The sequence below is a fragment of the Convolutriloba macropyga genome, chromosome 9 (assembly GCF_964194025.1).
Source record: "Convolutriloba macropyga chromosome 9, txConMacr16.3, whole genome shotgun sequence".
In the NCBI taxonomy this organism is placed as follows: Eukaryota; Metazoa; Xenacoelomorpha; order Acoela; family Convolutidae; genus Convolutriloba; species Convolutriloba macropyga.
Genome location: NC_134476.1, coordinates 19,221,928 through 19,358,053, shown reverse-complemented (window position 1 = coordinate 19,358,053; position 136,126 = coordinate 19,221,928). Strand labels below are relative to the sequence as shown.

The following is a 136,126-nucleotide window of genomic DNA, read 5'->3' as shown; positions in this document are numbered from 1 at the left end:
ATCGGATTTTTTTCTAAATGGTTTTCCCAATCCATTCACAGCTCATTGTAGGCCTAGTTTTTTGTTTGAATTAAATTTTCATTTATCGCTAGTGGTTTTTTTTGTTCTCATGTGGCATTTTGACACTGATTTTCTGTTTATTTATTTTTTGTTCTGATTTTTTTAAAAATGGTTTTCTCAATTCACTCATAGTCCATTCTAGGTCTAGTTTCTCTGTTTAGTCAATGAAAATTCTTTGAATTGTACGTCAGGACTTGTCCTGCTAAGTTTTTTTACTTCGTCAAATAAAAAAATGTTTCGCTTTACCTCATTTTGCCGCCTTTTCAACATTATGCGTGAAATCTTTTGGACTTCTCTAGGCTAGTTTCTCTCTTCTCTCATTCTGCTAAAAGTGAATTTGAACATCAGCTGCTCAGCAAAGCAATTCAAAATGAACAGACTCAGTATAAAAATTGAAGTCAGAGTTAGAAACGGGATAAACCCATAAAGCCCAATTTTAGATGCCCGCTATTTGAACGTCGTTCCTATAAGTCTTATTTACCATCTCTAATGCTTATTGTTATTGATAGTAGCCCCTGTAGCCTCTCTCTAAGAAACAGAAGTATGTTCAACTACGAAATGCCATCAAAACAAATCGGACTTAAAAAAATGTGTTTGTACAAAAATCTTTTTTTTTCAATATCTTCTGTTATTTCAATCCCAATCAAGCTTATTGGAATCAACGGCGGCTATTTTCCGGCAGTCTGCCGGGTATGTTTATATTTTCAGAAAAAAATGGGCAATTATACATACGAGGATGTCTCTTTCTTTTGTGATGTTGAGAACATGTTTTTATCTTTTTCATTCGTCATCAAAGATGTACCAATTAAAAGCTATTGCTACGTAGATTTCCTTTCCAAAAGAAAGTTGATGGGGATTTTATTTAAAACAGGTTATTAGTCTGTGTTCGATTAATTGAAAATGTTTCGATAACTAATTAATTGCTCTTGAACGAAGTTCAGCAATTATTGTAAACGTGTGTCTTTTTTTATGCAAAATTTTCGCTTGACAATTTTGACTTTTCGAGTGACTTTTACGCCCTTGACTTTTTGCGTTTCGCGTGATCTAAAATTTTCTCTCAATCACAATTTCAAGCAGCTGAACTCAATTGGCGGCAATTTAATACTAAACGTCAAATGAAAAGTGCGCCGAAACTGGTGCCATTTTTTACTTTAAATCTTAATAGTGGTATATGTTAACCTTAAATGTGGTTATTTGAAGCCCACTATTGAGCTTCTTAGTCCCATTTAAGCTCCCCTCCCCCGATTGAAGCAGGCTGCTATTGATTAGAGCTCCCTCTAGTCGTTCGAGAGCAATTCTTCCGGCGTTTTGGCGGTTATGTTTAATAGACGCCCTAATCTTAGATGGATATTATTGCGGCGCTAATTTTTTTACAACTTGAAGAGGGGTACTGTTGAAGCGCGAGTACTGGTGAAGCGCCTTTTTGATCGGTAATTATGTTGGCGTATATTTGAAATGGGAAGAGAGTGAAAACAGTGTTTTGGTCAAATTGCTGAAGACAATCGAACAGAAGAATGATGCGAATGGTTTTCTGTTCATGTCGCCTATTCGAGAGTGAGAGAGAGAGAGAAAGAGATAAAGATAGAGAACAATAGAAAACACGTGCGCAAAATTTTGCTCAGTGAGCAAAGTTTGTTTGATTGTGTGGGGGGCTTTTTCAAAATATTCAAGTGAGCTTAATTGCTCTCAAACGAAGTTTGTAGCAGTTATATTAGTCCTGTCGGTCTTTTTGTATGCGATTTTTCGCTTGACCAATTTTTCGTCTGACCCATTTGAGTTTTCGTCCTCAAAAACGGGATAAACAGGTGGCGGCCAGCGGGCATTAAGTGCTCTTAGAGCCTTTCAGCTCTGTTTCAGCTCAAACTGCTTTGAAGACTTATACTTATGGTGTGAAGGGCGTTTCTTTGTGGTTGGCACCCTTCCCACATCAGCCCCCCTCACTCCCCCCAATTAATTCCTACCCCTGCACATCTTTGTCGTTCAGGCTGTAAGGGCCCCGTGCAGCTAACGACCGGCCTCCCGCCGTTCCCCCCCCCCCCGCTCCTCACTGTTACCCTCACCCCTCAACAGCTCCCCACTGTATATTCCCGCTGTGCTCACTTCACGCCCCCGCAATGAAAATAAAGCTAGCCTCACTGAACCGTGGCTAGATACTGACGAAGCCAACCGGTGTTTGAGAGCATTTTGCCCGTTGTTAGTCGGTTATGTTTTCAAGTCATCCGTGAGTTTTTGTGTAGTCTTCACTGAGTTTTTTTTTACTGCAATAAAAATTTTTCTTCCGCCTTATTTCAGTTTTCAAATTCGTCTTAACATACTTTAGTTCCATTTTTTTCTATAACTTTTTTAAATTGGACTCCTATGACTAAAGTGAGCTTGCTGGAGACATCAGCGAAGCGCAAGCCTCTTAATGTTGATCTTGTCAAATCGTTTTTTAAATTATAATGATGATTCTGATATATGACTGCAGATGAACATGCTATGAAAACTAATCGAGACGAATAATTCGATTTTCAGTTTCTCATCAAATTGCATGTATCAAAATTACTGTTTTGGTATTTTTGAAACTGTTTTTCTTGATGCTTGTTGATAAATGATTTTTGTTTTGACTTCATTGATTTTCCGATAATCGTTTCAATAAACTGTGTTAATTGGATCTCAAGACATTTCATGCGAAACGATTTGTCGAAACGATTCTTCAAATTAGATGTTGTAACTGAGTTTACTCACTTCAATATCATGCTCTAATGGAGTTTTCTTGTTCTCGCCTTGCTAAAACGGCCATTTATTTCTATCACAGAGTGGCGTGTTCTTTTAGGAAATGCTCAGGGCTAGAAGTCGGTAAATGAGTTATTCTCTTTTCACTGTTTTTTCATTCTTTTTTAAACAATGTAATCAGTCGATTGTAAACTCTGATGATAATTCTTTAATTTTAAAATTCTTAAAGATTCTCAAATCACGCCATTCATAAAAATGCACAGATTTAACCCATTAGTATTGCTTTTTGATTTCCTGAGGTTTTATTAATTGGTCGCAAAAAGTAATTAACACAAGTGACTGGCGGATGATTGTAGAACAGACTGGAAAACTGTTTGACTTACAAAAAAGAGTTGATAAGGAATTGATAAAACAGAAGGTCTCATGCGAGAATTTATTGAGATGTGGCAAATTCTAGAGAATTCTGTCAAAAAAACTTCGAAAGTTTTTTGTTCCTGTTTTCTGGCCACTCATAAAAATCCATTCATTTAAAGGAATTAAATAGAACTCTCATAGAAGATTACGGAGGAGAAATGAAGACAATGAAACCAAGAACAATTGGAAGCGCTACTCTGACTATACATTTTTCAAAAATCAACACGAGGTTGCAAAACAAATCTCCACAGAGCGACTGATTTTGTCATTGCCGAGTTTAGCAAAATTAATGACTTATCACAGAAGGAATTTTAACTGAAAATGTACATGCTGCGAAAACTGAGGAAGGAGTAAAAGACCATTTTGAAAAATAGAAATTTTTTGAGAGACTTCTCAGGAATATGCTAAATCTCAATAAATTCTCGCTTGAGATCGTTTTTTATCCAAATACCACATTATTGACAAAAGAAAAAGGATATATTTCAAGCAGAACAAAAAAGAAACAATATGCCTAACATTGTCAACAATATGCGACTTGCAGGAAACTAGACCTTATGCAGGAGTTCCTGATCTACCAATGGCTACTGACTAGACGAAAGCACACTGAACAATAAAAAACGAAAGATAAAGGCGAAGACCAAGTTAAAAACAAAAATGTTGCTGAGAATCAAACGGCACAGAAAATTGACTAAAACGTCAAATTGGCCGGATAACTAGAAACTTCATCCTGTAATTTTAATATCGTTCGAATTGTGAAACGAAAAGCATTCAAAGGAGTATTTATTATATCGCATAGCAGAGACAAGCTGCCTTCAGTTAAAATGTTTCTAGTAAAACAAAGAAACTTTAAGATTTTCGTACGTGATGGAAGCTTTTGATTTTACATTTGTGTCTCCCTCTCAGGAAAGTGTTTGAACAAAATCAAACTTATTCTCACTCTTCTCTTTTTTACTGCTGCTCAGTATATTGAGGTAGAATACTATTTTTACGCGCGGAATTTTGTTGATTACTGATATTCGACTGAAAAAAGCTGAATTTTTCAGAACTTTTTCAGCCCTTGAATGAAAACCTGTTATCAAGTTTATCAAGTTTATTTTAAAATATTTTAACTGATTTTCTACTCATGTCAAAAAATTTGCTAGAGGTGGTCAGAAACTCGTGTTTTCGTCGCATCTGTTTTCCCTGCATTTTTTCGGTTGTACAAATACGCTGTATTTGAGATTGCTGTAAATTTATAATCTGAGTGAAGCTATGCGGTGCTTTTGGTTTTTATTGAAACGTTGTCTGGCGCATTTTTAAAACTTTTTCCTCTCTGCTAACTTCAAAAAAGGATCTATTCTGCCCCCCCCCCCCCCCCCCCCCGTGTTTCTGTGACCCCCAGTTACAATTTGTGTTGTTATATAGCACGTTACTCTGTTAAAATATTGAATGTGCGCCTGGGGGTCATAAAACATATATTCCCACTAAGCTGGGAGGGGGGGGGGGGGGGGGGAGGGAATAGATCCAAAAAGTTTTGTTCATGCAGCTCTTTTATCTTTATATATTCTGCGGTACGTGCGTATGTTTCGCAGCGAATCCGACTATTTGCGGGCTATTTTTATCGAGGGATTGCTTGTCTTGGTAAGCAAATTTTGATTACCAAAACGGGATTTAATATGAAAAATTCAAATCCTCCACAAATGGAAGTTGCTGTCTTTTAAATTTTAAATGTAGAGTTTCGATATAATTTCGAGTTAGAGGACATTACAGAGTGCATAATTGTCTAAAGATATGGCATGTGCGCGTCTGGGGGTGCAAATAATATGCACCCAATTAATTTCAGGGCTTAAACGGAAAATATCCTTGCAATTTAATGGCGTATTAGAAAGCTTAATGAACGAAAGCTTCTTCAAAGCTAATCCTTGGTCTGACCTGTGTGGTACGGTAGATTGTTTTCCTTTTGCAGGACTTCAAAAACATTCTCTCTGGTCAGACGAAAGCGCAACAAGAATTAACAGGAAATGCGAAGTTGTTCATTCTTCGGAACTTTCTCAACAAACCACCCCACAACCACATTCAGTCCAAAAAATTCCACAAATAGAATTTCTATGATCACCTTTATTAACACCTTGAGATAATAAATTAATAAGCCTCATTTTGTACAGTTTAAAGTCTTCTTTTATTCTCTCTGATTTTATTAGATGTGATTGTAGATTAATAATTTTCTGTTCTATAGTTCTATTATCTTCTTTTATATTGATATATAGATATGATTTTACTTGTGGAGCTTTAAAATTGGTTAAATGTTAAATATATGTTCGAAGAGATGTTTCTTAATGCTCTTTGACTTGCGACTGTAAAGCGAAAAACTGAGGTCCCACCGAGATTTGAACTCGGATCTTTGGATTCAAAGTCCAAGGTGCTAACCATTACACCATGGGACCGTTGGAAAGCAAGTTAAGTTAACTCTTTATATACTTATTGAGCATTCCTCTGTTAACCATTACTCTCTAAGAGTAATTTGTGTACATTGTATACACACCTAACATACTGTACATTTTTACATGAACAATCTAAGCATTCACCTGGCACGTGCTTTTAAAATCAGCACATTGTGCAGATAATACTGCAATTTAAAACCACTCTTCTGTTATTTGTTAAACTATTCTGCTATAATTATTTGAACGAATCAACTGCCGGAGGACAATATTGCGCCAATACTGGGCCGGACATTTTACTGTATAGAACAGCATAATGACATCTGGAGCAGGAATCAAGAAGCATGTGCTGAGAGTTGTTGGTCTGATAAAGGATGCGTCTTTTCAAATGGGACGAACGATGTTGGAAGAAGTCAAGCAGGCATGAACGAATTGATACCTTTCATCTCTAACCTCGACATTGCTGGAAACTATCAACGTCACATAAACGCTAGCTATATATATTATCGTTATGGCATGGTTTGCCCGAAAGAAAAAAATGATTCGCTGTTAATAAGTAAGCAATTTACTGAGATCTTTTTATCTTTTCCGAACATAACGGAAGGAACATAACGATCAGCAGTTATTTGGGACTGGTTAATAGCCGCCCTCATCTTCTCAGCCGGCTATTGTAGCGCTCCTATTTTTTTACGACTCGTATTGGAGAAGTCTTTTTTTTAATCAATTTTATTGGAGTGATTTCCGAAGCGGGAAATGAAACGCGTGAAAAATTTGGAGTGATTTTGGGGCTGAACAAAAGTTAAGAGCGGAGCGAAAAGAGTGGTTTTTGTTCATACCGCTGTTTTTGAGAGAGCGAGAAAATTGATGTGTGAAAATTGATGTGTGTTTTGCAACTTTTGATGGTTATGAGATTTATGATATTGTATTAGTTTTAGGCTTGTTTTGATAGGAATTGAAGGTATCAAGTATTTAATTCTGAGTTTAATGCTAATTTGGAGGGTTTTGTTCAGTTTTGCTGATTTTTAGACGAAATTTAATGATTTTTTGCCTGTTTTTTTGTATTAATGTTTTAAGTGGGATTTGAATAGAAGCTTGTTGATTAAGGAATATTCAGCTACCAATTGACTAAAGTTTTATTGGTGTAAATCATTCTTTTCTTCGGAAAATTGACAGAAAAATTGAGAAATTTTAAACCATTTTTTTTCATATTTTTTTGCAGTTTTTCTTTTTTCTTAGTCTTAGACATGTTTCTTAGCCTATTATGACTTGCCCATTGTTTTGTGAGGTTTCCATTGCCCTAATTGGAAAGAAATTTTACTCGGATTTATGTTCCTTGTACTATTTTAAAAAAAACTCATTAAGTTTTTCTAGTTTTCAATTTGTTTTTGAATGCGGTTTCTATTCTTCCTTAAATTTTTTATGGCGTTTGTGGAAGTTCAGGGTTCGCAATAGTTGTTCTAGTTGGGTAGTCAAAAGTATGGTCAATTATCTCCTTCGAGTCGTTTCCGGAATTCTTCCGGCTGTTTTTTTTACTTCGTCAAACTTTTTTTCGCTTTACCCATTTTGCCGCTTTTTCGACATTTTGCGTGAAATCTTTTTGACTTCTCAAGGCTAGTTTCACTCTTCTGTCATTCTGCTCAACGTCCTTTTAAACAGCAGCTGCTCAGCAAAGCAATTCAAAATGAAGAGATTCAGTATAAAACAAATCAAAGTCAAAAATAGAAACGGGATAAACCCATAAAGCCCATTTTTAGATGCCCTTTACTTGAACTTAGTAACCAAATTTTATGAGAACAAAGTTCAAGTAAAGGGCATCTAAAAATGGGCTTTATGGGTTTATCCCGTTTCTATTTTCGACTTCGATTTGTTTTATACTGAATCTCTTCATTTTGAATTGCTCTGCTGAGCAGCTGCTGTTTAAAAGGACGTTGAGCAGAATGACAGAAGAGTGAAACTAGCCTCGAGAAGTCAAAAAGATTTCACGCAAAATGTCGAAAAAGCGGCAAAATGGGTAAAGCGAAAAAAAGTTTGACGAAAAAAACATAGCCGGAAGAATTCCGGAAACGACTCGAAGGAGATAATTGCCCATACTTTTGACTACACAACTAGAACAACTATTGCGAACCCTGAACTTCCACAAACGCCATAAAAAATTTAAGGAAGAATAGAAACCGCATTCAAAAACAAATTGAAAGCTAGAAAAACTTAATGAGTTTTTTTGAATAGTACAAGGAAACATAAATCCGAGTTAAATTGTTTTCCAATTAGGGCAATGGAAACCTCACAAAACAATGGGCAAGTCATAACAGGCTAAGAAACATGTCTAAGACTAAGAAAAAAGAAAAACTGCAAAAAAATAAGAAAAAAAGCATTATAGATAGTTAGTAACCAAAATTTTTGAGAACAATCTATAATGCTTATTGGTATTGATACTAGACCCTGTAGCCTCTCTCTGAGAGACAGGAGTATGTTCAATTACGAAATGACATCAAAATAAATCGCACTTAAAAATATTTTTATTCAAAAATCAATTTTTGCTGATATTTTCTTTTCTTTCAATCCCACTAGAGTTATCGGAATCAGCGGCGGCTATTTTCCGGCAATCTGAAGGGTATGTTTATAATAGCCACCTCGTCTTGTCTATTATTGCGCTTTTATACCACGTCAAACAAAATTTGTATCAAACTACGTCAAACAAAATTTACCTTTCTTTACTTTTTTGGCAGCTCGTTCTACAGTTGCTCTTAATCTTTTAATTGCTCTAAACAAAGTTTGTAGCAATTTTTTAGTCCTGCTAGTCTTCTTTGTTGGGATTTTTCGTCGGGACATTTGAATTTTTGTCCTCAAAAACGGGATAAGCAGGTAAAACGCGAAGGGTGTTGAGGTCTGACTAGTCTCTAAGAATTCCCGTCCAAACTCAACCCCCCACACACACACTTCTCTTGTCAACCCCATCCACGTCATTCTAACCGTAGCTCCTCACGTTCGAGCCCACTTGCTTCACCCTCTCGCCAACAGGGCGCTAGTGAAAATGGCAGACGTACCAAAATATAGAAATATTTTTGGTACGTCTGCCATCTTGGCACGGGGAGAGAGAAACTGGTCTGTTGTTTGGTCGTGATAGATTCATATCAAGTCCCATAGGCTTATGGATGTAACCTTATGGTTGAGAATTACCTTAATTTTTGAAAAAATGATAATTTGCGAATTTCTCAAAATACAGTTCATTTAGATTTATTAATTGCTCTCAAACTATGTTCGGATTAATTATTGTTAGTGCGGTTGTCCTTTTATGCAAAGTTCTTGCTTTTCTGTTTTAAATTTTCGAGTGACTTTTGACGTTTGACTTTTTTTTGTTTTGCGTGATCTAAATATATCTTATTCACAAGTCTCAGAAGCTGAACTCAGGTGGCGGCAGTCAAATGAAAAATGCGCTAAAATTGATGTAATTTTTTCAGTTTAGATTTTATTAGTGGTATGTAATCATCTCTAATGACGTTATTTGAAGCCCCTTAGTATTTTAGTCACCCCCCCCCCCCCCCCCCACCACCACCACCACCACCACCACCACCATAGATTCGATTTCACACTAGTCATTCGATTGAGATCCAATTCGTCCGACATTAGTCGGTTTATGCTTAAAATAGCCCTCCCCAAGGGGTGAAAGAGGCTTAGAGTCGAGATCGCGTCTGCCATGTGAAAGCGATTTGCACGGAGTTAGTCGGTTAAGCTTTTTGTATGTTAAGCTTTTTCACTCATTAGCGCTCATGAGTTTATGTTCTGGCGATGCGGCGTTTTGAATTATATATGGGAATGAATGATCTATTTTCGAGATAAATTTTTCGGATTGTGGCTGATTTTCCGAAGGGGGTTCTGAATTATGCAGAGGAGGCGTTTGTTTACCGCATACAAATGAAAGGTATCAACGTGGCTGATTTGGTGACCAGAAATACGTTGATCATTTGGACATCTCCATCCAAGTAGAGGGAATGCTGGAACTGGACTGGAGGCAATTCATCCAGGGAATAGTACTGGACCAGAAGGGAGATATGTGGATGTTCAAGGTGAGACAACATTGTTGTTGAATCATTCAACGCCAGCAATCAAGCAAAGGAGTTCTTTCTCATTGCTGTCAATTTCTTTCATGGCAAAGATGGAGTCTAAGATAGCTCTATTTTATAAAATAGAGCTAAGATAACTAATAAGGAGAGCCGAAATTCCCTCAGAAACTAATCCTGTTCGGGTAAATTGTAAGAATTGAAGTAGTATTGCAGAACTATTGCCCAGAAGTAGCTTGGCCTGTGAGCTCCATTTTGATTATAGTATGATTACACAAGTAGCATGAGTAGCACAAGTGCATAACTGAGTTTGCGATCTAAGCGACAGTTTTGAGTTTTTCCGGATATGTTAACATTCTCGAAGGTATTAGCATTGGAGTTGAGCCGAAAAAATCCCTTTAGACGATTAAATTATCAAGTTTTTCTTTACAGGAGAGTGTAGTCTTTTTCCACAATGGAAAAGTGATCGGAGGAGTGACCGAAGCGGAAAAGTTCCTGCATGAAGAGTTCCAGTGCGCTAACAGCAGACCCATGGAGCTGTTTGAAGCGATGGCAGAAGAAGCCTACAGAATCCACTTTGCATCTGCAGCTGAAAGAGACGTAGTCTATTTTGATGTCACTATAGACAACACAATCACAGGTACAGTCGCTAAATGTAAAGCGTTAATTTGCTGCTTATCGGCCGGCACTGCGATTACCTACATAGCTCTAGTGTTTCCGAGAATTACCCCATATTGTTGAAAGGAACAGGGGCTGTTAAGGCAAGCAAACGACAAGTTACGTAATTTTGGTGAAGATAGGCCGAGTATTAATATGTGCTTTTAAATTAGCTTGAATGTCTGAAGGAAGCATTATCAATGAAATTTTGTTGGCCTGTAATTAACGTGCCAATCTATTCTTGATATTCAGTTAGATCTTATAATTTAATGCACGCAACCAGGTCGCAAATTCGGTTGTTTCTGAAAGACACGTCTACATATTATTCTAACTGTAAATTTTTTAAACTTGAGCAGGTCGTCTGTTGATTGAGTTGTACAGTGACAAGTGTCCCAAGACTTGCTACAACTTCAAGTGTCTATGTACTGGAGAAAAGGGAAGAGACGAAGACAGTGGACTCAAGCTACACTATCAGGTGAAGAGTTCATCATTTACTCAAAAGAAGCTCTGCTCGCATATAAGTCACAATGAGAAATTTGTTATAAATAGCCCATGATTTCCTAAATCTTGACTTAACTGGTTGTTAAATTGATGACATTTGCTTATCCTGAGTTATGCCTTTGTCAGAATTTTATAACGTGAATTCTCGGCAGTTAATTTTATGTCGTCATTTCATTTGTTTGTTACTGAGATTGGGCATCTGGCTTGAAGGATTTACCTATCATATTTAAATTTTATCTTAAGTCGGCGGCTAAAATAAGGGGAATATCAATTGTATTGAAAATCAGTTGAAAAACTTAAAAACAATAGTCACTTAACCGAGAATGGAAGCTTTCGGATATGACATTGGGTCACGATTTTAATACAATGGATACTGGCATTATTTTTGAGCCGTCCGGCAGATATTTTACAAATTTAAACTATGAGAGGTTAATTCTTGCAGCCAGATGTCATATCTGTTTGAAAAAATGAAAAGTACAACGCACACGTCGAAATATTTAACTGAGTAAACTTGTTGAGAGATAGTGTTCAAACACAGATAGATAGATACCAGTAGATTGAAAATTCAAATCGATATGTTACGTCTTTCTAATTTCAGGGTTCACTGCTGCACCGAGTGGTGAAGAACGGATGGGTTCAGGGCGGAGATATTGACGTGGGAAAGGGAAATGGAGGATGTTCTATTTATGGATCGCAATTCGAAGATGAAAGCTTTGCAGTCAAGTTTGATAAGCGAGGCATTCTAGGCACGAACTGTTTCCTTGTGGACATTTTTTTACCAATTGAATTACATAATATTCTGAGCAGCAATGCATGTGAATGTCCAATGCACACATTAGCGTACAAATACATCTTAAGCTACAAAAGGTATAAAATATCATCTTGTGTACAAAAGGTATAAAATATCACCTAATTTAGGCTGATATTTAAAATAATTTTGGCGCTAAGTTTACAGCTTATTTTAGTTAATACTTAAAGAAACAGTTCTTTTGTTTCTTTTGTTCTCTGCGAGTGCAGGTATGGCCAATCATGGAAGACACACGAACAGATCTCAATTTTTCATCACATTTCAATCATGCCCCTGGATGGAGAAGAAATATGTCGCATTCGGAAGAGTGATCGAAGGTCGCTATCAATTTCGCAAACTGTCCATCTTTTTTGGAACGCTCTATATTGTTTTGTGTGAGAACTCGGTGGTTTGATTTGTTAAGCCCTGAGCGTTAATTGTAATGTTTTTTTATCGTAAGGCATGTTCCATTTTGACCTTTGTACATTGTTTCTTTGCATTGCAACAGGGATTGTTAAGTATTTTTGTTTAGCGAAAACCAACGAGAATATCAAAACCTGATGACAGATTATAGTTTGCGGAATTGATGTTTTTCCTGAAGGTTTTGACGTCCTAAATGCACTCGAGACCCAAGGAACATTCAACGAGCGACCCAAGAAAGATTGCGTCATTCAGAGTTGTGGTGTTTTTTACGATGCTGCTGAAGCCTCCAGAATTGCGACTGAGAAAGAGGAGGAGAGGAAACAACTTGCAATTGATTTAGCAGCTGCTAGAGCTAAGATGGTCGAGGAGAGCTACCAGAACAATAATGTGCAAGAGGAGGCTGCACTGCTTGAGATTGTACGTTGCCCGATCGATGTTAATTTCCTGTACAATTTACTCACATTAACTGAAACTGTTTTCGTCGTTTTTATCTCGAAAGTAATACTTAGCTTTCTTTGCTATCAGATCCTCTTTCGTAAAGGTTGAGGATGTAAGTGCTGTTCGATGTATTTCTCTAATTCTTGCTAATTTTTAATTTAAATCGTGTCCCTTGTCATAGTAGAAAATTCTCGATCGGCAACGATCGTTGCAATCTCAGGCTCAGGAACAGCTGAATGGTGCTGTACCACCAGTCATAACCACCGACCAATTTGAACAAAACCAGTCGAATGATGGGGATCAGGGATCAACAACAGCAGCTCCTCCAATCGCCATTACTGAAGAGAACAAGAGTTTGGATGACACTCTGGAACAGGTGGCTGACAATGCTGCCAATTTGATAGTTTAATCATTAGTTGGATTGTGGACCCAGATGATTTCGTACAGGCTACTCAAAATTGCCATTTATGAATTTAAACTATTCTATCCGTAGTTTTCGTGTATTGGAGGTAATCGAATTGTCTTACATCTTATTTGCTGCTCCACAATGTGTTGCATTAGATCAGTTCAGATTTAAAGGAGCCTGAACACTTGCTCCGCGTCCTTTTCGTGCCTTGTGTTCATATCGTATGAAGCAGCTTCTTCCAATCAGATCAGATCAAATACAATGTCTATTCAGAATTAGCAGCAGAGTGCAGGCCTTTAACGTTGTTTTGATCTAATGCATTGCTTCATTTTGATACATGATGAGTCTGTGTACCTGAGCTGTTTTTGAAAATCGCGTCGGAAGTCAGTGTCCTACCAACACGGAAAAAATGTTGATAAATGTTAGACTAAATTAGCTCAAATTTTTTAAAACATGCATGTGCTCTTATACGCAATAATTGATAGTCTCTTTTAATTGAGAACAATTAGCTCATTAAGCTGGAACAGCTTTTTGCTGACTCTGTAGGGTGACGCGAATTTCTGCCTGGGTGTAAATTGACATCATTTTTCAATATCTGAATAATTGTACAAAAATTTTAATGCCTTCTAAAATTTTTTGAGGTTTTTGAAACATATTTTTGCCCTTGGCGTACCGTTTCTTTGGATTATATTATAAGCTCGATATCGCTAGGCAGATCTCGTTACCATAAGGAATACAACTCCTTGATAAAAGCCCGCTATCAATTTCGAGGGAACGTTGCCGATATATTTGAAATCAAAGCGGTATGAGTACCTCTGTCTTTCAAAATCAAAATTTCACATTTTCTACGGTTAATTTCTGGGACGCTGTAGGTTTTGTTTCGGTTCATTGAGGTTCTTTCTTTCAATGCAATTTTTTTTCAAATAACCTCTTGGTTAAAATCTGTACTCTAGCTTAGCTTTTGTACTTTCACAGGTTACATCAAAACTTGTTTCAACTAATGCACGGTTTATTGACAAAAATTGTTTAAAATTTTAATCCTTGGATCATTTATATACCAATTGAAATATTTTTTTTTTTCATTTTTCTGATTCTGTACGTTTATGACCCAGTTATGGTTATCAAATTTGTTTCCTGAGGCTTGACTTCACTATTAATGCCCTCTAACAAAACCAAACAATTTGGAGATTGATTTGCTGCTATTTTTGATTGCATACTTTCAGCTCAATTAGAGTGAACAAATAAGTTGTCCAATATAGTCTTGCGAATAAATTATTTTATTTTTCTCACTTTGCATGCCAAAAGGAACAAACAAATTCATAACTGAAAGCAGTCAGTTCTGTTGATTGTTTTCATTTAGAAGTTCTATTAGTTCTGTAAATTTTTCCATTAAATTTGTTTTATTTAGTTCTGCATGAAATTTTTCTCACCATCATTCCGTCGAACTTGAGGACTGTCAAATTCAACCAACTCGGAGATTGTCATATAGGGTTTTTATGACCTTAAAAACCGAGTTTTCAAATTGAAAAAGTTCGTTTGGGAAATAAATCTGCTTAGAGCAGATGTTAAACAAGATTTAAGTTAAGATCTTTTAAACTGTGTATATAACAGCCAAGGTTGAAAAAATTTCCATGGGAATCAATCATTGTATCAAAAATTTAAAGGATTTTTATGTTTTCTTTATTTTGAGAAGCCAATCTTAGTAAATTTTGTCTAAGATTTGCAGACAACAACTTGAAGACCACAAATTTTCTGGAAGCCCATTGGATTGAAAGTTTTATGCTGTATGGAGAGCTTTTGAAGTTACGTATTTCAAAATTAAGTTTTTCCGAATTGGGATTATCAATATTTAAGAAGTCACAAATCGGAGAGAAGTCGCATTATCAATTCTGAATTTGTTCCAGACTAAAGTTGCTGAATTTGTGTTGATTAATTTATTCTTTTGTGTCAAATGCAGCTTAAATATCGGCAATTTTTCCGAATAATTTGAAGCTTTTGGTGCCAGCTTTTTTTTGCTGACTGCAATAATCAAATCAAATTCACAATTGATTTTCATTAGGCTAAGTGTTAACGTTAACGTGAATTTAAGCGGAAGCCCTCAAAAAATCTTCTCAGTGAGATTACTTTTCAATCAGCAGGTTTTGTTGTAAGTGCGACATCAAATGGTAAATCTTTAACCGTGCAAAAAGTGTGAATATAATATTGGGCTCACTGTGCGATCATTCTGTGCTGCGCACAGAATCATGCGAGCCTTTTTCAATTAACTGAACAAGTATTTCATTTCGTCGCCAATCCTACATTTTGAGCAAGCAAATTTGCTTGCTAATATCAACATTGTCCGCTCCACCATGTTTCAAGATTTGACGTTATGGTCTTTCGCGGACAACAGTGACAGTGAGGTTATACATTGCAAGTTTACTCAACGTTGGCATTATTTCCCATTGATTTCCGCGATTGCGGAAATTGATGACACGCAAAAGGCGGACAGTTTTTTGTCATTTTTGTCCGGAAGTTTGCGTCACTAACATTCGCGCTAAGGTAACTACTTTCCGCGCAAAGCTTATAAACTGATTAAAGGAGACAGGTGGATTTAATTCGTTGTAATTAGTTCCTCTTATCAAAATGCAGTGAGGGGCAATAATAGTTTTAATCCGTCAAAGTTTTGAACATAAATTAAGGGTTCAAAAGTTAATTTAAAGTAGGTTGAACATAAAGTGAGGGCTAACCCCTCTTTTTATGCGTCAAGGCTTCTGAAACTGAATAAAGTTGAAAAGTGGGGTGTAATTATCACTACTATGAAGTGAGGGGTAATTATATTTTTAATCCGTCAAAAGTTTGAATATGAATTAAAGGTTGAAGTGCAGTGGTGACGGTACCCCTGCTCACAAATTGCGGTCATTTATGACAGAAAAACATGATTTTTACGAGATCACTGACGGAATTTTGTAAAAGTTGTCCGCAATTTTCTTGTCACTGTTGTCAACAATTTTACCATTTTTCCGGCACGCAAGAAGGGGTGACAAAATTTTGTCACTCCTGTCCACAAGCGCGGATTCAGCTGAATTTGTAGGATTGGCGACGTAATGTTTAGCGCGGAGACAAAAAGACAGAAATCACCGCTGAATCAAAATATAGAGAAGATATAGCTGTGCATTTATGTATGGCAAGATTTTTGTGTATAGATACATTGATAAATCAATAGTCCTGCTGCCACTTACTAAATTGCAAGATATTCAGAAATCCCCTATGTTGGCTGCGTTGAATACTGTATACCAACTTCATTTTTCGATATTTTGGTTAGCACCTTGTATCGACTATTTGAGTTAAAACAATGAAATTAGTCCTCGCTAAGTAAAGGATCTCGGAGAACAATTACTTTTCAGATAGCGTTTTATGGTTTTTGTATGGTTTGATCCTTCTGCTAAACAAGCAGCCATATTTTGTTTGTCAATTAACTGAGGACTTTCGGCAGAGGAGACGCAATGAACGGCAGCTTTGAGTTGCCGCCTGGCGTCGCCATGACTCCAAACCAGATAAATGCTTCTGGGGCATTCATGGGTGGACACCCTGGACCAATGGGAGGTATGATGGGTCCACCGCGATTTGCACCTGGAATGCCACCGGGTCAGCCAATGGGAATGAGTGGTGTCACTATGCAACACCAACCTGGCATGGTTCCGTCTTTGACTGAGGAGCAACTACAAGAGAAAGCCAAAAAGTGGCAGCAGTTGCAACAGGCAAAATATGCAGAGAAACGAAAATTTGGGTAAGAATAAAATTGAAAAAGCTCTCAATTTAATTTTGCAAGATGTCAGGTCATAGGCTGACCGAATGATGCCCATTTTGTTCCAGAACAAATAAAGCATTTTTGGTATATTAGCCATATTTACTATTATTGTCGAAAATTATTAAACTTACATTTTCAAAAATTATGAAAACCGTGTTCTCGCTGAAACAAAGCTCATGTTAAAAGAATTCGGCAAGTAATTTTAAAGTATGTTCGAGTTCGGTTAGTAAGTAAAAAAGGGCAGGTAAGTTCAGTCAATCGGGTTAGCTTACCGATATCGATTTCGGATTTACTGAGTTGTCATTTTTTATCGTTATTTGAACGCTCTGATGTTTAAGTTTTGTGGACACTCCCAAAGAAGACATGCCTCCTGAGCACGTGAGGAAGATTGTGCGTGACCACGGAGACATGACCAACAGGAAGTTCAGACACGACAAGCGAGTCTACCTGGGTGCACTCAAATGGATGCCACATGCTGTCATTAAACTCTTGGAAAATATGCCAATGCCATGGGAACAGGTTATGTTAATTGCTACTTTAACAAATATTTGGATTAGCTATAAATTTCCGCAGCAAAAAAAATCAGCCTTCATACTGTTTTAAATAATTTAAATCATTGGGACGGGAATGCAGAGGAAGACGTCAAACGAGCGCATTTGCACTCTATGAATCACACCCAGGTAACAATGCATCAATTCAAACAAGTAGGCTCGTTAATGAGCATTCGCACATGATGTTCCGACCCGCGCTCATCTACATTTTGACTTAACTGTCTTTTGACTTGCATTTTTGACAAAGAGATAATCAAAAATAGATGTTTGAGTTTTACAAAATCGTTACACAACCAAGATGAGAATTGAATTAATTAATGCCATGCCTCATTACAACAAGATCTGCCACTATAAAAAACTACGAGAAAAAACAACAAAAACAAAATTTCACGGCAAAAACTCAATATCTTAATTTAAAGGCACCTACTAGCCACGTCAAATTACAATCAGACGAAATCCTCACTACACAAATTTGTTTTTCCTAACTACACATCACATGAGATTAATGAGACTAGGTAACAAATCGACAAGAAGAAGAAATAATGAGGCGAAACTCAAAAATCAATCAACATTTTTTGAAACAAATATTTTCAAAAGTCTTAAAAATAATTAGCATTTAACGAAATAATTTTTGATAAATTTACTATAAAAGTCATAATGAAACCAACAACATCTGTCTCTGGTTAGACTAAGCCTTAGGAACGGACTAAAGATGCAAAAAACTCCAAAAATACGAACAAAAAATTACAAACATTGCGAGAACCCAAATTTGTGAAGCCATTAAAATCATTAGCTATTATCTGAATATTATGTGTTTTTATTTCAATTTCCATCATTTAATTTCAGCAAACACTATAAGCTGAATGAATAAATAAATTTAATTGGACCACATTTGAAAATCATTGGGATCTGTTATTAATCGATTGTGCTAAAGGAAGAGAAAAAGAAACAATAACACCAAAGAACCTTTATAAAAACGTATATTAGCCAACAAACAAAACATCAGTTACGTCATAATATCAGTAAACGTGTTAATTTTTAAAATACAAGGAATTGTATGGGACCTCTCAATGATGAGATTAAGTTACAAGTTGACGAAAAGAACAACAAAACTGAAAAAATAGAAAAATCCTTAAAAATCTGAAAAATATGTAATATCATAAACTTTAAGACTATTCGCAGTGAGCTGACTGCTTCGGGTAACATCATTCATTCAATCCTCATACACAAGCTAGTGGGATCGGTCAGCTTTTTATTGCTACCTAAAATATGAAAAAAAAAGCAAAACAGCAAATTCGAAAAAAATTTAGCGAGAAGAGAAGAGTGTCGAAGCCATTAAAAATGATTTTTCTACTTTCAAAAAGTGTTTTAACAGCAATGGAATTCTTTTTTATAATGATTTGACTCCAAAAGATCAACAAACACGAACAAGTAAGAAATTAAAATCACGAGTTGTTTGAGAAAACCGGTAGTATCAACGCCATTAAATTCAATAGCTTTCAACGGAAGCGAATAAATACGCTAAGTTATGCCTTGATGAGATAACAATAATTTTTGTCATTAATAGGTCATCAATAAGACATTACAATAGGTCATAGATAATGAAAACAGCAAGAAATGCGGGCAAAATCCTAAAATAAAGTAGAAAAGTGCAAGAAGAAAGTGTCGAAGCCATTTAAATCATAAGTTTTTCCCTATAAACTTTATATATAATCCGATGAACTTCATCTCTCAGCCAATGCAACTATCAATTTTAGGATAATGTGTCAAGATTGCAAAAGGGAAAAAAATGAAAAATTATCGAAAAATTAAAAAAAAATATGAAAACTCGTGCATCGAAGTCATAACACCAATAGTTAGAACATAAAACCGTTAAATGGATTGATTTTGGTTGAATCAGAGAAAAAGAGGGTCCAATCATTACTGAGACTGGCTTGCAATTCACGAAAATAAGTTTAATTTTGGTTAATTTTCAAAAAAAATGTCGAATTTTTTTAATTCTTAACAGCCATTGAATCTAATAGCTTTCAACAGAAGTCACTAAATACGCTCAATTGGAGCATGTGCCTCGATTTGAGGACAAGGATACCTGTCATGTATAGTTAATCACTAGGATGTCGAGGCGATTTAAATCTGAAGCTTTTCTCTGAAAACCTTATCCATCATCCAGTTAAAGTCTTCTCTAAGCCAATGGGAGATATCAATATCAGGATAATGTGATAAGATTTCAAGGGGAATCAATAATAGAAAATGTCCAAAAAAATTGGCAAGTTTTTTTAGAACTTGTCGCATTGAAGTCATAAAACAAATAGTTAGAAGATAAAACTGCCAGCCGGATTATTTTTTGTTGCAGTAGAAAGGATGGGGGGCCCTGTCTACTGAAAATGACTTACAATTCACGAAAACAAGTTTATGATCGGTTAGTGTTAAAAAAAATTTCTCGAAAAATACTTTTTAAAGGCTTAGCCATTAGTGTTCCACTGAAAGCTCTAGATGGGTTCACTTAATTCTGATTACGAAACCTATTGCACTTTTAGTCAACGAGACAATGGTAAAGGATTCTAAAAATTTAGTAAAACTTCAAGAAAATCAAAATTTCATTTAAAATTACGAAGACTCAGTCGTAGTAAAAAAAAACGAGCAATTACTTAAAAACGAATTTTTTGTTCATTGGGCTTCATTTGACTGTAAATCAGGCTTGTCATTAACGGAAACTAGATATGAAAAGTGACTAGTCGCTAGGTGACCCAAGAAAACAAAAAACTGAAAAAATTTTTAAAAACGATCTCTGAAATAGAATTCAGTTTTTTTTTGATAGTAAGCTTCCCTATGAGACTAGGACTATTCTTTTTTATCCCGTTTATTCTTTTAGGAACTCAAAATTGTTTCATTTTGTGGTCTGAAGTATAATTTTGAATTAATATTTTAATGAAAAATTATCTAAATTTGAAGAAAAATTACACTAAAAGTGAACAATCATGCCAAATATCCCGTGTTCACACAAAACTTCAATCCTCGATAACTCCTCGAAGAAAACGAAATTCGAAAAAATCTTTTTAGTTTCGAATTCTACGCTGGACTAGCTTTTTAATGATACACTCACATTTCTGTACGATGAATATATCGATCGGCCAAAACTGTCAACAAAAAAAACCATTTGAGTATATAGTCCCTCCCCCCACAAGTGGGGTCGGAACAATTACCGAATTAGACAGGATGTTATCAATAGCTGCGATGGCGAGCCAGTATTGGCCTACCCTTCGCTTTTTACGACGAAAAGAATTTGGAGTGTATTGGGGCGCTGATTTTTCATAGAATTTTTTTATTTCAACTCAAATTTCAGCGGTGATAGGAGCATTAAGTGAAGCAAAATCTTAAAAACTTGAAATTCGACTTCCGTTTTCACATTTTTTCCCCAAATGCTACTAAAGGCGATACACTTGAGCGGCGATAGGAGCAGTAAATGAAGCAAAAGCTTGAAAACTTGAAATTTGACTTCCATTTTCTCATTTTTTTCACAAGTGCAACTAAAGGCGGTAAAGGTTGTTAACATTGTCTGAATCCTTCAATGGGCAGCTAATGGTTTTTTACTTCCGCGTTCTGTTAGTTAAAATATTAGCGCATCTTTTGTGTTTCGGTCATTTTTTGTTGTTTGTTTTCTCACTACTCTAGACGCGTAGTGATTGGGCAGCTTGAGTTTAATATGGCAAAAGTGAAACTATTTCGCTGTTGTTGTATATTGTCTTGTCATTTAGTCTCAATAATAACGCATTTCATCAGCCCTCTTCTGCAACATCAGGAGTTAAGGTCAACGAAGATATCGGAGGGTAGGTAATAGAAACAACGCCCAAGTTAAACAACTTCTAAGGTGCAGGAACTTATGCTTAGATTAAACTCAAGTTATTATAGTCCCAGGTGCTTGTTTACGCCCAATGGTTTAAAAAGTTTTAGTTTCAGGTGCTTGTTTCTATCAAACTTTTAATAACCCGTTTGTCTGTATTTAGGTGCGAGAAGTGCCTGTTATTTACCACTTGACTGGAGCCATCACGTTTGTATGTGACACCCCGAGAGTCATCGAGCCACTCTATTTGGCACAATGGGGGTTAGTGTTTCAAAATTCCGACTATCGTACCAACTGCTTACTTTCACTAATTGAACTGAATTGATCATTTGTTTTGGCTTTCAACGTTCCACGAGGTTTTGACTCAGCTTTATGATCCGTCGAGCTTTATTGGTCTGGATGAAGCCTAAAACGAAACATATCGTCCTAATTTATGCTAAATATAAGGAGTTTGTTTTCGATGGGGTTTGTGCTGTATTTTGTGGAGGGTCGGTCTCATTAAATTCTATAACCTAATTCTTTCAACCTTGTTGCTTACAAGTTCAACAGCTTACAACACTCGTGTATTGTTTATATTTTCAGCACAATGTGGATTATGATGAGACGTGAGAAGCGTGACAGACGTCACTTCAAACGTATGCGATTCCCACCTTTTGATGACGAGGAGCCTCCTCTGGACTATGCCGACAACATTTTAGATGTTGAACCCCTGGAACCAATCAGAATTGAACTAGACCCTGATGAGGATGTAGCTGTAGCTGATTGGTTCTATGACCACAAGGCACTTGTCGGAACGAAGTAAGATTGCATATGTATTTGAAGATAAAGATAATGTATTTGTAATTGGTTTACCCTCTCGAGGTTTAAAGTCCAGTTAATGACTTCGCTCAGTTCTCTATAGAGTTTGATAACAAATAAATCAATAAATAAACAAAATAAAACACAAAATATATTTATGGTTTGAACAAACTAAAACGATGCTTAAAATAAATGGGATATCTGAGTTCATAAGAGCTTCCTATTATGAATTTATCATCTCGTAGTACAAACAACATAAATGTCATGAAGGTTTTGAAATTCCAAGAAATGCGCGTTTGAGTTTGCTGGAATTTGTATTCTAGATTTGTCAACGGGGAAACATACCGAAAGTGGAACTTGTCCTTGCCCATTATGTCTACACTGTACCGTCTGGGCAGTCAACTGCTCACAGATCTGGTGGATGACAACTATTTCTACATATTTGATCTCAAGTCTTTCTTCACCGCCAAGGCTCTCAATCTTGCCATTCCTGGTGGACCCAAATTCGAGCCATTAGTGAAGGACGCTCAACTAAAGTAAGACATTAAGTAGTCTATCCTTTGATATGTGCATTTCACTTTTTGTTTTGATCATGAAAAATGGAAACAAACGTGGAAAGAAGGGGCCTCGAATATTCAGAATAAAGTTCAACTTATGGCACACGGACAAAATCAATTGGTGTCATTAATTGCTCTCAAGTATATTAAGTTTGACAAAATCTGAACGTCAAACTTAAAGTGATGAACACAAGAATTAATAACCTGTCATTTATTACATAAAAAGTAACTCCTTTTTCCATCTGTGATGTTTGACTAATATTTTTAGCGATGAGGACTGGAACGAGTTCAACGACGTGAACAAGATCATAATCAGACATCCCCTCAGAACAGAGTACCAGATTGCTTTTCCCTACCTGTACAACAGCATGCCCTCGTTCGTCCATTTAGCCAAGTATCATACACCATCTGTGGTGTTCATCAAAACTGAGGATCCCGATTTGCCCGCATTCTACTTTGACCCTCTCATTAACCCGATTGCGCACAGACATGGACATAAGGTAACCACAACTTCTCATTGATGGTTGACCAAGGGATCAAATCTTGAAATACCCTTAAAGTGACAGAATATCGAAGTCTCCGATAACATCTGGTAACCTATTCGCTGATGGAAAAGTAACACTAGAAAATCGAGAATTTTGTTATGAAATCGTATTCTTGCTGGACTTTATTTTGAGATACAACTCATTTTTGTTCATCCTATTGATTTAAAAAGACTAATGCTCTGATTGTAATTCAAGAGTCTGTTCTCATTTCAGACAGAAGAACCGTTACCAGTAGAGGACGATGAAAACCCTTTCCAACTTCCTGAGGGTGTGAGACCTTTCTTGGAGGAGACCCCACTCTACACTGACAACACAGCCAATGGAATTGCACTTTTATGGGCCCCAAGGTGTGTACTTCTGTGATAATTAATATACACCAATTGTTTTCAAACCCAAGGACTGGTTGCTATTGCAACTTAAGAACGCGAAGCTGGCGTCTAACTCCCATAAGGCAACGGTTTAGAGAACGATGCTTAGATCTTACCGTTTTTTTTTCAAATTATGGTATATGCTATAAGCTACTTATTAAGTCATGAATAGGTATTGATCAAACAGTGAACGTTTGTGGTGCTCGGTCAAGAAACTTATTACTGTTTGTCCACAAAAAGCCCTTGGCGGGTTTGACATTGGGAATTTTTTTTCAGGCCTTATAATCTTCGATCAGGTCGCACCAGACGCGCTGTTGACGTTCCCCTCGTAAAGTCGTGGTACAGAGAACACTGTCCGAGTGGAATGCCAGTGAAAGTGCGCGTGTCATATCAGAAACTGCTCAAATACTTTGTACTGAATGCTCTTCATCACAGACCACCCAAAGCGCAGAAGAAACGATACTTGTTCAGGTATGATAGTGTTCTTAACAAAAAAAAGATTTCCGATTTTTTGAGATTCAATTGTTAATTGCTCTCAATCAAAATTTGTGGCAATTATATTAGTCCTGGTCTTCGAGTTTTCATACTAACGTGTTTTTTGTCTGATAGTAATTGTCTGGCCAAGAGACTTTGTGACTTTGTCTTGAGAAACGGGGAAAGCCCGATGGCAGGCATTAAGTCAGTGAGCAGTTCTGTTAGAAATATAAGAGCATGGTGTTCCTCGGCAAGAAGGCTGACCTCCGTAATTAGTTTGAGATTAATTTCTTTGACGTTAGTCGGTTATATTTTACTTCCTGATTAGAAGAATGTTGGAAGGTGCAATTTGTTTCGATTGTAGGAATGTTCAGGAAATTACGTGAATCACTTGGGAATCTAATATACGAATTATAAAATCCCACGTGAGATTGGATAATTTTTCTAATTATAGCTGCGAAGCTGTAAGCTGAGCGTAGCTATATTGCGGTGCTCTTGGTTTTTTTTTTTGTTTCGTCGTCTGACGCTTCATTTTCGTTTTACATTTGTTCTAGAACATTCTGTCTCGTCACTGCCTAAATGGCTTTTTCGCGCTTGATTTCACGCTTTCTGCGTGACCTAAATTGCGGTTATTCAGAAACAGAATCTGTTCCTAAAACAAAGTTGATTGTAAGAAAACATTTTGTATGGTCCGACAGCCGAGTGGTTAAGGCGACTGGCTGGTACTCCGGAGATCGCCGGTTCGAGACGCGACAGGGAAAATTTTTTTGCACCCAAAAACAACCTCCTTTGAAATAAACTTGTAAGTTTTATAGGCGGCGGCGATAGCTATTATCAACTCACTTCTGTATCTTTTTCCATCTGTATTTTACGGCACGCAAGTCTATTTCGCAGCTATTCCGGCAATCTGCTGGCTATGTTTTCATTGGTCAGAAATTGCTGTCTAAAACTTTTACAATGGACAGACTAAAATCTTAAGATCAAAAAGTATAATGCTTGTGCAGTTTTTTTAAATAGCCGCACAGCGATAGCTGGGTCTTTTATTGCCTTATCTTGATTTTCTTTACGACTCGAAGAGGAGTATTGGTTTTCTTAAGGTTTTTTTTTTACTAAAAGTTCTATTCGTTCAGACGATGTTTTAACCTAAAAGCGAAAGCGAGTAAAATTGCACGGTGAAATAATTTTTTCTGAGCGAGTGGAGTTTTCTGATCATGCGCTGCGTCTATTGAATGACTTTTTGACATTGAAAAGTAGTTTTTGACTGAATGGCACATATAGATAACCGTTTTTAGCCGTTTTTCCGTCTAAGTGGCCTATATTTTTTTGCTTGTAATTCGGTTTTTCGTAGAAATAATATTTATTTGGTGCTATATTGAAATGTAAACCTCGTAAATTGATACCACAGTGCTTTGAAGAGCCTAAAAATCGTTTGAAGTTCAAAATTGGCACATTTTTCTTGATTTTTTAAAGTTAATTTTGGCTTTTTTTTTATTAATTTCTTCATTTTTGAATCTTTCAACCTTCTTTTTGTCAATAATCAGTTAATATGGCAACTTCCTTTTGATAATTTATGTACTCAACGCCTCTTTCTACCTCGATGTAATTTTGTTTTATAATATGCTAATCGGATTTTGGTAGTTTTTTTCCATTTTTTCTCAGATTTTGTGCGAATTTTGGTTTTAATTACTAGAAAAAGCCTATTTGTCCAACATGAGGGACTTTAATGTCGTTAAATCAACTGCTTTTGGCGTTAAGTTTTTGAAAAACATTTAAAAACTTTTCATAAATGCAGTCTCAAAATTTTTTTGAGCTTTTATATGCAAAATGTTTTGTAGGTTATGAATTCTGCTATTTCTTTTTTTTCTGCTCAGGAGCATGGATCTTTGTCTCAGATTGCTCGTCGTTTTTTCTATTTCTCGAATGGTGAACAATAAAATGTGTTCGTTTTTCTTGATTTTTTAAATTTGATTAACTTTCAAAAATCGAGAATTAGTCTTTTTGTTACGGTGTTCCTTACATTGTGTCCATATTCTCCGCTTTATAGTTTGTATTGTTCTAGCTTTGTTCTGGCCCCTACATTTATATTCGTTATATTGATTTTTCAGTTGTTAAAAATTGAATGATTTCAGCTTTTTCTTAGATTTTCGTTATTTCGAGATTTTGCTAGAAAGTTTTTTCCAAAGTTGCCCCTTATTACTTTTTATTGCAAGTTTTTCCCGGCCTTGGTATTGTTTTGAAACAATTTTTTGCCTTTGAATTTTATTCTCTTAATATGTCTTTTCTGTGAAAAAATTTATTTTTGAATTAGTATGAAATCATGTCTAGAATATATAAAACAAGGAAGAAGTACGGGTTGTTTTTGTCTTAATTGCAGTCATTAGAAATCTAATTGTAGTGGTTTTCTTATTCTTGATTTTCAGCATTCTTCTTTGAAAAATTTAATTTAGTTTCTAATATTATTATCTGCCGTTTGCTTTCGCGATCTTTTTGAGATTAGAATCATGAATTTGTTGAGGGAAATTTAAGAGCCTGTCAGTTTTTCAACCTCTTAGTGTATTGAGCATCCTAATTTTTTGGACTTTTTAACGCTACCAAACGTTTTCAATAGTTTAAATCTTTGCTACATTTTGTTTCTCTTGGTGACAGTGGTTAATTTTCACCAATTTTAGATCAGAGCTGGGTAGGTAATGAGTTAATGGTTGAATACAAAAGTTAACGTCTTCAGCTGCAGTTTTGATTTCTTTGTGAAGTCTTGACGTTTCGAGTCGCTTCCGGATTTCTTCCGGCTGTGTTTTTATTTCGGCGTGGCGATTTTTGTTAAAACCATATGACGTCACAACTACTTCAAATCTGCTTTATGTTCATTCGTTCATGCAATTTCAACTGAAGTGCGTGTGTGACGTCATTTTTTGCTCCTAGTGGAGCAAGTTTTTTTGTTCATTTGCGTGATTAAATTTTGTCACACTTGACTTAACTCACTCACAAAAATGACTTTCTCAATTTGAAATTGACTTTTATTTACTTTTATTCAATGAGATAAGGTCAAATGGGTGTGTGTCACTCTAAATGAAGGTTATTGGAGAGCAGCTAATAGAGGCAGCGAAAACTTAAACAGATTTTTAGTCAAAATCTAACATATCAGCCTTCAATGCAAAGACAAATTTTTTTGGTCTGTCTTTTACTGTTTTTATGAGACTGCAGATCTACGAAGCTATTGCGGCTATTTTCTGGCAATCTGCCAGCTATGTTTCAATTTTTTGATAGTTTCTAAATGGTTTTCCCAATCCAGTCATAGTCCATTCGAGGTCAAGTTTTTTTGTTTTCTTTGAATTGTAGGTCAGGACTTTTCTTGGAAATTGTTGAAAAGGCTTTAAAGAGCATCCAGCGAGTGGGCAACGTATTCAATTTGATTTTTGGTTGGTGCGAATATAAACTATAGTTAATGGAATGTTGAAGTCAAAAACGCTATCCGAGATTTACAAATGTTTTGTTTTGAATCTTATTTTTTAGGTCTTACAAGGCAACAAAATTTTTCCAGTCAACTAAACTGGACTGGGTGGAGGCTGGACTGCAAGTTTGCAGACAAGGCTATAATATGCTCAATCTTTTGATCCACAGAAAGAATCTAAATTATCTTCACTTGGACTACAACTTCAATCTCAAACCTGTGAGTACTATATAAAAGACGACGCTATATATATTGAACTGAAGAGTAAGTGTAATATGAATTCAAAAATTAGAGTAACCTTGCCAAGCCGAAAGCGTATCAACTGGCTTTAGCTGAATTTGTATGTTAGTTCTAAGAACTCAATGGTTCCCATACTTTAAAGTTCCAGTTTTCAAAAGTTGCCAATTGTTTTTGAAGTTGTCAATAGGTCTTCTTGTCCAAAGATATATGTTTTCACCAATATGTTCTTTTGACTGCACATGGTTCAATTAAGAGGAAATCTAAAGGATATACAAACTGATAATACTCTTTGCTTTAACCTGCATAGAGGGGGGAGGGATGACGCACTTTATGCTGGACTTGCTTTTGCCGACCGTTATATTTTGCTGAGAGAAGTAAAATCGCTATTACTGAAATTCTCTTAAACGACTAGTAAGTGTTAAAAGTTTAAACTTTTAATAGCCGACGGCAGCCTCTCAACGGCTATTAATTGGGCGCGCTCCTTTTTACAACACGAAGGTGTATTGGTGGAGTGTATTTAAAACAGGGTGTAAAATTGAATGCTGGACGTGTATGAAAGCGGGTGAAATAATTTGATCACGTGCGGCTTTTTTCGAATCTGTTTTTGCGGGGTTTTTAACGGGCAAAGTAGTTCTGCTCATCAATATCAACAAGTAACTGTGGAATAAGTCAGTGGCTGTTTTTTTTGGGGCTCTCCTTTTTGCAATCCAAACAATTTCGATTGTATTGGTGAGCTGTGTTTTAAGATATTTTCACACATTTTCCAATGATTTTGATCTTTCAAAACGGGATAAACAATTAAAGCCCAACGGGCATTAAGTTTCATTAGGCCATGTTTTAGTCCATGTGGGCTTTAGGCCATGTTTTTTGGGTTTTTTAAATTTTTTAAAATTGCTCTTGAACGAAGTTCATAGCAATTATTGCAAACGTGTTGGTCTTTTTTGCAGTTTTTTTGCTTGATATTTTGCGCTTTTCTTCTGGAACATTCTTTGACATCTCAATTGACTTTTTCACGGTTTCTTTCTTCATTTGTGAGTGATCTCACTCCGAAGTTAAGCCTGTTGCTATAAAATCGGTTGCAGCACAGCCATAAACAGTGTCTGGTAGAAGAGTGGTTATTGCATGTAGTTAAGGATCGGCAAGTCAATGGTTCGAATCCCGTTGGGGTCAATTTTTTTACCCGCCTCGTTCGAGAGCAATTCTTCCGACATTTGTCGATTTGTTTTGTTTAATTGGGTTTAGTTTGAAGCTTTTATAAAATGATAAAAGTATTTTGCGAGACAAAATTACTTATTACAACCATTTTGTGAGCTATATGTTTTGGCGCTACAAAGACGCAAAATTATACTAATTTATGCAATTCTTTTTTCTAGTTTTCCTAAAGTTTTTGTCAATTTTTGGTTTTTGTCCAGCTGCAACGGCCATACCACGTATTCCACTGTCTGATAAAAAAAAGGTACTGCATGGTTGTTGGTGTCAGTGGAAGTGTTTCTAACATTTTAACATTTCGAATTTTAAAATTTTTTTGAAGTTTTTTAACGAGTTTTTTAAAGACATTTGTCTTTTATTCAGTTCTTCTTGTCTCAGCAGCCAGGTAACCTCCAGAATTTGATAATATGTTATTGCATAGGTGATAGGGGTTGAGGAATGGTTTTCAACATTTTAATAGAATCAATTTCGGTTTTTTGAAATTTGAAACTTCTAAAAGTTTTGTCTATCGATCGTTATGAGCCAATGACTTTTTCATGCTTGGAACTGGTTTACTAAATAGCCTCTCGAGACACAGAAATGGTTCTGAAGATATTGATATCGTGATTTTCAGCAGCATTTCTTTAAAATTTGCTATTGATTTTCATTTGTTTGAATTTTTTTTGTCATTTTCTTTTGGTAATCGATCTTCAAGGGCCAATAAATTTCTTTCAGATCTGGCAGATAAAATACTGGATCGATTTTTAGAGACAAAAGTTAGTTATGAACACATTTTGTATTAGGTATATTTAAAGGGATCAAATTTTGACATCGGGGTAAAAGCTTCAAGAGTTTTAGCAATGAGTAGATTTTTGATCAGTTTTGATTGTTTTAGTTTCTTAACTTGATGATTTTGTTTGTGTTTTGTCTTGTATTGTTCGATTGCTCTGCTGATCAGGTAGAGTAATTTATGGTTCATTAATTCTTTGGATTGCATTTCAAGACTTGTCCTGCTGTTTTTTATTTCGCTTTACCTTTTGATCATTTTTTTTTCGCTCTACATAAGTCACGATTTTCACGTTTGACTTCTGACTTACATCACTCGCCGTTTCAACTGAATGTGTTTTTAATTTTTTATGTATCCTTTTACGCACTGTAGCGACTACGGTCAAAGTCAAAAGAGCAAAATCAAAAGAAACAGGATCAGCATTTAAAGCCCGGTCATTAAGTCATAGTGCATTAGGTTATCAAAGTTCATTAAAGCAATTGCTAGCTGGCATTAGTATTATGCTTAATAGCGTTCAGTTTAAAAGTTGAATTAACTGCAATTTTATAATCTAACCAAATATGCAGAATGTGCTCACCAATTATTTTTTTTAAAAATTTGACACTCTGAAAAATTTCTCTTTTTTGTTTTTCTGTTTCAATCCAAATGTGCACCAAGTGGGTCTACGGCGGCTCTTCTACAGCAATTTGCCCCCCCCCCCACTTTTGTCACCCACCAGCCCCCGCTGCGCTGACCTGACATCCTTTCCATTAAGATAAAGATAGCCATTGTGGCTAGCTACTGACGAAGCCAACCGGTCGTTTGAGAGCAATTCGCCCGACGTTAGTCGGTATGTTTGTAATTAAAAGCCGCGAAGTGATAGCTGAGGCTATTATTTGGCCTTCTCATGTTTTTTTTTAATCTTTGCAAGATTTTTGTTACGACCATATGACGTCACAATCACTTCAAACCTGCTTCCTGTTTATTCGGTTATGCAATTTCAACTGAAATGCGTGCGTGACGTTTTTCACTCTTAGTGGAGCGAGTTTTTTGTTCTTTTGCTTGATTAAATTTTTGTTCAAAAACATGACTTAACTCACTCGCAAAAATGACTTCTTCAATCTGAAATTAACTCTTTTGCCTTAATTCAAAGAGAAAAGGTCAAATGAGTGCTTGTCTCTCGAAGGCTATTAAAGAGCAGCTAATAGTTATACAGATTCTTAATCAAAATTTTACATCTCAGCCCTTAATGATAAGAATAAGTTTCCTTTTTACTTTTTTGAGACTACAGATCTTTGTTACTTTCTTTTTGAGACTACAGATCTATGAAGCTATTGTGGCTTTTTTCTTGAAATCTGCCAGCTATGTTATCTTCTGTTTTTTTTATCGTGTGGTAGTTATGCATAACATAAATTAACTTTATCAGCCAATGTGTAATAAGAATGTTTTTGGTAATAATTTGGCAAAATTTTCCTGATGTGAACTTTTAGAGGCAGGTGAAACGTTTCATAGGGCTTGCGGATGTAATGCTGATTTGTTTTAGAAAAAAATGGTTTGGAAGATATTAAAATCGCTTCTTTTGGCGATTTTTCAATTCAATTGACCATTTTCAAGTGTTTGAATATTTTTTGTTGCTCTTGGCGATTGTTGGATCCTGCGAGCCAGTGAAACTCATAAAGGGTTTGATAATAGTTTTTGCATAGTTTCTAGTTGCAAAGTGATGGTTTTCAGGATACTAATATATAGAATTTTTGCGACTTTCCAATAAAAATAGATCCTCTTTTAATCTTTTTTTTTCAGAGGGGACAAATGCAATTTTCAAGGTCCTGGCGAAGGACTGTTGTTAGTTTTTTTTCACTATACCAAAACGTTTACTTACCAAAATCTTATGAAGTTTTTAAGAGCTTTCAAAATAAATCGCAATTTCTTCAATTTCTTCTATTTCCAACTTTTCTGCGGTTCTTGCTTCTTGTGCAGCCTGTTTTCTGCTAGCCTGCAAGCTAGTGTTCTGTAGATTTAATCATGAAAAAAATGTTTTTGAAGGCATGAATGTGGAGAAATAGACCAATTCTCTGATTAATTGCTCTCAAACGAAGTTTGTAGCAATTATATTAGTCCTGTCGGTCTTTTTTATGCGGTTTTTCGCTTGACCGATTTTTCGTCTGACGCTTTTGACTTTTGTCCTCAAAGACGGGATAAACTGGTAGCGCCCAGCGGGCATTAAGTTCTCTTAGAGCCTTTCAGCTGTTTCAGCTCAACCTGTTTTGGAGACTTATACTTATGGTGTGAAGGGTGTTTCTTAGAGGTTGAGACAACCCCCCCCCCGCTCGCTGGTTGTTTGAGAGCAATTCGCCCGACGTTAGTCGGTTATGTTTTCCTTTTTGGGATTTTTTTGTCATTTTCATTTTTTTGATCCTAAATGTTCAATGAATTTTTTGTGCGCGATTGTGCGTAAGTTTGTACTTTATGACTCTGGCTTCAAAGAAACTATCTACAAACTGTGGCAAATCTTAATTTTTATTGCTAATCTCTTGTTTTTTTTTTCATTGCTCAACATGTCTATGTTTGCCTCTTAGATGTCAAGCTAGTTTTTTTTTCCTATGACAGATTTGCTGCTCTTTTTACCGTTTAAAAGAACTGTTGTATTCAACACGCGGATTCTAAAACTATGCATTTTGAGCTCTAGTAATTTTGTCCCTCTGTTGTATTTTTTTCTTTGTAAATTGTGAAACCGTGTTTGGCACGCATTGTTCAATTGGTCTGCTGGTCAGGTATAGCAGGTTTATTTTTACCATTCAATACTTTGGATTTTATTTCAGGATTTGTCTGCTATAATTTTTATTTCGCTTTAGCTTTCGGTCCTTTCAGTCATAATGCATTGGGTTGTCAAAGTTCGTTGAGAGGTTGCTTGCTCGCATTAGTTTTAAGTCTTATAGCCTTCAGTTTAGAAGTTTAATCAGGTATATTTATAGTTTCTGCCACATACTGCACACAGAATTAGTACACTTTTTAACACTAATGAAACAATTTCTGTCAGTTTTTCTTTTCTTTTTTCTGCTTCAATTCCGATGTGCGACAACGGCGACTGTTCTCATATAGTTTGCCGGCTATAGTTTGTTTTCTGGAGGAATAATTTAGGCTATTTTTAGGGATTAAGAGATGGATATGATACATTAGCTTATGGATTAACTCAAATAACGCAGGCAGGCAGTTTTCTATACTTTTACCTACAATAAGGTTATTTTGACTTTTCTATCAATCAACGGTGCATCGCGTTTTAAGATGCATTTTTTAAAACTTATACAGAAAACGTATCAATGATCGCAAATTTAACCAATTTTTAGTCTCATGCTTTTAATTCTTCGTCCTCAAAAACGGGATTGGCCTTTGACGGTAGGCAGAATTTTTCGTTGACGTGATAATGAAAGTTAAGAGATCAAATGTGCAGATAAATTGTACGATACAGCCTTGAAACGAAACCGGGGAGCCATGAGTTTAGCTATGATGACATGTTCTGCGTTGGACGGGTTGGAAGTTTGTGAACGCTCATTACCACCCATCTTGATTGTCTAAATTAAAACAGGTGCTCAACTTAAATTTGCTTCAGGTGAAAACACTGACTACAAAAGAGCGAAAGAAGTCGAGGTTTGGGAATGCATTCCACTTATGCCGTGAGATCCTCAGACTGACCAAGTTGATTGTGGATGCACACGTGCAATACAGGCTGGGAAATATCGACGCTTACCAACTGGCAGATGGTCTCCAGTATATTTTCACTCACGTTGGGCAGCTGACAGGTAAACATTTCTAGGGCCCAAACATCTATAACAGTCATTGTCTGTCCTGAAAAGACCTAGAATGCAATGAATGACGTAGTTTAAGTGTCAGAAGGCGGTTTTGCTAAAAATCGGTTATCAATCTCGTTTGTTGAGCATAAATATTTGTTGAGTTGATCGAGAAATCGGACAGCTTTGTGTTTACTAGATCTCTTATTGCATTTTCTGAAAAGTTGAGGTCAAATGTAAGCCGTTGAAGCGTACGTGCATTTTTATCCAAGCATCGTTTGAATTTCCCCTACTTCTGTTACAGGTATATACCGGTATAAGTACAAGCTGATGAAGCAGATCAGGATGTGTAAGGATCTGAAACACGTGATCTACTACCGGTTTAACACTGGAGCAGTGGGAAAAGGTCCTGGCTGTGGATTCTGGGCACCCACTTGGCGAGTTTGGCTGTTCTTCCTCAGAGGTAAAAAAAATTTCTGCAACCCAAGAATAACTGTCTAAAGCTTTGTTACCACTATATACGAGAATTCTACAAATAAAAAGGGTTTAGATGGGGAACACAAGAGTCGGTAAAAGCTTTATTGATGGTTTTGAGATAAGGCACTCTCTAACCCACTGTAACCCTCTTTAAGAAAATTTGTTGGTCATTTCCAGCGAAATGGAAAATTTTAAATCTTGCTAGAGATATTTCTTTCGAAACTCAGCTGAGATTTAGATGATTTTTTTAGAATGACTATTTTCAGGTGTGGTGCCTCTTCTGGAGCGCTGGTTGGGCAATTTGCTGGCAAGACAGTTTGAGGGGCGTCACTCGAAAGGCGTGGCTAAAACTGTAACGAAGCAAAGGGTGGAGAGCCATTACGATCTGGAGTTGAGGGCCGCTGTTATGCATGATATTTTGGACATGATGCCAGAAGGTAAGCGGGTGACTCTTAGCTGGCAATTTTATTATTCAATTGTCTCGAAAGCGAGGAGATGTCAAATGTCATCTTTGTTAATTTTAAAGTTTTGAATTGAATGAGCTAAAAAAAATGAGATGATTCCTCCATTTTAGGCTTTGCTAGCTTTCGTTTATAGTCGTGTTTTAAGTGGCAATAAATGGCTTGTATTATAGTTGATAAAAGATGATATATACATGACAATTTTTAGGTATCAAACAAAACAAAGCTAGAGTAATCCTACAGCATTTGAGTGAGGCTTGGAGATGCTGGAAAGCAAACATCCCCTGGAAAGTACCTGGTTTACCAACTCCTGTTGAAAACATGATACTTAGATATGTCAAGTCGAAAGCCGATTGGTGGACTAATACAGCACATTATAACAGGTTAGTGAAAGAAAATTGTCCGTAGATTAAGCTACTAATTAGAAAAAAAATTGGAGAGAAAATTTAAGTATTCTCAAAGGAATCATTTGATTAATTTCGACAACTATTAATTGCTCTCAAACGAAGTTTGTAGCAATTATATTAGTCCGGTCGGTCTTTTTTATGCGAGTTTTAGCTTGACCGATTTTTTTTGTCTAACCCATTTGAATTTTTTTCCTCAAAAACGGGATAAACAGGTAGCGCTCGGCGGGCATTAAGGGCTCTTAGAGCCTTTCAGCTCCGTTTCAGCTCAAACTGTTTTGGAGACTTATATTTATGGTGTGAAGGGCAGTTCTTTTAAGGTTGAAGGCACCCCTACTGTTGACCCCCCCCCCCCACTATTGCCCTCCCCGTGGCTAGCTACTGACGAACAACCGCTCGCTAAAAACACAAGTTTATACTTCTTCAAGCTTTTTGAAAATTTTACTGCATAGTTTCTAGTGGTAGTGGAATGGTTTCAACATTTTAACATCACGAATTTTAGCATTTTTTTTTGACAAAACGTGCAATTTTTCAAATTTTTGACTTTTGATTTTTATTATTCACGTCTTTCCAGACGCAGAAGCCAGAAAACCTCCTTAAGGGTTTTAATATAAGATACCGAAAAATTTTTATTTGCCATGCAATAGTTTTCAACTTTTTAATATCAAAATTTTAGCAATTTTTTGATAAAACTTGCTTGTCGTTTTTTTAAATTTCTCCAGCCTCAAGAAATCTCCTCACGGGTGGTTTGACAATAGTTTACTGTATCGTTTCTAGATGTAATGGAATGTTTTTCAAGATTTTAACATAATGAATTTTAGCATTTTTGTTTACAAAACTTGCTATTTCTTTTTTAATTTTTTTTGACCTTTATTGTCGTTATTCACGTATTTTCGGCCTTAGGGTAACAAAACGTCTGTTAGGGTTTGATAATAATTTACTTGAATTTTTTTTGACCATGGAATTGTTTTAAATTTTTTGTTATCACAAATTCTAGCAATTTTTTCTTTAAAAAAACTTGCGATCTTTTCAATGTTTTTTGACATTGTTATTATTCATGTTTTTTCAGCCTTAGGGGTCAGAAAACTTCCGCCACTCTTTGATAGTAAGTTAAGGCAAAATTGTTTTTGGCCATGGATTAGTTCTTTAACTTTTTATTATTACAAATTTTAATAATTTTTTTAAATAAACTTGCGATTTCAAGTTTTTTGAGATTTTTTTGTTCTTTTTAGGTTTTTCCAGCCTCAAGAGCCACACAACCTCCTCTAGTGTTTGAGTTGCGTCATAGTTTCTAGATGTAATGGAATGTTTTTTAATGTTTAAATATCACGAATTTAAGCAATTTTTTGAAAATATTTTCAATTTTAAGTTTTTTGATTTTTTTTTGAATTTTTTAGTATATCTTGAATTTTAGCCAAATTTTGTTAAAATTTGCTATTGTCTTCAAAATTTTTGAATATTTTTTGTCCATTTCTGAGTTCAAAAATTTTCAGAAATTGTTCAAAAGTATACAATCATTGCTGGCCAACGAAGCTTTTCAAGTCTTGCAGGTTACCTGGCATAACTCCAGAGACACTAAGTAATTTTGAACATTTTCACTGCGAAATCTGGAAGCTTTTCTTTTAAATTTTGCAATATTTTGCTAATTTTTAAAATATCAGTTTTTTTTCTATTTGATTTATTTACTAACAAGGCTGGAAAACTAAAAGTTGCGGAGTCGAATCAAGCTAAAGCTAACCTCACTAAACCGCTAGCTACTGATGAAGCAAACCGCTCGCCGGTTGTTTGAGAGCAATTCGCCCGACGTTAGTTGGTTATGTTCATTAAGTTAGTTTTGGAATTCTGAAATTGATTTGATATATTTCACAGCAAGTGCTTAATTAGAGCATTCTGATGTTGACTTATGTTCACCTTGTCGAATGTGAACCTTGTTTCAGAGAGCGTATTCGACGAGGAGCAACAGTCGACAAGACAGTATGCAAGAAGAACCTTGGCAGATTGACTCGACTGTATCTGAAAGCTGAACAAGAGAGGCAACATAACTATTTGAAGGTATTACACCCTTATTAAAATCAGCATGGTATTTGGCATTTGTGTCGGTTGCATTACTATATTTTCATGTATTGGTATCTGGCAGAAAAGTTGTTTTCAGTACGGAGGAGGTCTCTATATGGGCAATAAGTAGGATTAATAATTATTAGCTTTTAAAGAAAAACGCAGGTCATTCTAATGCGAGCTGAGCTGCTGAACGGGGTTGGCACATTCATTGTTGATTTCTGACTCATTATCTGTTGTTGATTTCAGGATGGTCCCTACATCACAGCCGAGGAGTCGGTAGCTATCTACACCACCACAGTACATTGGCTTGAGAGCAGACGCTTCTCTCCCATTCCATTTCCGCCTCTAGCTTACAAACACGACACAAAACTGCTCGTATTGGCATTGGAAAGGCTGAAGGGTAAGTTAATCGTACTGCGAGCTGAACGTCTATGCGTTTGTTTGAACCGTTAAATGTGTGACATAAGACGTGTTTAGGTTTAATGAGTGTTGTAAAAGACTCGAGTAATTATTACAGCCGTAATTTGAAGCATATAGAACTTGATATGAAGATCGCATTTCGGAGCTTCTTGATAGCATTACTTAAGCAAAAATGGGAGTGTTACGTCATGCTCGTTTTTAATTGCTTCATAGTGGTATTTGGTTTTTGCAGAAGCGTACAATGTGAAGAATCGTCTCAACCAGAGCCAGAGAGAGGAGTTGGGATTGATTGAACAGGCATACGACAACCCACACGAAGCACTTTCACGTATCAAACGACATTTGTTAACCCAACGAGCTTTCAAGGTATAAGCTAATCCAAAATAACCTATGCCTTTCCTTGATCGCTAATAAAGGAAAAAGAAGATGATAAGATGTGACAAAGTTTGGTCGTTTATTGGAATTCAGAATTGCTCCTCCTCGTTTCAGTCGTTATGGAAAAGTTAAGTTAATACGCTTCTAGGCAGTTGATATTGCATTTTCAGGTGTAAATGGCCTTTGGCTATTTGTGTTTAGGAAGTTGGCATTGAGTTCATGGATTTGTACAGCCACCTGGTGCCAGTGTATGACATTGAGCCTTTGGAGAAAATTACTGATGCCTATCTGGATCAGTATCTGTGGTACGAAGCCGACAAAAGACGTCTGTTTCCACCATGGATTAAGCCTACAGACTCCGAGCCACCTCCGCTCCTTGTCTACAAATGGTGTCAAGGTAAGTTGTGGAAGATAAACAAAATGTGTTATGCAAACAATCGATTTCATTGCATTATGGCCTCTTTGCATTATCTGTCGTGGCCTTAATACCCTGGAGAAATAGATGACGTAAAATCTGACCTGTTGTCTGCCAGAAAGCTATTAATTGCTCTCGAACAAAGTTTGAAGCAATTACTGGAAACTTGTTGATCCTTCTATGGAAAATTTTATCTTGGCCAAGTTGACTTTTCGAGTGACTTATACGCCCTTGACTTTCTCGTTTTGCGTGATTGGAATTTCTCTTTCATTCACAAGTGTCAGCAGCTGAGCTCAAATAGTGACAGTTCACTGCTAAAAGTCAACTGAAAAGTGCGCCGAAATTGGTGTAATTTTTAACTGTTCTCAAACGAAGTTTGTACCTATTATATTTGCCTGTAGTCTTTTTCATGCAACTTTTATTAGCCGCCGTCAGCCTTTCAACGGCTATTATTTAGGCGGTCTCTTTTTCTTTCGGTTTTGGAAATGGTTTTCCCATTTCACTCATAGTCCGTTCTGGGTCTACTTTTTGTTTAGTCAATAAAAATTCGTTCAATTGTACGTCAGGACTTGTTCTGCTCTATATTTACAATTCAAAGAATTTTAATTGCATTGGGATGCTGTGTTTTTTTTAAGATATGTTCACACATTTTTCAATGACTTTGATCTTTCAAAACGGGATGAACAGGTAAAGCCTAGCGGGCATTAAGTTTCATTAGATGCCCAAAGTCGGCTTTAGTAGTCCTTCAAGTGCTTAGAGTGGTGCAGCTGATGGGATGACCTTAATATAAGGTTAATAGGTCATTTTCAGGAGTTTTTCGGCACAAAATGGTGCAATTTTTCATGTTTTTTTTTGTGATTTTTTTGAGTTTTTAGTTTGATTAGGCTCAGGTTGAAATTTTTAAAAGTTGATGAAGGCCTTTTGCGAGACAAAATTAATTGTTATGACGATTTTTTGAGCATATGCTTTGGTACTACAAACATACACGCAGAATGATATTAAGTTTTGCAATTTTTTTCAAGTTTTTTGATTTTTTTTATGATTTTTCGAGTTTTTCCCAGCATCAGAGGCCAGGGAATCTCCTTCAAGGTTTGATAATACGACACTGCATGGTTTGTAGTAACAATGGATTAGTTTTCAACATTTTAATGTCTCAAGTTTTAGCTTTTTTGGATAAAATCTGCAATTTTTTTCAAGGTTTCCTAAAGTTTTTGTCAATTTTCGATATTTGTCCAAGTGCCAGAAAACCTATTACACGGTGTGATAAAAATTTACTGAATGGTTGTTAGTTTCAATGGATTCATTTTTAACAATTTAACCTTTCGAATTTCAGAAAGTTTTAAATAAAATTTGCACTTCCAAGTTTTTTCAAAACATTTCTTTTATTCAGTTTTCCTAGCCTCAGTAGCCAGGTAGCCTCATCCAGGGTTTGATAGTGTGATATATTTTTAAGTAGTTGCTAGGGGGCAATTGAATGGTTTTCATTCTTTAAATAGAACAAATTTATATTTTTTGGAATTTGAAGTTTTTTCTAAAAATTATTGCCTATCGATCTTTGAGCCAATTAATTTTTTAAGGCTTGGAAATGGGTTACTGGATAGCCTCTAGAGACACAGAAATGATTCTGAAGATATTAATATCACGATGTTCGGCAACATTTCATTAAAATTTGCAATTTATTTCGTTTTTTTTTTAATTTTCCGGTCATTTTCGAGTTAATCGATCTTCAAGGACCAATGAATTTTTTTAGGTCTTGCAGATTTAATACTGGACCGATTTCAGAAACAAAAATTGGTTTTGAACATATATTTGAAATAGGTATTTTTAAAGGAGTCAAATTTCGCCTTAGGAGTGAAAGCTGAAAGATTTTTAGCAATGAGTATTTTTTTTCTGGTGTGATTGATTGTTTGTTTCTCAGTTTTTGAGGTGATTTTGTTTGTGTTTTGCCTGACATTGCTCAATTTATGTGCTGGTCAGTTAGAGTACTTCTAAGTTTTTCATTCATTTCTTTGAATTCTATTTCAGGACTTGTCCTGCTATGTTTTTTAATTCGCTTTACCTTTCGATCACATTTTTCGTTTTACATTCACGCTTGACTTCTGACTTATCTCACTCACTGTTCAACTGAATCGATTTTAAATTCTTTCGCTCATTGATTTTCGTAATGTAATGAATACGTTCAAAATCAAAAGAGCAAAATCAAAAGAGTGATAAACATATAAAGCCCGGTCGTTAATTCATAGTGAATCAAGCTATCAAAGTTCATCAAAGCGATTGCTAGCTGGCATTAGTATTATGCTAATAGACTTCAGTTCAGAAGCCTAATTAAGTGTAATTTTAGAATCTAACCGAATATGCAGAATTTACACACCAAATAAGAAGACTTTGACAAAAATTCTGTCAATTGCTATCTCTTAATTTTTTCTTTGTCAATCCCAGTCTGCGTCAAGCGGTTCAACGGTGGCAGTTTGCCGGCTATGTTGTGCTTGACCAATTTTTTGCCTGAACCTTCTGACTTTTGTCCTCAAAAACGGAATATCAGGTTAAGCTCGAAGAGCGTTAAATTCTCTTAGAGCCTTGTAGCTCACTTTTCTCTAAGTAAGCAAATCACCAAAACAGTCTAAGAGATAATAATTTCATCATGTAAAGAGTGTCTCTTATAGTTTGACTCCCTCCTTCAACTCGCCCCCAACTTAAATTACCACCCACTTCCTCCACTGGTTTACATCATTCCACCCGTAAAACCGCACACGTGCCCAGAACTTCGAGAGCAATTCTTCCGACGTTTGTCGGTTATTTTGTTAAAGGTCAATAAGCCACAAAGGAAATAGATTTGTATGGAAATTGTTTGAAATGGAAATTCTAGTAAGTCAAGAGAAATTCGATATCTCTTCGTTTGTTTGGTCCTTTGTAAATTACGGGAAAGAACGTCTTGTGCTGATCAATTCAGTCATTACTCCACTATTTATTCAGAGTAGAATCTTCGGCTCTGTAGTTTTTAATTGCTCTCGAATGATGTTTGTAACAATTGTGGTAGCTCTTCGGATCTTTTTCTGCATTTTTTTCTGGGTCGTTTTTGTCGGATCGTTTTTAATAGCTGCCCTCATCTTCTCAGCCGGCTATTATAGCGCTCCTAATTTTTTTTACTTCGTCGAACTTTTTTTCGCTTTACCATTTTTGCTGTTTTTTCGACATTTTGCGTGAAATCTTTTGGACTTCTCTAGGCTAGTTTCACTCTTCTGTCATTCTGCTCAAAGTCCTTTTAAACAGCAGCTGCTCAGAAAAGCAATTCAAAATGAAGAGAGTCAGTATAAAAAAATCAAAGTCAAATAAAAACGGGATAAACCCATAAAGCCCATTTTTAGATGCCCGGTACTTGAACTTTGTTCTCATAAGTTTTAGTTACTATCTATAATGCTTATTGGTATTGATACTAGACCCTGTAGCCTCTCACTGAGAGACAGGAGTATGCTCAATTACGAAATGACATCAAAATAAATCGCACTTAAAAATGTTTTTATACAAAAATCGGATCTTTTCCGTTTGTGCCCCCCCCCCCCCAGTACGTTATACTCCCCCCAGTTACAGAGCACGTGTCATTACATAGTAAATCATTATGTAAAAATATTGCATCTGGGGGTTGCAAATAATATGCACCCACTAAGCTGGGGGGGGGGGGGCACAAACGGAAAAGATCCCAAAAATCAATTTTTGTTGATATTTTCTTTTCTTTCAATCCCAATAGAGTTATGGGAATCAACGGCGGCTATTTTCCCACAATCTGCTGGGTATGTTTACAATTAAAATAATTTGAATTGTATTGGGGCGCTGTCTGTTTACGACTCGAAGAGGAGTATTGGAGAAGTCCTTTTTTTAAATCAATTTTATTGGAGTGAAGTGGGAAATGAAACGCGTGAAAGAATTTGGAGGGATTTTGGTGCTGAACAAAAGTGAAGAGTGGAGCGAAGAGAGTGGTTTTTGTTCATGCTGCTGTTTTTGAGAGAGCGAGAAATTGATGTGTGAAAAATTTTTCTCTAAGTGAGCGAAATTTTTTTGTTCACGTGCGGCTTTTAAAAGCAGTTTTTTAATTGCTCTCAAACGAAGTTTGTAGCAATTATATAAGTCCTGTCGGTCTTTCTTTTTATGCGGTTTTTCGCTTGACCGATTTTTCGTCTGACGCTTTTGACTTTTCGTCCTCAAAAACGGGATAAACAGGTAGCGCCCAGCGGGCATTAAGTGCTCTTATAGCCTTTCAGCTCTGTTTCAGCTCAAACTGTTTTTTAGACTCATACTTATACTTATGGTGTGAAGGGCGGTTCTTAGAGGTTGAAGACACCCCCACTGTTGACCCCCCCTATTGCCCCCACCCCCCCACCACGCTGTTGCCCCCCACCCCAGTGTTGCCCCCCAATCAGCCTGGTGTGCACCCCCCCCACCCCCTCCCGTGGCTACCTACTGACAAACAAGAACAACCGCTTGCAAAAAACGCAAATTTATACTGTTTTGCAATTTTTTTCAAGCTTTTTGAAAGTTTTTGACATTTTTTTGATTTTTATCAGCCCTAGGTGTCAAGGAACCTCCTTTAGGTTTTACAAGTAGGTTACTGCGTAGTTTCTAGTGGTAATTTAATGGTTCAACATTTTACCATCACGAATTTTAGCTTTTTTTGAGAAAACGTGCAATATTTTCAAATTTTTTGACATTTTTTTCCTCTTCAGGTCTTTCCTGACCCAGGGGCCAGAAAACATCCTATGGGGTTTGGTAATAAGGTACTGACAAATTTTTAATGGTAATGGAATAGTTTTCCAACTTTTTAATGTCACAAATTTTAGCATTTTTTTGATAAAACTTGCTTTTTTCAAGTTCTTTTTCAAATTTTTTGTCGTTTCTTAATTTTTTCAGTATTAAGAGCAAAGTAACCTCTAGTGATTGCGAATAGGTTTCTGAATAATTTTTAGATTAGATGGAGTGTCTTGCAATATTTTAACATCACGAATTTTAGCATATTTTTGATTTTTTCGACATATTTTCCAATTTTTTAACATTTATAGGCATTATTTAGTTTTTTTGAGCCTCAAGGGTCAAAAAAGCCTCCGTTAGGGTTTGATAATAAGTTATTGGAAAATTTTTGTTGGTCATGGATTAATTTTCAAATTTTTAATTTTGGGTTTTAGCAATTTTGTTTTAAACTTGCAATTTTTTTGAAGTTTTTTGAAATTTTTTGTCATTTTTTAGGTTGCTCTAGCTTCAAGGGCCACGGAACTTCCTCTAGAGTTTTATAACATGTTACTGCATAGTTTATAGATGAAATGGAATGGTCTTGGAGATTTTAATATCACGAATTTAAGCAATTTTTAAAAATATTTTCAGTTTCTTCATTTTTTTGAAATTTTTCCGGCAACAAAGGCCCTAGGACCTCCTCCAAGGTTTGATAATAAGCTGCTGCATAGTTTCTAGAGTTAATGGGATTGTCATCAACAGTTTTTATGACTTCAGTTTTAGTAATATTTAAAAACTTTAAAACTTTTAGTTTTGTTAAACTTTTCAAGTTTTTGGAAAGTTTTTTTGTTTCAAGCGTATGGATCTTTTTGAGCCAGTGAAACTTTTTCAGGCTTGAAACAGGGATACTGGATAGTCTCTTGAGACAAAGAAATGGTTCTTAAGATATTAATGTCTGAAAAAATTTGGAAATTGCAAATTTTAACATAAACTTGCTAAAATTCAAGACATTAATAAAGACGTTAAAATTCAAGACGTTAAAATTTGCAATTTCCAAATTTTTTCAATGTTTTTTGTCCTTTTCTGAGTTTAGTGATCATTACTGGCCAACGAAACTTTTCAAGTCTCGGAGATGGGTTACTTGACACAACTTTCGAGACAAAAAATCGTTTTTGTTTTTTAATTTCCGAGTTCAAATCTTTTTTAATTTTGCCCTTTTCAGTTTTTTCTTTATGATTTATTATTAACAAGGTTAGAAAACTAGAATTTGCAGTGTCGAATCCAACCATAGAAGATATTCCTGTCTCCTTTTCTCTCTTTCGGTTGGGGTTCCTTTCCTTCTTTTCCTCGTTCACGTTTTATCTCTATCTCTCTCTCTCTCTCTCTCTCTCTCTCTCTCTCTCTCTCTCTCTCTTTGTTGATTCCGCACTTCAGCTGCTGTTATGTGGCGTAATGTCACCATCTCTGATCCTCATTATCAATGAGTTATAGTTGAAATGTTTTCTGTCATAAATGATCTAACAGCCACTTTTAAGAAATCATTGTTAATTGCTCTCAAAAGCAATTTGTAGCAAATATATTAATCCTGTTTGTCTTATATGAAATTTTTCGCTTGGCCAATTTTTCGTCTGACTCATTTGACTTTCGTATTCAGAAAGGGGATAAAGAGGTAGCGTCCTGAGGACACTAAACCGTGGCTAGCTGTTGACAACGCCAACCGCTCGCCCGTCGTTTGAGAGCAATTCGCCCGGCGTTAGTCGGTTATGTTTCCAGTTTTTTTTTGTTCAATTTGTTTTTGAATGCCGTTTCTATTCTTCCTTAAATTTTTTATTGCATTTGTGGAGGTTCAGGGTTCACATAATTGTTCTAGTTGTTTAGTCATAATCATGGGCAATTTTCTCCTTAGAGTCGTTTCCGGAATGTTTTTTTTTTAAGATCTGTTCACACATTTTCATGATTTTCGAAGTCAAATTGGAGTAGCGATTTTGATCACGCCGAAACAGGAAGTGGAGCGAAAAGGCGAGTGCTTTTGCGGCGTGAAAGTTTTTCGCTCTAAATTTAAAGCAGAGTGAGAAAACGGTGTTTGAACAAAAATTCGCTTTCTCGCTAGTAGTTTTTTGTTCACATGCGGCAATTTCGCTTTAATTTTTACTGTTTTTTCGATTTTTTGGATCGGATTTTTTTGTAAATGATTTTCCCAATTCATTTATAGTCCGTTCTAGGTCTAGTTTTCTGTTTAGTCAATGAAAATTCTTTGAATTGTACGTCAGGACTTGTCCTGCTATGTTTTTTTCGACTGGCCATTTGACTTTTCGTCCTCAATGACGAGATAACGGAGGGCATTGATTCGCTGAGCAGTTCTCTTAGCCTTACGCCGTACGAGTCTGTAATTATGCGATTCATCGAAAATATTGGGGGGGGGGGGCTTAATTTCACTCTTTATAGTTTGATCAGAGATGTTTGATTTGTAATCCACATGCTGTTTCACTTTCTTATATTTCTTAATCTCTTTGCGCTGTGTTGCTATAGGTATCAACAATCTGCAAGATGTGTGGGATACCTCGGAGGGAGAGTGCAATGTGATGTTGGAGACTACGTTTGAAAAGATGTACGAGAAGATTGATCTCAACTTGCTCAATCGTCTCCTCAGACTAATCATTGACCACAACATTGCTGATTACATCTCAGCCAAAAACAACATTGTTATTAATTACAAGGCAAGACCATAGCGTGTACCCATTTTTAGTTTACATGAGACGACTCATATGCTGCTGTGTATTGTTCTTCCATTGAAGACAAATAAAATGTTATCAAGCACGTGTTACTGTTTGCGACAATTAGGTTTTGGAATTTCTTATGCTATATGGTTGATATAATTGTTGTGCTTTGGACATATAATGGTAACAGAACGTGAACTTATCTTCTGCGATTTTGTTTTTTTTTGCTGAAATGCATTTCATTGGCAGCCTGCAGTAGGAAGTTTTAATATGTATGTGAAGTTTCAATATTTCATGATTAACTACTCTGCTGTTTTAGGACATGAACCACACCAATTCATACGGAATAATTCGTGGCCTGCAGTTTGCCTCTTTTGTGACACAGTACTACGGACTGGTGTTGGACTTGCTAGTACTGGGGTTACAGAGAGCCAGTGAACTTGCGGGACCTCCACAGATGCCAAATGACTTCTTGACTTTTCATGAGGTAAAAAAAAACATAATGCTTGCGTTTTTTATCTGTTGATCTGAAAGGTATTCGAACTTTTAAATCTTCGGATACCTTGAATGATTTTGAATTTGCATTTTATGAGAGAAAAACCGATATGAAGAACCAATGAGATGGGATCAAGTAATATCACAGGTATTCTCAGGTTATGTTCGCAAGTGTGAATCAGATGTGAATTAGCAAAGTAGCATCCTTATAACCGTGCCATGCAGCGGCTCCTTCTTTCGTATTTCCAAAGACATTCAAATATTTCCAAATTAATATTCAAATTAACTGTTGGGGAAAGTGCGTTATTACTCCTCTTACCTCTTACTCCTGCTAAGTAGAAACTCCTTTATTACTCAGATAGAGTCTCAACCAAATTTGTGAAACACGTTTTATGTGGTTGATCAAGCGTAAACATTTCTCTATTTTCTTAAATAGTTAATGAATTCTGCGTGGGACAGAATCTCAAAAGTTTTTGAATTTTGCGTGGGACGTAAGTTATTAATGATTTTCAGGTATCAGTTGAGACTTGCCACCCGATTAGACTGTACTCGCGATACATTGACCGCATCCACATGTTCCTCAGACTGACAGCCGAAGAAGCCAGAGAGCTGATTCAGAGGTACCTCACTGAGCATCCAGACCCTAACAATGAGAATATTGTCGGCTACAATAACAAAAAGTGCTGGCCAAGAGACGCCAGGATGAGGTTGATGAAACACGATGTCAATTTGGTCAGTGTACGCTTAACTGTATGATAAGAGTATAAGAAACAGACACCAGTTTTATTTGGTTCAAAATTTTTGTAATCATTCTTTATCGGAAGATGGTTTTGCGAGTCTTGTCATTAAAGAAAGGGTTATGGAATTTTCATAGACATTCCTGTGATTTTTAAATAGCTTGGAGAATGTTGAGATTGTGAAAAGTGAAGTAAGTTTTCGACTTCAATATTCATCTTTGAAACTGGATGTTACAGAAACTCGATGAATTAGCGAGAATTTTTCGAGTGTTGAGTGGATAAAAAGGCTCCAAGGTGAAATATTGTGAACGTGTTCTTCAGGGTCGCGCAGTGTTCTGGGACATGAAGAACCGCCTACCGAGGAGTGTGACAACTTTCCTGTGGGAATCGAGTCTCGTTTCAGTTTACAGCAAAGACAATCCCAACCTCCTCTTTGACATGAGTGGATTTGAATGCAGGTAAAGGGTCAGCTAGAATTTGACGCCTCATATCCAATTATTACGCTTTCACTAAATCATGATCAAAAGGGAATCGTCAAGTTAAAACCATCATGCTCTGGTCTAATTTCGCAACTAAGTTCTGAGTTCTATCGATGGTAAGACTCAAGATTATTACATGTTGTTTTGGTTATAGGATTCTGCCCAAGTGTCGAACAACGTTTGAAGAGTTCAGTCACAGAGACGGAGTGTGGAATCTGCAGAATGAAGTCACTAAAGAGAGAACTGCTCAGTGCTTCCTCAGAGTGGACGACAACAGCATGCAAAAGTTCCACAACAGAATCAGGTTAGAAAACTCTTCGAAATTCAGCAATCAACAACTATCAGATTTAGCTGAAACGGACTGCGTTGTCGGGATCCGGTCTTCCGCTTTTCAGACATTTTTGTTGGATTTAAATAAATTAAACGTTGAGGAGTTTTGAAACGTCGAGTTTTGAAACTTAATTACCATTAATATATAATATCAAATACACAGCAAATCCGTATCCGTTGGTTAAGCAAAATCTAAAAAGCAACTCATTAATGTTGTGTTGAACAGAATGATTCTGATGGCCTCTGGTTCGACTACTTTCACCAAAATTGTCAACAAATGGAATACAGCGTTGATCGGTCTGATGACTTACTTCCGCGAGGCAGTTGTCAACACACAAGAACTACTGGATCTTCTGGTCAAGTGCGAAAACAAAATCCAGACGAGAATCAAGATCGGATTGAACTCAAAAATGCCAAATAGGTTCCCTCCAGTTGTGTTCTACACGCCTAAGGAGTTGGGAGGTTTGTGACTTTCAAATTGCAGTTGATGTTATTACAGCATATTCTCAGTAGACATGGCCATAAAAAGACTCAAAGATAATTTTAAAAAGTAACGAACCGATTGAACGAGATTTTAGGACAGTTTTAGATAAGAGCTTGATAGCCTTGCTGATGTATTTTCTTTTTCCTGAAAAATTTTTTGAACTTGTTCGAAGAAACCTGAACCTTGAACTGATGATTTATTTTTTCTTGTGTTTGTTCCACATATTCTCTAAATATAGACTTTTAATAGCAACTATCCACGCTGTTCAGAAGGAGCATAGAATGTGAAATGTCTTCTTGAACTTTAAAAAATCGGATTATCAAACCGAGGGAGAAATAGTCCGTCTAGTGAAGGGAGTTTTTGGCCTGCTTAGGGCTTGGCATGTTGAGCATGGGACACGTGCTGATTCCACAGAGTGACTTGAGATGGTCTAAACAGACAGATGTGGGAATTACTCACTTCAGATCAGGAATGAGTCACGATGAAGATCAGTTGATTCCAAATCTCTATAGGTGGGTGAATGAAGTCTTAACAAAAACATTTAAATTCTTGGCAACAATGGCGTTGTTTCTGCTTAATAGAAATACCTACAACTTTGATGATTTGAGTGAATATATTAAAAATAAGAGTTCTGTCTGACAAACCGAAGAAAGGAGCACGTCACCTAACTTAACATTTCGTTTTGCTAAAAATGTTTGATATTTTTTGCAGTTTGAAAAATTTTTTGGCAGCAGTTTTTTAAAATCAAAATTTGGTAATGATGTGTGATGTAGTGTTAGATTTAAACCTCTTAATTATCTGATCAGATACATAAACCCATGGGACAGTGAATTCATTGACTCTCAAAGAGTTTGGGCAGAGTATGCTCTGAAGAGACAAGAGGCCAATACACAGAACAGACGACTGACTCTAGAGGACTTGGAGGATTCATGGGACAGAGGCATTCCGAGGATTAACACTCTCTTTCAGAAGGACAGACATACGCTGGCTTATGACAAGGGTTGGAGGGTCAGGACTGAATTCAAAGCGTACCAGGTAGGTGTATGGACTCAGCACTAAATTGAATTTATTTTCGCTATGATGATAACTATTAATCACATGAATGGTTTTCCAGTGGAAGGTACAGTTTTCATTACTAATACTGCTTTTGCAAAATCTTTTGAAGGTCAAACTCTTAAGACTCTTTGTGTGAATTTTTATCTTTTTGAATTCTGTCCATGCAAAACTTTATTTTGAACGCTGGCATCTCAGACAACTAAATTTTTCCATGCATGGTTTTTGTCCATTTAATTTCTGACATATTTTTGGGTCATTTAGGGTCTCTACCTAATGAGTTTTCAGAAATTTTTAAATTTCTCTCGAAAGAAGTTTGAAGCAATTATTGTAGTCGTGTGTCTTTGTTATGTATTGACATTTTTGTTCTAGAATAGTCTTTACTAGCGTGACATAAATCGTTCTTTCAGAATTTAGGCTGCTAGCTCAAATTACTAAGTTAATAGCCTCAGACCCTCCCCGGTGAATTAAGCTAATATTAGGTGGCCTTACGTTAAAAAATACTTCGTCTGACTGTCATTGTTTAATGTTTGATTAATAGCCTCCGTCACCCTCACAACGGCTATTATTTAGGCGCGCTCCTTTTTACGATTCGAAGAGGAGTATTGGTTTACTATCGGTCGTTTTGTCTTTTAAAGGAAGTAGTTTTGTTCATGCGAGGTTTTCACCTAAAAGCGAAAGTGAGAAAAACTGTCATGTTGAACTGGTTTCTGCTGAGCGAGAGTTCATATTATGCGCTGCGTTTAGTGAATGACTCTCCGACTTCGAAAAATGTTTGTGACAGAATGCGGCATATAGATATTCTTTTTAAGCCGTTTTTAACCAATTGGCCCGTTTTTTGTCTTTAATTTGGTATTTTTATAGCTGCGAAGCTGTAAGCTGAGCGTAGCTGTATTGCGGTGCTCTTGGTTTTTTTTGTTTCGTCGTCTGACGCTCTTTTTTCGTTTTACATTTGTTCACACAGCAAAGCTGAAAAAGTCAAATTTTCTGAATGACTTCTTCCTCTCACTAACGGCATTTGCGCGCGTGACGTCATTTCTCACTCGCTTTAGCAAAAGTTTTTAGGTTATATGCGTGATTAGATTTTGATCATACGTGACTTACCTCACTCAATAAAATGACTTTTGCACTTTAAAACTTAGGTTTAATTTGAATTTGTTTAAGGTCAAAGGAACTCATTTATGTAGTAAAGGTCCCTAATAAGAGGCTTCTGTGGAATGAATTTTAACAACCTTTATTGATTTATCGCTGAATGTTTTTTAGCCTAGTTTTTTGCGTGGCGTCGATTTTTTTTTCAATTTAGATCTGTATCTGTTTCTATCTCTATTATATGGCACGCAAGTCTATTCTTTCGCAGCTATTCCGGCAATCTGCCGGCTATGTTTGTTGAAATAAATCTTAGCCGATGCTGTTTTAATATGAAACCCTCTTGAAATTAATACCAGTTTTTTGAGAGCCGAGCAATGCTTGATTGAGCACATGTCCTGCTATGTTTTTCAATTCGGTTTACCTTTTGATCACGTTTTTCGTTTTTAAGCGTCACGATTTTCACGTTTGTCTCGTGACTTACCTCAATGTTTCAACTGAATGGATTTTAAATTCTTTCACGCATTGAATTAAGCAATATAGTGAATGCGGTCAAAGTCAAAAGAGCCAAATCAAAGAAGCGGGATAAACCGATAAATCCCGGTCATTAAATCTTGTTTTATCTTCAAAATATTTTGTTGTCTTGATTAATTGCTCCCAAAAAGTTGTGCCAACCAATTTGTCCGTTTTGTGCCAAAGCAATGTCTTGGCGGTTTTTCGTCAACCCGACTTGACTTTCTTCAAAAACGAATAGACTGGTAAAGCACGAGTGCATTGAGTCGCCGTTGCGTTCTTTTTGATTATAGCTGCGAAGCTGTAAGCTGGGCGTAGCTATATTGGGGTGCTCTAGTTTTTTTTTGTTTCGTTGTCTGACGCTCTTTTTTCGTTTTACATTTGTTCACACAGCAAAGCTGAAAAAATCAAATTTTCTGAATGACTTCTTCCTCTCACTAACGGCATTTGCGCGCGTGACGTCATTTCTCACTCGCTTTAGCGAAAGTTTTTAGGTTATTTGGGTGATTAGATTTTGATCATACGTGACTTACCTCACTTAATAAAAATGACTTTTGCACTTTAAAACTTAGGTTTATTTTGAATTTGTTTAAGGTCAAAGGAACTCATATGTGCAGTAAAGGTCCCTAACAAGAGGCTTCTGTGGAATGAATTTTAACAAGCTTTATTAATTTATCGCTGAATGTTTATTAGCCTAGTTTTTTGAGCGGCGTCGATTTTTTCCATTTAGATCTGTATCTGTTTCTATCTCTATTATATGGCACGTAGGTCTATTCTTTCGCAGCTATTCCGGCAATCTGCCGGCTTTGTTTGTTGACATAAATCTTAGCCGATGCTGTTTTAATATGAAACCCTCTTGAAATTAATACCACAGTTTTTTGAGAGCCTAGCAATGCTTGATTGAGCACATGTCCTGCTATGTTTTTCAATTCGGTTTACCTTTTGATCACGTTTTTCGTTTTTAAGTGTCACGATTTTCACGTTTGTCTCGTGACTTACCTCAATGTTTCAACTGAATGGATTTTAAATTCTTTCACGCATTGAATTACGCAATATAGTGAATGCGGTCAAAGTCAAAAGAGCAAAATCAAAGAAGCGGGATAAACCAATAAATCCCGGTCATTAAATCTTGTTTTATCTTCAAAATATTTTGTTGTCTTGATTAATTGCTCCCAAAAAGTTGTGCCAACTAATTTGTCCGTTTTGTGCCAAAGCAATGTCTTGGCGGTTTTTCGTCAACCCGACTTGACTTTCTTCAAAAACGAATAGACTGGTAAAGCACGAGTGCATTGAGTCGCCGTTGCGTTCTTTTTGATTATAGCTGCGAAGCTGTAAGCTGGGCGTAGCTATATTGGGGTGCTTTAGTTTTTTTTGTTTCGTCGTCTGACGCTCTTTTTTCGTTTTACATTTGTTCACACAGCAAAGCTGAAAAAATCAAATTTTCTGAATGACTTCTTCCTCTCACTAACGGCATTTGCGCGCGTGACGTCATTTCTCACTCGCTTTAGCGAAAGTTTTCAGGTTATTTGGGTGATTAGATTTTGATCATACGTGACTTACCTCACTCAATAAAATGACTTTTGCACTTTAAAACTTAGGTTTAATTTGAATTTGTTTAAGGTCAAAGGAACTCATTTGTGTAGTAAAGGTCCCTAATAAGAGGCTTCTGTGGAATGAATTTATTGATTTATTGATTTATTGATTTATCGCTGAATGTTTTTTAGCCTAGTTTTTTGCGTGGCGTCGATTTTTTTTTCAATTTAGATCTGTATTTGTTTCTATCTCTATTATATGGCACGCAAGTCTATTCTTTCGCAGCTATTCCGGCAATCTGCCGGCTATGTTCTTTGATAGTCTGCAAATTTACCTCTCACCGGAATGGATTATAATGGAATCACATGGTAAAAGCGACAGTTGTGGTAATTTGACACCCCAAAGCAAACAAACTCTGCTGCCGACTAAGTGAGTATAGCCTCCCTTAGCTCAAGCTAAATGGACCAGAGGCAGTCACCAAGCCACGAATTTCAGGCCGATTTGGGGCCTTTAGAAGGACTCGTCTCTTAGATTTGACTTTTTAGAATAACTATTTAACACCCGATCTCTTGATTTTGCGAGTGTTTTCTTCAAAAAATTATCTGAAAGAGGACTTACTGTAGTTTTGTCACTTACGCGTTTGCGCTATGAATTTTTGCTTTAATTTTTCTGCTTTTTTATTGATATCCATGTACTTTGGCTAAGGAGTCGACTTTTCTTACTAGTTTTCCATTCAAATGTACATTCTATTCTATTCAGAGCTTAAGTTATGTTAAAATTTCATAGACCTGAAGCTGGTCTCTTAATTTCATTAATGAGTGCTTCTTTACCAAATTTCTTTCTTTTTTTCACGTGCTTCAGTTTTCTTTTAAATCCATTCCTATTCTTTTTGAGGTCTAGGTTTTCTGCGAAATGCATATTCCTTATTGTTTGGGAGGTTAATTGTAGATCAATACTTTTTAAATTTGTTAACCTCAACAAAGCTCTATACACTTTTTTGAATTTTTCCTCTCACTGATGGCATATGATTGCATGTCGTTATTTCTTACTCACTTTAGCAGTGGCTTGTAGGTCATTTAAATAATTGGATTTTGATCATACGTGACCTAGCTCTCTCAAATAGTTAATAGCCGCCTCAGCTTCTCAGCTGGCTATTATAGTGCTCCTTTTTTACTTCTTCGTACTTAAAATTTTTGGCTTTACCTTAGTTCACAGCTTGTTCAACATTTAAAATTTTAATCAGCTTAGTCATAAAAACTCATATTTGAAAAACTCATATGAAATTTCCTAATACAAAGGCTGCTGTTCATTGAAAAGGAACAATCCGTATCAGTTTATTGCCGTATTTGTGTTGTTAGTATCCACGAAGCGATAGCTGAGGCTATTACTGGCCTTCTCTTTTTTTGTCAAGATTTTTGTTAAACCATGTGACGTCACAATCACTTCAAATCTGCTTTTCATTAATTTGTTCGGCACTTTTGACTGAATTGCGTGCGTGACGTCATTTTTCACTCTCAGCGGAGCGAATTTTTTGTTCATTTGCGTGATTAACTTTTTCGTCACATGTGACTTACCTCACTCTCAAAAATGACTTCTAGACTCTGAAACTGACTTTTCTTTACTTTAATTCAAAGAGATAAGGTCAAATGGGTGTGTGTCACTCTAAATGAAGGTTATTTGAGTGCAGCTAATAGAGACAGCAATTACTTATACAGATTCTTAATCTAAATGTAGCATCTCAGCTCTTAATAAAAAGAATAAATTTCTCTTTTGGTCTGTCTTTTTTTAAACTTTTTTTTAAGAGTACAGATCTACGAAGCTATTGCGGCTCTTTTCTGGCAATATGTCAGCTAAGTTTAAATTTTTGCTTGTTTTTTTTACTCTTCGATGATATTTTTTGAGTCTTCGATTGACTTGGTTGCTGGTCTCTTAATTTCATTAATGAGTGCTTCTTCACCAAATTTCTTTCTTTTTTTCACGTGCTTCAGTTTTCTTTTAAATCCATTCCTATTCTTTTTGAGGTCTAGGTTTTCTGCGAAATGCATATTCCTTATTGTTTGGGAGGTTAATTGTAGATCAATACTTTTTAAATTTGTTAACCTCAACAAAGCTCTATACACTTTTTTGAATTTTTCCTCTCACTGATGGCATATGATTGCATGTCGTTATTTCTTACTCACTTTAGCAGTTGCTTGTAGGTCATTTAAATAATTGGATTTTGATCATACGTGACCTAGCTCTCTCAAATAGTTAATAGCCGCCTCAGCTTCTCAGCTGGCTATTATAGTGCTCCTTTTTTACTTCTTCGTACTTAAAATTTTTGGCTTTACCTTAGTTCACAGCTTGTTCAACATTTAAAATTTTACTCAGCTTAGTCATAAAAACTCATATTTGAAAAACTCATATGAAATTTCCTAATACAAAGGCTGCTGTTCATTGAAAAGGAACAATCCGTATCAGTTTATTGCCGTATTTGTGTTGTTAGTATCCACGAAGCGATAGCTGAGGCTATTACTGGCCTTCTCTTTTTTTGTCAAGATTTTTGTTAAACCATGTGACGTCACAATCACTTCAAATCTGCTTTTCATTAATTTGTTCGGCAATTTTGACTGAATTGCGTGCGTGACGTCATTTTTCACTCTCAGCGGAGCGAATTTTTTCATTTGCGTGATTAACTTTTTCGTCACATGTGACTTACCTCACTCTCAAAAATGACTTCTAGACTCTGAAACTGACTTTTCTTTACTTTAATTCAAAGAGATAAGGTCAAATGGGTGTGTATCACTCTAAATGAAGGTTATTTGAGTGCAGCTAATAGAGACAGCAATTACTTATACAGATTCTTAATCTAAATGTAGCATCTCAGCTCTTAATAAAAAGAATAAATTTCTCTTTTGGTCTGTCTTTTTTAAACTTTTTTTTAAGAGTACAGATCTACGAAGCTATTGCGGCTCTTTTCTGGCAATATGTCAGCTAAGTTTAAATTTTTGCTTGTTTTTTTTACTCTTCGATGATATTTTTTGAGTCTTCGATTGACTTGGTTGTTGCTGTTGTTAACTTGGGTAAAATCGAACCTATTAATGGAATGAGCATTATAACTGAGCATCAAATCAAATAAAACGGCTGAAAACGCTGTTGTTTTAGAATAAAGACGAAGCAAATAACGTCATAGTAAACAATTTAACATATTCAACAAAATTTGAACTAATATTACGGAACAAGTGAGCAACAATTGGGAAAATCAGCTATGTTCACAAAACGTGAAACTCCTAGGAAAATTCAAAAGATAAGTTAAATTTTTCTCCGCTCGATAGCACTCCTAACTTTCTACGTCAGCTATATCGATCTGATAAAGTGGGTCCGAACAATAAGTGAAAGTGGTTTGATCGAAGTTTAAACTGAATTCTTTTTTCTTATAATCTGCGTAACTACGAAATTAATAGATAAATATAGATATAGAATCGCTGCAACCGTTGTTTTTTGGACAACAGTTTTCAATGCTACTTGTGGCAATATTTTGTGATTTGAATCTTTTGATGGGTTGCATCTGTCATTTTGTCTTCATTCTGCATGAGTTAGAATCGATCGCCGTCCAATCCCACTCCGAAGTTGGGGTAGTCTTGGCTTTTGTGAACTGTGAATGAGTCCACGACTCCTCCCTCGTCTATCGAGTACTGCTCTATCTCTAGAGTTAGTCTGTCCAGTACATTGAGACGAGTGAAGCCATACTGGTTGGTGCGGAACACGGTCCAGTCTGGTTTCTGCAAGAAAGTATCGATGAATAATAAGATTTAAAATGGAAACATTATTTTGCATCCCGTTGATTTAGTTTTTGCCCTTTCAGAAATTGCTGATATCTTGATTCTGGAGTATTATTATGTGCAAGTTGGCTGTATTGGTATATAGTTATGGTAGATACGTTACATATATGCTGGAAGTGTTTTCATCATAGTCCTTGCTCGTATTTTCCAGAATCGAAACTATGGATTTTATCTGATAGGAATACTTAGTAGAGAATTATTCTACCATTGTGAGCCTGGGTTAATTGTCCCAGATTCAATCAGTTCCGTTAAAAATGTATTTTGGCCAATTATGTGTTCTAATGAGCCCACCTCAAACTGAAAGAAGCCTCTGAACTCCCTGCAGCCGGCAGATCCAGTGATAACGTGAACAGGGTACATTGGGTCATCGTACTGGCTGGTGTTGCTCACTTTCTCATATTGGTAGTTGTAGATTGGATATAACCTCTCATAGTTGTGCTCATGAGCGTAGAACTAGAAAGAATAAGAGCAAAAATTTCAGCGAATACGATAAAAGTGGGTGCTTTCACCATGTTTTTGAATTTGACTTGTATCTTCGGAGTAAAACGTGGCCTCAAAAACTTTTATACACCCAAGAGTTTTCGACGCATGAAGTTTTGTCTGTTGTTGTTAATAGCCGCCCTCATTTTCTCAGCCGGCTATTATAGCGCTCCTATTTTTTTTTATAATCCAAGAATTGGATTGTATTGGTGCTATATCTTTTTTTTATTTTTGTAAGATGTTTTCACACTTTTTTCATGACTTTGAGCCTTCAAAACGGGATAAACAGGTGAAGCTCAGCGGGCATCAACATTTCATTAGAGACCCTTAACCGCGTTTAGTTGTCTTTCAAGTACTTGAAGTGGTGAAGCTACTGGGAATGCCGTATTTCAAGGTTAAAAGGTTATTTTTAGGAGTTTTTGAACCCAAAATGTTGCACTTTTTCGCATTTTTTTTCATTTTCCGAATTTTTTGTTGGAGCAGTCTGAAATTGAGGTTTGTAAAAGCTGATAGAGGTCTTTTTCAAGACTTAATCATTTTTTCTGGCCATTTCAAGAGTTATATGTTTTGCTTCTCCAAACAAAAACACCCAAATTTATACTATTTGTCATAATTTGTTTCAAACTTTTTGAAAGAATTTTTGAGTTTGTTAGCCCTACGTGTCAGGAAACCTCATCTAGGGTTTGATAATAGGTTACTGCACAGTTTCTAGTGGTAATGGAATGGTTTTCAACTTTTTAACTTTACGAATTCTACCAATTGTTTTAATAAAAATTGCATTTTTCAAATTTTCTGACCTTTTTTGTCATTATTCGAGTTTTCTAGCCCCAGGGGGCAAGAAACCTCATCTAGGGTTTGATAATAGTTTACCGAAACATTTTTATTGCCCATGAAATGGTTTTCAACATTTTAATATCATAATTTTTTCCAACATTTTTTTTATAAAACTTGCAATTTTTTAAAAATTTTTGTCATTTATTAGGTTTCTCTAAAATGAACGACCAAGGAATCTCCTCTAGTTTTTGATGACAGGCTACTGCATAATTTCTAGTGGCAATGGAGAAAGTGTTTCAAGATTTTATTATTAAAACTTTTAGCAATTTTCAAGTTTCCGAAATTTGTTTTTTTTCGTCAGTAACCGGGGAAACTCCTATAGGGTTTGCTAGTATGTTTTTGCATAGTCTTTATTGGCAAAAAATACTTTTCAGTTTTTTAATATTGCAATTGCAAGCAATTTTTTTAAAGCTTGCAATTTAAAATTTTTTGTCTTCAAACTTTTTGATTTTTTTGTCATTTTCTGAAATTAACGATCTTTACTGATCAACGAAACTTTTAAATGTTATAGACAAGTTACATGACAGAACTCCAGAGACCAAAAATTTCACTTCTCAATTTTTGAAACATGTGTCATATTTCGCGAATTTATCTAACTTTAGTGGCAAATTAATCTCTTTCAAGGCTATTGCCTTCAGGTTAAAAGCTTCAAGTGTTTCAGCAATGAATATCTTATTTTGTTTGTTTGATTCTTTTAGTTTCTCAACATTTCAGATTTTGTCTTTTTGGCTGGGTTTGTTCAATTGATCTGCTGGTCAGGTAAATAAGGTCTGTTTTTCATTCAATTCCTTGGATTGTATTTCAGGACTTGTCCTGCTATGTTTTTTTTACTTCGTCGAATAAAAAAATGTTTCGCTTTACCTCATTTTGCCGCTTTTTCAACATTTTGCGTGATATCTTTTTGACTTCTCTAGGCTAGTTTCTCTCTTCTCTCATTCTGCTAAAAGTGATTTTGAACATCAGTTGCTCAGCAAAGTAATTCAAAATGAACAGAGTCAGTATAAAAAATTGCAGTCAGAAATAGAAACGGGATAAACCCATAAAGCCCAATTTTAGATGCCCTCTATTTGAACGTCGTTCCTGTTAGTCTTAGTTACCATCTCTAATGCTTATTGGTATTGATAGTAGCCCCTGTAGCCTCTCTCTAAGAAACAGAAGTACGTTATGTTCAACTACAAAATGCCATCAAAATAAATCGGACTTAAAAAATGTTTTTGTACAAACATCTTTTTTTTCAATATCTTCTATTCTTTCAATCCCAATCATGCTTATTGGAATCAACGGCGGCTGTTTTCCGGCAATCTGCCGGGTATGTTTTTTAAATGCACCGTTAGAGTACCTTATTACTTATCAACTATTCGAATTTTAATATTTGAACTCACCTGGACATCGACTCCGTTCTCTAGGAAAAGTTGCTCCAACTCGTAAAGCAGCGTTCCATTGTCACCCTTCAGTCCAATGCGCATTGGGTTGTCTTTCCTCCTGTTTAATAGCAAGATTTTTAAGGCTTTACTTTGCTTCAGTGCAGTACACGGTTAAAGGGAACAATATTTTGAAACAAAATTGCCGGATAAAGCCCGGTGATTAAGTCATAGTGCATTAGGTTATCAAAATTCTTTAGAGCGATTGCTAGATGGTATTAGTATTCAGCCTATGAGCCATAAATTAAGAAGCTGAATTAAATCTGGAAAGGAATCCGATGCTTTTCTTAAAGCTGCTTCACGATCAGATCAAGTAGCTTTTACCTGCACGCGGTGATAGGATTAATTGGACTGCAATACATAGGTCGATGAGCTAGAGCTATGATCCAGGGTCTGGCTGCTCGTGATTCTTGGGTATTGGCTTTAGCAAGGTCTTCGACTATCCAGTTGTATTGAGCCTATTAAAAATGATCCAATTTTTAGAACCAGTTGGAATAAAGGAGCCTAAAACTTGAAAACAATCATGGGGCTACTTTTTGTAATTTGATTTAATCGAGCATTGGGATATTTTAAGACTGTTCTACAAGTCTTCAATTTTTATCAAACCAAGTTATTCGCTATCTAGGAAGTGCACTAAGTACCTGAGCCTGCCCGGTTCCGAAATTGGTGAAGAAGTAAAACTCGGCACTGAACACGATAAAGTGAATTGGTCCCATGTCAAAGCTGTGGTAGAACACACTTGGTGGAGGACCAGTGAAACGTCCACTAAAACATTTTTGAATTTTTCCGAACAATAAAAAATATTTGTCTTTTAAAATTTTCTATATGAATTTAGTTATCTTTGCTTTCTTTTCTGATTTGCGTTTAAATTATTTCAAAGGGCTCGGAAATTGTTCTGAAATCTGTTGGTCACTCAAATTTGTACCCTTGCAATGCAATTCTGAATTGCGTTTGGTTCTCTTGACCTCCAAACTGGAGCTTTCACATTAGTTAATGGAAAGAGATTCTCACCTGTATTCTGAGAAGTTGTTGTGATGTTCGTGATTACCAACACAAAAATTGTAGGGCAATTTGGTAGCCACCGGTTGGATCAAATCCATGAAAATGTCTCCCTTAGCACCAAAGAATCCGTTCATATTGTACGCAAAGTCACCTGAAAGCAAAACTTATCAGTTAAGTTTGGAACAATGGTGGTCTATGTTGAAATGTTCTCAGTACCCTTCTTGAATTAGATTTATTGTTAAAAGCCTCATCTTCTCAGCCGGCTATTATAGCGCTCCTATTTTGTTTTTTAATAGCCGCACAGCGATAGCTGGGGCTATTATTGGCCTTCTCTTGGTTTTTTTTACAATTCAAAGAATTTGAATTGTATTGGGGCGCTGTCTTTTTACGACTCGAAGAGGAGTATTGGAGAAGTCCTTTTTTTTTAATCAATTTTATTGGAGTGAATTTTTAAGCGGGAAATGAAACGCGTAAAAAAATTTGGAGTGATTTGGTTGCTGAACAAAAGTGAAGAGCGGAGCGAAAAGAGGGTGGTTTTTTGTTCATACCGCTGTTTTTGAGAGAGCGAGAAAGTGATGCGTGAAAAAATTTTCTCTGAGCGAGCGAAATTTTTTTGTTCACGTGCGGCTTTTAAAAGCAGGTTTTTTGCAATTTTTCTTGTTTATGAGGTTTGATTATGATATTGTATTGGATTTGAGCTCGTTCTGATAGGAATTGAAGGTTTCAAGTAGTTAATTTGAGTTTTATGCAATTTTGGAGGTTTTTGATCAGTTTTGGTGATTTTTCGACGAAATTTAATGTATTTTGGCCTTTTATTTTGTTTTAATGCTTTAAGTGCAATTTTCATAGAAGCTCGTTACTCAAGGAATATCAGCGATACAAATTGATTACAATTTTGTTGGTATAAAACATTTTTTCTGAGGAAAAATGACAGAAAAATTGAGAATTTTTTAACCAGTTTTTTAAATTTTTTGCTTCTTTTCGTTTTTTTTTTTCAATCGTAGACAATTTTATTAACTTGTTATGACTTGCCCATCATTTCTCGAGCAGTTCTTTGCGCTATTTGCTCAAAGTAACTTCATTTGGCTTTATTTTTTCTTGTAAAATTTAAAAAACACCTTACTTTTTCTCGTTTTTTTTTTGTTTAATTTGGTTTTAAATGTCGTTTCTATTCTTCCTCAACCTTTGAGAGCATTTGGGGAGTTTTCTAGTGGAATTCAGTTGTGTTAGCTCTTTTGGATGTCTCTCATTTTCATTAATATTAGTTTCGAGTTGTTTTTGTTAAAGAAAATCGAGTAAATCAGAGCAAATTTTGGCCACTTTTTGTCATTTTCTAAGTTTTTTTTGCCTATTTCTTCCAATTTGATGTTTTTTGCTGGCAACTTTTTCCCAATAAGGAGCATTTTTGTAGGTGTTCATACTATGAATTTTCACTTGAAGTCTTAGCAGGGCAGTTTTCATTTAAACAAATTATAAAAAACTCTAATTCGTCAAAGAGTTTTTCTTAGTCTTTTTTATTTTGTTGTTTAACGTTTCTCTGCAAGTACTAGGTGGGCGATTGATCTAGCCAAATATATAACTAATTGATTTCTATGAGTTATGGGTGGGAAGTTGCATGTTATCTTTTTATAGAGAATTTTCTTTGGATTTTTAGAGAATAATTTTTTTTTGATTTTGTCCTTTGTGAAGTTTCCAGTTCTCCAGTCTTCTCTTTGTGAATTGGTTACACTGTCTGTCGATTGCTAATATGCTGGTGATGCATCTGATTAGTGAGAGTAGTCAGATTTCTACTTCGAGTCGTTTCCGGAATTCTTCCGGCTATGTTTTTTTTAAGATCTGTTCACACATATTCATGATTTTTGAAGTCAAATTGGAGTGGTGATTTTGGTCACGCCGAAACAGGAAATGGAGCGAAAAAGCGAGTGGCTTTGCGGCGTGAATTTTTTTCGCTCTAATTTTAAAGTAGAGTGAGAAAATGGTGTTTGAACAAAAATTCGGTTTCTCGGTAGTGGTTTTTTGTTCACATGCGGCAATTTCACTCTGATTTTTACTGTTTTTTTTCGAATTTTTGGATCGGATTTTTTTCTAAATGGTTTTCCCAATCCATTCACAGCTCATTCTAGGCCTAGTTTTTTGTTTGAATTGAATTTTCATTTCTCGCTAGTTGTTTTTTGGTTCACATGCGGCATTTTGACATTGATTTTCTGTTTTTTTTTCTTATTTTTTTATCTGATTTTTTAAAAAATGGTTTTCTCAATTCACTCATAGTCCACTCTTGGTCTAGTTTTTCTGTTTAGTCAATGAAAATTCTTTGAATTGTACGTCAGGACTTGTCCTGCTATGTTTTTTTATTTCGTCGTCATGATTTTTGTTACGACCATATGACGTCACAGCAACTTTTTGTTCATTCGTTCATGCAATTTCAACTGAATTGCATGTGTGACGTCATTTTTCGCTCTTAGTGGAGCGAGTTTTTTGTTCATGCGCGTGATTAAATTTTTGGTCACACTTGACTTACCTCACTCTCAAAAATGACTTCCTCACTTTGAAATTGAATTTTATTTACTTTAATTCAAAGATATAATGTCAAATGGGTGTGTGTCACTCTAAATGAAGGTTATTTGAGATCAGCCAATAGAGGCAGCAGTAACTTATACAGATTTTGAATCAAAATATAACAGATCAGCCTTCAATGAAAAGACGACTTTTTTGGTCTGTCTTTTTTACTGTTTTGTTTAGACTGCCGATCTACGAATCTATTGCGGCTATTTTCTGGCAATCTGCCAGCTATGTTTTACTTTGTCGAACTTTTTTTTCGCTTCACCCATTTTGCCGCTTTTTCGACATTTTGCGTGAAATCTTTTTGACTTCTCTGGGCTAGTTTCGCTCTTCTGTCATTCTGCTCAAAGTCCTTTTAAACAGCAGCTGCTCAGCAAAGCAATTCAAAATGAAGAGAGTCAGTATAAAAAAAATCAAAGTCAAATATAAACGGTATAAACCCATAAAGCCCATTTTTAGATGCCCAGTACTTGAACTTTGTTCTCATAAGTTTTAGTTGCTATCTATAATGCTCATTGGTATTGATGCTAGACCCTGTAGCCTCTCACTGAGAGACAGGAGTATGTTCAATTACGAAATGACATCAAAATAAATCGCACTTAAAAATGTTTTTATACCGATATCAATTTTTGTTGATATTTTTAATAGCCGCCCTCATCTTCTCAGCCGGCTATTATAGCGCTCCTATTTTTTTTTACTTCGTCGAATAAAAAAATGTTTCGCTTTACTTCATTTTGCCGTTTTGAATATCAGTTGCTCAGCAAAGCAATTCAAAATGAACAGAGTTAGTACAAAAATGGATGTCAGAAATAGAAACGGGATAAACCCATAAAGCCCAATTTTAGATGCCCGCTATTTGAACGTCGTTCCTATAAGTCTTATTTACCATCTCTAATGCTTGTTGTTATTGATAGGAGCCCCTGTAGCCTCTCTCTAAGAAACAGAAGTATGTTCAACTAAGAAATGCCATCAAAATAAATCGGACTTGAAAAAATGTTTTTGTACAAAAATCTTTTTTTTTCAATATCTTCTATTATTTCAATCCCAATCATACTTATTGGTATCAACGGTGGCTATTTTCCGGCAATCTGCCGGGTATGTTTTTTTATTGAAATGCAACTTTTGTTAACCAGTTTTTGGACTGCAACTGGGCTCCGACAATATATGTTGAGGTACCCAGTGTGAAGGCTGTTACAGACTCTTAAGAGCGAAAGATTAGTTGATGAGTTAGAAATGCTGAGCCAACACATTCAAATCAAAATTTTTGCGCATGTACCATTGAGCCAATAATTGTTATCTGGTGAGTTTTTGCACTCTCTGAGTTGTTGATTGAAAGCCGCCCTCAGCCTCTCAACGACTTTTGTTTAGACGCTCTTTTTCAATAGTTTGAATTGCATTGGGGCGCTGTCTTTTTTTCTAAGATCTGGTCACGTTTTCATGATTTTTGAAGTCAAATTCCAGTAGTGATTTTGGTCACGCCGGAACAGGGTGGAGCGGAAAAGCGAATGGTTTCGTGGCGTGAAATTTTTACGCTCTAATTTTAAAGTAAAATGAGAAAACTGTGTTTGAACAAAATTTGGCTTTCTTGCTAGTGGTTTTTTTTTCACTTTGATTTTTACTGTTTTTTCAATTTTTTTGATCGGATTTTTTTCTGAATGGTTTTCCCAATCCATTTATAGTTCATTCTAAGCCTAGTTTTTTTAATTCGAACAAATTTTCATTGCTCGCTAGTGGTTTTTAGTTCATCGTGCGGCATTTTGACATTGATTTTCTGTTTATTTTTTATCCGACTTTTATAGAAATGGTTTTCCCAAATCACTCATAGTCCGTTCTAGGTCTAGTTGTTTTATTCAAAAATTTTTTGAATTGTACGTCAAGACTTGGCCTGCTATGTTTTGTTTAATTCGCTTTACCTTTTGATCACGTTTTTTGTTTTCAAAAGTCACGATTTTCACACTTGACTTCTGGCTTACTTCACTCACTGTTTCAACTGAATGTATTTTAAATTCTTTTAGGCATTCAATTTTGCAATGTGGTGAATACCGTCAAAGTCAAAAGATCGAAATCAAAAGACAGGATAAACCGATAAAGCCCGGTAATCAAGTCATTGAGAATTTGGTTATCAAAGTTCATTAGTGTTTGCTAGCTGACATTGCTATTAAGTTTTCAGTTTAGAAGCTGAATTAAGTATAGTTTTAGAATCCAACTGAAACTACACGACAAATCAGAACATTTTTGGACAGTGAAAAAAAAGTCGGGCAATGTATCTCCTTTTTATAGCTGCGAAGCTGTAAGCTGAGCGGTGCTATATTGCGGTGCTCTTGGTTTTTTACAATTCAAAGAATTTGAATTTTGTTGGGGCGCTGCTTTTTTTTAAGATCTGTTCACACATTTTCATGATTTTTGAAGTCAAATTGGAGTAGTGATTTTGGTCACGCCGAAACAGGAAATGGAGCGAAAAAGCGAGTGGTTTTGCGGCGTGAACTTTTTTCTCTCTAAACTTAAAGTACAATGAGAAAACGGTGTTTGAACAAAAATTTGCTTTCTCGCTGGTGGTTTTTTGTTCACATGCGGCAATTTCACTTTGAGTTTTGCTCTTTTCTCGATTTTTTTGGATCGGATTTTTTTCTAAATAGTTTTCCCAATCCATTCATAGTCCGTTCTAGGTCTAGTGTTCTGTTTAGTCGATGAAAATTCTTTGAATTGTACATCAGGACTTGTCCTGCTATGATTTTTTGTTTCGTCGTCTGACGCTCTTTTTCATTGTACACTTCTTCACACAGCAAAGTCGAAATAGTCAAATTTTCTGATTGACTTTCACCTCACTAACAGGGTTTTCGCGCGTGACGTCATTTCTCATGCTCTCTCTAGCAAGGTTTTAAGTTCATTTGCGTGATTAGATGTTATTCATACATGACATACATCATACATCACTTGGTTATTATAGCTGAGAAGCTGTAAGCTGAGCGAAGCTATATTGGGGTGCTCTAGTTTTTTTTTGTTTCGTTGTCTGACGCTCTTTTTTCGTTTTACATTTGTTCACACAGCAAAGCTGAAAAAATCAAATTTTCTGAATGACTTCTTCCTCTCACTAACGGCATTTGCGCGCGTGACGTCATTTCTCACTCGCTTTAGCGAAAGTTTTTAGGTTATTTGGGTGATTAGATTTTGATCATACGTGACTTACCTCACTCAATAAAATGTCTTCTGCAATTTAAAACTTAATTTTACTTTCAATTAGTTTAAGGTTAAAGGAACTCATATGTGCAGTTAAGGTCCTTAATAAAAGGCTTCTGTGCAATCAATTTTGTCAAGCTTTTTTAATTTATCGCTGAATGTTTTTGTACCTAGCTTTTTGAGCGGCGTCGGTTTTTTCAATTTAGATCTCTGAATCTCTTTCAATCTCTATTATACGGCACGCAAGTCTATTCTTTCGCAGCTATTCCGGTAATCTGCCGGCTATGTTCTTTTTCTGTTTCAATGCTCATGTGCGTCAACGGCGGCTATTTTCCGGCAATCTGCCGGCTATGTTTTTTGTTGCGACTTGTGTCACCAGAGTCCTTTCTACACTACACTCACCGATATGAAAAATGAGGTCGTACATGTTCTTGTCCACATCTTGTTGCAGTTTGGGCAGACTCACGTGATTGGCAGCTCCCATGTCACCATATATGGCAAGTCTGGGATTCCACGTCTGTCCGCTGGTAGTGGAGTAATCGGGGAATGTTTTGAAGTGAAAAGTATCGCTGTCTTGCAAACCACTGCGCACGTAGTAGTCTGAAAAGGGAAATGTTGAAAAGAACTACCTGCATATTATGGTATTTTTCATTACTGATATCCTAAGCGATTGGTTGGTGATCGTTTGCTATTCGCCTTCTAATTGGTTAGAGTTGACAGTCTTAAGTTCTAATGGTCATAATAGCTCAACGGATTTTTGATTTCATTACGAACTGTTTTAAAGTGATTGCAGTTGTCAGATAAATTTAATTCAAAGAACTCCAACTCGATCTACGAAGAGGAAATACTCACAATAAGTAGTGTTAGGTTCCAGGGGTTGCATTGTAGCTCTATATGTGTAAGTTGTCCGATTGATAAATCCAAAATTGACGATAGTCGTGTGCACCAATGGTGTCATTGTGGCTTTGAGCGTCATGGGTGAGTTAAACTCTCCATCGGGGTAGAATATAACAAATCCTCGCCCAACGTCTATTAGGGTTGTCCACGTTACAAACATGGACGTAATATCGCCTTGAAAACAACTGAATATATACTTCACACTTGATAGAAGGTTGTTTTAAGTTTACCTGTAATGAAGATGCTGAAAACAATTGCAGCTTCAACCTTATTCAACTTGTTTTTCTAGATTTTTTGTAGAAATATTGCGTAGAATCATGTAAACTACAATGCGTTTATGGCTGAATAATTTCCGCAGAGTAATGTTTCTCGTTACATTTAGTAGACCACGAAAGACTTTTCTTTATTGTGGAGGCTGAGTTTTGTTTGTTTGTTTACCTGTGAACGAGAGATGGATTTGTCGTGGTTTATCAGGAGACAGCCTGGTCACAGCTTCTCGTGTCTCATCAGGTTGTTCTGTACCTCCGTGGGATTTAGATCCTCCAAATAATGTTGCTACAATGACCAAAATCTGCACTGCCTTAACTGAAATCATTGTGATTCAAGTAGTAATTAAGTGTTTTAAATGGGACTTTTTCAGGAAGCTGACTTTTTTTATATGTTGAATTGAGCGGAAGATGTCAATTAAGATTCAATGTTTTTGTCAATTACAGGAGTTATAATTCTGGCTGTCTTGTTGGTCGAACTATTTTGGTTTGCTGTTCCCGAATTGTTTTATTTACAAGAAGCTACAAGCATTTAGCTCAAGATATTTGCTCACAAATGTCGTAAGTGTCAGTAATTCTTGGCATTATTCATAGTGTTTAGGTAAATCATAAGAGCAACTGCTTATTTGGAAGATGGCTATTATAGGCTATGAATGGAATTCATCTGATCATAAAGGAGATATTGTCGTCAGCGCGCCTCGTAACTTTACTGCTCTGATTAGCTAGGTGCTCGATGGGGTTTGATCCAAAAGATTCATTCATTAAAATTCAGCGAGTACAGTCCACAGAAATTAATGTATATGAGTTAAAGGCGAATAAAAATTTTCATAATTTGATTAGACGTGCTTCTTTATTCTCCCATCTAACGTAGAATTTGCCATCGTGTCATCTACCGTAGAATTTTAAAATTGATTGTACCCGCAATTTCCCTCGGATTAATATCAGTTGTAAATTACTGCGAAGTGTTCTCTTATACATGTGAGTTCATTGTCAAGTAGTGGCGGCATTGATCAACAGTTGTATGTTTGTTGGTGTGTTTTAGATCCTCAAGCAGAATCCTTTTTGGTGGACACACCAGAGACATGATGGAAAGCTGTGGAATTTGAATAATTACAGGACTGACATGATCCAGGCACTCGGAGGAGTCGAGGGAATCCTGGAACACACCTTGTTCAAGGTACTTTTGTCGAGTACTGTAGTCCGCGAACTTCGAGAGCTTTAAAAAGACAAAAATCTAGTTCCCCGAGATACAATGAAGCAGATAACAATGTACATAACAAAATCGGGAATCGGAATTTGATAATTTTTCTGGGTGTCTGGGATAGGGTATTTGGAAGTTGCTGAATGTATGAATGTTTTGACGTCCTCAAATATCTGGTCGGATCTTCTGAGCGAACTTCCAAATAAGGCGAACTGTATCCTCAGTTTTATTAAGCTATTACCTTTTTTGTAGTTAACGGTGACGTGCCAACAGGGATTTTGCTGAATATATTTACTTTAACTGAATTTGTTTACAGGGAACCTACTTCCCAACATGGGAGGGTCTTTTCTGGGAGAAGGCGAGTGGATTCGAGGAGAGTATGAAATTCAAGAAACTCACCAATGCACAGAGGGGTGGTCTAAACCAGATCCCCAATCGCCGATTCACTCTCTGGTGGTCGCCCACAATCAACAGAGCTAACGTTCGTTAATCTCAATTTATGCTGGAATCTCTTACCAAAGTTCCTTGGTTGGATGAGATCTTTGTTACGAACCCCGTTACAACGCTTAGTTTTATAGCAATTGGCTGTAAGACTTTGTTTTTTATTGCTCTCGAACTAAGTTGGAGGCAATTATTTTAATGCAAGTTTATTACTGGAACGTTTTTGCGCTTTTTGTTCTTGAGCTTTCTTCTCTCTCAAGTGACTTTTTCACGCTTGTTTTCTGAATTTTCGTGTGATGTCAATTGCCTTACGCAGAAGCTTTGCTGCTCACATAAAGGTGATTTGAATTGTATTGGGTTACTGTTTAATAGCCACCCTCATCTTCTCAGCCGGCTATTATAGTGCTCCTATTTTTTTACAATTCAAAGGATTTGAATTGTATTGTGGCGCTGTCTTTTTTTAAGATCTGTTCACACATTTTCATGATTTTTGAAGTCAAATTGGAGTGGTTATTTTGGTCACGCCGAAACTGGAAGCGGAGCGAAAAAGCGAGTGGTTTTGCGGCGTAAATTTTTTTCTCTAATTTTGAAGTACAGTGAGAAAACGGTGTTTGAACAAAAATTCGCTTTCTCGCCTGTGGTTTTTTGTTCACATGCGACAATTTCACTTTGGTTTTTACTGTTTTTCCGATTTTTTGGATCAGATTTTTTTCTAAATAGTTTTCCCAATCCATTCATAGTCCGTTCTAGGTCTAGTGTTCTGTTTAGTCAGTGAAAATTCTTTGAATTGTACGTCAGGACTTGTCCTGCTATGATTTTTTGTTTTGTCGTCTGACGCTCTTTACAGTTTTTTGATTTTTTGGATCGGATTTTTTTCTAAATGGTTTTCCAATCCAATCTGTTCCAGGTCTAATTTTTAATTGCTCTAGAACGCAGTTCATAGCAATTTTTGTGAACCTGTGCGTCTTTTTTGTTATGCAAATTTTTCGCTTGACAATTTTGCGCTTTTCTTCTGGAAATTCTTTGACTTCTCAAGTGACTTTTTCACGCTTTCGTTCATCATTTTTGAGTGATCACTAGTGCTCCGAAGTAACGCTTGTTGCTAATATAAAATCGGTTGCAGTGGTTAGTGAGAGTGGCCATGGATCTGGAGGTCAGTGGTTCGAATCCCGCTGGGGTCGAGGTTTTTTGCACACATAAAGAAAAATTGATCTTACTAAAGACCATTAATTAAATTGCCTCTCCTATCGCTCAGGGGCAATTCTTCCGACATTTGTCGGTTTATGTTTTGTGTAGTCAATGAAATTTCTTTGAATTGTACGTCAGGACTTGTCCTGCTAAGTTTTTTTTTACTCCGTCGAACTTTTTTTTCGCTTTACCCATTTTGCCGCTTTTTCGACATTTTGCGTGAAATCTTTTTGACTTCTCTAGGCTAGTTTCACTCTTCTGTCAGCCTGCTCAAAGTCCTTTTTAACAGCAGCTGTTCAGCAAAGCAATTCAAAATATAGAGAGTCCGTATAAAAATCCCTTAAAGCCCATTTTTAGATGCGTGGTACTTGAACTTTGTTCTCATAAGGTTTAGTCGCTATCTATGATGCTTATTGTTATTGAAACTAGACCCTGTAGCCTCTCACTGAGAGACAGGAGTATGTTCAATTTGGAAATGACATCAAAATAACTCGCACTTAAAAATGTTATTATACAAAAATTAATTTTTGTTGATATTTTCTATTCTTTCAATCCCAATAGAGTTATGGGAATCAACGGCGGCTATTTTCCGGCAATCTGCCGGGTATGTTTTTTCTTAAGATCTGTTCACACATTTTATGATTTTTGAAGTCGAATTGGAGTGATGATTTTGGTCACCTCGGAATATGAAGTGGAGCGAAAAAACTGCGTATTTCAATGACTCCAAGAATTTGCAATCCGTGCTTGAAGCTGTGAGTGAGGTAAATCAGTAGTCAAACGTTAGAATGATGACTTATGTAACAACGGGCCTACAATTCAAAGAATTTTCTTTGAATGAATTAAAAGCTAGACCAAGAATAGACTATGAATGGAGTGAAAAACTATTTAGACAAAAATCCAATCATAAAAATTGAGAAACGATAAATCGACTTTGTTTTTTACTGCTTTTTCTAGTTTTTTATTAATAGCCGCAAAGCGGTAGTGGCTATTATTGGGGACATGATGGTTTTTGTTTTAATTTGTCGTCTCCATCAATGATTCATACGACCTGACTTCTTGGAATTGAATTTTAGTGACCTCTACTGCTTTGCAGTTGAACTTTGTGTAAGTGACGTCATTTGTTCTGCCTTTAGATCAATTTCGTGAATTACCTGACTCAAAAAATGACTTTTGACTTCACTTATGGAACTTTTAAATTTTATGAACAATTACTAGTTAAAGATCAATTGTGTGCATCCAAGTAGTGCCAAACGTAATTGCCTCAATTCTTGAGTATAGAGTCTTTAGTTTTTTATTTAGAATATTAAATTTGAAAAAACTGTATTGGGACTGTTGCCTTGTAGAGCGGATGTGTCTCATGAAAATGACAGTCCTAAATCTAACCCAAAAAGTCTAGTGGTCTATTAAAGGACTGGTGGTCAATCAGTCATCTTGATTCTTTAGTTGTTTCAATTCCATGGAGGACAACAAGTCCAATCCATTCATAGTCCAATAAGTCTAGTTTTTTGTTCAGTCAATCAAAATTATGTGAATTGTTTCAGGACTTGTCCAGCTATGTTTTTTACTTCGTCAATCAAAAATATTTTTTGCTTTACTTTATTTCACAGCTTGTTCAAAATTTTGCATGAGATCTTTATGGCTTCTCTAGGCTAGTTTCATTCTTCGCTAATTCTGCTAAGTTATTTTAAACATCGGTTGCTCAGCAAAGCAATCTGAAGTAAACATCAGTAGAGAAAATGGGTTCAAAATAGAAACGCGATCGGACTAGGTTAAAAGATCAACCTCCTTCGTAATCAGGGACTAGGTTAAAAGAGCAACCTCCTTCGTAATCAGGGACGAGGTTAAAAGATCAACCTCCTTCGTAATCAGGGACTAGGTTAAAAGATCAACCTCCTTCGTAATCAGGGACTAGGTTAAAAGACCAACCTCCTTTGTAATCAGTTACCAAACGTGAAAAACGTCAATTTAACTCTCTATTGAGGATAAGATCATTCACTGTTATTGTAATACTTTGTTTGGCTGTTTTTTTTGTTACCGTTATTTCTCAATCAATTACTTTTTAATTACCAGAGATGTAGTAGTTTAGCATTGCTTTCAATTGATTGTCATGCATTCGGATTAATATAGAGAGCTGTAGACGTAAAACGGTGCATGGGTTAGGGAAAAAAGAGCAAATTTTGTTGCAATATTCTTAAGTCTGAAACATCAGTTTAATTTTCAACATGTTTCGAATTTCGGTAGAAAAAAAGCTTAGAAAATCTAAGCTAAAAGAACCTAAAATTAACGGGAATTAGGATCTAACTAGATGACTTGCTAACGTTCAAACGTTGATTAGGGTCAGGTTTTTTCGATTAAGTGCGACAACAATTATTCCATTTGAGTTTGAATCATTTTTTAATGAATCGGAGAGATAAAATGAAAACATGTAATTTTTAATTGCCTGCAATTTCTATGCCAATTTATATTCTTGAGTATTGAAGAAAGTGATTTATTGAGCAGCTTCTGCTGTTTTGAAAGCTTTTTTGCACGATATCTTGAAACAATAAACAACTGAAACTGATGATGACTTTTGTATTTTTAATAGCTGCCGTCAGCGTCTCAACGGCTATTATTTAGGCGCTCTCCTTTTTTTAAAATTCGCTCTACCTTTTGAACTCGTTTTTCTTTTTACATAAGGCACGCCTTTCACGTTTGACATCTGACTTACTTCACTCAATGTTTTAACTGAATGGATTTTAAATTCTTTAACGTATTGAATTACGTAATGTAGTGAATACTGTCAAAGTCAAAAGATCAAAATCAAAAAAGACGGGATAAACCGATAAAGCCCGGTCATTAAAACATTGAGAATTAGGTTATCAAAATTCTAGTTTGCTGGCTGTCATTTTGGCATTAAGCTTTCAGTTTAGACGCTGAATTAAGAATAGTTTTGGAATCCAACTGAAAGTGAACGCCAAACTAGAACACTTTTTGACACTAAAAGAAAACAAAAGAAAAAATCGTGTCAGTTTATCTCTTCTTTTTAATAGCCGCGAAGCGATAGCTGAGGCTATTATTGGCCGTCTTGTTTTTTTTATTACGTAGTCAATAATTTTGTTACGAAATAATGACGCCACAATCACTTCTAATCTGTTTTTTGTTCATTCGTTCATGCAATTTCAACTGAATTTTGTGCTTGACGTCATTTTTCACTCTCAGTAGAGCGAGTTTTTCTTTCATTTGCATGATTGAATTTTTTGGTCTCACATGACTTACCTCGTTGAATGGTTTTACCAATCCGTTCATAGTTCATTCTAGGCCTAGTTTTTTGTTAGAACCAAATATACATTTCTCGCTAGTGGTTTTTTGTTCTCTCTAGCGGCATTTTTACATTGATTGTTTTTTTTTAAATTTTATCTGAATTTTTTTGAGAGGGTTTTTCCAATTCACTCATAGTCCGTTGTAGGTCTAGTGTTTTGTTTAGTCAATAAGAATTCTTTTAATTGTACGTCAGGACTCGTCGTCTCCATGGACGATTCTTACGACCTGACTTCTTGGAAATCTTTTTCAGTGTTTTGAGTGACTTCTACTGCTTTGCAGTTAAAATTTGCGTACGTGATGTCCTTTCTGCTTTTAGGTCAATTGGGTGGCTTACCTCGCTAAAAAATGACTTCTGAACTCACTTATGGAAAATTAAATTTTATGAATTTTGCTTCGACTTTTTGGGTTAAAGATCAATAGTGTGCATCTAAGTAGTGCCAAACCTATATGACCTAGTTTTTGAGTATTAGTGTTGAGTTTTTGATTTCGAATATCAGTTTTGAAAATGCAATTTTAGAGATTTTTCCTTGTAGACCGTATATGTCATAAATTGACAGTCCGAATCTAACCCAAAAAGTCTAATGGTCTATTCAAGAACTGGTGGTCGATCTGTCTATCTTATTTTTTAGTTGTTTCAACTCATGGAAGGCCACAAGCGTCTATCGCAGCTATTTTTCGGTAATCTCCCGGCTATGTTAATACTTTGTCGAATATAAAATTGTTTCGTCATACCAGCTTACCTCGTTTTGCCGCTTTTTAACTTCTTTTGCCTGGTTTCATTCTTCACTCATTCTGCTCAAAATTGTTTTTAAACAGCAATTGATCACCAAAGAAATCTGAAATTAACGTAGTGATTCAAATTAAATCAGGAATGCAATTAGGATAACCCACTAAAACACAATGTTAGATGCACTCTACTTAAGTTTTGGTCTTGCTAAGTTACCATCTCGAATGCTTATTGGTTTTGATACTAGCCCCTGTATTCTCTCATTAAGGAACAGGAGAATGTCTAACTACGAATTGTCTAAAAGAAATGTTCGCACTTCAAACGTGTTTTGTACAAAAATCAATTTTGATTTAGATTCATTTTTTCCTATTCGTTTTTCCAATTCCAATCGAGGTTATGGGAAACAAGGTCGTTTTTACCGGCAATCTACGCGTATAATTTGAATTGATGTTTAATTTGTCTCCGGCAAGTACTGGATGGATGACTAATATACCCGAAGATGTAATGGACATTTTTCTCAGAATGATGGTTGGTATGCTACCATTTGTAGAGTGTTTTATAGAGAAGTTATTTTTCAATTTGTTCTGCATTGTTTGCTTTCCCTTTCCTGGGTTTTATCTTTATGAACCCATTTTGTTAGATTGTCTGTCAAATCGTAATATTTTGTTGGAAACTACTTGTATTACAAGGTCTTGATGGTGTTTGCTAATAGTTTTTCCGACATCGCGACTAAAAATAATTTTTATCAGACGCTTTATTAGTTTTTGTCAGTGTTCTCTCTGTTTTTCCCCGGTTATTGTCTCGAGATGTTCTGTATAATTGTTTAGGAAGTTCATTGGGTCAGCGAAGAGGATCAATTTTCTACCAATTTTCTGGAACATTTTCCGGTGATGGTTTTTTTTTAATTCGCTCTACATTTAGATCACGTTTTTCAGGCCACGATTTTCAAGTTTGACTTGTGACTGACCTCACTCACTGTTTCAACTGAATGGATTTCAAATTCTTTCACTCTTTCAATCAGGGAATATAGTGATAGGGTCAATGTCAAAACAAAATCAAAAGAAACGTTATAGACCGTTAAAGCCGGGTCATTAAGTCTTAGTGCATTATCAAAGCTCAGTAAAGCGGTTGCTAGCTGGCACCATTATTGAGCTTAATAGATTAATTATTGAGCTTAAGAGCTTAATTATTGAGCTTTAATAGTTTGTGCCCGATGTGCATCAAGCGCATCAACGACGGCTGTTTTCCAGCAATTTGCCGGCTATGTTTTCAGTTCAGGAGTATGTATTTTGAGAATCAAGTATAAAAGACTCATGATGAATAACAATAGCTCGTATTGCGTTGACTTCTATTTGATTTTTTTTTAGGTATACGTGGGTTTCCAAGTGCAATTGGATCTGACAGGCATCTTTATGCATGGAAAGATCCCCACACTGAAAATCTCCCTGATCCAGATATTCAGAGCCCATTTGTGGCAGAAGATACACGAGAGTGTGGTCATGGATCTGTGTCAGGTACGTTCAACTCTGTTTGATATCAATATAATTGATTTTTGTTGGAGATTAGATACGATTAAATTTGTAAGCATACGGACTAGTCAGCGATACAAGATTTTTCTCTACCAGGATCAAGATGGTGAACTGAACAGTGAGCTGTTGATTTAAGTTGGGAAGACACTTTTTAGTCTTCCAAAGGGAAACTAATCGGTCGGTCGATTGCCCAACGATGCTTTTGTATTCTCTGAAAAAGAAATTTGATATTGCATAAACAATAGGTTGCATAATGTAGACTGATTTCCAGGTATTCGATCAAGAGCTGGATGCCCTTGAAGTAGAGACGGTCCAGAAAGAGACTATCCATCCCAGAAAGAGTTACAAGATGAACAGCTCCTGTGCTGATATACTCTTATTTGCTGCGTATAAGTGGAATGTGTCAAGACCATCTCTACTAGCAGACTCAAAGTAAGAACCTTCTATTCTATTTATTTTTTTGCAGTTTTTCGAAAAACAAATGTAAAAAATGAGCTCTGTATGAATGTCTGAGTATGGCGTAGCCTATAAAAGTACTGTCATAAAGATCTGTTCTTTCGTTAATTTGGAGCTGGGTTTTTCCGGAAAATAACTTTGAAGGCCAAAGTATCCAACATAAGTTTTGATTTCTTTTTCAATTGTCTCTTCTGTGTCTGTTGTAGAGATGTGGAGGATGGGTCAACTAGTCAGAAGTACTGGATCGACATTCAGTTGAGGTGGGGTGACTATGACTCACACGATGTGGAGAGATACGCCAGGGCTAAGTTCCTGGACTACACCACAGACAACATGTCCATCTACCCCTCACCCACCGGAGTGCTCATTGCCATTGATCTGGCATACAATTTACACAGGTAGAACTCATAAACTGTGCAACAGTAAGAGTTTCTTTCTTTTTATCCTTGTTATGGACGAAATGATCAAGTCAAGAAATCTCGACTTTAAAAACTTTTTATGCGACTGTTAGACCGTTTAAATGAAATGAGAACGCAAGTAATATGTTTTTGTATCTGCAGTGATGTTCCAAAATCTCGAGCAAGATGGTAAGATGGTGTTTTAAGAAACTGAATTGCACAAAATTACATAAAGAGTTCGGATTACAACAATATGACATGAAATTCCCGCGTTGTCGAAAAATACTTTTCGGCGCGGATCAGTTGTCTGCAAATTTGATATTAAACATGGCTTGATAATATAATGCGACGTTTTTGTTGTTTCAGTGCGTATGGTAACTGGTTCAGAGGCTCAAAGGTCCTCATCCAACAAGCAATGGCCAAGATCATGAAAGCAAATCCTGCTCTCTACGTACTCAGAGAACGAATCAGAAAAGGCTAGTATTATGCGTACTTCGAAATGACCATCCAATGAAACATTGCAGTTTCCTAATGCCTGATTTTTTCATTTCTTGTACGAGTTTAGAATTGAACGAGCAATTGAGATCAAGTTTTTCCTAGAATTGGAGATTCCTAGTATAGGAAAGTTTTCCTAAGTCTAAAATGTAAGTAATCCTCTTTTTTAGGTCTCCAACTGTACAGCAGTGAGCCGACAGAGCCCTACCTCTCTTCTCACAACTACGGAGAGCTGTTTTCTAATCAGATAATCTGGTTTGTGGATGACACTAATGTGTACAGAGTCACTATCCACAAGACATTTGAAGGAAACTTAACCACTAAGCCAATCAACGGAGCCATCTTTATATTCAATCCGAGGTGAGAGGAAAGTGTTTTTTAAAGCGTAATCTAGTCTAATCTAAAATCTAATGTCAAATGTAACACAAACTATTTCTGTTTAATAAATAGTCGTAGGAGATATGAAAACGATGAGAGCAAGCGAATAACTAATTCCCATGATCGCATCTTTGTTGGAATCTGTTGCCTGGCCTTACTTGACGTATTTGAAGAACGAAAGGTTGAATGTTGGATTAAATGGATACACTTTGATATAACCTCAACGTACTTCTGAAAGAGGTGGCTCATTTCTCATACATAGTTTTTTTGTTCTGTAGGACTGGTCAGCTGTTCTTGAAGATTATCCACACGAGTGTGTGGGCGGGTCAGAAGCGTCTGGGTCAGTTGGCTAAGTGGAAGACAGCTGAAGAAGTGGCTGCATTGATTAGGTCTCTCCCCGTGGAGGAACAGCCAAAACAAGTGAGTCAAGGGAAATACAGAATTAATGTTTCGTCCATGGATACCTGCTATTTGACTAAATATTTATTATAGCTGCGAAGCTGTTAGCTGAGCGTAGCTATATTGCGGTGCTCTTGGTTTTTTTTTTGTTTCGTCGTCTGACGCTCTTTTTTCGTTTTACATTTGTTCACACAGCAAAGCTGAAAAAGTCAAATTTTCTGAATGACTTCTTACTTTCACTAACGGCATTTGCGCGCGTGACGTCATTTCTCACTCGCTTTAGCGAAAGTTTTTAGGTTATTTGCGTGATTAGATTTTGATCATACGTGACTTACCTCACTCAATAAAATGACTTTTGCACTTTAAAACTTAAGTTTAATTTGAATTTGTTTAAGGTCAAAGGAACTCATATGTGCAGTAAAGGTCCTTAATAAGAGGCTTCTGTGGAATGAATTTTAACAAGCTTTATTAATTTATCGCTGAATGTTTTTTACCTAGTTTTTTTGAGCGGCGTCGATTTTTTTTTTCAATTTAGATCTGTATCTGTTTCTCTCTATTATATGGCAGGCAGGTCTATTCTTTCGCAGCTATTCCGGCAATCTGCCGGCTATGTTTTTGAAATGGCCATTTCCATGCAAAATAGTTTCTGCAATATAGTAAGTACATGTGATTTTGTCAGTTTGATGGGTTATGATATCTGGAAATGTTTGTTTTTTTTAAACTATTTTATCAAGCCGCGACTATTCGATGTTGGAACATCGGTTTTCTCTGGTTTTTGACCAAAAGTAGGCAAAGCTCTTTTGTGGATTCTTAATGAATGGATTGGAAAAATGTTTGAAATTTGTTGTAGATCATAGTGACGAGGAAGGGCATGTTGGATCCTTTGGAGGTGCACTTGCTGGACTTCCCCAACATCGTCATCAAAGGCAGTGAACTCCAGTTACCTTTCCAGGCTTGTCTAAAGGTGAGATCTAGTTCAAATTATGTTAACTTTCATTAAAATGTCTTTAATCGCGTGCGCAATTGAACAGGTGAACCCTATGATACCGAAACTACAGTTCTTTGAGCGTTGTGCTATAACTGTTAATGTGAGCTATTTTATCAACAAGAATGCTCGCATGATTTTGTGCACGGCACAGAATTTTCCCACATTTGCATTTGAAAGCATGCACTTCATCAGATTACCATATTGCAGGAGCATCTGCCTTAGCGATATTTTTTGTTTTAGTAAGCTTCTACGAAAACGGCAGCTTTACTTAGCTTCCTCGGGAATCACAGACTACAAGAACATAAAATATGGGCAAAATAGCAAATTTCATTATGACTTTTTGTGTAGCGTCAACTTATTGAAACACAACTAAAGCTTTGATAATGATTTTCAACAGACCAAGTAATCGGAACTTCTAAAAGCATGAAAAACTTTAAATAAAATTAACTTGGTAAAAATTAATTAATGTGGCTATAATTTGGAGCCAAGTGCAAAATTCACAACTGACAAAAGAACGCAAAGTCTTTTAACTTAGACTGACTCCCCATATAAAGACAAACGTTTTTGACACTGTGCATTCCGCAGAGTAGATTTTGGTTGAACAGAAAAGCATTTACGGAAGCGTTCTCACAACAGACTGTTCAATGTACTGAGATTCAAACATGCACATAATGTCTACACCAAAACAATTGATCGTGTTTTATCACTCGAATTTGGTTCGATCGTGGCTAAAAGTTGGAGCCAACTATTAGCTCTAAAGCGTTCTTTAGAAGCACAATAATTAGAACGAAAAGATGGCTCTAGCCTGTAGAAGTGGAAAAAAAGTTAAAATGATGAAGTTGCGAAAGTGTTTCCGGAAACTTCAAAGGAAACAAAGACCTAAAGGGAACAAAGACCAAAACGTAAAGCTGAGAAACAAGTCCTGTTTAAAAATTCTATTAATTCTTGTTGATTTGGTTACAAGTCAGATTTAGAAAAAGTTTTTTCCTAAGAACTCCGGTCTATCAATATTATCGGGAAAATACATCATGATTCCAACAAACCTAGCGCGCTATGAAAGTACGCAGTGAATGCTAATAAAAAATGCGCAGAGAGAGTAAGAAACAGTGACATGAAATGAGCTAAAAGGATCGCAAATTCAATTAGGCTCGGTTTCTGAGTATGCATGGCATCCAAATTTTTCGAAGCACAAGTACACTTTTTGATACGAGTTTTAGACAGTTCAGTTACAAATTTGACAATTGTTCAACTGCACATTTTGCAATTGAACCCTTGTCTGAGCAAATAAATATAAAAAATGTTTGAGCCGTTTGATATATACAAGAAAGTTGCAACAAAAGATAATATACGGTAAAAGAGCATTGGAGATATTTCAGTTGTTGGGTTTTACGACAAAATTCAGCAGTAAAAAGGACCTAGAATACGATTTTAAAAACTTACTATTTCACAAATTTGAATGTTTTTTAAACAAAGTTTCTTAAAAATGAAGCGGAAAAGTAACGTCTGAGTTGCTTCATTGTGATAAACTTATTAAAGCCTAATTGTTGTGATAAACTAATTAAATAGTCTCCATTTGCACTCGGGAGGCTACATAGTTCTTTTTAAGCCAACTGATTGAAAGTCCGGATTACATTAGATTACCTCTTATTGAGTAGAGGGTTTTAGAGGCCGGCACTGTATGTGATGGTATTTGTTATTGGAGCCAGTTCACTAAGAAATACATTGAACGGACTGTCATACCACGAAAATAAACCTTTGTTGGGGAGTCAATGCCACTGGGGTGGTCTGAGTTTCAACGTGAGAACTCCGGAGAGATCAAAATTACTTCAAAATCTTCTAAACGTTGGTGGTGGTCTGTGTAAGAAAAATATTTTGGTGATTTGGCACGACGTAATTAATAACACAATTACCTCATTTAAGCATACAAAAGCCTGTCCTGTTCCTGAGCTAATTGACATTCTTTTGCAATATAAAGACCGCATTGCTGCTATTGTGTATATAAAACGATTTGGTGCTCCGCTCTGTCTAGAAGACCTTCGATCGACTGGAATTGTCATTGACGCCTTTAAACAGCTTATTTCGCATTGTAACAGAAAAAATAACAATCTGATCAACGAATTTTCAAAACTGCATTCTTGCGTTGTTGCTGAAGCAGGAATTTTGTTTGCCCTCTGGAGAAAAAGAGATAAAACTAGAGCTTTTCGGTCGACGGAAATTCTTTGCTAAAAGGCTCATCAAGAAGAGGAAGCCATCTCCTATGAAGCGAAAGAAAAAGCAGCAGCAGGAAGCTTAAGTGAGTACTTTGGTTTTTCCGAGAGGCTTCTAGATCCTTTGTTGGTGGGGAGGCTCGAAGTTGGACCAACTTACTCATTAATTAGGCTAATTGCAATACTATTTGAACTGTTTTAAAAAACTATCCGGGACTGAGTATGGACTTTGTTAATTTTCGAGACACAGACTCTGATCTTGACTGTTTTGAAGTTGACTCTATTGTAGAGGAAGTAAAAACCATAGAAGGCGATGATACTGCCTCGACCAAAGATCTACTGAAAAAGATGATTGAGCTGATTATAAAACAACGTGATGAAATTAAATCCCTGAAACAAAATCGGCGCAAACTGCAAGACATGGTAGTTGTAAATTGAAATGCAATTCATAAACTCGACGAACGGACGGTGGAGCTTGAAAAATACGCGGGGAAATTATGCCTCATATTCCACAATATTGAAAACAAAGGGGATGCTTTAACAAGTATACTATACCTTCTCAAAGTCGTGTTACAGATTAATCTGAATTCATCAAGCATTGCAGCATGTCATCCAATTAATCAATATCTGAATGCTCCGATCATCGTCAAATTCAGTTATCATCATGACAGGGATTTAGTTTGGAGACGAAGAACATGGTTGAAGGGGATATCTAATTCAATGGGACGGGCGGTTCAAATTGAGGAATGCTTAGCCCCGAGAGACCGGGAGATCAAGAGTGAGGCAAAGCAAATGGGGTTACTTGCTTATACGAGACGACCAGATTTTTTTGTGTATAACCAGAATCATCCTAATGCAGATGCTATACAAGTAAAGAAAACTGCGGAGTTGAAAGATTATGTTGCTATCAAAAATTCTAAGCAAGACTATATTCCAACGAAGCCCGCTCAAGTGCAGTTGACTAATCACATTGAAACGCCGAAACAGCCGCCAACACTGAAAAGAAAACCATCAACCTGGTTGCCTCACAGTGCTAAGCGAAAACGATTTCAATTGTCGCCAGCTCTTGAATCAGAGGATACAGCGTCCCTAGCTAATGATATTGATCAATCGCTAGTTCCTGAATTAGTTCAAGCAATAAAAGAAGCTAATAAACCAATTGAGAAATGTTCGATGGAGGTGATCACTAATGCGAATGATACAAATTGTAGTTTTCGGAGCTCCCGAAATGTTTAATGTTCTTGTAATGCATTTAAATGTGAGGTCCTTAAAAAAGAACCTGGATAAATTGGAAGCACTAATACTAGGTCTTAGTTCTCCCCCGTCTGTTCTATGTTTAACTGAAACATGGTTATCTGAAAATGGTGACCCAGAGTATTTCTTATTACACGGTTACTCTCAGTATCTAACAACATGTAGACCTTCAAGGGGCGGAGGTGTGATGATTCAAGTAAGAAATTATTTGAGCATAATCAAAGTAACTGAAACTTCTTTTGAGGAAGCTCTGTTTGCTGAAATTTCTAAAGCAGGAAAAAGGTTCAAAGTCCTAACGATCTATACTAAACCTCGTAACAACAAAAAGCTTTTTGTAGAGCTGCTAGATACGTTCTTGGAAAAGCATACATCAGTCGAGACTCCTTTTGTTGTCTGCGGAGCTCTTAACATCGATATTCTGAAAGATAACCAGCTGATTAAGGATTACAAAATGTGATCCAGTCTAATGGTTTTGAACTGTTTGAAACATCGCCTACTCGAGTAACAATTTCTTCCATATTTTGCATTGATCATATCATACAGCAGAATTGTACATCGCCGCAAGTTTTTGTTCTTGAACATCAAAGTTTTTCTGATCATTACCCCCTGACAATTAATTGGAAGACCACTCAAAAATGTTCAGAAAAAAATGCATTCCGTGATGCATCTTTCCTAAAATGCCCTGCGAAAGTTGAGCAGTATAAGGTCACATTACATGAACATCTTAGATCTTTCAGAAGTTATATTGTTGAAGCAGCTGATGCTGACGAAGCTTTCAATAACTTCAACAGTTTGTTCATGGAAATCACTGATGAGTTTGCCCCCTTTAAGACATTCCAGTTTAAAGTAGGAAAAAAATTCCAAATGGATGTCGAATGAACTTAAAAATTTAAGAACCACTAAAAACCTCGCTCACTGTAAATGGAAGAAAACAAGGAAAAATGTTCATCTCGAAACATTTAAACTGTTGCGCTACAAGTTTGAAAACCTAGTGAGAATAAATAAGAAAAGGTATTACTCAAATGTTTTCGAATCATGTATGGGTGACTCAAGACGAGTCTATGAACTTTTAAATGATCTAAGTGGTAAAAGGATGGAAAATAAAAACGTACACTTTTTAGGTAACTGTGGGGTTGAATGTCCTAATGACAGTAATATTGCAAACGCATTCAATGATTTTTTGCTGATGCTGGGATAAATCTTTCAAGTAAGTTGCCTTATGTTCCTCTCCAAATTTTAACTTCTCATGGCAAAACAATGTTCCTCTATCCAACATCAGATAATGAAGTACAAAAAACTATTGATGAATTAGACAATAAGTCTTCTTCCGGGCTTGACAATATCAGCAACGTTCAGGTGAAAATTAGCTCAGAGGTTTCTGTTCCATTCTTAACATATCTTATTAATCTATCATTCTTTAACGGAAAATTTCCCGGAGCTTTAGCAAAAGCCAAAGATATTCCTTTGCATAAGGATGGTGATAAGACCGAGTAAATTTTTTGAAAGAATTTTGTATATTCGATTGTATAATTTTTTGGAGGATAACCTGTTGTTTACGAATAAACAATTTGGATTCCGCCGGAAACACAGTACGGTTGATGCCATGGTCGAATTTATTGAAAGGATTCGAACTTGCACAAATAAGTTAATAATAAGTTTTTTCCTTGATCTAAAGAAGGCGTGTGATACGATTGATCATCAAATTTTGCTGCATAAGATAGAATGCTATGGTATTCGCGGTAACTGTCACAAGTGGTTTGCTTCTTATTTATCGAATAGGTACCAAAGAGTTCAAGTCAATGGTTGCTTATCAAACTAGAGAAAGTTAAATTGTGGCGGACCACAAGGATCAATCCTCGGATCTCTTTTATTCATTTTTTACATTAATGATATTACCGCATCCTGCAAATTCAAAATTTGTTTGCAGATGACACTAATATATCATCGATTGGATGTAAACCTGAGGATATAGAAACGGATCTCAATGAAATTGGCTGTTGGCTATTAGGAAACAAATTGTCTCTTAATTTGGATAAAAAACAGTTCAGTTAAATCTAAGTGCTAGTGCTTCCAATCATCAGTATAGTTTGAATAATTGACCGGTTATTATTAAACAAAGGTGTAAATACCTTGGCTTAAATTTAGATTCTAAACTGACGTTCAAGTTTCATATTGCTTTTGTTTAAAATGGACTCGGTAAACAGTGTGGTATTATTTGTAAATTAAGACATTACGTTCCAAGGCAGTTGCTAATTCGCTACTACCAAAGCAATATAAATGCACTAGTACAGTACGGTTTTTTATTATATGGTTGCACAAAATATTCAAATTTGGAAAAAATACCTACAAAAAAGTTTATTTATTTTCGTAACCGCCGTGATCATTGTGAAGATATATTTCAGAGACACAAAATATTGTCAGTATTCGAACTACATATCTACGAAATGCTCAAGTTTGTCCTGAGATCTGTATACCAATTGCATTCTGAAAAATATCTTAATGATTTATTTAGTTTTGAGAACAAAAGATCTACTAGAAATGATTCTTATAATCTTCTGCATGAGCCTCTTTGTAAAAAAAAGCTGGAAATCTGTCAGTGCGATTGCGCGCCGCAAAACTTTATAATCTGTTAGAAAAACAGAATCTCTTTACTTTTGATAACTGTACTTTTAATGACATAAGTAATCTTTATCACAAATTGAAAGACTCTTACATACTTAACAACAGAGAGCTTGTAAAACACATTTTTGCTCTGTAATGGTTAATTCTTTAATACCATGCATGCTACAGCACTATCAGAGTAAGCCTGGCTTCTTTCGAAGGAAACAGAAACTTTGAGTACCATGATTTAATGTTCTCGCACCAATTTTCTTAATGGAACTGGAATTTGGGAAAAATTTACTTCTTAATGTATTTCCTTAAAGTATTTCATTCATTTAAGCTTACTGTAATCTCATAATTGAAGTTATGAAGGGCAGAGCGTTGAGGACAATTTGTCCCGTTGTCTGTCCCCTCCGAGTCTCTTTATAGATTGATGTTTGTTAAAGTTTGTTTATATTAACTACTTGGAGAAATTAATTCTTTTTTTCTTTCTTTCAAATTTTTGTCGTTTTAAACGACGAAGGAGTTTTTAGCAATGTGATGAAGGAACTGAAAATATCCGCTATTAAATGAAACGAACAAAAAGAGGTTTGCCTCATTACATTAGAGATTATAAGACCTGTCTTCATTGATTCTCAGCAAGATCAATAAAGGGGAACTAAAAAACATTGACCAAGTCAAATGGCGTTGAAGTCAAGAAAATATAATCTGATTAACTGATTGATGCAATTGTAACTAGCAATCGAAAAGTTTTCCATTTTTGATTGAAAATTTTGAGGAAATAAGCCAGTGAACACCGGTCAATAATATGTTTTCTCTTAAATACCTTTTCACGCACTACAGCTACTCAATTTTATACATCTAAGGAGCGGGCGTGAATACCAGCACGCTCCAAATTTGACTTCCAACTGTCTTCAAAATAATCAAAATGTGCGACTAGAGATCTTAAAAAATGCGATGAACATTTAAGAAATTCGATGAATTGAAAAATCAGGAGTCCAATAATACCCGACTGAATAGATGACGCTGCTCGAAAGAACTTACATTGGTGGCTTTCGAGCTATTTGCTTTTGAACGAAGTTTCAATAAATTATTGTGAACTTTTGTGTCGTTTTCATGTAAAATTTTGCTTGATCGTTTTGGCCACTTTCTTCTGGATCTTTTTTTTATTGATTTGACATCTCGAGTAAATTTTCACCTTGGACTTCTTGATTTACGTTTGATCTTAATTACTCTCATTCAGCAATCATGTATGTTGCTTAAACCAAAGTGATGATAATATAGGAGGTTACAAGGCCCTGATAGCCGAGTGGTTAATTATTGTGCCTAGCTAGCGGGTTTGAACCCCTCAGTAGTGAGATTCTTTCGCACCCTTAAAATTTATCTAGTCGAAACGCCCTCTGATTCAAATTGCCCCGCCTGTCGTTCGAGAGCAATTTGTGTGACGCTAGTCGGTTTATGTTTCACTGGTTGAAAAAGAAACCATTTCGAACAGAAGATGCTGAAGAAAGTATTCTCAAACTGAAAAATCGCCAAAAAATGTTTTTTTTTGTATCTGCGTTGTTTCAATCTCAAGGCTGTGACAGTAAATGCACCAACAGTTGTGAAAATAATTTTTGTCCTCTGGAAGGAGCTATGCCTAGAACCCATATCTAGAGTTTCACAAATTTTAACAAAAATGTGGTTTATTCTGTTCAGGTTGAGAAGTTGGGAGATTTGATTCTGAAAGCATTGGAGCCACAGATGGTTTTGTTCAATCTGTATGACGACTGGCTCAAAACTATATCATCCTACACTGCATTCAGGTAATTAGTTTGCGACTGAAGAGTATTTCAAAAGCAATAAAACTTAGTCTGAGCAAAGAGCAATAGGCCTTAGTCTTAGCAAAGCTAACACAAATAAGTTCACCAGCCTTTGGATTTATTTATTTCTCGTTCAATCATTCTGGTGAAATGGAAGGCCCGGATAATCATATTCCAACAACTGGATGCGATGATTTAAATATTCTCAAACTTTAAATCTTTTTCGGCAGATTAAGAAATATGACAGATCTTTTTTCTAGATTTTTTTCTTGCGTTTTCAAAAATATTCACAATGATTCTTGAATGATTTATTGTAATCTGCCATGCTTTGAACAGCCGTTTGATCCTGATCCTGCGTTCGATGCACGTGAACGTGGACAAGACGAAGGTGATTCTGAAGCCAGACAAGACTACAGTAACCGAGGCACACCACATTTGGGCATCTCTTACAGACGAAGAGTGGGTTGGTGTAGAAGTGCAACTGAAAGATCTCATTCTAGCCGATTATGGAAAAAAGAACAAGTTAGTAGTCAGTTTAATACTCAGACTCTGCGCGTGATTATGTGTTCCACGAGATTTTTCCCGATTTTTTGAAATCTGTAGAATCCATATTTTTCGTCTTCAATGAATGGAAAATAGCTGCTCAGCTCAGGTTTAACATTTAATAAAACCGATTGATTGGAGTTGGGACTTTTAAAGCATGACAGCGTGAAGTAACATTGAACTGTAACATTTACATGTTGACTAAATTTCCCCAGGAGTTATATCTATATGGATGCTCGTTTTTAGCGTGAACGTGGCTTCTCTGACCCAGAGTGAGATTCGTGACATCATTCTGGGCATGGAAATCTCGGCCCCTTCTGCACAGAGACAACAGATTGCTGAGATTGAAAAACAGACCAAAGAGCAGAGTCAGCTAACATCAACTACTACACGCACTGTCAACAAACACGGAGATGAAATTATCACAGCCACCACTAGCAATTATGAGACTAATGCTTTCAAGTTAGTTACAAGCTAGCAGTTGCAAAGTTATGCATATTAGTGGTTCGAGTCACAAAGTAAACTTAGCAAAAGAAATGATCAGAACGGATCGTTTTGTACTGGTCAAAAGGCTGAAATGTTCGCTAAGTTATGCAGTAATTTTTTGAGGACTGCAGTTTTGGAACAATTAGTCAGAGATCGATAATTTTTAATTTATCAAACTTAGGCATGAGGTCAAAACTACATAGTTTAAATAGATGCGAGACAATGTATATACAATTTAGTTTCCTTTCAAGTTGAAGCTGTTCTAATTGTGCTTCTTTTGTTCAGTTCTAAAACGGAGTGGCGTGTTCGTGCAATATCATGCACCAATCTGCACTTGAGGACAAATCACATTTATGTCTCGACAGAGGACATAAAGGACACAGGATTCACATACATTCTACCCAAGAATCTCCTCAAAAAGTTCATATGTATGTCCGACCTCAGAACACAGGTGAGAGTCAATAAAGATGTAAAATTTTAGCGTGAACAGTTTTGCACTTTTCTTCTAGAACTTTGCACTTTTCTTCTGCAGATTTGTACTTTTCTTTGCGACTCAAGTGACTTTTTTACGCTTCACTTCTTAATTTGAATAATTTCAATTGATCTCATTTTGAAATGAAGTTTGTTGCTAATATTAGAGTGGTTGTTAGCGGTTAGAAAAGATTAACAGAGCGGTAGTTTGAAATCAATACGTGCATAATAATAATTAGCTGCATATAATGTAAATAGCAGCCAAAAACTTGTTCTTATTGCATTATTTGGAATTGCGTTCTTTGTAAAAGGGTGTACCACTTTGATTTTCCTGAAAAATGTTGCATATGTGGTTGTTGATGTATTATTCTAGGTAGGTAATCATGAACACAAGTAACATTTCTAGAAGGTCGCATAACATTAATATTTGGGGAGTGCCTTAGTTTCGGCTATGTAGGACTGGGGGGCGCCAGCGGAAAAGATCCGTTAGCGGTTGAGTAACAACGCTGTTGTAGCTAAGTAATTAAGATGACTGACTGCTATCCTGGATGGTGCGGGTTGGAACTCCTGTCAGATCCGAGTTTTTGCACCACAAAAAATTTCTAAGCTGCCACTAAATAAATTGCCCCCGCCTGTCGTTCGAGAGTAATGTTAGTTAGTTATTTAGTTAAAATGAACTTTTCGCAGTCAGCAGGATTCGAACCTGCGCGGGAAGATCCCATCTGATTTCTAGTCAGACGCCTTAACCACTCGGCCATGACTGCTTGAAATTTCTGTCGTTCGTTTGTGGATCGTCCAGTGCTCTTTAAAATTGCCATGGTCACAATTGATCTACTGAATCATTTCATATAGCTGTAGCAATGATTACCATTTTGATGTTATTAATATGATCTCGTAATATGTCTTGATGGTCTTTGACCAGCGCTGTAAAAGAATCGTGTGTGTTTCTGTTTGACACGATTATTTATCAGAACAGAGTAATGATTATAGGAATGTGAATTTGTTTGCAGATAATGGGGTTCCTGTACGGAGTGTCGCCCACGGACAACCCTCAAGTGAAGGAGATCAGATGTGTAGTTGTGGTTCCTCAGTGGGGTACTCACCAACAAGTCCACATCCCAAGTGCACTGCCTCAACACGAGTACCTCAATGTAAGTCACGCTAAATGCTGTTCTCATTTCTTACACGGAGTTCATCCCGCCTCCGAAGCTTAGTGGGTGCATATTTAATACAAGACAAATAAACGTGCTATTTACCACTCAATTTGGACCTGAAGGTGACGAAGCGTCATTAGCATCAATCGCATTTTAGCACAAACAAGTTTACAAACCGAGTTGTTGCCCAATATGTTGGAGCTCCTCCATTTTTGTCTCCAAAGAACATTTTGCTGCACCCACTTGAAGCATCCAACATTGTTTTTTTTAAAGCTCCCACTAATTGAAATGACACAAGTACGCGCTCGCTTCTGTTGGACCGGCTCAATTTTGCTATTTTCATTTGGTCGAAGATTTAGCCGGCGACGCTCTCATTATGAAGATTTTTTACTCATTTTGAAAATAGATTGATTCGCGCAGTCAATATTCATTTTGTTTTGAAGGAGATGGAGCCGCTTGGGTGGATCCACAGCCAGCCGAATGAGTTGCCACAGTTGAACCCACAGGATGTGACAATGCATGCCAGGATTATGGGGGACAACGCCTCCTGGGACGGAGAGAAGACCATCATCATCACGTGCAGGTGAGGCTCGATAAACTAAATTAAATCATAAGCTAAAAGTACTGTGCTAATGATTTAGCGGATTCAAATTATGGGTTATTATATCGGTTAATCAATTTTTCTTCTGCCTGATTAAATTAATCAGAGTTAACCAGGTGTTTTATGTAGGGGATAAATTGCATTCAATTAATAAAATATAAAGCTTTTTTAGAGGACGAGTCAAAGGTTTTGAGATGGTGCTATGTTTTTTGTCTTAGAACTCAATACGTGAAATGTAAGCTGAACAGAAAAGTTGAATTTGCAGCATTGTTGGTCGACAGAACAATACCTGTACGAGTCAACTATAAACCATGTCTGTAAGTTATCAGTTCTTAAAACCGATAACTGGATTATTTGTTTTCCAGCTTCACGCCGGGCTCTTGTTCACTTGCTGCCTACAAATTAACCCCTGCTGGATTTGAGTGGGGCAAGGCCAATCGTGACAGTGGTAATCAACCCAAAGGATACCTGCCATCACACTACGAACGGGTTCAGATGCTTCTGTCTGATAGGTTCCTGGGATTCTTCATGGTACCTGCGGTTGGATCGTGGAACTACAATTTCATGGGTTAGTTTTTAGCTTGAAAGTTTGTTCTCAATCAGTAAGCATCGACAAATTGTTGCAAATTTTGGTACAAAATAAACATGCCGTTAAAATCTTGAAACAGACGGATCTTATTTACAGTATGCGCACCACTTTTATGAAGAATAAAATCATCTTGAGCTTATTAATAGTTCGTCAATAGTTTTTCACGTTTGCTAGCTCTTTACTAGTGTGATCGGAGTTCGAACCATGCCAACAAAAATCGGGGAGCATTTGTGGTCAGAAACATTGCCTAGGAGTTTCGAAACTATTAAAGTCTGGTTAATAGCCGCCCAGCGATAGCTGGGGCTATTATTGGCCTTCTCTTAATTTTTACAATCCAAGAATTGGATTGTATTGGTGCTGTCTTTTTTGTAAGATGTTTTCATACCGTTTTTCATGACTTTGAGCTTTCAAAACGGGATAAACAGGTAAATTTCAGAAGGCGTCAAGTTAGTAAAAGGAATGTTATCATTGAGGTTTGTAAAAGTCGACAAAGTCCTTTTGCAAGAGATAATTACTTTTTTTTTGACCATTTTAAGAGCTATATGTTTGGCTACTAACACGCATAAACACGCAAATTTATACTAGTTAATAGCCGCCCTCATCTTCTCAGCCGGCTATTGTAGCGCTCCTATGTATTTTTTTCGTCGAATAAAAAAATGTTTCGCTTTACCTCATTTTGCCGCTTTCTCAACATTTTGCGTGATATCTTTTTGACTTCTCTAGGCTAGTTTCTCTCTTCTCTCATTCTGCTAAAAGTGGTTTTGAACATCAGTTGCTCAGCAAAGCAATTCAAAATGAACAGAGTCAGTATAAAAGATTGAAGTCAGAAGTAGAAACGGGATAAACCCATAAAGCCCAATTTTAGATGCCCGCTATTTGAACGTCGTTCCTATAAGTCTTAGTTACCATCTCTAATGCTTATTGTTATTGATAGTAGCCCCTGTAGCCTCTCTCTAAGAAACAGAAGTATGTTCAACTACGAAATGCCATCAAAATAAATCGGACTTAAAAAAATGTTTTTGTACAAAAATCTTTTTTTTTTCAATATCTTCTATTCTTTCAATCCCAATCATGCTTATTGGAATCAACGGCGGCTATTTTCCGGCAATCTGCCGGGCATGTTTATACAATTTTTGCACATTTTTTTGAAAATATTTGTCGTGATAGGTTACTACATAATTTCTAGTGGTAATGCAATGGTTTTAGAATCACGAATTCTCTCAATTTTTTAATAAAACGTGCATTTTATTTCATTTTTTTGTTATTATATAAGGTTTTTCACCCAGGGGCCAGAAAAACATCCTCTAGGGTTTGATAATAGGTCACTGCAGAGTTTCTAGCTGTATTGGAATGGTTTTCAACAACTGTCATTATGAAATCTAGCAATTTTTTATGCAATTTTTTTCAAAATTTTTGACATTTATTGTCACTTTAAGTTTTTCCAGCCCCACGGGCCAGGAAAACTGCTCCAGGGTTTGATAATAGGTTACGAAAAAGTTTTTATTGGCCAAGGAAAGGTTTTTAACATTTAGATATCACAAATTTCAGCGATTTTTTTTATAAAACGACATTTTTTAAAGTTTTTCCACAATTTGCCATATTCTATGTTTTTCTAGCCTCAAGGGCCAAAGAACTTCCTCTAGTTTTTAATAATAGGTTACTGCATAGTTTCTAGTATTAAGGGAATGTTTTTTAAGACCTCAGTATCACGAATTATAGCGTTTTTTTTTAATTTCCTGAAAATTTAGTATTTCCCCAGTGGCCAGGCAACCTCTTTTGGGGCGTGTTAGTATGTTACTGCATAAACGCGAGTGGCAATGAAATAATTTTTTTGAAAATATTTTTTTATTATCAGTTTTTGGCAGTTTTGCTAATTTTGGTAGTTTTTTATTAGCCGCAAAGCGACAGCTGAGGCTATTTTTGGCCTTCTTGGTTTTTTTTTATTTCGTCGTCAAGATTTTTGTTACGACCATATGACGTCACAATCAGTTCGAATTTCCTTTTTGTTCGTTCGTTCATGCAATTTCAACTGAATTGCATGCTTGACCACATTTTTCATTCTTAGTGGAGCAAGTTGTTTTTGTTCATTCGCGTGCTTAAATTTTTGGTCACACGTGACTTTCCGCGCTCTCAAAAATGACTTCCTCACTTTGAAATTGACTTTTATTTAACTTTAATTCCAAGAGATAAAGTCAAGTGAGTGCATATCACTCTAATTGAAGGTTACTTAAGAGCAGCTCATGGAAGCAGCAATAAGCTATACAGATTCTTAATCAAAATTTAACATCTGATTTCTCGACTAAACTTTTTTTAGCCTGTCTTTTTTTATCTTCTTGAGACTGCGGATCTGCAAAGCTTTTGCGGCTATTTTCTGACAATCAGCCAGCTATGTTTATAGGACTTGCAACTTTTTCAAGTTTTTACAAATATTTGGGAATTTTTGAGTTCTTGAGGCGACAGGGGCCCAGGAATCTCCTCCAGGGTTTGATAATAAGTTACTGCACAGTTGCTAGAGGTAATGGAATGGTTATCAATGTTTTAATAACACTAGTTATAGTAATTTTTTTAGCGATTTTCAAATTTTATGAAAATTATTATCATGTTGCAAGTTTACCGATCTTAATGAGCCGTGAAACTAAGCAGGGCTTGAAACAGGGATACTCGATAGTCTCTGGAGACAATGAAATGGTTGTTAAAATTTTTAATATCACGAATTTTAACAAGATTTGTGAGATCTTTACTGGCCAACAAACTTTTCTTATGTATTGCGGATGGGTGACATGACAGAACTTCAGAGACAAAAAATGGCTTTGAACTTTTTTTTCTGCAAAATATAGAAACTTTAAATTTGCTTTTTTCAGTTTTTTTGAAGCATTTGTCATATTTCTCGAGTTTATCTACCTTTAGTGGCAAATAAATGTCTTTCAAGGCTTCTGCGTGACGTAATGAGTACATTGAAATGTATCATATTTGGCCTTCAGGGTAAAAACTTCAAGAGTTTTAGCAATGATTATTTGTTTGGTTTGATTATTTTGGTTTCAACTTTTGAGATTTTGTCTTTTTGGCTGGGATTATTCAATTGATCTGCTGGTCAATCACTTCAAATTCATTCGTTCGTTTTTGTTCATTCGTTTAGGCAATTTCAACTGCATTGCGTGCGTGACGTCATTTTCGCTCTTAGTTGACCGAGTTTTTTTTTGTTCATTCGTGTTTTAACTTACCTCACTCTCAAAAGTAACTTCTTGACTCTGAAACTGACTTTTCTTTACTTTAATTCAAAGAGATAAAGTCAAGGGAGGGGGTGTCACTCTAATTGAAGGATATTCGAGAACAGCGAGTAGAATCAGCAAGACAGATTCTTAATCAAAATATAACATCTCAGTGTTTGAAAAAGTTTCTTTACTATCGTTTTGAGATCGCAGATTTACGAAGCTATTGCCGCTATTTTTTGGCAATCTGCCAGCTATGTTCATGTTGCTTATTTCTGGTGATTTCGCCTACTCCTGTTGTAAAACAACAAAAACCAAAGATCAATAATTATTATCTCATACCGACAATCAATTTCTTCACAGGTGTGAGACACGATGCGAACATGAAGTACGATCTGATGCTGGCGAATCCCAAAGACTTCTACCACGAGGTCCACCGACCCAATCACTTCCTCAATTTCAGTACCCTAGAGGACGGTGGAGCAACGCCTGCCATCACCGCATCTTCAGATCGAGAAGACGCTTTCTCTTAAGTTGCTTCTACGCCAAATTGGTTGCGAACACTGGTTGCTTTTGCAACAGTATTGTCTTAATTGTGATATGGCATCAGCTGTTAGATTTCTTCCGATTCTGAAAATAGCCTATGATGAAGTTATCAAATAAATGGATAAAGGTGTCGAGGTGACGGAACAGAAACCCGATTAACCTATCATAGACTGGATTTTTTCGGCTTTCTTTATTGTGCCCATGTATTTACAGAGAGGTCTTTCCTCTTGCTCTCAAAGCACGTAAATCCGAAAACTGAACTCCCGTGTGAAAATAGAGAGTTGACTTAAACTCGAAGTAAATTTACAAGTCAATGCGTAAACTTAGCTTGCTTTAAATCATTTAGCGAACATGTGACCCCTCGTGAATTTTTTCTGCAGTTGGCTGCTATTATAAGAAATGATGTGGTAATTTAAAATTTATATGATGGCTGTGTGATTACCTGTCTACGTGAATATTTGTTCATAATTATTCTGTTTTGTCATTTTGAATATCCTCTTTTCGGATATCTGTTTTCCTCAAATTTTCAGAACACCGTACATATGCTACATTATCCATAAAGCGTGGAAGCAAAACTTTAGATGCACAATAAGTTTGATAGGAATTATTGTGGCTATAAGAATTCGATACTCCGTCGTGGGAAGTACTCCGCCATGGGAAGGAGATTGCCGGAAAATGGCCGCCATTGATTCCCACAACAACGACTGAGATTGAAAGAACAGCAAAAATGGAAAAGTTTGATTGTTGTTCAAAAACCAAAATTTCAAAGTACGAAGTTTTCTTATTTTGTAAATAGACATACTCTTGTTTCATAATGAGAGGATAAATATGTTAGCGTCAATACCAAAGAGCATTAGAGACTTTCCCTAAAACTTGGAAAAAATAAGAAGCGGGCATCTAATATTGGACTTTGTGTTTATCCCATTTCTATTTTGATTTAGTTTTTAATAGCTCTCGAGCGAAGTTTGAAGCAATTATTTTAAAAGTTTTATGCAAATTTTTTTGACCGTTTTGACTTTTCGAGTCATTTTTTACTAGCTTGACTTTTTGGTTTTGCGTGAGCTCAATTTCTATAATTCACAAATGGCAGCAGCTGAACTCAAGTGGCAGCAGTTGACATAAAATTAAATAAAAAGTGCACAGCATTTGGTGTATTTTTTTCACGTTAGATTTCATAATTGCTTTTGGTAGTTAATAATAACCTCTAATGACGTCAATTGAAGCCGCGCTAGTGAATTTAGTTAATCTGAGCAGAATCAGAGAAGAGTGAAACTAGCCTAAAAAGAAGTCAAAAAGTTAACGTAAAATGTTGAACAAGGTGTCAACTAAGCCAAACAAAAACTTATTCGATAAGTAAAGCAACGGGACATGCGCTGGCGCTGATCTATAATTCAAATAATTTTTTCACTAAACAACAATGCGTGACCAAAATCATCATATAAATTTTTGTTCAAAAATCGTTGAAATGTGCGAACGGATCTAAAAAAGGCCGCCAGTACCCCAATACAATTCAACTTTTTTGTAAAAAAAATAGGCCCGCTATAATGGAGAGCTGCGAATACGAGGGAGGCTATTTAAATGAACTTAGCACATTTGTTTGATAGCCGCGATAGCGGCTATTATTGGGGACATCGTGTTTTTTTTACGACTCGAAGAGGAGTATTGAGATTCTACAGGTTTTTTAAAGCAAAAAGCAAGTTTGTTCATGACTTCAATTTTGACTTGAGCTTTAACCTCCGTTTTTGATTGTTGACTTCGACAAGAATTGTTGTTTGCGACAAGAATATTGATTAAAATTGTGCATTGATAGTGAGATTTTTTGCTTGCACTTTTCACATTCTTTCAACAATTTTGCCTCTTTGCTTTAATTTGGTCAGTCAGGTCTTTGCTGGCCTACTTTTTAATTGCTCTGTCATTACAAAAATGTAAATTTGCTGTCTCTGCTAATGTCTTATAAGTTTCTCTTTCATGTGTCTTAAAAATGAAACGTTATGGAAAACTTAATATTAATCGAATCTTTTTATATATGAAGGCAAAGGAATCTCAACTCTTTTGGCTGCTCTACTATTCTTTTAAGTTCTTTTAAATTTCTTTTCACTTTATGTTATCAGTGAGAAGTCAAAATGTAATAGCGATTATAATAAAATTAGTATAGAAAGAAACAGACCAAATAAGGACAAAATTTTGTTTTTTTGGACAAAATTTTGTTTTTTTTTTGGAAGAAAATAGTTAAATTCACGGTGGTCTCAGATCAATCCAAGTTGATCAAACTGTCTTTTGGGTGGACAAAAACTTTTTGTAATGGGAAATTTAGAGGTCTGACGTTTGCGACAAGAATATTGATTAAAATTGTGCCTTGATATTGAGATTTTTTGCTTGCACTTTTCACATTCTGTCACCAATTTTGCCTCTCTTTGCTTTAATTTGGTCAGTCAGGTCTTTGCTGGCCTACTTTTTAATTGCTCTGTCATTAAAAAAATGTAAATTTGCTGTCTCTGCTAATGTCTTATAAGTTTCTCTTTCATGTGTAAAATGAAACGTTATGGAAAACTTAATATTAATCGAATCTTTTTATATATAAAGGCAAAGGAATCTCAACTCTTTTGGCTGCTCTACTATTTTTTTAAGTTCTGTTAAATTTCTTTTCACTTTATGTTATCAGTGAGAAGTCAAAATGTAATAGCGATTATAATAAAATTAGTATAGAAAGAAACAGACCAAATAAGGACAAAATTTTGTTTTTTTGGACAAAATTTTGTTTTTTTTTGGAAGAAAATAGTTAAATTCACGGTGTGGGAAATAAAGTTATAATAGGGGCTCTAGCAACTGATTGCAGAAGAACCGGCGTTGCATAAAGGCTCATTTAAACCGTAGGTTTTCATGTATGAAAATAAAAAAGAAAAAAACGGTAAATTGTTGGTACAGTCAAGTCATTCTGCTATTGATAACAATTTCGGCATATGAATATACCATAATACACCAGAAAAACATCATACTCCGCTGAGCGATACCAGCACAGGACCAAAACTATTGCAGTTGTCATATGATAGTATAGTTAATTTAGATTTAGACGAAAACACTTTGAGAGGAAAATCTAATTCTGGAGACAGCTTGGGCAGAAAAATCTCGCAGTGATGCAGAAGTTGATCAATGCATAACTGAAGCATGTACTTTGGCCAATAAACTTGAAGCAGATGCAATGGACTACGAATCGAGATTTATTTGTAATGCAGATCTGGAAACACCCATCTCAATATCACAGCGTGCAACAAAATCTGGATATCACCATTAAAATTAAACCATGTAGAAGAACGGAGAGAAAACTTGGGGGCTGTACACAGCATCAGATATAAAAATAACAGTGATGAAAGTCCTATTCGCGACACTGCTAATGAGGGAGTGCGGCAAAGAATGTGATCGCGCATCTTAAATTCTTCTGTGGCAAAGTTCCGTACTTGTGAGGAACGAAACACTCCGCTGGCAACTTAAGCCCTCCGGAGATTTTCCACAATCACAAAGACCTTTAATTTAAGGATTTCACAGTTATCAGAAGGACCAAAAAATGAGATGGCAACAAAAATGATAACAGGAAGGGCTATTTCATCAAAATATCCAACATATCAAGAGCCAGAATCAAGCAGATCTGACCATACATTCACTAGTTTTGGCGTGACCCTAAAGCTAAAAGTGGATGTTTGCAGATAGATGCAAACAATTGATTTTAAAAATAAACAATTTTTTAATTTTTTTAAAACTTTTTTGGAAGACCTTCAAGGGACCCCCATCTATTGCTTCGCCAGTATCAATTCCTGAACCACCATCCGCTATAGTAAATCCCTCGTTATACATGATCACTGACCCTGTCCATCGAATGCCCTAACTAAATCTGATCGTAGAGATGTAGCAGCAAAAGGAGCAAACGATTTTCTAACGACTACGGATTTGGTAACATTGACTGGTCGGATGAATCTACACTTTGGTATCTTTGATGCATCACCAAAATTAACAAATAAAACATCGGCTACGAATCCTGTTTCAATTGCGCATCAAGTTCTGACCTTCTCAGAACAGCATGAAAGTTTTCCAGACCACTCTATCAACATTGGCTCCCCGGCTACCCGAAATCAACAAACTGGATATGCTCCGACCCCAAAAGTATTATCCCAGGAATATATCGAAAGCTCAATTCGGGAAGATGAAATAAAAAAATTCAATATGAAGTAAAACACTTCAGCAGATCTTTTAAAAATTATTCAACTCAGTTCTGTTGATCATATGCAATTAAATTTTTAGAGCTTGATATTTTTGAATAAGATAACCAGTACATAAAAACCGATTGACGTGTAATCGGCAAAAAAATATTTTTTTTTGTTTTCCAGTATAATTTGTGCAATAAAAGTCTCTTCTAAGGGGAAATTTCATTCCGGAATAAGGTATTATTTCCATTAGGTGTAATTTAGTTCATTTAGTTATCATTTGATGTCTGAATGCAAGTATCTTTTTTGTTCGTTACTGGATTCAATTTTTAGATCAATCTTTTATCAATTATAAGTTTATCGCCACATGAAAACATAATACATAGTTTGTTCAAATAGCTTGTCTGCTAATTTTCAATCAAATCTTTTGTTCCACAAAGTCGGTTCAAAATTTACATTCTAATTTCTGAGCCTCCTTTTTCAAAATATAAACAAATAGCTGATATGAAACCAGATTATACTCCTTTGCGAGTAATTGACATTTAGTCACTGTTGTAATTTGTGTAACACCACAATTACAGTTTGTGATCATGTAATACTTACACCAAAGTTGGCTAATGAAACATCGACTACCAATCCAGTTTCAACTTTGGATCAAGTGATATCATAGGAAGATATCGAACTCACAGTTCGGGAAGCTGAAAACAATACATTCAGCATGAATTAAAACATTTCAGCCGAAATTTTGAATCTTAATAAACTCGGTTCTGTTGATCTTTTACATTTACATATTAAAACTTGATAATGTTAGATATAATAACCAATACATAAAATTTGTTTGCTGTGTAACTCGTGAAATATATTTTATTTTATTTATTGTTATCTGTATAATTTGGGCGATCAAATTCTTTTTTAGGTTGAATTGTCAAACGGTAAAGCGCTACTATATTCCTTGTGGTAAAATTTATTTCATTTAGTGGTCCTTTGAAGAAATCAAAGCTTAGAAGCTAGAATGTAGTTTGTGAACCGAATTGGTGAGAAAAAGTCAGGTGACTAAAAATTGGCGGAAAATTTATTTGAACAAATTATGTATTTTTGTTTTATGTGGCCAGAAACGTTTAATCGATGAAAAATTGATTTAAAGTGTGAATGCGTAATGATCAACAAAAAAATACTCGTGGTCAGACATCAAAGGACCACTAAATGAACTAAATTACACAATATGGAATATAGTACTGTATCTCCGTATGACATTTGTCTGACTAAAACTACCTTTTTTTCATTACGGAATTTATAATTTTAATCAATTTTTCACCAATTATAAGTTTCTCGTCACATAAAAACATAATACACAATTTTGTTCAAATAGGTTGTTGGCTAGTTTTCAATCACCTGCTTTTGTTCCTCAGAGTTGGTTCACAATCTACATTCCAGCTTCTGAACTTTGATTTCTTCAAGGATCACTAACTGAAAAAAATACCATAAGGAATATAGTAGCGCATTACCGTTTGATATTTCCCGCGGAAGAGATTTTTATTTCCCAAAAATATAGATAACAATCAATAAAGTTAATATTTCAGCGAATACATATCGACTAATTTTTCTGTACCGATAATCATATCTAAAGACATCCTGTTTTAATCAATTAATTGAAAGTGCTCTGCAGAACTGAGTTTGATAATTTTCAAATTTTTTGCTGAAACGTTTTACTCCCTCTTGAGTTTATTGTTGCAGCTTCCCCAATAGTGAGTTCGATATCTTCCTATGGTATCACCTGATGCACAGTTTAAACCGAAATGTTAACCGATGTTTTATTTGCCAACTTTGGTGTAAGCATTAGAACACATAAACACAAGTTGTATTTGTCGTGTTACACAAATTACAACAGTGACTAAATGTCGATTACTTGCAAAGGAGTAAAATTTGATTCCATCTCAGCTTTTTGTTTATTTTTAAAAAAAATCAAGGCTCAGAAATTAGAATGTAAGTTTTGAACTGACTGTGCGGATCCAAAGATTTGATTGAAAATTAGCAGACAAGCTATTTGAACAAATTTTGTATTATGTTTTCATGTGGTGAGAAACTTATAATTGATAAAAGATTGATCTAAAAAGCGAATCCATTATTGAACAAAAAAGATACTTGTATTCAAACATCAAAGGATCACTAAATGAACTAAATTATACCTAATGGAATTTAATACCTTCTTTCCGAATGAAATTTCTCCTTAGAAGAGACTTTTATTGCACAAATTATACTGGACAATAGAAAAAAATATTTTTTTGCCGATTACACGTCAATTGGTTTTTATGTACCGGTTATCTTATTTAATAATATCAAGCTCTAAAAATTCAATTGCATATGATCAACAGAACTGAGTTTAATAATTTCTAAAAACTCTGCTGAAGTGTTTTACTTCATATTGAATTTTTTTATATCATCTTCCCAAATTGAGCTTTCGATATATTCCTGGGATAATACTTTTGGGGTCGGAGCATATCCAGTTTGATTTCGGATGCACAATTAAAACAGGATTCGTAGCCGATGTGTTATTTGGTAATTTTGGTGATTCATCAAAGGTACCAAATTGATACTGGTGAAGCAATGGATATATATAGCTCGCCTAGGAAAAAAGTTAGTATTTCATACGGAAATTTGCGAATTTCGCGATTAGCGAAAACTAATTATAGTTTTTTTTTGATTGAGTCAAGATATTGTCCAAATTGAACCAAACTTGATATGGAGTATCCCCTGTGTAAGTAAAGTGTAGGAAAAAAGTATTTTTGCTATAGCTTGTCTAGAAAAAAAGTTAGTGTTTTCCTTCATATTGAACTTTATTATTTCATATTCCCGAATTGAGCTTTCCATATATTCCTGGGATAATACTTCTGGGGTCGGAGCATATCCAGTTTGTTAATTTCGGGTAGCCGGGGAGCCAATGTTGATAGAGTGGTCTGGAAAACTTTCATGCTGTTCTGAGAAGGTCAGAACTTGATGCACAATTAAAACAGGATTCGTAGCCGATGTGTTATTTGTAAATTTTGCTGATGTATCAAAGGTACCAAATTGATACTGGTGGAGCAATGGATCTATATAGCTTGCCTAGGAAAAAAGTTAGTATTTCATACAGAAATTTGCGAATTTCGCGATTAGCGAATTTTAATTATAGTTATTTCTGATTGGGTCAAGATATTGTCCAAATTGAACCCAACTTGGTATGGAGAATCCCTTGTGTAAGTAGAGTGTAGGAAAAAAAAGAATTTTTGCTATAACTTGTCTAGGAAAAATGTTAGTTTTTCTTACTGAAGTTTGCGATTATTTCGAATAAGTAATTTGAAAAAAAGGTCTTTTTTATCGGTTCAAGGAGTTGTTCTCTCGCTTCGATTGGCTTTTAGTTTGATTATGTCAATGTTTATGATGTGATGATAATGATATATGTTTATGTTGTTTTCAGCTTTCTTGAATGAGTGTCAAAAACAGTCTTATCTTATTAGAGGTTCATTTTATTCTTAATACTGATAGATAGACACCTTCAATTTTGCTCACGATAACAAAAAAAGGCAATGTCTCCTAATAGTATAAAAATGTTCATATACCTCACGTAAAAAAAGACTTTAAATAACTGGATTTGTGGAGTTTTGGAACCCTCTCTGTCTTCAGCTTCAAGGATCTGCACTGCACACCAGCAGGTAATTTTTTCCGTCTGGTGAACGCACGAAAGTCTAGACATGAACGCACGAAAATTTTTTGTGCGTTCATGTCCAGACTTTCGTGCGTTCATGTCCAGACCATCGTGCGGTCGCCAGACCATCGTGCGTTCATGTCCAGACCATCGTGCGTTCATCCGTATTTCCAGACCGTGCAATTTTGAACGCACGACACCCTTCGTGCGTTCATTTCGTTCTGGACATATCTGGTTTCTGTCTGGGACCTCAGCCTGGGGATATATTAGATGAAACAGCGCTTCCTGTCATCATTTTTGGTGTTATCACATTTTGTGGTAACGCCTTATGATGACTGAAAATATTTCAATCAACGGTTTTGTAATTGTGAAAATTTTTTGGACAGCGTAAAATGTCAGCGGAGTGTTTCTTTCCTCGCGAGCACGGAATTTTGCCACATAAGAGGTTAAAATGCGTGATCAAATACCGTGCCGCGCTCCATCATATACAGTGTTGCAAATAAGCCCACTGCTGTTATTTTTTCATCTGATGCTGTGTACAAACCTACAAGTTTTCTCTCCATTTTTTTTCACCTGCGTTGATTTTACTGGTGAGGTCCAGACTTGCTTTGAGATTGGGATGGGTCTTCCCAGATCTGCATTATGAATGAATAGTTATTGGAAGTCCATCGCATCTGCCCAGATTGGCTCCGGAATTAATTTTTGCACTCGAAATGTATTCGTCTAAATATAAGTTAACTATACTATCATATGACAACTGCGATAATTTTGGTTCTGTGCTGGTATTGCTTAGCGGAGTATTATGCCTTTCTGGTGTAGTATGTTAATTTCATATGCCGAAATTGTTATCAATAGCCGAAAAACTTGACTTCACCAACAATTTCCTGTTTTCTCCATATATGTTTTCATACATTAAAATCTACGGTTTAAATGAGTCTTTTAAGAACGCCAATTCGTGTGTAATCATTTGCTGGAGCCTTTATTTTAATCCTTTTTAACACTACAAAAACTTTCATTTTTTTTACCCAAAAGACAGTTAGATTGATCTACTTGGACTGATCTGGGAACACCGTGAATTTAACTATTTTCCTAAACAAAACGAAATTTTGTACGTAGGCCTGATAAAAAATATTTTGCGGATTTTTATTTTCAGGAACAAACATATTGGCTAAAAATTATGTTTCTTTTTTTTCTCATTTAAGAACGGCCCACCAACGTCAATTAGAAATCTTTGGTTCGGAACTAAGCAATTTAAAAGAAGGTTAAATTTTGATATGGTTGATACAAGCTTAAGATTCTGGCCAATTGCAGTGCACGGGGAAAATTCAAGAGAACCGACAAAAATTTCGCAATGCATGTGTGGCCACCACACAATTTGACAAAAGCACATCATTCCCTAGCTTCCGTAGAATTATATTTGGAAACGCAAATGTTTGCATCTAGGCGCCAACACCCAATTTTGAAATTGCGGTCATGCCAAAACTACTGAAGGTAAGCGCTGATCTGCGTGATATGATGGCTTATTTGGAAGGGCATTCATTAACGCTCATTTTTTGTTTAGAAAAACATTTAAACCTTTAGCGACTGGTATTTGCGCTGCGAGTGTACCCGTGATCTGAATTTACAGTACCGAAGGACTGACCTTTAATTGTACCTTATAGTCTATTTAATTTTAACAGTTTTTCTGACTGAAGTTTGCGATTATTTCGAATAAGTAATTTGAAAAATAGGTCTTTTTTATCGGTTCAAGGAGTTGTTCTCTCGCTTCGATTGGCTTTTAGTTTGATTATGTCAATGTTTATGATGTGATGATAATGATATATGTTTATGTTGTTTCAGCTTTCTTGAATGAGTGTCAAAAACAGTCTTATCTTATTAGAGGTTCATTTTATTCTTATTACTGATAGATATACACCTTCAATTTTGCTCAACATAACAAAAAAAGGCAATGTCTCCTAATAGTATAAAAATGTTCATATACCTCACGTAAAAAAAGACTTTAAATAACTGGACTTGTGGAGTTTTGGAACCCTCTTTGTCTTCAGCTTCAAGGATGTGCACTGCACACCAGCAGGTATTTCTTCCCGTCTGGTGAACGCACGAAAGTCTAGACATGAACGCACGATGGTCTGGACACGACCGCACGATGGTGTGGTCATGAACGCACGAAAGTCTGGACATGAACGCACGAAAATTTTTTGTGCGTTCATGTCCAGACTTTCGTGCGTTCATGTCCAGACCATCGTGCGGTCGCCAGACCATCGTGCGTTCATGTCCAGACCGTCGTGCGTTCAAGTCCAGACCATCGTGCGTTCATCCGTATTTCCAGACCGTTCAATTTTGAACGCACGACACCCCCTTCGTGCGTTCATTTCGTTCTGGACATATCTGGTTTCTGTCTGGGACCTCAGCCTGGGGATATATCGGATGAAACAGCGCTTCCTGTCATCATTTTTGGTGTTATCACATTTTGTGGTAACGCCTTATGATGACTGAAAATATTTCAATCAACGGTTTTGTAATTGTGAAAATTCTTTGGACAGCGTAAAATGTCAGCGGAGTGTTTCTTTCCTCGCGAGCACGGAATTTTGCCACATAAGAGGTTAAAATGCGCGATCAAATACCGTGCCGCGCTCCATCATATACAGTGTTGCAAATAAACCCACTGCTGTTATTTTTTCATCTGATGCTGTGTACAAACCTACAAGTTTTCTCTCCATTTTTTTTTACCTGCGTTGATTTTACTGGCGAGGTCCAGACTTGCTTTGAGATTGGGATGGGTCTTCCCAGATCTGCATTATGATTGAATAGTTATTGGAAGTCCATCGCATCTGCCCAGATTGGCTCCGGAATTAATTTTTGCACTCGAAATGTATTCGTCTAAATATAAGTTAACTATACTATCATATGACAATTGCGATAATTTTGGTTCTGTGCTGGTATTGCTAAGCGGAGAATTATGCCTTTCTGGTGTAGTATGTTAATTTCATATGCCGAAATTGTTATCAATAGCCGAAAAACTTGACTTCACCAACAATTTCCTGTTTTCTCCATTTATGTTTTCATACATTAAAATCTACGGTTTAAATGAGCCCTTTAAGAACGCCAATTCGTCTGTAATCATTTGCTGGAGCCTTTATTTTAATCCTTTTTCACACTACAAAAACCTTTATTTTTTTACCCAAAAGACAGTAAGATTGATCTACTTGGACTGATCTGGGAACACCGTGAATTTAACTATTTTCTTAAATAAAACAAAATTTTGTCCGTAGGCCTGATAAAAAATATTTTGCGGATTTTTATTTTCAGGAACAAACAAATTGGCTAAAAATTATGTTTCTTTTTTTCTCATTTAAGAACGGCCCACGAACGTCAATTAGAAATCTTTGGTTCGGAACTAAGCAATTTAAAAGAAGGTTAAATTTTGATATGGTTGATACAAGCTTAAGATTCTGGCCAATTGCAGTGCACGGGGAAAATTCAAGAGAACCGACAAAAATTTCGCAATGCATGTGTGGCCACCACACAATTTGACAAAAGCACATCATTCCCTAGCTTCCGTAGAATTATATTTGGAAACGCAAATGTTTGCTTCTAGGCGCCAGCACCCAATTTTGAAATTTCGGTCATGCCAAAACTACTGAAGGTAAGCGCTGATCTGCGTGATATGATGGCTTATTTGGAAGGGCATTCATTAACGCCCATTTATTGTTTAGAAAAACTTTTAAACCTTTAGCGACTGGTATTTGCGCTGCGAGTGTACCCGTGATCTGAATTTGCAGTACCGAAGGACTGACCTTTAATTGTACCTTATAGTCTATTTAATTTTAACAGTTTTTCTTACTGAAGTTTGCGATTATTTCGAATAAGTAATTTGAAAAATAGGTCTTTTTTTGTCGGTTCAAGGAGTTGTTCTCTCGCTTCGATTGGCTTTTAGTTTGATTATGCCAATGTTTATGATGTGATGATAATGATATATGTTTATGTTGTTTTCAGCTTTCTTTAATGAGTGTCAAAAACAGTCTTATCTTATTAGAGGTTCATTTTATTCTTAATACTGATAGATAGACACCTTCAATTTTGCTCACGATAACAAAAAAAGGCAATGTCTCCTAATAGTATAAAAATGTTCATGTACCTCACGTAAAAAAAAGACTTTAAATAACTGGATTTGTGGAGTTTTGGAACCCTCTCTGTCTTCAGCTTCAAGGATCTGCACTGAACACCAGCAGGTAATTTTTTCCGTCTGGTGAACGCACGAAAGTCTAGACATGAACGCACGATGATCTGGACACGACCGCACGATGGTCTGGTCATGAACGCACGAAAGTCTGGACATGAAAGCACGAAAATTTTTTGTGCGTTCATGTCCAGACTTTCGTGCGTTCATGTCCAGACCATCGTGCGGTCACCAGACCATCGTGTGTTGATCTCCAGACCGCCGTGCGTTCATGTCCAGACCATCGTGCGTTCATCCGTATTTCCAGACCGTGCAATTTTGAACGCACGACACCCCCTTCGTGCGTTCATTTCGTTCTGGACATATCTGGTTTCTGTCTGGGACCTCAGCCTGGGGATATATTGGATGAAACAGCGCTTCCTGTCATCATTTTTGGTGTTATCACATTTTGTGGTAACGCCTTATGATGACTGAAAATATTTCAATCAACGGTTTTGTAATTGTGAAAATTTTTTGGACAGCGTAAAATGTCAGCGGAGTGTTTCTTTCCTCGCGAGCACGGAATTTTGCCACATAAGAGGTTAAAATGCGCGATCAAATACCGTGCCGCGCTCCATCATATACAGTGTTGCAAATAAGCCCACTGCTGTTATTTTTTCATCTGATGCTGTGTACAAACCTACAAGTTTTCTCTCCATTTTTTTTCACCTGCGTTGATTTTACTGGTGAGGTCCAGACTTGCTTTGAGATTGGGATGGGTCTTCCCAGATCTGCATTATGAATGAATAGTTATTGGAAGTCCATCGCATCTGCCCAGATTGGCTCCGGAATTAATTTTTGCACTCGAAATGTATTCGTCTAAATATAAGTTAACTATACTATCATATGACAACTGCGATAATTTTGGTTCTGTGCTGGTATTGCTTAGCGGAGTATTATGCCTTTCTGGTGTAGTATGTTAATTTCATATGCCGAAATTGTTATCAATAGCCGAAAAACTTGACTTCACCAACAATTTCCTGTTTTCTCCATTTATGTTTTCATACATTAAAATCTACGGTTTAAATGAGCCTTTTAAGAACGCCAATTCGTGTGTAATCATTTGCTGGAGCCTTTATTTTAATCCTTTTTAACACTACAGAAACTTTTTTTTTTACCCAAAAGACAGTTAGATTGATCTAATTGGACTGATCTGGGAACACCGTGAATTTAACTATTTTCCTAAATAAAACAAAATTTTGTCCGTAGGCCTGATAAAAAATATTTTCGGATTTTTATTTTCAGGAACAAACATATTGGCTAAAAATTATGTTTCTTTTTTTTCTCATTTAAGAACGGCCCACCAACGTCAATTAGAAATCTTTGGTTCGGAACTAAGCAATTTAAAAGAAGGTTAAATTTTGATATGGTTGATACAAGCTTAAGATTCTGGCCAATTGCAGTGCACGGGGAAAATTCAAGAGAACCGACAAAAATTTCGCAATGCATGTGTGGCCACCACACAATTTGACAAAAGCACATCATTCCCTAGCTTCCGTAGAATTATATTTGGAAACGCAAATGTTTGCATCTAGGCGCCAACACCCAATTTTGAAATTGCGGGCATGGCAAAACTACTGAAGGTAAGCGCTGATCTGCGTGAGTCTGTTGTCATCCTTTGTCAACGCACAGTCCCAGTCTTCTTCAAGGAATGCTTTCTAGTTGATCATTGTAGCGAGGAGATATTTTATGAATAACGTCCCGATCATTTTTTTGATTGTTTTGATCAAGATTTTTTGATTACCAATCAGAATTGTGGGAAAGCTTAGGAAAGCAATCGTGGCAGAAAAAAGTTATTTCATTGTGGCAGCAAAAGATCGAACTTGTTGGCCGTAAACTTTTGCCAGCGCTGATATGATGGCTTATTTGGAAGGGCATTCATTAACGCCCATTTAATGTTTAGAAAAACATTTAAACCTTTATCGACTGGTATTTGCGCTGCGAGTGTACCCGTGATCTGAATTTGCAGTACCGAAGGACTGACTTTTAATTGTACCTTATAGTCTATTTAATTTTAACAGGAATTGGCGGGGCAGGTGACGGGGAAATAAATTTAGATTCACTTGTGTCATCAGATCAATTTTTGGGAAGTGTTTCTGTATAATATAGGCAGTAAGACTGCGTTGGCATTAATTTGGCTATTATAAGCTCTACTGAATTGCATATTTTGGATTTCGACTGTCAATTTTCCATCATAAACAGATATGATTCGCTCTTTGATATGAATTTGTGCGCCTGGAATATGTTCTATGACGAATATATAGGGTGAGAGACAGTTATCCAAATGAGTTAATTGGTGGTTATAGGATTTATTAGAAGGCTGTTTTTTTTAAAAAAATTTGGAAGTAAGGCTCGATCTTCTGTAATGACTGTGTTTTTACATTAAGGCAATGTTTAAGATATTATATTGACCTAACCACACATGACAACTAGAGCTTGTTAGTAGTATATCGTTCCTCGGCTGGTTTCCAGAATCGTGAAGCGAAATAGATAGTTTTCAAATCAAAATCTTTCTGACACGGCTCCAAAACTGTACCCGCAGGCACCGCACTTATTTCGCTTGGCGAGTGAGAAGCTGAAATGACGATTCGAAGTTGACTGGGCAGTTTTTGTTTTTGTGGCGTTAGAAAAGCGTTCATGTTGCTCCTTCCAAACAAACTTAACACTTTGTTTTAGCAAGATTCCGATGAATGACACAATGGGGCCAGATTAGGGATTAATTCAATCAAATGAGGAACCGAAACTATTAAAGAGCGCAATTTCCTAAACGTATTTGGGGCAGAAATGTAAAAGACGAAGCTGTCAAGCTTTTGAGAGGAAAAATCTCAGTTTAAGTTAGATCATACCTAGCCACTCATTTTTTCGATTCTGCAAAATGACACTTCGAATTTTAATGCGAAGTTTCTTTTAATCTAATTTCTCCAAACTATCATTGACTCAATTCAAATGGTGTCTCTGTTTACATTCAAAATATCATCTATAAAGCAGTAATAATTTAGAAGGTAAGCCATGTATTTGTGAAAATCAGCAAGCATGTCGCTGAGTCCATTAAAGCCATATTTTAAGTAGTACTTTTCGGTAGTGTCACCTGAGATAAGAATAAAACTAAAGTTTTGCCGTGTCAGGATGTAGATTCTTTTGGCTATGAGCATGCTTCAACTCCAAAGTTGTAAAATGCATAGTGGTTGTTGTTTCAGAGTCATTCACGTTTTGTGAAATTCGTTTAAACTTTTTCAATGTGGAACTTGTGATATTTATTTTTGTGGATAGCCTTGTTCAGAACTATAGATTCAAGGGCTAATTTTACAGCTTTATCAATTTTCACCCGTATAACGATAGGTGAGATGAAGTTGTTGTCTGAGCAACTGGAAATTCCTTCAATGCTTCCCCCTTGAGTTAGTTTTTTTTTCATGTTAAGTCATCGGCAGCTGTTTTCCTTTCTTGTCTTTTGGCGTATAATTTTGCCCAAATTTTGTTACTACTTGATGTGCTTCGGATTTTCTAAAGCAATGTAATACATTAGGAAATTCTTTTGCCACTTGTTTTTGATAAGACAAATATTTATTTGGTTGACTATCCAATGAGATGTCTTTATGCTTCGGAAAAGTCCCAGAGCTTGAAAGAGACCTCTACTAAGCATTGGGTGGTGTCCATCTGAATTGAATTGTCAATAAAAGCATTAAAATTGAGAGGATTCGCTTCCACGATGGAGGAATCAGACATTGTAGCAGAATAGTTGTCCTCTGAGCTTGAAAAAATTAACATCATTTCTTCTACGTAATTGATTAGCAGGTTAATAGTTTAGTCGTCATTGAAAGTATTGTCCCATGAGACCGCTTTTACATTGCGTTGTTCATTACGTTGCGGTGTTTATTACATTGCGTTGTTCATAACACTGCATAGCGTCCAAGTTTCAAAATTTCCAAGGGAATACAGCAGCTACAAATTGAAAAAATAACAAGCATTTTTGCCGTAGCTAATAACAGTTTTGGAATTCAACGCACATTAGTGGTTGCCCCTATGAAAAGCAAAACAATGTCATCATTATCGTTTGTTATATCATTTCAAACTATATAAGAAATCGTAATTGAAAGACATTAGCATCATTTACGGTTTAAACTTCTGCATTATAAAGGAAAATTGTCCTTTCTTTCTGGTTCTCATATGCAGACTGATTGCAATCGTGAATGCGCTGTGCGGCTCAACCGCTTCACGAAAAAACTACGTTTGGGTCTCGATATCCAATATAATAGCAATGAAATCGTATCGCAATGGAGACGTATCAATGTTTCTTCTTCCCTTCCAAGTTAACGATTGGCTCAGTTTACAATAAGAACGTTTAATTGATACCTCACAGAACTTTTTTGTTGCAATGAAGATATATCGGTCAAAAGAATTATTTAGTGGTGTAAAAAAAACTCAGTTTCCGTTGGAATCCAAATTTCACGACATGTTTACTAATTAATTTATGTGAGGATTCTCGATATAAAAATTCTGCGCCTTTGAATTTCAATCGACAAAAAAGAAGTAAAATCATCCGTTTTTTACTTTGATTCCATAGTTTTGAACAACACAGTACAACCTGATCAATAATTTTTGAAATTTGTTCTGCCAGTTAATCTTCTTTTGAGGCTTCATGGCTCCTCTTTCATCTTCAGATTGGGCAGATGATTCCTATATTATTTTCTTTTAAAGTGGTTCTGGTGGAATTGTAACTGCTTCCGGGGTTGCCTGTAGTAGAACCACAAGTGAGATCATCCCATCCACCCAATGAACTCAGTTAAAGTTTTGCCTCACTTTTGTCCCACCGTAGTACAGGGTCAGGAGTTGTCATATCACAATCGGGTTCTATCTCCAACAATGTTTTGGGTCTGTGGCACACTGATGAATGCACTTTGTCGTGTTACCTAGATACCAACAGTGACTTCGCTTTAGCAAAATTGAAGTTTAGTGTTGTTCAGTTTTTTGTAAGGCAAACTTACACCTAAATTAAGTGTTAATTTAGCGCGGCAGTGTTATAAGCTAGCTTCCGACTCAGCTACAAACTTTTAATTTAAGTATTTCGATCTCGGAAGTTATTAACTAAATATTGAACCCATTCAGCGGAGCAAAAGCAAGCGAAAGAATTTCGCAGACAAACTATATGGCCATTATGTTTTCATTCAGCGTGAAATATATAAATGGTGAAAGACTGGTTTGCAGGGCGTGATGTACAAAGTAAAGGAAATCACGTAATTAATAATGTAATATGAACTTGTCGGCAGACTATTCTTATGTAAAAGAGTTTGACTATACAATATGGTATATAGTATCATGGTACGGTATGACATTAACTGGTGGCGTTGAAAACACTGCGTACCAAAAATTGTCTAGATCCAAAACATAAAAGATTGCAGTTTTGTACTGCTTCAATTTCTAGAAAAATGACAAAAAACTTGTGGCAGAAAATAAAACCTTTTTTGCTAAATGGAGTTTTTTCCCCAATTTTTCTTCATTTCTCATATTTTAGACCAGTTAAATGGCCACTAGTTTTTTTCTAATTCAGTGCTCTAAATCGGAAGACCCAATGTAGTATTTTAAGGGGAATGATGACAGATCTGTTCTCTCGCCGCGCATAGCTTAAAGGACATTTATTTTCTGTGACCCATTGTCAAACGGTGTTCGAAGCAATAAATGTAAACGTCTGGGTCATTTTAGTGCAAAATTATTGCCTTACGGCATTACTGAATCATTGTTCAATTTCCTTTCTGGAGTAATGTTTTCGCGCTTGAGTTTCTGATTTGGTTGAGTGAATTGAATTGTGCTCTTCGGAGGTCAAATTTGATGCAAACTTATGAAAAAATTCTATGATAAACTCTACATAAAATCTTTAGTCCATTGGTTAAAATCTCCGGCATTTATCTGAGAAATTGTGGGTTCCAACTTCTTTGCCGTCGGAAAATTTATGTCAATAAAAAGTTTCCTAGCCTAATGCCTCTTTTAAATTGTTTGCCACGCCTGTCATTCGAGAGTAATTCGAAATTAGCCAGTTTAGGTTATCAACTTTAAGGCCTGCTATTAGTCGGAAGATACTTTAACATAGTGTTGAGTTGTTTTTAAACATAGAATGTGAACAATTGTGATCAAAATAAAAAATAAACAGTCTAGAGATAGGCCGAAAATTTTTTTTCTTTCAATTTTCACAAAAAATTTTTGGAGTTGTTGCTCTGCTGGATCATTTTTACTATTCTGTTTGAGGGAAACAAATGAATTTAGCTCCCATTTCAACAGGAAAACAATAATTGTCTGGGAAGAACTGTCATTAGTTAAAAAGAATGTTTAGAAATTCGACAAACTATGAGGACTTTTTTAAAACTGTGTTGGTCCTTTTTTTAAAAGGGTAATCTTAATAGATGAAATTGTAACAGTTTTCACTATAAATGCAATTTGTGCTCAAACCGTAAAATCTAATTGATTTAAAATGACATCTACTGGATCATAACTGACAACTAACATAGATCTTTTCAAATATGCTACATCAAGTAAAACCTATTGAACACACATTATAAGCTTTAATGATGCTAATAGACGACATTTATCTATCACACTGCAGATTCACTAGTATTTGATGTTTCTGTTACCAAATAAAAAGAAGGGGGCAACTGGACTAAATATGTAGGCCGGAGATTTAAAAAGTCACAAGATCTCAGGACTGTTTGAAAAAACTGCAAACACGAAAGCTAAAAAATTGAATTGGTAAAAATATCATTTTGAACGGATATTTTTCCGGTTGCAGATTTTGACATTAAAAAATTAGTTGCAGATACCTCCAGTAGAGTTACAAAAGAAACGGAGCTAAAAATTGAAAATGAGTTATTTTCGGCCAACGAAACGTTTGATTCCCGCTTAGTTAGTTTAACGCAACTTTTATTGTCATCTCTTATTTCATATCTAAGACGTCTTTGTACAGCTTTTAACTGTGATGTTACGCTGTTACATTATGCTGTTGATTCCTTAGTCGTTGCTTCTAGTAAAGGTGGAAAAGTGAACAGAGATCTCTGAAATGGAACACAAATGAGTTCGCTACCTACTTCGTACAACCTTAGGTAAATTTGGATTTAAAAAAAAGTATTTACAATCGAAAACTGAAACAGGTCCCATATCACAACATTTATAGATACAAGAGTTTTTAAAAGTTCTGATAAATGTGCATACATAGGACTAAAAACCGATAGCAGTCTCGAATTTCTGAGTCGTGTTAATCAAACTATAAAGAATTTGCGCAAGCGGTGCAAAAACTGGACACAATTATGAGTTGTTGCTTTTAAATACTGCAGCTTTAATTTTTCAGCATTAGAAACCTATGATGAATTCCCTAGAACAACATTCACGGATGAAACTGGTGCAGTATTAAGGAAAATTGTATTTTCTTGCTGGATGTGGGTGATCATATCCATATTGATGTTAATTGTTAATGCGCTGTGTTGGTCAACCGTTTCACGAAATAACTGCTTCTGTGTCTCGATGTCCAATATACTAGCAATGAGTCCGTATCGCACACACTAAAAAAAGTTCAGGTAAAGTTACCTGAAAAAACACCTGAATTTACCTGAATCGTTCAGGCAAATTGTTCTCACCTGAACAACACCTGAAAGCACCTGAAATTTACCTGAAATTCACCTGAAAAATTCAGGCATCACTGGCTGAACTTTTACCTGAACATGCCTGAAAAACACCTGAAAAAAATGCCTGAACAGTTCAGGCAAAAATTCTTTTTCAGGTGTTTTTACCTGAATTCTACCTGAATTTTTCAGGCAACTCCTAAAGTTTGTATTTGTGTTGTGTTTTAGTTTCTGCTGAATTTTTGTTTTTTCACTGCCGAATGCAATGAAAGTTATTTTCAGGTAACCACACCTGAACTTGTTCAGGTGAAAATTTACCTGAAAATCAGTTCAGGTGTATTTCAGGTGCTTTTACACCTGAACTTCACCTGAACTTCTAGTTACCTGAACTTGGTTCAGGTAAATTTACCTGAACTTTTTTTAGTGTGCAGCAGAGACGTATTAAAGTTTCCTCTTCCATTCCAAATAAACGATTGGCTCTCTAAGTTTACATTAAGAACGTTGAATTGATTCATCACGGAACATTTTGTTGCAATGAAGACATTTCGGTCAAAAGTATTAGTTAGTGGTCTAGAAAAATTCAGTTTGCATTAGAATCTAAATTTCACGACATGTAAATTGATCAAAATATGTGAGGATTCACGCTAAAAAAATTCTGCACCTTTATTTTTCAATCGACAAAAAAAGAAGTAGGATCATCCGTTTTTTAATTTGATTCCATTGTTTTGCGCCACACAGTACTGACGTTAAAAAATCAGTTGCGGCGTACAAAACGCTAATTCACTGCTTTGTTAAAAAATTTATTACAAATACTATTATCATCTCTTATTCAATTTACTGTATTTTTTAATAAAAATAATTAAAGCCGTTTCCACTTCAACATAAAAACAATAACTATCTGCTAGGAAAAGAGGATTTTTTGAACAATTGTAAATGTTTTAATTTTAAGGTACCGTAGTTTGATATAAATTCGTAACAATTTTCATCATATATCGAATTTGCCATAAGTTTAAATGGTCACAGGATCTCAGAATTATTTTAAAAAAGCAAACAACAGAGCTGAAAGCGTGAACAGGGAATGATAGCATTTAGAATGGATAATTTTGTGTCTGCAGATTCTGCCATTGAGGAGTACTTTGCGGCCAACGAGTTGCTTATTTCCCACTGAGTTAGTTTAGTGCAATATTTATTGTCATCTCTTATTTCATATCTAAGCTATCTTTAAACAGCTTTTAACAATGAAGTTACGTTGTTACATTATGCTGATAATTTTTGAATTGTTGATTCTAGTAAAGATGGAAAAGATCGTAGAAGACCTTGATTTGGAACACAAATAATTTCAGCACCTACTTCGTACAAACTGTGATCATATCAAAATTGATGGAAATGTTTAATGCGCAGTGTGGGTCAACCGTTTCACGAAATAAATGCTTCTGTGTCTCAATATCCAAAATATTAGCAACCAGTGCGTATCGCAACGAAGACGTATTAAAGTTTCCTCTTCCATTCCAAATTAACGATTGGCTCTCTAAATTTATATTAAGAACGTTCAATTGATTCATCAAGGAACTCTTTGTTGCAATGAAGACAAGTCGGTCAAAAGTATTAGTTATTGGTCTAAAAAACTCAGTTTCCATTAGAATCTAGTTTTCACGACATGTAAATTCATCAATATATGTGAGGATTCACGATAGAAAAAGTTCTTCACCTTTATTTTTCAATCAACAAATAAAGAAGTATGATCATCCGTTTTTTAATTTGATTCCATAGTTTTGCGCCACACAGTACTGACGTTAAAAAATCAGTTGCGGCGTACAAAACGCTAATTCACTGCTTTGTTAAAAAATTTAATCAAATCCTATTAATACAAATACTATTATCATCTCTTATTCAATATACTGTTTTGTTTAATAAAAATAATTAAAGTTGTTTCCACTTCAACATAAAAACAATAACTATCTGCTAGGAAAAAATAATTTTTTTGAAAAATTGTAAGTGTTTTATTTCTAAGGTACCGTAGTTTGATTTAAATTCGTAGCAATTTTCATCATATATCCGATTTATCATAGGTTTTAATGGTCACAGGATCTCAGGAGTATTAAAAAAAAGCAAACAACAGAGCTGAAAGCGTGAAAAGGTGGCAATAGCGTTTAGAATGGATAATTTTGTGTCGGCAGATTCTGACATAGGGGAGTACTTTGCGGCCAACGAATTGCTGATTTCCCACTTAATTAGTTTAGTGCAATATTTAGTGTCATCTCTTATTTCATATCTAAGCTATCTTTAAACAGCTTTGACAATGAAGTTACGTTGTTACATTATGCTGATGATTTTTGAATTGTTGATTCTAGTAAAGATGGAAAAGATCGTAGAAGTCTCTGAATTGGAACACAAATAATTTCATTGCCTACTTCGTACAAACTGTGATCAGATCAATATTGATGGAAATCTTTAATGCGCTGTGTGGGTCAACCGTTTCACGAAATAAATTCTTCTGGGTCTCGACATACAAAATACTAGCATGAGTGCATATCGTAACAGAGACGTATTAAAGTTTCCTCTTCCCTTCCAAGTTAACGATTGGCTCTCTAAGTTTACATTAAGAACGTTCAATTGATTAATCACGGAAGTTTTCGTTGCAATGAAGACATGTCGGTCAAAAGTATTAGTTAGTGGTCTTAAAAAATTCAGTTTCCGTTAGAATCCAAATTTCACAACTTGTAAGCTGATCAGTTTCTGCGAGGATTCTCGGAACAAAAATTCTGCGACCTTCTGTTCCAAGTAACAAATAGAGAAGTTGGATCATTGGTTTTTCAATTTGATAACATACATTACACTTTTTGCATCATACAGTACAAATTGATCAATAATGTCTGACAATTTTCTCTGCCAGTTAATCCTCTTTTGAGCCTTCCCATAGAACGGCAAGTGGGATAATCATATCCACCCAATGAAGTGACTTAAAATTTTCCTCCCTTTTGTCGCACCGTAGCACAGGGTCAGGACTTGTCATGTCACAAGGGAGTTCAATTCCCAGCGATGTTTTGTGTCTATCGCACACTGATGAATATAATTTGTTGTATTACTTTAATACCAACCTTGTTTTTGATGTAGCAAAATCAAAACATAGTGTTGTTCAGTGTTTGCAAGACAGTTTTAAATCTGGAGTGTTAATTGCTTGCTAGATCCAAAGCAAAACAAATTGCAGTTTTGTACTGCTTCAGTTTTTAGAAAAACGACAAAAAAACCTTCGGTAAAAATTGAAATTTTTATGTCAAATGGAGTTTTTTCCCAATTTTTTTTTCATTTCTCAGATTTTAAACTAGTTAAGTGGCTATCAGTATTCGTTCACAATTCTGTATTCTCAATTGGAAGCCCTAGTTCAGTATTTTAAGGGGAATGATGATAGATCTGTTCTCTCGCCACGCACAGCTAAGTGGGCATTTTTTGCGAACCCTTGTCAAACAATTTTCGAAGCAATAAGTCGTTTTTTAACATAGAATGTAAACAAATATGTTCAAAATAAAGGAAAGAAAGAGTCTAGAGGTAGAAATTTTTTGTTTTGTTCTTTACATTAAATTTTTGAAAATGTATCTCTGTTGGAACAAATTTACTATAAGTTTTGATGAAAACAAATAAAGTTAGCTCCAATTTCAATAGAAAAACAATAATTATCTGGGAGGAATGTGAGTGTCACACGTGTAAAAAAAATTGTACTAAAAACCTTGGGTTTCAAGGTTAAAGATTTAGTTGAAAACTTGGTTTTCTACCTGATTGATTGCTGACACAAAGTTGATAGGTGTCAGAAAAGAAAATACACCTGTAATTAGACAAAACTCGGGCTTCGAGCGAACCCAACGAAACTGACATATCTTTGTTGACTTGGATAATTTACCACGATGATAGAACCGATATTGGGTATTAACCAAAGCGAGGAATAAATTCATTCATTGATCACCAAACTTACCATCAGAGCTAGCCACATTAATAAATCTTAATCTATATAAACCAACTTTTCTTCACCTTAATCTATTTAACAACTTAATTTCTAATTTTGCATTTTAACCAAGTACCACGCTCAATTAGCCAAAGACATAGAGTATTGAGCAGGGGTGGCTACTATAGTGGCGACAGAGATTAGAAGTAGATAGAAAACAACCACCCAATAAAACTGAGCGTTGTACTGATTTCCAATGGAAATCTATTTTTTTTGTTTGAAAATCAATTTTCGACACGAGCCTGACGTCTTAATATCACGATTCGAAAGATAAATTTTGAACTAGTGTCGGAATTCGACAAGGAACACTGCCATCTTCGAAACTTTAAGTGAGTACTCACTAAAATTTCGAATATCGTAAATCGGTTCGTACATGTTTTTTCGGTAATAAAATAGCGTTCAAAATCAAGCGAATGTGAATTCGAAATAATTTGACTTAAAATACACCATTGAACCTCAAGTTTTTTGAAATTTTTCAAAAAAAAATACAGGGTCGATAAGATTCAAAAACAGCTGAGTTAGAGTGTCAAAAACTAGTTCGGGTTTCTAACTTGATTATTGAAATACTTTGAAAAACAGCAGCTTTTAAATAAAACACTGACGGCGTGGCACTCCTCAAAAACGCTTTTACTGGAGGCTTTTACGGGTTCAAATGATTTCGAAAGTTATGTTACACACTCTGAGCTCTTTTCACAACTTCAGAAGTGGCAAAGAAAAGGAAAAGTAAACGGCGCCGAAACCGAATTTGATGAACGGCCGAATTATTTTGCGTTAAGGATGCAAAAGTCGGCTATTGATTTCTATCGTGCACTTTCGGAGGACACTAGGAAAAGCTATGATGAGACCGTAAAAGCTTTCAGACAACATTATAATGCGAAACCTGTTGTTTTCCGAGGGAGGCAAGCTAGGAGAGTCCAGCGGCTGGGTGAAAAATTAACAGATCTTCTCGTTGATTTGCAAACTTTAGACTTGAAAGAGCACCCTGAGTCGTCTCATGAGATAAGAAAATATCTCATTTTAAGAGCTTTCTCAAAGGCATAAAAAATAGTCAGGTGCGACTCGACCTGAGAAAGAACTTGGGCGACGCGGATATGACTTTAGACAAAGCTTCAGAAATAGCACTACAAAATGAAGCAGTCACGAGAAATGAGGAGGAAGATAATCAGTCGCGGGTTTCTGCCATCCAGTCAAGTGAAAACACTCAGCTAGTTAACTCGATTAACAATTTAGTGCAAACACTGCAGACTAACCAATCTAACAGGCAAGATAATCAAAAGTTTCCATTGCAAGGAGCAAGGCCAAAAGAGATTCTGCGTGGAAGTGAGCGTGGTTCAAGAGAAACCGGATAAAAATAGAAATTATAATAGCTATAACAGAAGCGCTGATAATAGACGAACCAATTACGACAGTAGAGCGCGATTGCCAACACCAGGAGGCGAGAACAGAAGCCGAGATCGGTCGCACGAGGGTCGTGTCGAGCAGTCACAGAAGGCGGTGTGTTTTGAGAAAGAGAAATGTTGCCGTTGCGGTCAGCAAAATCATGCATCTGTGGAATGCAAGAATGGTTTTGAATGTGGGAGTCCAATTCATTTGAAACAAAACTGCCCCTATTTAAATGAGAACTAGCTGAAGATGGCGGTGCTTCATTTTCAGCTCGCTACGTAAAAATTTTGCGTGGTGGAAACACGTTTGTTTGCCAAAATAATGATAAAAGACAAACTGATAATGGCCTTAATTGATGGTGGAAGTGGTGTTAATCTTTTAAGCGACACACCCTACCATCCACTGGGAAAACCGAGCCAGATCAGAGTGTGCAATAAAAATATAATAGCTGCCAACAATGGAAAAATGCCTGTGAAAGTGTCAACAGCTATTCAGGTCCAACTTCAAAAATTCACATCTGAGCTAACGGTTAAGTTTCTAGTGACCAAAAATGATATAACGCCTTGTTATTGAGCATCGAATTCTTATATAATTTTGACTGTAGTTTAAACCCCAAAAAACGAATATTTTTGCGGGACAATTGGGAAAACATTACAATTGTCCCCATCGCAACGAAGTAAAAAGAATCTGCTTTTAATTGCTGCTGTGTATCACGAATTATCTCGTCGCTGCGAAGGTTTCATTAAATGCAAAATTGTCGATGAAGAAGTTAACCTAACACAGCAAACAGAAATTATATTCGCACCTATGAAAGAATTTGAAGACAAATCACATTTATTTATAGCGAGATTGCTGAATGACAAAGTTGATGATGTCGTATGGGTTCGAGTTTTGTGCCCTACACTAGAACCAAAGAAAGTTTACAAAAATGCGCAAGTGCGGAAAACAATGAAAAAATTTAAAGAATACAACAAAATGACCCTGACATTAAAACAAAACATAGAGATGAATTTGAATTTGAGAAGCATGTGAAAGCTAGTTCAATGAGCTTATCTTGTGAGGAAATGACAAAAATGAGGTCACTTTGCACAAAATATAAAGTAATTTTTTCGCAAAATTGAAATGATATGGGATTTTGCGACCGAACTTATCATAAAATAAAATTAAAAAAGGATGCTGTGCCATTCAGACGTACATTCTGTCGTGGTCTGAACAACCAAATAAAAAAACGTACAGGCTTTACCACGAATTAATGAGGTTTTTGATTCACTGGAGGGAAACATGTACTTTTCGAATATAAATCTGTGGTCGGGATTTTTTCAGATGGCGATCGAGGAAGAGAGTCAGAATTTAACTGCTTTTATAACGCCTCTAGGCCTGTATAAGTGAAAAAGACTCCCTATGGGACTAGGGTCTGCTCCGGGTGCTGTTCAAAACTTAATGGAGTTAATTTTTGCTGGCCTATCCTACGAAATGGCTGTAGTGTATCTAGATGGCGTTATCGTTTTCGGAAGAATTTTCGACGAACATCTGAAACAGTTAGAACTGGTTTTCCAACGTTTAGCGGAGAATGGATTAAAGATTAAGGGATCAAAATGCAATTACTGAATAAGTCAATATATTTTAACGGAGTACAGAGTGCAAAAATGCGGTATCCGAGCTAAAGAAATAAGCCTTTGGATGCGACAGTTTTAGGATATCCAAAAGATAGGGATCCTTATACATTATTTACGGATGCTTCATTGACAGGAATTGGAGCAATTCTTACCCAAAAGCAAGTAACGGAGGATAGAGCTATTGCATATGCTAGAAAACTCTGAGTAAAATCCAGCGAAATTATTCAGCCACTAAGCGGGAATTTTTTGCAATCGTTCATTTTATTCAACATTTTAAAAACTATTTACTTGGTCAGCACTTTCTAATTATAACGGAACTTCGGGCTCTTGTCTGGATCTATAGTTTTAAAGAAGCAGACGGTATGATTGCGAGATGGATAGAGAAACTTGGGCAAAATAACTTTGACATCAAGCATAGAGCAGGCAAAAAAATCCCACAAGCTGATTGTCTGTCGCGCATAAACACAGAAGACGATGAACAAACAGCTTTTGTTAACGCTTTTGCGATGGATGCAGAGCAAGACAATACCGATTATGGTAGTCGAGGTTGGCCGTTAGACAAAATGGAGAGAGTAAAAGTGCGAGATTCGCGGTAAAATGACAAACTAATAAAAGAAGTATACTCCTGGGTACTAAACAAAAAGACCGGAACCACGGCAAATGAAAAATGGAGTATCAAAGAATTTATGGAAATTTTGGGTTCATTATACAAATCTTTGTCTCATCGTAAACACCAAACAGAACCAAACTTTGAGTTTTGTTACCAAATGCTTGTACCATGGGAGAGAGTGTCCAACGTGCTTGAGTTGTTGCATGACTCTCCTAGCGCAGGTCACCTTGAGATTGAGAAAACATACCAAAGGGCTTGTTAAAAATTTCATTGGCCGTGCATGAGAAGGGACGTAAGAAACTGGACAGAAAGATGTTACGTGTGCCTAAAAAGGAAAGGCACTTATCAGAAGTATCGGCATTCACTCACAAAATGGAAACCTAGTCATCCATTTTGGCAAGTATCTCTTGATACCGTGCGTGCACTTCCCGAGTCTCAAGGAAAAAAGTACATTTTGCTTATCGGTGATCAATTCAGTAAGTGGTACGAAGCCATAGCCTTACCGATTCAGGGGTCAAAAACCGTGTCAAAAGCGTTTGTTTAACACTGGATAGTCAGATTCGGCTGTCCAGTCAACCTACACAGTGACAAAGGGTCAAACTTTAGATTGAAATTATTTCGTAGTCTTTGCAGTGAACTAGAAATTCAGAGGACATCAACAACGTCCTGCCACCCAAAAGGGAACGCGATGATTGAAAGAACAAATTGGACAATAGAACAATGTCTCTCCAAATACATAGGCCAATATCAACATGAGTGGACCAAATTTTTACCATTAGCGATGATGGCCTATCGATTCTCAATCCATAGTGTAACAAAACACAGCACAGCGTATGTGGTATTGGGTTTTCTACTGTCGCTACCTATAGACTGCATCTATAGCACACCACCGACCGCAATATAAGCAACACCCAGTGACTATGTTTTCACAATGAAACAGAAAATACATGAAACGCATCAGTTGATGCGAGAATATATGGATGTCAAACAAGAACGTCAGAGGGCCTATAATGATCGCAGTAGCTATGGGCCGAGCTATGAAGTTGGCGCAGAAATGTTAGTTTTCAACCCAGCGGTTAAAAAAGGAGAAACAAGAAAATTTACTTGTTTCTATAGAGAACCATACATAATAGTTAAAATTATAAACGATTTGAGTTTCAAGGTAAAAGATAAAAAGACGAAGAAAGCAACTAAGGTACATTATGACCGGCTGAAAAAATATAAAACACCAGAAAAACCATTGAAGCCTGAGTCTGAGGCTAAACGAAAAAACAGCAGTTAAGGAGCAGAAGAAAACCGATTTGAACAGCTCAGACAATGATGATATAATTGAAATAGAATCATGTACAGACATTGAATGCAATCTAAACACAGAAAATCAATCCGAAGCTGAGGATGCTAACGATTCACCAAATGTTACAGATGACACGTCTGAGAGTGAAGTTAATGAATCAGAGCAAGAAACCTCTAAAGGGCAAGAGAAGGCAAAAAATGTTGCCGAGGTAGGAGGTGCAACGTCTTCAAAACCTACAGAGTACATTAGAAAAAAAGCAGCAGATACAGAAATTCCAAAACCAGAAAAGAAGCCACAGAAATTTGGTTGTAAAACAAAAAGTACTGAAGAAAGGATTAATAGTGATCCCGTGGCATCAAAAATGGCTACAAAATCGAGCAGCTGATTAAAATCGATGCCCGAGAAATTAATGATCTGCTATACTGAGCAAGATGAAGAGTACTTCAGCAGTCAGGAAACTGATAATGTTTTTGTTTCAAGAAAATCCAGAAAGAAATAATGGAATCGAAAAGAAAGGCGAGTTCGCCGGAGCGTCGTGTGATGGAGTATTACTATGCTTGTATCTGGCATTACTAGGAATTTTTGTTTTTCCTTCTCCTTGTATCAACTTATACGGTAATGATTTTGACAATATCGTATCATCAAAGATCTATTCTCTAGATTGCAGTACAAACTGTGATAAAAAAATTCGAGTATTGAAAACAAAAGAAGAAGGTAGTTTGATGTATGTTGAGGTTCAGCCTTTGATAAAAACTAAAACTTTGCATGTATGAAGCGGCATATACAGTGTCGGCACTTTAAAAAAGCAACGTATATGACGATGTTGTCTTTCTCACAGAAAATTGAAGACTAAAATCAATATACCCTTTAAATGAGGGAGTTTGTAGGAACATTTGGCAGAACAAACGTTTTGCCAGAACAGGTTTTGGAGATAGGACCTTTAGAGTCAACAGGTTGGTAACGGAAACAGGCCAGCGAAACCACTTATGTCGAAAAGGTTAGTTAAAGCTTCATTTCAAAAAAATGGACGCGAAAGCGATATGTATGCAGTGCCTGCAGAGTTTCACCTATAGGAGAAAAACTTACTAGAATTGTGGTAATAAATGCAACAATTTACATCGGAAATATTTGGGGGAAGCTGCTACAAAGAAATTTATTAAATTTTAAGGATCCCTAGGTTTCCGAAAACTAATTTAATCAAAACCACAAACTTTGAAGACGACTTAGTTAACTATTTTATTGGAAATCAAGGTGAGCAAACATGCCAAACGATCAAACACTTTAATAAGGAGGACACTGCAAAATTCAAGCGTTGTTGACACCTTTATTTTCGAACTTCTCAAAGAGAGAGAAAATTTATAATGTAAATTAGAACGCTCCAATGCGAGATTCAACGACTGAATATTCAAGCAATGATTGAAATATGAAAAAACATTGTTAGTCCATCAGCTACGCTCTTCGAGACAAAAACTCACGTCGAATGAGCAGGATCGGTGTTATATGTTCATAAATGTGCCAAGATGGTAGCAACAATAACTAAAACTCCTTTTGGCACAGAAGAAGTTCCTGTGTAAGTAGAGGGTCAGAACTTTACTTCTGTTAGATATTTGGACCCTAATACAAAAATTTGTATCACAATTATACAATCGCTGCATGCAACCCGCTGTACCCAAATGTTGTCAAATTAGAAGACGGCAGTTTTCAACAATATGGAGAAACGCTGAAGAAAATCAATCGTGAGATATATCAGTGGTCGATGAATAGTAACTTAAATGTAAGTGATGAAAACCTGTTTCGCAGCCTTTTCTCCACATCAGAGGTAAAACAGAGTCAAATTGCTCGAACAATTCCGCATAATAGTAAAAGAATTATCAGTCGGGAAGCATTCCAAGATTCAAATGGAAAACACAGTCATAAAAACTTTTTTCATTGGAACGACCAGTTCCAACAACAATTTTTTCTAACAGATGAAATAACAACAATTTTTCGGAATTTAAGAACCGAAAACTTATACATTTGGTTAAAAGCGAAGGACATTGCTGTGTCAGTCTTAACAGTCTACATCATTTTTCAATTTGTGAACAATTTTCCTTAATTTTTCATCTATTTAAAATTAGTTGTTAATGGAGCGTCTTGGCAACAATCACTCCAGAACGGGAACACGTATGTATAATCAATTACTCAAATTAATAAATGAACACTGAGGAAAAAAAGAAAATGGTTGAAGAAAAAAGTCCTTAAATGTGTCAGTTGTTGAAAAAAAGAAAAGAAAAGAAAAATGAGTTGTCTTGAGTTCAAGGCCAAAAAAATGAAGAAAGGACAACGTCTCGAGTTCGAGACGAAAAAAACTGTCTTGAGTTCGAGACCAAGGAAAAAATGTCTTGAGTTCGAGACTAAAAAAACGGAAACGTCTCCAGTTCGAGACCAAAAAAAGAGAGGAAAAAAATTAAAAATCTTGACTTGAAGATTGAAAATATCGAGAAACTTTAGAAGCAAAAAGGGTTTTTTATGCAATAAAAGGGGTAACGAGATTCCACAGATTGGTGAATATGCGTACTACTTGACAGAATTGTGGAAAATTTCTTCCGAGATTTCCCGGGAGTCTATCGAGTGAAATCTTGTCTGTCGCGGAATCGGCAAATATCTACGCTAGAACATCTGGCTCCAGCCAATATTCGGTCGAGTGCTCTGCAGAACTGAAGTGGAACCACAAAACCAGTGCCTACAGTTAGAAAAGTTGAAGAGCACTAATTCTTCACTTCAAAAAGACCTCCTCGAGCTTCGACAGGAACTGGATAACTATTGCAACAAGAACAAAAATGCAAAAAAAGAAGTTTTGGTAAAAAGGAGCGCTGAGTGTGAGGCGTTACGAGATAATCTAAAGGCAGCAGCAGCCACAAATGCTGAACAGGAGCAACCCATAGAGCTATTGAAGAAAGAGTAGGCCGATTTGAAAGTCAAAGCTGCTAAGAAGGGCGAAGCAATCGAAAATATGGATAAAATGAATGACCAATTCAGGTCACAGCTTGAGCAGCTGGAACACTACAACCAGTGTTTGGCCAACGGATGCCGAAAAAAAAGATTCTCTCATTGATCATCAAAAGAGTACTCTCAGAAACGAAAAGGCCAAAACAAACGCCACGGAGAAATGTTTAACCCGGATTCGGAACAAAAACTTTATGAACCGGCCTGCAAAGCTATACGAGATTTTGATGGTAAAAAGTTCTGCATCAAAAGATCAGATTAAGAAACACTATCACAAAGCGAGCATTTTGACCCACACTAATGCTGTTGGAGACGAAGAATTCTTCAAGACCATCAACTGGGCATATCAAATTCTGACAAATGATGCGGCACGGGGAGCATACAACAAATTTGGACTTGTCGAGGCAGAAAAGGTTAAGGCTGAAAAACTAAAACTGATAATTAAACTGTCAATATGAATCTACAAACTTTTTGTATAGTAAGACGTTCATATAACAAGATCTGTGAATGAAAATATTGTTTGATTTTGAGTGAGTGGTGCACTCTATTCTTGTTAAAAGTGGGGCAATGTGAGTGTCACACGTATATAAAAAAAAGTGTAATAAAGACCTTGGGATTCAAGGTTGAAGATTTTTTTAAGATCTTAATTTATTACCTGATTTATGGCTGACACAAAGTTGATAGATGTCAGAAAAGAAAATAGACCTGTGATTTGACAAAGCTCGGGCTTGTAGTGCAATCAATGAAACTGACATATCTTTGTTGACTTGGTTAATTTACCACGATGATAGAACCGACATTGGCTACTGACCAAAGCGAGGATTAAATTTATTCATTGAACACCAAGCTTACCATCAGAGTCAACCACTCTATTAAATCTTAATTTATTTAAACCAACTTTTCTTCACCTTAATCTCTTTAACATTTTAACTTCTAATTTTGCAGTTTAACCAAGAACCACGCTCAGTTAGCCAAAGATAAAGAATATTGCGCAAGGGCGGCTACCATAGGAACTGTCGCTAGTACAAAAGAATGTTTTAAAATTCGACAAACTATAAGGAATTTTTGAACATTGTTATTTTTCTACTTTTTAAAGTAACATCATTTTAGGTGAAATTAAAACAGTTTTCAATATAAATCCAATTTATGCTCAAACATTTATACCAAGTTGATTTACAGCGACATCTACCAACTTACATAGATCTTTTCAAAGATGCTACATCAATAAAAAAATTGTTGAACACACAATACAAGTACAGATGATGCCCATAGACGATTCTTATCTCTCAGAAACGACGCCAGTGCAGAATCATCAGTGTTTGAGGTTTCAATTACCAACTAAATAGAGGTAAGGCAATTAGACCAAATATGTAAGCCAGAGGTTTCGATAGTTACATGATCTCAGGGCTCTCTAAAAAGTTGTAAACAACAGAGCTAAAGAACTGAAAAGGTAACAATAGCACATAGAATGGATGATTTTGTGGTTGCAGATTTTGACTTGAAAGATTCAGTTGCGGCGTACAAAAGGCTTTTCACTGTTTTGTGAATAAATTTATGACAAATCTTTGTATCAGTTTACTGTATTGTTTAATGTAAATAATTGGAGTCGCTTCAATTTTAACAGAATGACAATTATTTTCTGCTAAGAACTGTTACTAGTGAAAAGGTTGTTTGAAAAAAAAGACAAAATATGAGGATTTTTTTGAAAAATTTTTAGGGTTCTATTTTTAAGGTACCATAGTTTGAGTTAAACTCGTAACAATTTTCGTCTTATATCCAATTTTTCATCGGTTTCAATGGTCACAGGATCTCAGGAGTGTTTAAAAAAGCGAACAACAGTGCTGAAAAAGTGAAAAGGTAACAAAAGCATTTAGAATGGATAATTTTGTGCCAACGAGTTATTTGCGGCAAACGAAAGGCTGAATTCCCGCTTAGTTAGTTTTACGCAATTTTTATTGTCATCTCTAATTTCATATATAAGTACAGCTATTAACTGTGATGTTATGATGTTACATTATGCTGATGATTCCTTAGTCGTTGCTTCTAGTAAAGGTGGAAAAGATCGTAGAAATCTCAGAATTGGAACACAAATAATTTCACCACCTACTTCGTACAGCCTGTGCTCATATCCATATTGATGGCAATCGTTAATGCGCTGTGTGGGTCAACCGTTTCACGGAATTACTGCTTGTGTCTCGATATCCAATATACTAGCAATGAGTGCGTATCGCAACGGAGACGTATTAAAGTTTCCTCTCCCATTCCAAGTTAACGATTGGTAAAAAAAGGATTGTATTAAACGCAGTTTTGATCAATTCTCATTTTTGTTCCTTAGAAACTGCATCCGGAAAGAAAAAAGCGTTCAATACTACACCAGATGCAAGTTTTTGAACAACGAACGTACTCGGAAAATAATTTTGCATGACAAGAGATCAAGTTCCTTTGTAGACAACTCTTTTCGCCACATCAAAGAATTGGATTTTTCTACCAAATCAACTCAGATTTCAATTTTAGCATAGGGATCATCAGAAAAATGTTCATGAAGCACTACTAAGGTCAAATCTCGATAGTGCAAAATTTCCGAATGTTTTTCGCGGCGTGATTTTTGACTGATTTAATAGTTATAAAAATCACTGTGGAAGTTGAGCGTTTCGATCCGATTTTATTTTGATTCATTTTTTAAATGTTTTTGTACTCTTTACACTGCTTAAATTGACGGTCTACTTCTTCATGGAAAACACGCAGGCGGCCAAACAAGAGATCCGCAGATGCTCTTCAGAAACAAGTTGATAACTCTAATTTTCATTTGAAATCTTGCTTTTGTAAAGCTAGATAGTGGCATTTTAATGCTGTTGTCAGTTTTAGGAATTCTTTGAAAAGATATTGCCGTAAAGTAAAATGAGTTCTTACGAATGATAGTAGTTATATAGTTGGCCAATGATAATATAGTATTTCTGTTGGGAATTTATTTAAAAAAATTTTAAAGACAAATTGAATTTACTTGTTTCAGAAGCAATTGCTCGAAACAATCCAAGAGCCGTTAAATTTGATCAATTGACTTGGGTATGTGGAGACTTTCCATAAAATTAAACAACATTTGTACAATATGCGTGCAAAAATCCATTTTGAAGGCCGTGTTCGGTCAAGATTAGCTGACCAACTTTACTGGAAGCCTGGGTCTTTTCTTTAATGAAAATGCGTTGTTGCTAGGGTGGAATGGGACAAGTTTCCACATTGTTGAGATTACTCTACGATAGGTATACTACATGCTCGTCTACGGGAAAGGAAATGAGCACGAGCAAATTACAGTACTTTCCATAAAAGGATTGTAAAAATGTTTCGTTGACTTCGGGCTTGCGAGTATAGCACTTTCTTTGTGCGAAATTTTCATTGGTCGGGTTAAATCCAATATGTAGGAAGGATCCTACGTTCAATGGGCTACTCAATTCATTGCGTCATAGTTAGGAAACTTATTTGAGTTTTGAATTTTACAGCTTAGATTACTGGAACTTTAAATAGATTAATCCAGTCACTTGGTGGCACGTCTGTTGCACAAAGTTCTTTTGATTACGCGCCTGGTCTAAAATTAGTCATAGCTTTTTAAATCTCATTACTTGAAAATAATTTTGTTTCGATTGAGAGTTATTTTTGATTCAGTCTTGTTATTAAAAGAACAGATTACAGTTGGTAAATCTTTCAATTCTTTTTCAGAAAGGACCTGCTTCTATTAACCAAACATTGCATTTTGCAACTTTAACAGCATTAAGTTACAGAAAACAGTTTGAAACAAAACCATTCAAAAATGTCTGCTGAATCTGGAGCCGTACCCAAGGAAATGATGAGCGAGGTACGTTTATATAATCATCAGAATTTTCAACGTAAGTCTTTTTAGGTTCTACGACCTAGTTTTGAAATTGTTATGAGCAAAGTTTCGGGGCATCGAAATCAAGTGATGGGTGAGAAAGTGAATCTACAAGGGTCAAAATTTTATCGATCCCGCTCCTATTTCAGTATTTCCTAGTGGACTCTAAATGTTTCTAGCATCTCGCAGCGGATCTTAACACGGTTTGTAATTAGTACCAATCATGCTATGAGGGTATATTTATGTGCAGGTTGAGAACTTCTCCGCCGACAAGCTGAAGAAAGTGGAGAAGGCAGAGAAGGACTCTCCAGCTCTGCAGATGGCTAAGATGCAGAAAGAGATCGCAAAGGGCGCTGATTTGAAGAAGACCGAGACTACAGTCAAAGAGTTCAAACCCACCGCTGAAGGTTAGCAGTTTTGTTTTTAGTAGAGCTTATGGAATAATCATATCCGCTCTCTTCCATGTTCTAAATTTAACGCCAAGAACTCTTTAAATAGTTGTTATCAATAGTGATCTGGTGTCGAAACGTTACAGTTAACGGTTTTTTCAACAATTATGCTATTGGGTTTTCTGAAAGCTGTAATGTTTTTCAGGCTAGTTTATTTACTTACTTCATTATCAAAATTTAGTAAAATGACGTGTCTTTTGTTTGACATGATAAATTCAACAGAATTGATTTTGTAATACTGATATTATGTAACCTGTAGTAAAATACACTTCCGAGTCGTTATGTAGTGCTACTATTTATGTACCGTCGGATTTCAAGTGTTTTTTTGTGCAGATTTTGCTTTTAGGGAATCCGGAGATTTTTGTATATAACAAGTTGCTATGTTTCAGATATCAAAGCGGAAAAGGAGGGCAACTAAGAAGCAAACGCAAAGGAATTCTCTCTCGCCTCTCAGAAAGTGACCATTCTGAGGATGGATGAGAACAACTCGTCTTCTTTCCCACAATTGCCTGAACTGAACTATTTTTGATAATTTTGTTTTTCTACCGTTAATTTATCCAATAATGCTTCCTGTAGTTGTAATTCTGAACCAAATTTGATCCGAACCTGTTTCCTAAACACCTTCAAACCCCCCACTTGGCGAAACCCTTGAAACAAAATGTGGAACGCCTGAAATACTAGAAATTAAGTTCATGAGAGACTGAACTTCGACTGTAACGTTGACTGCGAAGTTAGTTTGCCTCCTTATATGGGGTGTTAGGAAACAGTTGCATTAAATAAAACAATTCCGAGTTTCCGAAAGTTGATATCCGGTTTTACCAACAGGATTCATTCGAGCTATCTAACATTAGATTTATTTAAACTGTCTAGCCAAGTTGGAACTATTCGACTCCAGTAATTTAAGCTGCTTAACCATTTACTACATGCGCTGCTAACATTCACATTTAATTTATTGGCCTAATTTATTGAACAACTTGCTAGCTAAATGGGTCTTAGAGTTGCAAATTTCAAACACAGTGGCGACTAAGGGCGCCAGTGCAGTTTAGAGATCAAGGTCCTGCTATTTATTTCTGTGTCAAACTTATTTAAATAAGCTAACGTGTTTTATATGTACATGAATCAAGATAAAGTTTGAACAAAAGATCGATTATTGGATGTTTGCATCCAGTCAACATTAAGGTATTTTCACACACTATGGCTTATGTTAATAGGTCGATGAAGTCAAACATGGCTAGAAGAAATTCATTTCTGAAGTCAAATGAATGTGAAATTAAAACTTTGTTTGAGACATGGGCTTGAATATAAACAATGAGCATAAATCTTTGTTTGCTTTGTTAACCAACGCCTGTGATGAATTAAAGAGAAAGTTGGTGAAATGTTGACGGTAAATTATTTTGATGCTCGAGTGAATGGTTTAATCACTGCCCATGAAAAGGTATATTTATTGTTGTGTGAAATGTCTCCCTATTTTGCCGATTATTGTCTATCTATATTTAGTCATCGAATGCGTTAAAATCAAAAGCCATGCTCTAAAACCTCTTCAAAATCCATCCCTAAAGTCATCGTCAAAATTCGAAAAAAATATATCATTTTTGGCCCACAATATATTAAGATTTTAATTGAAAGAGGCTATTAAAAAAGAGGTTTCATGGCCTAAAAACAACCAACAATTCTTTTCTATCTTGTCTTTGTGCTAGTTTCTATGTACAGACATTCCAGCGATTCTTGCATTGGTATTTTCGGATCTTTTCAACAATTGCCCCCCCCCCCCCCCTTGGTACCTAGTAGAGAATCGCCTCCCCTTTGGTGCTATACTTTACCACAATATTACTTGGCCTACACTTTAGATAGCCGAATATTAGTTTAAGCGCAATTGCGGACCGCTGTTCATGGCCATGCCTCTCATGCGCTGTGGGATGTAATCCGGAAATCGCGGGTCGGTTATCGCGCGCGAAGCGCCCACCGACCCGCCAGTCGGAAATTCTTTTCGCTTTGTATTCGGGTTCGGCTAATTGCTATACCACGGTGTATTTTATTCTATTCAATTTAATAGTATGTGCATGCGTGGAAAGTTATTAGTCGTCTCTGATTGGTTAATAAATAGCTCGCTTAAATTCTATTCAAGAATAGCCCCCCCCCCCCTTTTGCAAAAGGGGGGGGGGCAATTGTTGAAAAGATCCGTATTTTCTAACGGCCAGCTTAATCCGTAGATTTTCATTGATTACCGATTACCTTTATTTCATTGAGGTATTATGTAATGTTTCTAGTCTTGCTGAATGTCTGTGCATGGCTTTATAAAAGTGCTGCAGTCTATCCACTGAGTTCAATCGCAACTTAATCAACCATAAGCTAATATGTGCCATTCCGCTAATCTATACTGTCCTCCTTTTCATCATTGCCCGACTATCGAAATATGTGGGTAGCGATGTTTGAGAAGAGAACGTGTCTTAAATCTGTATGTAAGAGATAATCATGTAACATTCTGTGTCATCGATTCACTGCGATGCTATGTCCAATAAAAACGAAGTAATTTAATTGTCCGTCTTATACAATTTTTTGCAAAGAAAAGGTTGATTTGCAAGCCATGGCTTACCAAATATAGTGATCTTATAAGCTCGATAGTTTCTAAAAGCTTTTTATCAATTTGCTAATCAATATGATATGATTGATATCGGCGTGCGGCGTGCCAAATTAAGTTTAGTCTGCAAAATTGAAAGAACCGTTACTCTTACTAACCGTGATAACTGGTGACTAAATGCTTACTACACACGCACTGCATATAGCCTCTAGCTTTAGAATTGAATTTGAATAGCTAGCCTGTCTTACCTTATATGGCAAAATAAAGCGGTAAAATGGGGCGAATTAGCACAGCATGCAAATGTTGATTACATGTGATGATCACATCAGTGTGGCTGCAATTTTGCGTGCGTGTAGCAGAAATGCATGTTCATGATTAATCGAGCTCTTAGTGAACAAAGAAACTTCAAATGGGCAGCTAAGTGATGGCTTTTTACATGAAGTGAACTCAATTATTGAGAAGCGGCCGCATGCACCTTAGAGGCAGGATAAATCTGAACTACTGCCTTCCTTACTTGTAGAAGTTTGATTTTGTAGTATGCATACGTGATGTCAGTTTTGACAATTGAAGAGGCCCATGAAGATTGCGAAAGGTCTCCGTCTGGTATGTCTCGTGCGAAAGCTCTGGTCATCACAAAGTTGCAACGCTCTATTGTTTCCTACATCTCTACTGTTGATGCGTTCGTGATGCCAGAAATATTAACCCTTTCCAGGATAAAATTGTCTCTGAACCTGTCATGAAAACATGGACACTTTTTCGGGCTTAGGTCGTATTAAAGAACGCGAGAAGTCGATAAAATTTAATGCCCCCCTTTGGATAGGCGATCGCTCGGAAGTCGATAAAAACATTTTGCTAGAACGTGTAATTACTAATTGTTCAAAATAATCAGAGAGTCGTCAATTGAAGATCATTATATGTCAAGAGACGCCGTTGTTTGGTTCCATTCTAAGGGAGGTTTACTTAGCCCAGAGGAAACAAAAAAATTTTTGTAACTGTCTCCAACCATGCGCTGAATGCTTTCTAAAGACATCTACGGATGAATTACATTCCCATATATTCGCGTTCGTATTTTATATGCCTCGATATTTAACAAAAGTTGATCAAACTTACTTGGTATAAGGTGAGCTACAATAGCCGCCTGCTATTGTGGGAAATTGTCCGTTGCAATATACATTGCAGCAAAGTTCAGATAATATTGTTGAAAATTGTATCTGGAACTAAGGACATAAAAGTCTTACCCGCCTCAAACAAAAATGCGGAAAGTTGATATGAATCAATATGGGCATCGCATGAACTGCAAGCAGACGAGAAAGCTGATAAAATCAAATTAAAGTACTGCAAGAGAACGTTATTTGGAAATAGGTTAGGTTTCCTTCTGTTAAGAAGCCTATCTGCTCAAATAGATGTGCAACGACTCTCAAAAACGAAAAAAAAATGTAACACCAAGTGCAGGCAACAAATGACCAAAGCTAACATTCAACACCTTTTTCGTTATATAGGAAGCGTCTCAAAAAAAGGGGTTCAGGTTTTGATATGAAGCACAATTTTACTGGAGCATGGCTGAACAAAGAACCTAAGGAGAAGTTTTCTAATTACGAGCAAATTGAACATCGTTCAAGCAGATGGAAATGTAATAATAATGATAATAATTACTATTACATTTCCATCTAGATGAAACTGACAAATTCAAAATTGGAGTTTGCTCTATTGTGGTAAAAAGCGAGATGAAATTTAAGGTTTTCTTGACGTCTTAATCCAACCGTGTCCCAGCATTTTTCCAAATAATCAAAACCAATAAATTTCCGATTTTTGACGTTGTTTTTTTAATACAATTCCTTCATTCCCATAGCGCGTGGCGATGGACGGTGTCTGAAAATTTTCTAGCCTTCTAGAAAATCTTTAGAGCTCAAGAGTGATCTTTGTTTATGATTTTAACTACTGGATGATAATTGGAGTCGCTATCATTTTGAAAATGAGTACGTTTGTTCTGCGAGTTATCAATAAACTTCTGAGGGAGTTTGTGTGCTTCAACATTACAAACACGTCCAGCCTTATCGGTTTATTGTTTCAACACAATTAATATAATATGTAGTGTTCATGCTTGTGGCATCAGCAATATAAAATTCACATTAAAGGATGTTGAGACTGAATTACATTATCTGGTTTAAGCCAAAATTAGAGGTCTTTCCTCCATCTTTTCTGTTCATTTGGATAGTTTGGGCTAAATTAACAAAATCAACAAACGGGTTGACCACTCATAGATTTTGTAAAATTTCTTCATTATTAGTTGGGATATTTTTGTACCAATATCCAAGGATGGCTTAGAGCTAAGGCCAAAATTTACTGCTTAATGGTTTAACTTTTCCCTTAACTGTTTGAAAAATTGCCTATTAAATCAAAAACTATTTTTTTCTGACAATTTGGAGGAAGGAGACATGTGTAAGAACATAATTCAAAATATCATTTTTTTTCAGTTATAGATGTCAAATTATCAGTTAGCTGTTTTTTATCGAACATCATTCAGTTCAAAATCCAAAAGTATCCTGAAAAGTATCACAGCTTTGCATCATCACATCCTTGGAGTTGCATAGATCCTAAAAGAGGGACTTGGGACAAGAGCCCCGTAGCCGATTTCCGAAGACTCCATGCCCAAATTGTACTGAACGGTTTTTGGGATACAAAAAATGCCGGTATTCATTTTCTAATTGGTATTACAAGGACCGAAGATAAATTTTTTTATTTTGTTGAAAAATTAAATATGCTTAACTCGACCGTCAATAGTCTCCGCCGTGGTTGGATTCAAACTGTCACAGCAAAAATCTAATTCTGAGGTTTGGTTCCTCACCAGAGATGGCACAGCGAGAGAGCTTAAGTTTTTTTTAACAAAAATCCATCTCAGTGTTTGCTTCCGAGCGCCGGTACGTGTGTGTACGAGCTAGTTCAAGAGAGTCAGGTTTTTCAATCAGTGGTTAATGAGATCGAATAAAATTTGCTCAGATTATGATGAAGCAATTATAAACTGTAGCCTTTGTGCTTAGATGTACTTAAGGAATTAGGATTTTTCAAAAGCATGAATGCAGGAAGCTAAGAGGTCAGTTTTGAAATCAATCACAAATTAGAAGGAAATGACCAAATAACAAGATTATGATTAAATAGATATGAAGACTCGGCTTTTGGTCGCGAAAACCGAGTACCATTTTAAGGTCATTCAATGGCAAACCCATTTTTGCATTAAAACCTTCAAAACATAATCAAAATAAAGGAATTTGAAGGCCGGGAATCAATTCTATACGAGGGCAACAAGGCTTCTACAACTGACCGGATCTCTGCTGAAACACCGGGGTGCGCTTACCATGGAATATAGAAAAAAGAGAGGCTCAATGATCCTGATGTTCAAGATCCCGACGAAAGAGATTGATCTCCAGATTTCTCCTACGATTTGTGCAGCGAACTGGTTTTTTTGTTCCGGTTTTGAACAAAACTTCCGCTTTTGAATTTCTCACTAGCAAGCGCACAGAGAAAAATATTCTGTAATTATATTGAAAATGTGAATGAGCTAAAAGCAAACTTCCATTGTCTTGGCTTAACAATGACAAGAAATTGATGGGATACTCTGTAAAAACTATGATGCCCAATCATCTGGAGGTTTAGATCCTCATAGCACATAGTGCAGCAAGTGGGCTACAGGTATTTACAAAAGTTCAACTCTATCAAGTTGCAGCAGTCACTGCTCTTATGTTTGATTCCAAGAGCTTGTAAGTGGAAAAGAGCGTGTTCAAAGCCTCCGATTTCTAGATACGGGTGAGAAACTGGTCTATACATGGAGAAGCAAGTAAAAAGTCTAACTTTTCCGGCTTCTGTGTTTCATAGTTCTCAAAGACTTAACTTTTCCAAGTAGCATCGCTGCACAACACTTCGAGGTTAATTTTGAAAACCATTAAAAAATACAAAGAGAGCAGGATGACGTGAGCAAATTAAACAAGTTAATGAAACAGGAAAAAATCATTTCAATTAAGTGCCGAACAGAAGAGCCCACTTCGGGGATCATAATAAATGGAAAAACAGTACCTGAACTAATCGATGGAATCCCTTACAACCCTTTCAAGCTAATCCAAATTTTTGTTGACCTGAACGCAATTCCCTACTACACCTCTATATTTGAAGAATAAGCGCAACGGCAGCCAAAAAAACGGCCAAGAGAACACATGGCAGTCGCAATATGTCAAGTTTAGACACTCAATGGAGACGAATCTT

At 36.1% G+C, this 136,126-nt stretch overlaps 3 protein-coding genes and 2 non-coding genes across 5 annotated transcripts in view; 2 read left to right on the top strand and 3 right to left on the bottom strand.

Moving 5' to 3' along the window:
• Nucleotides 1-12,962, top strand: part of LOC142345658 (uncharacterized) — a 73,042-nt gene extending 60,080 nt beyond the window's left edge. Inside the window, exons 5-11 of the mRNA XM_075397855.1 lie at nucleotides 9,554-9,670; nucleotides 10,097-10,304; nucleotides 10,678-10,796; nucleotides 11,421-11,568; nucleotides 11,840-11,947; nucleotides 12,211-12,449; nucleotides 12,691-12,962. Of these exons, the coding sequence (XP_075253970.1) occupies nucleotides 9,554-9,670; nucleotides 10,097-10,304; nucleotides 10,678-10,796; nucleotides 11,421-11,568; nucleotides 11,840-11,947; nucleotides 12,211-12,449; nucleotides 12,691-12,879 (1,128 nt within the window). The 3' untranslated portion in view covers nucleotides 12,880-12,962. The remainder of the gene's footprint in view (nucleotides 1-9,553; nucleotides 9,671-10,096; nucleotides 10,305-10,677; nucleotides 10,797-11,420; nucleotides 11,569-11,839; nucleotides 11,948-12,210; nucleotides 12,450-12,690) is intronic.
• Trnaq-uug (transfer RNA glutamine (anticodon UUG)) lies at nucleotides 5,541-5,612 on the bottom strand. Its single transcript has one exon. It is a non-coding gene; the product is annotated as a tRNA-Gln (tRNA).
• Nucleotides 12,963-16,263: 3,301 nt separating the features above from the next.
• On the top strand, nucleotides 16,264-93,908 carry LOC142345657 (pre-mRNA-processing-splicing factor 8). The gene is made up of 42 exons (XM_075397853.1): nucleotides 16,264-16,642; nucleotides 17,002-17,182; nucleotides 21,219-21,316; nucleotides 21,638-21,853; nucleotides 22,177-22,389; nucleotides 22,679-22,910; nucleotides 23,169-23,302; nucleotides 23,600-23,794; nucleotides 27,308-27,464; nucleotides 33,047-33,236; nucleotides 33,529-33,687; nucleotides 33,968-34,138; nucleotides 34,371-34,545; nucleotides 36,504-36,618; nucleotides 36,871-37,024; nucleotides 37,277-37,410; nucleotides 37,621-37,816; nucleotides 45,083-45,270; nucleotides 45,590-45,757; nucleotides 46,279-46,497; nucleotides 46,824-46,960; nucleotides 47,136-47,285; nucleotides 47,538-47,773; nucleotides 48,169-48,307; nucleotides 48,602-48,830; nucleotides 67,480-67,614; nucleotides 67,955-68,119; nucleotides 74,662-74,808; nucleotides 75,095-75,255; nucleotides 75,486-75,677; nucleotides 76,044-76,153; nucleotides 76,343-76,532; nucleotides 76,829-76,970; nucleotides 77,800-77,913; nucleotides 85,698-85,804; nucleotides 86,138-86,323; nucleotides 86,591-86,806; nucleotides 87,116-87,281; nucleotides 88,312-88,452; nucleotides 88,899-89,038; nucleotides 89,422-89,624; nucleotides 93,218-93,908. The coding sequence occupies exons 1-42, from the start codon at nucleotides 16,359-16,361 to the stop codon at nucleotides 93,385-93,387; spliced, it is 7,155 nt and encodes a 2,384-aa protein (XP_075253968.1). The 5' UTR covers nucleotides 16,264-16,358; the 3' UTR covers nucleotides 93,388-93,908.
• Nucleotides 55,362-66,989, bottom strand: LOC142346302 (acid phosphatase type 7-like). Its single transcript, XM_075398825.1, has 9 exons — nucleotides 66,610-66,989; nucleotides 66,127-66,345; nucleotides 65,677-65,874; nucleotides 59,548-59,689; nucleotides 59,178-59,301; nucleotides 58,861-58,994; nucleotides 58,498-58,597; nucleotides 56,093-56,254; nucleotides 55,362-55,741 (listed from the first exon to the last, which is right to left on the bottom strand). The coding sequence occupies exons 1-9, from the start codon at nucleotides 66,764-66,766 to the stop codon at nucleotides 55,556-55,558; spliced, it is 1,422 nt and encodes a 473-aa protein (XP_075254940.1). The 5' UTR covers nucleotides 66,767-66,989; the 3' UTR covers nucleotides 55,362-55,555.
• Trnas-aga (transfer RNA serine (anticodon AGA)) lies at nucleotides 87,984-88,065 on the bottom strand. Its single transcript has one exon. It is a non-coding gene; the product is annotated as a tRNA-Ser (tRNA).
• Nucleotides 93,909-136,126: the final 42,218 nt, after the last annotated feature.

Coding starts and splice junctions, on each gene's coding strand:
- LOC142346302 (XM_075398825.1), bottom strand. CDS start 66,766: ATGATTTCAGTTAAGGCAGTGCAGATTTTGGTCATTGTAGCAACATTA. Junction 65,875..66,126: donor GGAACCTAACACTACTTATT/GTGAGTATTTCC, acceptor TTCCCTTTTCAG/ACTACTACGTGCGCAGTGGT. Junction 55,742..56,092: donor GAGGCTTCTTTCAGTTTGAG/GTGGGCTCATTA, acceptor ACTTTCTTGCAG/AAACCAGACTGGACCGTGTT.
- LOC142345657 (XM_075397853.1), top strand. CDS start 16,359: ATGAACGGCAGCTTTGAGTTGCCGCCTGGCGTCGCCATGACTCCAAAC. Junction 22,390..22,678: donor GTGAAGGACGCTCAACTAAA/GTAAGACATTAA, acceptor TAATATTTTTAG/CGATGAGGACTGGAACGAGT. Junction 88,453..88,898: donor CTCAACACGAGTACCTCAAT/GTAAGTCACGCT, acceptor TTTGTTTTGAAG/GAGATGGAGCCGCTTGGGTG.